Source organism: Rhea pennata, chromosome 18, assembly GCF_028389875.1.
Source record: "Rhea pennata isolate bPtePen1 chromosome 18, bPtePen1.pri, whole genome shotgun sequence".
Classification (NCBI taxonomy): Eukaryota; Metazoa; Chordata; class Aves; order Rheiformes; family Rheidae; genus Rhea; species Rhea pennata.
The window spans coordinates 7586917-7731095 of NC_084680.1; the positions used below are offsets into that span (position 1 = coordinate 7586917).

Here is a 144179-nt window from a genome sequence, read left to right on the forward strand (position 1 = left end):
GAAATAATAAGCCTCTACACCATTAAATTCAGGGAAGTGATGCATTTCAAATGCAGAAAACAGAAACAACCGAGAGTCTTGCTAAATTTTACACTAATTTACACCAGAGGGAATAAGAAGTCTCTTAAATCAGATGCTAATTTTGTTTACTTAACTTCCTAGTCAGCACAATGACCTTTCATCCATGAGTATGAACAAATTAGTGCAGAAGTTCTTTGTGGGAGACTGGTGAACTTGCCTCAACCTGATACAGAATAATGCCCAATTAAATCTACTTCTAAACAGCTCTGCCTTCCCTTCTAGAAGGAAGTTTCAGATAAAAGAACAAAATGATACGCTTTTTATTTGCCACTTTATAAAATCTCTTCGCGTAATGCAAACAACCCTAACCCTAGTGTGTCTGATACAGGATTTGCGATGCTCTCAGTTATTGGTAAGAGGATAAGAAGCTTATTGCTGTTTATCAGGGAGAGGATAAAAGATTCTCTGTTCTTCCTGCTAGAAGGAGGATGGATTTCCATGTTTATCAATAATCAGGGAAAGGTTGGGTAGGAGGGAGATATTTGGGTGACAAAGCCATAAACACTAAAAATATCTTTCTGGTAGGTGAAAGAACGAGAGTTCTTCGTATTTGGTAACAGGATAAGAGACACTGAGCATGCTCTCTGGTAAGATAAGAAGCTTACAGTGAAGAGAAAATGCTTCTTGGTATCAACATAGAGATTCAGAGGCCACCCGATAATTAGGAAGCAGTTAAGCAGCTACCTGGGGATGATTTGCAATGGGAACGACGGGGTTCTTGAGGCTTGGCAACAGCCCTGAGCCCACAGGGCTTCGGTAGGGGTGACTGCCTGCCTGTGTCTCCATGCCTCAAGAGACTCATCTCTCCTCGGGGGATGGGGGAAGGGAGCACCTGGGAACCCTGAGCCAAGGAGCTGCGGCTGTGGGAAAACAAAGGAGAGGGCACATACCAGCCACGGTCTCCAGCAGCACGGACCTGGTGCTCACCAGTGTCTCAGCAATGCAGGAGACGGAGGATTCGCCATCCTTCTTGGGGTCCTTCAGCGGACCTGAGCCTTCCTGGGGCTAAGACACTGCTTTAAACCTCCACCCACGTTTCCCAGGCACCACTAATTCCCCTTGCAATTGCTTGGGTGATGAAACGTGGCTCTCAAGATCCCATGTGGACACAAGGGTGGCCTTGGGGCAGTGGGTGGCAAACATCCACAGATATGAAGATACCTCTGGTATCCACCCCACTGCCACCTCCTGCTCTGCCCAGACCCACAAGATCTCTTCCCAGAGGTGAAATCAGGATGTTGGTGCTCAGCATGGGAAACGAGGCAGGAGGGAGAGAAGGTGGCAATCCCAGTGCGATGCCAGGCATGCAGAGGGAAGCTGGTCCCTTCCTCACACCGGAGCACACCCTTTGCTGTGCTGTCATTGTTGGTTTGATGCAAATTTAATATCCATGAGTTATAACAACAGAGAGCCAAACAATTTCCTAGCATTTGTCACACAGTAAACGTAAGAGACAATGCCGCCAAGTGCAGAACACTTGATTCACTGAGCTGTAAAGAAAGGTGCCTGCAACACCCTGTTCGAGCACTTGTCTGGAAGAAAATTGAGTGAAGCATCTGGCAGGAGGAGGAGTGTGATTATGGGCCTCTGACAGGGCTCGGTGCATCAGGTGTTGGCATGTTTGCCGGGGTGCTGGATGTCTGAGGAAGGTTAAAAGCAAGTGCATCAAAATGTTAAGTCTGAAGCGCAGGGAGCTGTGAAATGGCACGGGGCCTATGAGCAAGTCTGCCTGCCCCACTCGGGTCCAGCACGGATTTTTTTCTTATGAATGCAGATGCAGGCATCAATCCCAGGTTGAACCAGACGTGCAGTCAGCAGGGTGGTCTCTGGCTTGGCTGCACCTCCTTCTGCATCTGGGCACAGCTGGTGCAAAACACCATCGACCTCCTTTGGTGTGGCTGGGACTGTGCTCCTGGCTTTGTGGACATCCAGCAGCAAAGTGCTCCTGCCCACCCTGCACTGAAACGGGAACTGTCTGGAAGAATGAGTTTGGATTTTCAAAGAAAAGAACCCTATTGGCATTTAATGGGAGTTGATGTCTAGTCTCTCTTTTGGTGCTTTTGTAAATCTCCGTCCAGGAGTCAGTCTCCATTGCATCTGTTTCCGACAGCCTGAGCATCCTCAGTCCATCTCTTCCACCCCTGGAGCAACGAAAGGCCCCAGGTCGCAGTGGCAATGCAGGCTTTGGCTCGTGCCGGGACAGGAGGGACCCGAGCAGAGTCGGGTCAGCTTCTCCTTTCAAAGCAAGCTTACCCATGAACGTGTGCATCAAGAGCAATGCGATTACTGCAGCAGTGGTGGTTTAAAGACAGAGATGAGACGAGGCTTGTGAGGCAGTTAATATTTTTTCTTTTAATCCACTCATGCTGTGGAGGGGAAGGAAAACAAGCTATCCACTGCACACATGTATGGTGCGAGGCAGACTGCCACTTCTCCCCAAGCTACCGGAGACTCCCTATTTTAGGGCTTTTTGTTCATTTACTTATACCCCTACCATGCTGTGCCAGTGTGGGCAGTGTCTGCCTCCAGCTAAAATATTCCAGGACACTTCAGGGAAAACCAGTGCAGGAAGGAAGCTGCTCCTTTATTTTTTAATCAGCAGCTCAACCAAGTGATTCTAATAGCTCTCTTTTGAGCAAGGACTTTCAAGGTAGCAATGGCTGTCTTGACTTTTAAAAGCAGTGGTGGTCTGGCTATTTTTTTCATAAAGTCGGTTTTCACATACTTGTTAGTTTGGCAGCTTTACAGTCTGTCACTTATATTAAACTTTCACAGGTAGCCACTAATTGTGCCTCTATTTTCGGGAGGCCCTGGGGTCTGGGGCTCAGCAGAGCTGAGTGCTTTGCAGCTGAAAGCAACTTGCATTTCCCAGAAGAATAGGCTTAGGCTGTCTTGTGACTTGGGGGGGGAAGCAAACAAAAAACCTCCAGGCGCAAGGGCCACGTGGGAGCTGGTTCAGCGTGCGGATAGTCACAGCTTCAATTCCTCCCTGCAGAACAAACCGGGCTTAAATCAGTCACAGAGGAAGGGGGGGGAAAAATCACTCTGAGTTGTGTGGCAGAGATAAGAATGAGCAAAAGTGGGGTCTCGCAGTCAGCATTTAGCGTAATGTGCCTGCTCGCGTAGCTCCTTTCTGGTCCCGGGGGAAGAAGGCAGTGGTCAGGAGAGCTGTCCTCTCTCCAGGCTGCTTCTCCATCAGGACCTGGGCACCACCGGCGGTAAAGAGCAGGCTCTTCTGCTGCAGGCACAAGCTGTTCCTGCCACGTTTTTATCTCCTTGTAGGGATCGCCGTGTCTTTCTCCTGCCTCTGCATGGGGAGCTTAGGAGCCGTCTGTCTGTGCACTACCCGGGCCACCGGGTTTCTTCCCTGCAGAAACAGCTGCTTAATCCTTCCCGTTGCAGTGGGGCCGAGCAGCCAGCACAGCCCGGCACCCACCGCGCACGCCCGGCACCCACCACGCACGCCCGCCGCTGCCAGGCGGCGAGTGGCCGCACTCGGCCCCAGGAGTTTGGACCGGAGAGTTAAACCCGCGTTCGCGGGCGCTGCGGACGCGGCGCTGGGGCTGCCTCCGCTGCAGACGGGCAGGACGCTGCCGGGAGCCGGAGCCAGCGCCCGGGTCTTTGCGGATAAGGATTTAGGTTTGGGCTCCTCTCCAGCCTGTTCGAGGAGCGGATTCGTGCCTCGCTTATCCTCCCCTTAACGACCCCTCCAGCTCGGCGGATAAGCACGAAACCAGACTAGTTATCACAGGCATCCAGATGCCAGCTAGCGGAGCGCATCCTCTGCCGAGGGCTGGCGCGGCCGCTTGGCCTCGCCGAAGCGTTTCGGAGGGGCCCTCGTGAGATGCTCCTGGGGCTGGCGGGGGACCAGGCTGCCGGGGCGGGGGGGCCGGCGGTGGTGGAAACCTCTGCGCTGAGCCTGTTGCAGAGCACAAGGTCTTTTCTCCGTGGCTGTTGCTGGGTGGATTGGGTAGAGGTGCTTACCGTTTTTAGAGGCAGAAAACACCCATCCGTTGGTTTTAGGAAGCCGGGGAGGAATAAGCTGTCCCCTCTGAGCCTGCTCGCTGTTGCTGCACACCAGCAACTGTAAAACGCCCCGAATCTTTAGGTCCTTGATTTCCACATCAGGGCCTGAAGCATCGGAGTGGGATCTGTGCTGAAACAGCATGGGGAAACCTGCTGCCCCAGCCAAGACAGCAGGAGAAGGGAAAGCAATTTATACGGCTTTTTTTTTTATTATTTTTCAAGAAATAAGGGCAACGTTTCCCTCCCCAGCACACGCTATCGAATGCATCCAGCAAGGCCTGGGCAGGGCAGGGAAACGGGGGAGCCCCGCCGGCTGGAGGCGGCTTTCCCTGCCCTTGCGCCGGCGGGCGGCGAGGGAGTTCAGCATCCCGCCGCCAGCTGAAATCTTTCTCTCTGGAGTTTAACTCCAGCAAAGGAATGATTTGCTCTTACAGCCTGTTAATGAATTTCTGAAATAAGGAATTAATTACAGTCTGTCTAAATTAGAGTTGTCCTATCCTTTGAGATCCATCTTTTTGATTCTAATTAATTTTAAAAATTACTTGTAGAGTCTTCAGTAGAGATTCTAATTTATTTTACTTTAATATTATTTCTCTGATAAGCAATTTAATTTTTAGATCGGAATCCACCTAATCTCAAATTTGTCACACAAACTCTACTCTCTAAGATACTGTTTACTGCTTTTTGGAGATGACAGATCATGATGCAGAAATCATTCTTTCTTCTTTTTCCTTTTTAAATACCTGAATGTGTGTGCTCAAAGGAGATTAATTGAAACCCTCTACTGTGCTATCTTTAGAAAAAATCCTTGATATTTTAGAACCCAAACCAAATATTAGTTATAAAGCTTCTCTAATTGCACTTTTTTATGGAGAAAAATGCCTGTCTAATTTTCTTTTTTGAAAGAACATTTGCTTTATGGGTATTTGCTGGTGTTTGACACTTATTTAACTGGCTGTTTTTTATTAACTCGTGTTCCCTGCATCAAGTGCACTGGCAGCTGGGGAAAATTCAAATATCAGTTTTATGTTCTTATCAAAGCTGCCATCTCCCAGGCTTTAATAAACTGCATAGCAAACTTCCTCCGACTCCTTATCCGTCTGTCCTGTTTTAGACTTCAGAGCATTATTTTTATTTTATTTTGGTGATTACCGTGCCCCAGCTAAGATCCTTGCCCCCATTTTGCCAACTGCTTCCTCCACAACACCTTCAGGCCAAGGGGAAAAGGCCACCAAGGGCCAGCGCTGGGGCTCATCCTCCACATCTGGGCAGCAGTGCCAACCTGGCCCACGATGAGGACATGGACAGGAGCACTTGATGCTTGGATGCAGTGGGAGAGATGTTGATATCTAAGGGTGGGTGTCTGTTGCACCAGCCTGAGGAAAGGGTTGAGTAGCGTAGAGGAGGGAGCAGACATGCAGCCTTGGCCCCCCTGTAGGTGTTTCTACCTCTTTCTCTCAAATGTAATTGTGATTTGGTGAAAGGTTTTTTTAAAAAAAAAAAATGTTAGTGAGGAACAAAGACTTAAAAATCTTCCAGTATCTGCAAAAATGTTTGCAAATGAAGCCCTAGAGTCATGGAAGTCTTACTGGTGACTTCAGCACAGCTTGGATTGTCCCATTAGGCCCTATTCGTGCAAAGGGAAAAGCACCCTGCTCCGCCGCTTCTCTGCCTCGCTTCCCCGCGCCCCTTTCAGGTATGTTTGCAGGCCACTGCTGGTCCTGGCATGAGCTGAAGAGCTCCAGTGTGACCAAGCTGAAGCCATCGCTCAGCTGTGCATCAGCCCACCATGCGAGGCAGCCCTCCTCCGCCAGGACTGCGCTTCCCTGAGCCGCATTTGCATGCAAGCTACATATGAAACTCCTTAGTTATTTTGGATGATTTTATATTATAGTTTGTTTGGGTTCTTAAGCTCCTTCTATTTGTATTTTTTAATTCCCACCTGTGTATGGTATGGATCTTGGATTCTAAGAATCCCAGATGCTTAGCAGATGGTTAGCTTGAAAAAATAATCAAAGAGGCAGCAAAATTCTGTGTTCATGAGCTCCTATTTATTTCAATCTGGTGTTTTGCCTCACAACAAGACTAATAAGCAATTACTCTAGCATCTCAAATGCTTATGCAGTGTAAATGCATCTGTCAACCAGATTCAACATCATCAATAAAGCTGCCAAAGCTGTTCATAATTCAATGATATATGCTTTGAGAATCTTTTTTGAATATAATTTAAAGATTGCAGGCCTATGATTCTGACATTATTTTTTATGTGTTTAAAATACCTCCAGCTGGAAAGATCCCTGCTTTGCATCACATAATCACCTTTGCCTATGTGGACTACTGGAGACTGTGCCATTTGGCTCATGTGCCAGTCTTATTTTCTGGCTAGTCTCTGACAAGATTCCCACTAGGACTAGGGCTGTGGCTGCAAAAGTCTTCCTGGGATTTGCAGCATTTCTTTACCTCCTTTCCGTTCTGGTGAAATTCACCCCTGTGCAAAATGCTTTCAAAACACCTATGCATGGGCAAGGTCCACTGAAGCTGTTAAGTGCTGAATGTGAGGCTTCATGGGGTAATGTGTTTTAAACATCTCTCATAGCCTGACACCTTTAGGAAACAGGCTGATGTGATCATTCTCTGCATGCATGTGCGTGTATATCCTCTCAATTGCTTTTGGGGGCTTGAGCCCAATTTGACAGAGAAGATGTCCCAAATACGACATTTTCGTTAACGCACATCAGTACGTTATGGTGCCCTTCTGCAAACTGGCACCTTGCCTAAGTTTTGACATGACTTACAACGAGGCCACGAGTACCCTGTCCTGCTCTCCTGTCCTCTTACACCACCTTCATCTCCCAAGCGCTGCGTCCTCCTTCCTTCGCTCTGCGCAGCTGCAAACCTCATGCACCGCTGCACCCCATCGTGTATCACTGCACCTCCATGACTGAGTTTGCACGGACCTTCCCAGGCACCTGCTTTTCTTCCGGCTCTGAGGAGGTCTTCCTCCCATCAGGATCATTTTGTGCGAGTCAAAGTCCTCCAGGTGCCTTGGGCACCACTTGTGCTAATTTACTCTGCCTCCGTTTTCTAGCTGCCCGCTGCTGTGCATTTCTCTTTAGCTTGTTTTTTTGTGTGTGTGTGCGTGCCTTATGCCGAGTTAATGACATACAGGTTTCTCAGCAAAGAGAGATCTCAATGATTTTTTTTTTTTGATTCTTTTTTTTACATCTCTGTGTGAATAAGAATCTGAGTCCATCGATGTGGGAGAGAATCCTCCGTGGCTTAATTTCTTTGCTCTCAACTGTGTCTGTTCCTGAAGGAAAAAGAAAAAAGAAATAAAAAGATGGTTAAGGCAACATGCTAGGAGCAGCAGTCTAGGTTGGAAAAAGGAAGAGCTGTAAAAGCGGCTATTTGGAGAAGATAGGTCTCACCTTCAGGCAAGAAGGACTAGCTGATCCGGGGAGCGACGGCGTGGAGGGCTGAAGCTGGGTGCAGGACACCAGGATCACTCCTGCCGGCAGATGATGCTCTGCGTGAGTGTGTTGTACAAGCGCTACGTGTCTGTGTGTCTGTCCTGAGGCTGACTCCATCTCGCTCGGTCCCCTGACTTGCGTAAAAGCCTCCTGGAGTGGGAGGCCGTCTTGCCCGGACCCTCGGGGACCTATAACGCGGGAGGTGAATCGGTGGGGCAATGTCACAGCTGCTGTGGAAGCTGGTGCAGGAGCGAACGCGGTGGGGACGAGGACGAGCCGAAGCCCCCGCTGCTGCCGGGGGGCTCCCGTGCGTGGGCAGCAGGCAGAGCATCGCCGATAAGAGCCGGGCAGCAGCTGCCCGATCGCTCCGGAAAAGCGACGCCCGCCGGGAGAGTCGGCACCGAGCCGGAGCCGCAAGGAGTTCGGGGTTGGCGAGGAGCGGATCGTCACAAAGCTGCCCCGGGTGTATAAAACTTTCGTGACGTTCCCTCGGTTCCTCGCGGCGAGTCTCGGGGCGCCTCCTGCGCTGCTCGGGGAGGTCAGCTGGGGTCGTATCGATCTTTCTAGCTGCGTGGGCGTCAGGCGTAAGCAGAAGCGACCACGGGGCGTGCGCGCCAGCGCTCGGGTGGACCCCGCTGCAAATACCCTTCCGGTTCTGCAGGGCGAATTCCAGCAAATGTAACGTTTTAGGGGTGGGAATTAGCTCACGTTTTTCCAGCAGATGAGGTAGAAATGCCAAGTTTCAGGTTTGCACCAGCAAAAACTAATCAGGCTCCAATCAAACCCTGTCCCCTGTTATCTTGACGGTTGCTGACGATGATGGATGGAGACAGGTTTAGGAGATCAAATGCTTTTAAGTGCCAATGTGGCACCTGGTGGACCGGACAACGTGAGGCCCATGTGTCACCACCTCTGCTGGCCCCAGCCCCCCCCCCCCCCCCCCGCATTTACTGTTGTTCTGAGTTAATGATTTCTCCAAGATATTTTACCCTGTTCTCCCACATGCTCATTTTGTGTGTTTCTCTGTTAGGGATAGGCCACTGAGTGAAATTATAACCGCGTGATTCTTTCTTTTCCCCCCGAACCACCAGTGGCTTGCTATTTTTGATTATTTTTTACAATAGTCAAAATCGGCTCTCTGCCTGGAGGAGTTTTAGAACAAAAACTTCTGAAATGGCAGCGGTTCTTTAATGCAACACCTGGTGATAAGTTTGTACGATTATAAGTTTATTCTGCTTTTGCTGGATGTAAGAAACACGTTTCTTAAAGATCTCGCTGCCCGCAGAAGACGTCCCAGCAGGGGCGTTAGGCAGGCGGAGGAATGATGGGGATGGTCAGCGCCTCCGAGAGGGCTCGTGCCCCCGCGTGGGCTGGTGGGATGGTAGAGCCTCTCCCGCGGCCCTTTCCACGCCTCCAGGGCAGGAGGCTACCAAAGGGCTGCGGCACTGAGTATTGAGCCGTAGGAGGATCCTGGACCTTGGGATCGCAGCTGGATTTCACAGCAAGGGCCACGAGCAAAATCGGGAGCAAACAGGCTCCAATGCTGCTCGGGGGGAGGCACTGGGGTTTAAGCACGGAGGGAAATGGGTTTTACTGTCGGTGATTTCGGGCTTGCAGCCGCGGAGGGAGGAGGTGGCTCTTCTCCCGCCGCCCTCCCGCGCTTGGGGCTCGTGGGCAGAGCTGAGGCTTTCGCAGCGTTTTATTTCTACGTTTTAGAAATCCCGGGCCCTTTCCAAGACGCCTTTCCGCCCTCGCCTGAAAGCCGCCCCCGTCCCCCGGGAAACCCGATATTCCTCCGTGCGGGGCGGAGGGCGGCGAGCAGCGAGACGCGGCCGGCTGGCAGTTACCGTTTTCTGCTTTTCTGAGCATTAACATCATGATTGCACTGTCTAAATAATGACCAGGCTCTGGCCTCCGTATTACCTACCTTAAGCATGATTTACTGTCGGAATAAATTAGCCCTTAAAGCAAAGAATCAAAAATAATTGGCCTCATATCCTGGTCTCTGTTTTATCCTCTGCTCTTTTTCACTTTCCATGTGTCCTTCCCTTTCTTTCTCTCCTTATTCATTCACTGTAATTTTTCTTCCTCCTTTGTGTTCCTCTTATTTTCCTCCTTACGTGGCTTTTTGGGATGCCTCTGGCCAGGAGGTGCTGCGAAAGCTATTGCAGCCCCACACATGTGAAGGGGGGCAGCTTTATGCATCTTCCTGCAGGATGGGCTCAAAATTGTGTGTGTGTGTTAGTGTGTGCATGTACACACACACATGAACACATCATATATATTCATGTGCGCATATATATGTGCATGACTATATACAGAGAGGGAGGGAGGGAGATGGAGAGCATCCTCCTGAGCGCCGGCACGTGCCGTCGACGAGCTCCGTTTCTGCGGGTGTCTCCGACTGCCCCGTGAGGTCTCTTTTGCCATCAACGCTGCATGTGCGTCGCCCCAAACGCACAGCTCTGAGCTGGCTTATTCGGCAGTGCGGTATAAATGGGAGCGACTCGACTGCTCTTGCTGTTCAGCTGCTCCGAGTAATCCCAAACAGAACAGCTTGAAAGACTGGAAGGGATTGGGTTTTCGGCTTGTTTTTCTTTTTTCCCCTGAGTTGCTAATGCGCGTTTCGCGTGCAGGCGCGCGGTTCCGGTCCTCTTTGAGAATGCACACGGCGGCGTGCAAAAATAAAAGATTGCATCTCATGCATTATGCATGCCCCAGCAGCCCGCTTTGACGGATTACCCAAGCAGCTTCCTCAGATGGGGGGGGATATATTGGAACGAGCATCTTTCCAAAGAAATGACGGGATAAACAGGTGAAAACCAGGCCGGCAGAGCCGAGTGAAAGCGAAGGGCCAAGCGTGAGCGTGGGACGGGCGGTGGCCGCCTCGCGGTGCTGCAGCCCGCCCCTCCCCGGGCGCCCAGCGCCGCCTGCCCAGCCGTCCGCGCACCTCGTTTTACACTGCTGGGAGTTTATTACTGGGACGACTTTGTGTCTAAGCAGGCAGGGGAAGGTGGTATTTGTGCATTTGCTGCTTTTTATTTGCTAGGTTGGAAAGACCCGGTCGTTGCAAGGCGGCGCCGGTGCTTCGGGCTGGGTTTGGGGCTCCTCTGGCGACAGCAGCGAGCTGTGCAAAAACGTTCAAAGCTACAGCTCCAAACCTCAGCTTTTCAGCGTTACTGATGCCAACGGGCCCCGGCCCTCCGCAGCGGGGCCCGTGAGCCCTTAGCTCAGTTCGGGGGCGCGCGGCGCGGCGGCGGCTTCACGCTCCGGGATTTTCGGGCCAGCAGCGCGCGGCTTCGCTGAGCTCGGGAAGCTGCAGCGCTTTTTTATTTATTTTATTATTTTTTTTTCTCTCCGGCAAGTGCAACTTGCTTTTGCCATCTAGTGGCTGTCCAAAAAAAAAAAAAAAAAAAAGGCTCAAAAATAGACGTGGGAAGCCAAAGCGGAGCAGGCAAGAGGTCGGTAAGGGGGCGGGCTGGGGGGAGAGGGTCTGTGCTGTGGAAGCACCATCCTTGGGAGCGCCTCGCGCCGTCTCGCTGCATCCATGCTGCTGCGGTGCAATGCCTTTTTTTTTTTTTTTTTGCCTTTTTTATCCAGAGAGTTCCAGAAGGCGTTGCAGCTTTTTTCAAGCTTTCTTTCCATCGTGCCATTTCCGTTGGCTTTGCGAGTGAGGGCAGGATTTTCTTTCCTTCGAGGTCAGGAGTATAAAAATACCTCCTCCTCCTCCCCCCGAAAAAAATGTCAGCAAGGCTCGTTCACGTCGGCTCAGCCTTTCGCCTCGACTCAAATACCAGCCCAATCTCCTGCGCTTCTGTTTCTCGACACTCAAATGCATTAGCATTGATTTATTTTTAATACAAGCAACCACCTGTGGTTTTGAATATTACTTTTGTTTGCTGCCGTCGGCAGCTGCGGTTGTGCCGCTCCGCTCGGGCTGCGGCTGCCGCCTCCCGGGCACGGTGCCTGGGCTATTGCGTGAGCGCAGAGCTGCCCCTGCCCGCAGCCGAGGCTTCGCCGTCCTGCGCGAGAGCCGCCCGCTCGCCAGCGTCTCTCAGCCTGGGAAAAGGCTTGGAGGAGCCCAAGGTCACGCAAGGAGAGAGGACAGACCGCAGGGCTCCCGATACCTGCTCGCTCCCCTCCCCGTGGTTCGAGTGACCTTGCACATAAAATCAAAGCAGAGTCAGGAACTCGCTAAGCAAATGAGCCCCCTCCTTTAATGCCATTTGCTTATGCAGCTTCTTTTCCCCTTGCATAATTATTTCTAAAGGAAAATTTAATTTTGCTCAATGGCAACAAAGTTTAACACTCCATAAGCTTTGTCTTTTGCAGCCCTCCATCTGGTAAGCGGCTTTTTCTTCCGTTAATTATTTTTAAACCAGCCCAGTAAATTGTGTGTGTGTTTAAAAGGCACTTCTCATTAAGATGAAATACTTTGATCTCGCAGGATCATCTCTTTTTAAAGAGGTAATGATGTATTACAATTTTTTTCGCCAGCTAACCCAGTTTCAGTATCTGTCTCCCTCCCGGCGCCTGTGCACGCTCCCGCCCTGGAGAAGATGCACGCGGTGCTGTAAAGCGGATGCAGCTCTCGCAGCTGATCAGAAAGAAAAAGGGGTCAGGAGACGAGCTCTGCGAGGGCACGGCAGGGGACATGAAGCAATAAGTGGCAAATCATCTCAGGAAAGGGAGATTATTTATTTATTTATTTAAGTACAGATGGTGTGGAAATGAAAAAGGCTGCAAGACCAAGAGACTTGGGTGCCTATATATAGACATACAGCTGTTTCCTTCAGGTGTTGTAACTCAAAAACGTAGGATGATTAATTTTGAAAGTTGAAATGTATAGCAGACCCTGATTACATCTGAGTGTCTATAATTTAGCTACTTAGTAAAATTAACTTGACGTTTTTAGTGAGCTGTGAGGACAATAACGTGTGAAGAGACTGAAGCGCAAGTTTGACTGTGTGCTCTTTCCTTACCTCCCCCCCCCCTTTTCAATTTGCAAAGTTTAACTTTTTCCTTTTTTTCCCCAGTATCTTTCCTCTAATCCAGACAGATGAATTTGCTTCCCCCTGCTGTCAGCAAAGACGACAACGTTTCATTTTTGAGCTTTCATTTCCCTTGATGGACAGGAGTTGCATGTACTCAGCAACCATAATCCGAGACAGAGGCTCAGGACCGCTCAGGTGGGGACCGTAGATTGGGATTTCCAAGTCAGGTAACGTTTATCAGAGCATGAAACCCACAGGAAGGCCATGGGCCCTCAGACTAAATCCAGTTGCATAGTTAAAGAAGGCCTGTTTCTGAGAACTGCTGAAAAGTCAGCCGTACAAGGGAGCATGGAAACAGGCACCCTGAAAGTACAGCCTTCATGTTGTTTTTCTTTAATAAAAATACATTTACGTACACAACAGATGCAAGGACAAGTGCTAGGCGTATGGAATCTGCCAGACGACCCTGCTAACCACTATGGACCAGATTATCCGAGACTTGTGCTGTATCTAGGGCTTGTGCGGGCAGTCACCCGGAGGTCGGGAGCGCGGATGTGCCCACAGGGAGAAGGGAACAGCCCCAACCGTTCAGTACCACGTTCAAATAGAGAAGCAAAGGGATTAAGAGTGTCTTTGCAGTGGCCAGAGAATACTATATTTGAATATCAACACCTAGTTGGGAAAAGTGCGTGGCGGAGATAGTGGCTCTTACTATACATTGAAACCCAGAAACTCATTTGAACTAATCAATCAAAGCTTCGGGGAGGGGACTGGGGGAGCTCCTAGGGCTTGTCTTAGGCTCCGTGTGTTGTGCACGGATTCAGCTGAGTGTGCGTCACCAGAACTGTCAGGCTGACTCATGGCTCTCAGCCAACTCTTTGGGTGTACTAGCTATCTCCACAACCACATCCCAATAAACATAAACGGCTCTTCTGCGAGGGGGACTACTGCAGGTTGGTTATTCTCTAGGGAGCGCTAGTCAAGAAGCCAGTACAACTGCAAGCCTGGGTCGAGATCTCCCAGACCTGGTGCATAGCTTCTTGGATGACTAGTGACATCATCAACTTGAAACAAAATCATGCTTCGTGTGAAATTCATTTATTTCAATGGAGCTGTTGTACCCAATCATTGCTTTCAGTTACGGAGAGAGTTAAATTAGCCTGCCTTCCCGGGTCACTTTGTGCCACTGACAGCACATCGCATATAGTTGGTTCTGGCTGCTCCAGCAGCCAAGACTGAAGGTAAAATTGAAAAGGCCACAGGTGGGATGCATGGAGCAGGTAAGGAGCACAACTAAGTATATTTTAGGATAATGTTCTCTGGCTTGGCCAAAATATTCCTATTATTTATATCAGCATGGGACATAAAAGCCACATAATAAAAGATTTCTTTAAATTCAAGAAACATTCTTATGGGTTTTTAGCAGAAAAATGGATGTCACAACTGTCTTACTGTGTCCCCCAAAATGTTCTTCCTATCCGTACAGATCTCAGCAGGGTCTAACGTTTTACCAAAAGCAAAATCTCTTTGGATCGTGACTTCTTGAAAGCAAGTTTCCAATACCCACGCTGAGTCATGACAGGCACTTCTACCACACCTTACAGATGCTGCAGATAGATACGGGCTGGACTAATTTCAGTCACTCTCAGGAAACAAATGATCGACAGCAGCTGTTATGAACATTGCAATCACTTGGCTGCCTTGTTCAGTAAGTAAGCGCTCACATTTCTGAGGTTTTAAACAAAATAACACAAACAGATTTGTGGTTGTTCTCAATTTTAATGAATTGCCTGATTCTAAGTAGCATTTTCAGATCTAGCATCAAATCTAGGTTTCTAATAGGATAATGAGAAAGCTCAGCATCAGGTAGCTTCCAGAAAAATCTTCCAGAGATATGTTTATGTTTTATGTTATGTTTCAAATGCTTTAAAATACTGAACATTTCTCACAGTACTACAAAACAATGACAATTGGCAGAATTAAGTACTTTAACTGCATTCTTTAATTTCAGCAATATAGAAACAGTTGAGAGGTGGATCATGCTCTTGATTCTTTCAGAACCTGTTTGACTATAACAACAAGTGGTTTTCTAACACAAGTACAAATACAAAATTTCAAATGAGCCAGCTTTTAAAAAAATCTGGATTTTTCTTCAATACTTCCAGTACCTGTTTTCTGTAATAAATATTAAAAACCATCCTTTACATCACAGAACATGTTAAATAAGTTATTTACCAAAAGCTTTTCTTTTCTTTTTTTCCTCTTCTTTTTTTTTTTTTTTTTTTTTTTTTCTGACAAAGGCTGACTCCAATAAAAGAGCTAAATGAACATTTTTACATCAATAAATAGTAAGGCACGAAGAAGCATACAACAGTCACGGGAATAGTCTTTATTAATGGATCTTTCTCCTTCAGAGAATCCTTTTTTTGCTGGTGTAGGAAGCCGCTTTTTGATTCTCTGCTGGTTGAACCTGATTAGAAAAGCAATAATTATTACTATTTTGCAGTACCTCAAATGCACACCATTTGTTCCTGGTGTTGAGCCATAATCCTGCAAAAGGATCTGTAAATATGAACTCCTATATTCAGCAGATCTTCAAATTAAAGTGATAATGTTTCTATAAGCATACAGACCTCTTTATGTCATGAACTTGTAACTCAGGGAGGGATGAGACAACAGTATAGCAGCTGCTTAAGCAAGGGTTTTGAGAAGGCACTGCTGACAAAGATAATGAAGGAAAGATTCATAGAGAATTTAAGGGAGAGCAGGGAAATGTACAATCATTCAGAGTGGAATGGTGTGAGGAGAAGTATGGGATTTACGGGACAAGAAATATATAATATCCTTCAGGGAGTAAAGTCTGAACCTTCTGGGAGAAATCAAATCTGAAGAGTGAATAGTCAAACACTCAAACTAATTTAATACACTGCATTAGCAAATAGCTGTTTACAGAAGCTTTGCCTATTGGGTCTATATTTTAAAAAAGCAGCGCCAGTTATTAACACATACAGCAGCTTTAAATAAGGATTCTTTTTGCGAGCTTAGCCAGTAGACAGGTTATTAGACTGTGACCTGCTGAAAATAAACTACTGGAAGAAGCAGCCAGACATGCAAATATTAATCTAGAGAAAGTATCAGAAAAGTTACTTGGTTACTTAGCTAGTTGCTTGTTCAGTCATAAAACTCTAATTTAAACATTAAGTATTACGGAATGCTTACTTACCATGCTAAACTGTTGTCACGTAGACTTGATCATAACACTGTGCCCCAGTGGCAAACCCAAAGCAAATTAGACTAATGCTAATGAATGTATGCCACCAGCTTTAAATGTAAGCAGAAATTTTACTTACTTCCAGGTTTCCTCTAGCCTTCTTCAAGACATCATGAGTTAAAACCACTGGAAAGAAAGAGCATATTAAACAGAATACTGCATGGTTTTTCTATAAACTTCTCTTTACTGGAATCTTATGCCCAAATATTAACGTATGCACATACGTTTACAAGATGGCCAGTGACCAGGCAAGCCCCACTCTCATGCAGCCCCCTCCCCACCAGTTCAACTTTCTTATCAAAATCCAGAGCTGGTACTCCCTCCTAAACATGTTTTAAAAGCTCAAGCTGCTGTACAAACCTCCAATTACAACAAGCCAAGATACAGGGGCAATATTATAAAAACAGAAATAGTTATAGTGGAGCAGAATAATTTGCTCAGGACCACAGGGCAGGCCAGAAGCACTGCCAGCACCAGAATGCCATTTCCTACTCCCTTGCCTATATTCCAACTACCACTTAATCAACTATTCAGATGTAAGCGCTGTATGGGAAGTCTTTTCAAAGTGTTTCTCCCGTAACAAGAACTATATATGTGAAAACGGACATCTCACCACTACACTTAACATCACAGGTGTGCACAGCCCCATGTGATACTGATGACCTGGATCCTTTGATCCAAGGTTATCAAAGGGATCACCTTCTGTCCATTTTAAGGAAAGATGGTGAATGATCTAACTACAATTTAACATATTAGGTAGATTATTGAGGGCAGGGGAGGCTGAGAGAAACAGTAGGATGGAGTGGTTTAGGGAAAGGATGAGATGGGAAGAGGAGGACAGATGGCAAAACAAGTCAGCTAGCTCCTCCAGAAGTTCAAGGACAAAGCAACCTATATATGCTTAGAGGAAAGCATGGGTGGCTTGCTCTGAAGAGTTCCAAGTTTTCTTTATTCATGCAGCTAGTTAGCCTCTGTGGGGAGAGAAAAAGACCTGTGAATGGAGGAGGGGATGCTTCCAAACAAAACTGATATTTAGAAATGTCAGGTTAAATATGTGATTCTCTACTCTGTGTCAACTCTATAACCACTGAAAAATACCACTCACAAGTACCAATTTAATATTCCAGTCTCAAAAATAAACAATTTAGCCATAATAAAGATTTTTCATTACAATAATAAGAACCCAACAACTCCAAGGGTATAGCTGTCATGAGATAATTATACCCTTGGCAGATTACTGCAATTTGGCATTGCATTGTTACATGTTCAGAGGTTCAGATGAGGGTTATAAGCAATGAGTTCTCTCTCCTGAAGAAAGTATACGGAAAACTCGGAGCCACAAGAATGTTCCAGTCCCTGCCTCTAAACTTTTTTTTAGGAATGCTGAAGTAAATAACAGTGGGAGCCCGGATATTCTCCGTGGAGCTGACCAGCTAACAGGGAATGAAGGCAGGCAAGGTCACCTCCTGGGAAGCCTGTGGTTTCTTACTAGCAAAAGGAGAAAGGAAGAAATAAAAAGAAAGAAACGTATACATCGTAATAAAATTCAGTAGCTTCCTGTGATTCATCAGTTTTGTTGTATGCTTGGTCAGGAATTTGTGTACGGATGCAATTTAGAAACATTTCTGAAATTGCTCCTTAAGGCAAAGGTAACTTGACATCTGTAATTCTCATAATCAATGAAACTTACAGAAAATTGTATCTAGGTCTTTCAGGATAGCAGAGTGCTCTCTGCTTATAGAGATCTCTGCTAGTAAATTCATTTCACCTGGCAAACTAGAGCTTTGAAAATCAAAAATATCAAATTCAGTACATGAAGAGAATTCAGAGTTTGTGACACTAATAGTGAAGCTGCTACTAGCCAAGTAGTACTTTGCATTAAGAAGATTTCAAAAAAGGCAGGCTTCGTTTTATTAAGACCTAATTAAGAAGAGGTTGAACATGCTGAAAAGAGTGAGCAAAGTTAGAGGGAGATGTTCGGTTCTATTTTTGAAAGTGTGGGGTAGAGAGGGCAGCGGTAGTGGCTGTAGGGATAAGGTGTTGGTCATTACACCAGAATCTCTACCATTCATGCTCTGCACAGCCCTACTGAAATTACCCAGTAAGTCTCCAAGAGATGTCACTGGAACATGAATACTAACCAAACTAAATCAGTAAATCTATCTGACAGATTTTATTTGGACAGATGTTAACTTTGATTTTCATATAGCAACTCCAGACTGAGCTATTTAACATTAAAACCTGAACAAAACATTACTTTGTATTTAATACAAGTAACTTCCATGTCACTTGATACAGCACCTTTGAAAGAAGTGACCAAACCAGTCAACAAATACTAAATCAAGAATCTTCAGGCAGAAGGTATACGTAACATAGGTATAAAAATTATAAGCTGTGGAACAAGATAACATTAATAGCTCTATGCTGCATTTAAATGACTTGAGCAACTTAAGTATTATGGCCATTTTCTTTAATTTGTATGTTGTGTAACATCTTACATTCCAAATTAATTATTTGTGAGGACATGAATGCAAGTCATTCAGTCCTATCTCTAAGAGAAGTTAATGATAGATTTTCTAAGAAAAGAAATCCACCTCTAGCAGTACACGTATTGCCAGAGCAATTGGGAAGGCAGAGGAAATGTATAGCTAGGTAGCCATGAAGTATAAAAATAAAATAAGAACCAAGAATGCAGCAATCACTAACACTGATCAATGATGACTTTCTCCATGTTTTCCTTCAGCTGGTTTGTGGAGTGCAAGCGTTTCACTGTGCTGTGTAACTTCTTTTCTTGCTCAGACAGTTTCTTACGCAACCTAAATATTTCTGCTTTCATTCCTTCATCCTAAATTGAAAGAATATTATATCAGAATTATTATAAAAACTACATTATACATGGTAAATTGCTATATAGTTTTGTACAAGAGCCCTCAAACTTCTGCAGGATACAGACAAGTTCTTTAAGGAGTGCCACATCACTCACTGCCTGTTGCTCCAGCTTCACTTAACTCCTGCCATCTGCCACAAGGCAACCAACATTTATAGAGGAAAGCGTTATAAGGAATGAACTCATGTATTCTTAGCTGACTTTTATCACAATTAATTGTTATGATATTCTGTGAAAGGACTTAACACCACTGTTTATTTTTTTGCTTTTCATCTTCCATTCCTTTCATTTCTTTTGCTCTGAGCTAGAAAACATAATAAAGGCCAGTGCTATGGGACCAGCAAATATCCCATATGCCAGGTTCAAAACTTCCAGCTTCCTTCTCTAAGGCAGCTTCAACAGTGGATGCTAACTTAATCAAAGGCCTGAAAGGCAGCTTACAAGTGACAGAGACAGTTTTATTGCAAAATTACTTGCTAGCATCATTATTTAAGGTTCAGTTTTCACCACCACTTCCATCCAATTATGGGCAGTATCTTGTAGAGAAGGACTACTAGTAGCTCTGACATAGTCTGCCAGTATTGCTGATCTGGATCCTCATACAAATTTAAACTTGAACATTTTTCTTGCTGTTGTACCACTTGTTAAATAATAATGTCTTCTGGAATTCTCCCCTAGCATTTAGCTCTTCAGAAGAAGTGATTACTAACAACTCCTGTGGGGCTGAACAGAAGGCAGTGAATACTCAGTATCTTTTAGAATCAAACTTCAAGACACATTCTTTCATATACTGCATTTAAGACATCAGAAGCAATCAGATGTCCTTATGATTTCAGCACATTGGGTAAGAAACTCTAGAAAAGATTCTATAAGATTCTGATTAGGTTTAGTCTTGGAGACGGACATCTCCAACACTGGGTCAGATTTTCAGGGACTGATCCAGATCAAGAAGGTTTAGATCAGTAAGAAACAGATGCATCAGAGAAATACTGAAACATTTGTGCATCTGTATGTTATGTTCAGATACAGCAATCCAGGCCAGCATATAGCTGTCTATATAAGTTTTATATATACGGGGAGAAATGAAAGTGTACACACTTCAAGACATTCAAAATACAGAATTGTAATATGAGTGATCTGTATTAGACAGTACAGTTTATTCTTACTACTTTTGTGATTTTACACATTTAAGGCCAATAGAAAATATTAACAAAAAATGTTACTAAAATCATATATAAAAAATTTGCTTTCCTAAGCCTTTAGTTTTTCAGCAATATACTGCCTCCCTGAAGAAACGCACACAAAAACCTCAGGGAAAACATTTCAGATTTATTTTAAAGCCAGAGTTTGAAACAGTTTCATTGTTGAGTGGTAATATTATAATACTATAGATAAGTCATTCTTCATTCAGTTTACTTTCATTCATTTGCATAGTACAATCCTTTTTGGTTAAAATATTATAAAACTTGTCTTGAGTTTTTGTCACACTAAAAAAATCTTTGTTTTACAGCTTAGGCATCAAAAACGTAAAAGTAAAATGTAGCTCAGTTTACATCAAAGTTGCTGAAATTTTTGTTGTCATTGGCATATACATAATCAAATTGAGTTTGTGTTTTTATAACAGGGAGACCAATCCTTTTCTCATTAAAATGGAATGGTTGTCATCTGCCTACATCTGCTGACTATTACAAGAGAGGTGTAACAGACTGCATCTTTACTTATGAAGTCTTTTGTGAATATATCCCCCAGCACACACTATGATCAGGACAGAAAGCCAGTACATGTTCAGCCTTAGTCTTCAAAGACTAGAGCTACCTAAATCTGCGTGGCCAGAGACTGCAGACTGGGTATCCTGGGTTCATGATCTTCAAAAGATTTTCCTGAGTGACATGTTCCTAACTTGTGCATCCTGCTCAACACATGTTACAACAGTTCAAAAAAACCCAAACAAAACAAAACATAATAGTACCTGAGTGCCATGCGTAGTATTGGGTGCAGCTTTCAGTGGAAGGGAAACTCTCCAGAGAAGTTTCAATAAACGCGCAGCCTCTTCTAAAATCTGCTGTACTGTGTGAATACTTGCAGAAAAGCTATGCAGTGGTGCTTGGTCTGAAACCTATAGCGTAGGATTACAGATATGTTATATATTACCTTTAAAATATTATGAAATTGTCATCTTAATTAATAGTGTAAATACAGTTAGTAAGATTTCATTTTTAAGGTTACGTACACAGCTAGTGGGTGCCACAAAAAAGATAATTTATTAGTTTAAAAAGACTCTTGAATTATACATGATGTGAAAAATTGAGGGAGGGAGAATATTTATCCTAATCAATAACCATGATTAATAATAGGTTACATTTACTAGATTTTCTATGGAAAGAGTTGGCAATTCTCTTCTTTCTCTATTTGCATTTTGTGTCATGGTATTTGAAAGTCAAATGACTACAGACATCAATTTAAGCAATATAGATGTTTCTTCCTTAGCAGACCCTTTAAAGTGTTCCATTTAATGCTAAAATAACTATCAGGACACACATAAAATGTTTTCCTCTGCTGATAGATGAGAAAGCCAAATTGAAGAAATTGCATAAATGTGAAATAAAGGAGAAAAAGGAGGGAAAGAATGCAAGGGGAGCAAATAAATTACCAGAGCAACTGCGATAAAGAAAGGGGGAGGGTAGTGAAAGAAAAGCATTCATGCTTCCTGCCCCCATCCAACGTATCATCTGAATACTTATTTTGCATTGTTATCTAACCAGAATCCTCCTGTCACGTAAAACATCCCATTTGCTAAGTAGTCTAAAACTTCAGTGATGCAAAAGCTCTGTAGGAAACTGCAAATTGTGAAACATACTGCTTTTATCTTTACACAAACCAAAAATGTTAAAATCTTACAGGGAGGTTACTTTTTCAGGCATTATTAGTATTTAATTAGGTTATTTGAATATGATACTTCAGAGAGTCTTAATTGCCATCCAGACATTGTTTTACCACGTGAATACATGTGACACCACAAAAAGGGTTTCAGAATTGTTGTAAGCTGCATCTTCAATTAGCTTTACTAATTATAACTATGAAAGAGAAACAGTGCAGACTCAACCATGCAGTTACCACTTTCTGTTTTTTAAAAACCCACGGGCATGGTTTTTACAACATTTATATTATTGTAAAATCATAAGAGTGGAAGGGACCTTCATTAGTCACCTAGCTTACCTTCTTTCTCCAAGGCAGGAAAACTCTATATACAATTTTTCAAAAACATTAATGTAACCTGTTCTTAAAAAAGTGTCTCCAGTGACAGTGATTCAACAGTGTCCCTGAGCAGTCTCCATTCCAGCATTTCACTATTTTTACCACTGGCATATTTTTCAAATGTCTGATCTCAGCTTTTCCTGTTGCAATTTAAGTATCTTAGTTCATTATTATCTGCCATGAACATGCACAAATCATTCCCTTCCTTTTGCTGAAGCTGGTAGTTAGATTTGTCTTATTCCATCCAACCCAAATACCCAATACCAGCCCACTAACTGTATCCAGGAATTAACAATAATAAGTAATAACAGAATGAAGTAAATAAATGTTATTTTTCTCTCTGGATTTTACAGGAAAAAAAGTTAAGTATCTGCTATATAAAATACTTCCTTTCATACGTTAGTCAATACGAGGCAAACATTTAATTGCTTGAAGAATTATTATGCTTAAGACTACAGCAGGCACACCAGTGACTTGATATAATGGTGTCACATGTGATTCAGAAAGGAGCATACACTGTGTCTTTGAAGACCAGATTTGATCATTAATAAGATATTCAAATTGCTAGACTAGCTAATGATACTGCTAATGTATTCAAAAAATACCAGGAAGCGGAAAAAATACAGTGCAACCCTCATTACATCACATACATGCATCAGTCATTAACATACAGTTATCACCTGGTGTTGCTAGAGGGCAAAACATAGGTATGTGGGGTATTTATCAGCTATGTATCTTCAGCCACAAATTAGCTTTCTTCCAATTGTCTCATATTTCCTGGGCTTATCCAAAACCTTCGTTATAACAAAACTGCCTAAATTATTTTTATCTTTAGGTTACTGATACATACCTTCAGTTGAAACCCTTCTAAGCATTTTAGAGGTTTATCTGTTTTGTTTCGTTTTTTATATAATTTTCCAGTATAACAACTACTAGTTTCTGAAGTAAAAAGCAAGTAGTTCCACCTTATTTGAAGTTGCAAGTAAAAGTGAGATTGCTTATTAAAAGACCAGAATGAACTGATCTACCCATAGCCTCATTAGCCCAGAATTACACATAGGTGCCTGCATCTAGATGAGTCTTGGACTGTCAAAGTTGAGGTGCCCCGACAGTTATTCAGAGAAGCCTGCTGCACCATTTGCCTGGTTCTTTGTTTGTGTAATCTATACACCTTGCATCTCTACGCAAAATTCACCGTCCCCTAACAGCTTTCACTGCTTACCTTTATTCCAGGCTCCTGCAGTTTCATACCAGTGGCCTCTCTCAAAGAAACGTCCATTTCTGCTAAAACCTGCTGCCCTTCTGAAATCTGTTTCCTCAGAGCATTATAATCCTCAATCAAGCCAAGAACATGCCGTCCATTTTTGTCTGCCCACATACGATGTCCAGGCACAAGACGAGGGGTACATGCAGTGCTAGAAGAGGAGGTGCTACTGCCATGTGAAGTACTGTCTAAATCATCTTTAGATGCTAAGTGTGTGCCTAGGATAGAAAAAAAAAGGAAGATTTAACTTTTTCTAACCTTACATGAAAAGCAGATCAACACTAGAGTTCTATTAATCAGAAAGTCTGGGATAAGGGTGATATGCATGTTTAAGAGGCTTTTGCGTTATTTTTGCTAGTGACATGCACTGTCCACCAACATTTCTGTGAGCAGCAGGGCATCTGCAAAGATTTTCTATATATCAAAATGGTAGCGAGAAGAGTTTATCAGTAGAAGTGAACTTAAAATTTTTTTTAAAAAGAGATCTTCCAAGCCCTGCTTGTGTTCCTTTTTTTTGCTGATGTTACACTTGGGGTCAGGAAGCAGGGAAACACAGCTGGTTTTCTAGTAGCGAGGGCATGTATCTGCCAGCATTTACTTATATTTACGATCTAAGCATCTATCCAAAGCCCTAGATATCTCTCAAAATCAAGTTGTACTCAGAAAATCTAAAATACATCCTGAATGAAGACGATAAAATCAACAAATATAAGCTTCCTATTTACTCTCCACAAAAAGTATGACATTCTCCTCAGCTATATAATCCATAAGACTGTATCTATATCATCCCTCTTCAGTCATTCTAAATTCCCAAATACCTATGAGAAAAAAAAATACACTGTGGGAAAAGTATGACAGTACCTCTAGAAAGCCAATAAATTTGGCTGTGACGTTCCAAGGAATCTTCCTGGTCCATATCAAACCAAGCTATCAAACCTGTATCTCAATTTTCTCAAGGAAATAACTAGCTTCTCAATTTCTTAACTGCTTAACTTGATATAGGTCAAGAGCAACATCTAGGACTCTATCTAGAAAGTTATCAGGAACAAATGCAATTTGGGGATATTGGTAATACATATTTGTTGCCTGATAGTCACTCCACATCTACTTGATCATGACTGGCTCTAAAGAGACATTTGTGTAGGAAGCACATGATTGTAAGTTAATGTGCAAGTAGTAAGGGCACAGGAAAGGCTAGCAATCCTTAAAATTTATCTGCTGCATTCAGCATCTGCCTGACTCATACAGAGTGGTGTGGAGTATGCTCATTATGTTCTTCACCTGAAGTATGACTCTGATCAGGCAAGGTGGGCCCTTCAGAGAAGTAAGGTGGTAGGAAAACCTGCTACATCTCATGAGCTCTCACACTACTCCTCTGATTAGTGCAGCTTTCTCTGTGTGGTGCATATGGTTAGATAGACGTATGTGCGCAAAGTGTGTGAACAAAAAGCTCCACTATTATTTCTTCTCAGAACATGACATATACATGTACAGGCAGGAGGGTTGGCTTTATGCTGTAAGTACAGAAAGCTGTTCCTATGAAGGGTATATTAGCAGCAAAGAACGTTCTTATGCCCTTGTACCCCATACACATTTCTACTGGGGCCACAGTCTAACCCTGAGTGTAAACATCACATTTTCCCCAATTTGCTGAAATGATACTGCTTAACAGTGATTAAAATAAAGATAAAATATTCTTCAAGGACATAGAGGGGACAAATGATTTATACAACCACCACATTGTGCACTTACTGATGATTCTTGAGCAATATATAGTCACCCTTAGCAAATGCTATAGGGCTGTGCATTAAAAAGAATTCCCAGGTAAGCAAAATTTATGGCAGTTTAATGCAGGCATCCTTCCATCTCAGACACTGCCTGCAAACGCCTTTCCTGAATGAAAAGCATTTGACAGTTGAAGGCTATAAGACGGTACAGTGTGCATTTCACCTCTAGATGCACTAATAGCTCTAACAGGAAAGCAATTTGAAAGGCTGATAGGCAGCTCCTGAATCACACAGTTGATGTTGTACGAGGCTTTAAGAGAAAAGCAGCATCTTTAAAGAACAAGGCGTAGGTTCTACAGTACAATAAAAGCATGTATGGCACAGTACCATTCATTCCCGCATAACGCTGAGATTCTTGTTTGAAAAGGTAGTCGATATTCACAGCTGACATAGAGCCCACTTCCTCTCTCTTTTCTTTTGAAAGCTGTTCCTCTAATTTTTCATGCAAAGTCTTGTTTGTCTCTATGCTTCTTTCAAGCTGTACTCGCAAACTCTGTATTTCAGTCAGTAGTTCATGTAAGTCAAGTGGATTATTTTGATCTTTTCGAAATTCTTCTGATGCACCATGTCTAGAATCTGAGAATATTTTAACAAAAACACTTAACATCTTTAACAATTAAAGTAATATTAGCTGTTATCGGAATGCTGAGCAAGTAATTTATAGCCAGCTTTATCCTCAATATTAAGAATTAACTACAAACAGTATTGAGATAATAGTTTGACAAAAAAAGGAAGTCTTAATTGCTTCTACCCTCAAAAGACTTAAAAAGCTGAAAATTATTTTCACTTTGTCCGTAAAAGCTAGCAAGTCTCATACCAAAAGCAAAATTATAATAATAAGAGAATGAAGAGGATTTACAAAATTTGAAGTGCATTAATACACAGTCTAGGGAAAGAAAAAGGAACAGGTAATCCTGGAGTGAGGAGGAGGGATCAAGTACATCTGGGAGTTTAATTTTATATACTGAAGGAAAAGGAGAACAGTGATCACTTGGTAACCAGAGGAACCAATCTGAACCTCTGAAAAGCAAGAGCTGTGTTCGTCTTAGAAGGGAGTCAGTACAGAAACAATCCCATGTATTCTTTCATACCGAAACCAAACTGTTCTCCAGAGAGCAGGAAGGGGCTCACAACAGCATGAGGACAGTGCTGCTACTCTCTAACTATGTTATGAGTTCCGCAAGGAAACTTACTTCTGTCCCTAAGCCAGCTTTTGCTTAAAGCTCTCTGCCAACAATTGGGAAGAAAAATTAACTTCTACATGAACTCTTAATCAAAAATTTGCTGGATCCTATAGAAAGCATACAGCAAAGACCACCTTTCTGGTCTGATAAAGACGAAACTTCTATCAAATCACATCATCAACTATGTGGTGGTGCAACCACCTTAAAGGGGTAGGAAGAGTCTCATATATAAATCTCATTTCTACCTCTCACCTTTAGTGACAAAAAACACATGGGAAATTATTAAATGTCTCATTTAGAAAGCAGTGCCAGTACTTCTCTCTAGCCGTAGAGGGAAGACACTATTCCCATATTCCGTCTTAAGAGAAAGCACAAGTTATCTGAGTAAGCACAAGCTGCAGGAATGGAACAGCAAGTGTTTAGATGACAAGTAAATACTCAATATCTCCATGAAGCTTATTCAGCCTGAGCCACTGCTTCTTCAATACTTGCAGTTAACTTAGCTGCTAACAAGATAAAAGAAACTTTGGTGTGCCTGCTCAGAACATAATCACACAGCACAACTTCACAGCTATATTCTTATGTAAAAAGTAGCATTCTAGCCTCAACTTGCTGCTTTATTTTCTCTAGCAGACATAGGTAGAAGCAAAGAAACATTGACCTAGCCTTACTATCCTGACAAGATCATGTTCAGAGACGGAAGGGTTGCAAGGACCAAGAACTGTATAGAAACAATTGTGCATTTGTACCTGTCTTCCTTCTCCTTGCTTCTTCCAACTTTTCATAGACCTTGAGTTCAATTCGGAGTGACTGCAGTAATTTGTCATTCTCAGAGAGCTGATGTTGCTTTATATTCACTTCTGTTTGCAACCTGTAATGTTCCAATGCACCTCTAAGTTAAAAATTAAATTCTTCTTATTCTTCATTTCAAAATCTAAAACCCATTCCCCTTTCTTCCATAATTTTTCCTTTGCCTTTTGAATATAGCTATGCATCTCATTAATGTTAATGGCCACAGCTAAACACATGCATGTCACACTGACAGTTTTCTTCTCTAAATGAATGTCTAAATATGGACAGACTCAATACCTGTTTAATTCATTACGACTGCTGTAAATCTCACGCGTCAGATATCTGGCTTCATCCTCCTTTTTGCAAATTTGTTTTTGCAGTCTTTCATTTTCTTTCTTGATGCATTCATAATCCTTGTGAAGATGCTCAATGATTGCATTCTTCTTAGAAAGAGATTCTCTTAACTTTTCATTTTCCTTTTGTTTGTCTGCAACAAGAAGAAATGCAAGGTATTCACAATGCCCACAACACACTGAAGCCACGCTTTTTAACAAAATCAGCTTTCTTAGAGACAGACGAAGTAACAGCTGCTCTTGTGAGCTTTAGGATTGCAGTATTTTGGTTTTTTAATTATTTTTGGTAGACGCATTTTCCATAACAGTACAACATTCAACCTCCAGGACTCCCAATGAATTCAACAAAGGATCTCAATAGGAACCTGTGCACATCCTGACACAGCAAAGGCCCCCAACACCTCTTGAAATTGTTCAGAAGGATAGCATTCAAAAACTTGTAGCAGCATGTTTCCGAAGCAGGTACGTGAATTTTGCCTAGCCTCACCAAATTACAAATTCGACTTCTTTTTAGGAAGGAAAGAGCAGATTAGGGTTGTTCCCATCTCTTTGTCCCGTAACAGTCCCTCCATCCTCACCCTCCTGGAGCTACTTACCTGCTAACTCTATCATACCAGTCCTTCTTTCCTTGGAAAAAGCAATTCCTCCAAACTGGTTCTGTGCCAAGGAACTGTTGGTAGGAACAACTGATGATATTGAGATACCTACTACTAGAGAGGCTTAAGGGACAAATAACCAAGTTTGTGACCCTAGGTTTAACACTGAGGAGGTGGCAACCTCGGTGAAGAAATGGAGAGGAGTTGTCTCATTTCCTGACAGTTAGAAATTCACTCATCTTCAGCAGATATCGTAATTCCCATGTGCTGTTAAATATGTGCATCCCCAGCCCTTCACTACTGAAGAAGTCAAAGCTAGGACTAGACAGAAAGCACTTGAGACTAAAGCAAGCAGGAGGTACTTAAGAGACTTTTCTTTCTCCAGTGGCACTAGGGAAAAAAAAAAGAAAAAACAAAGAAAAAAAAAAGAAAAAAAGAAAAAAAAAAGAAAAAAGAAAAAAGCATCTCATAAACTCCAGAGACACTGCCATTGTTTTAAAACACAGGGGTAGCAGAGTGTTTGATTCATCATGGTTCTTATACAAAGAAACCCTGATATTATCATATCATATTGTCAAACATGGAAACAAGCAAGAGTGGTAACAACTTGTATTAATAAAAAAGCAGAACTTGAACAAACTGTTAAGCACCAAGAAGTGCTAACCAGATGAGAAAATGCATGACTCAAAGATGCACGAGTACTTTTATACAAATAGGCTCTACATTGCCCTGAAAATATAGATACTTATCATCTAATTTTAGCTTAAGCTGCCTTTAAGAACTGCTATTTGCTGGTTTTCTTGAGGGAAAAGAATAGAATAGACTTCTAATGTTCTCTCTTCACAGTCGTGAAGATAAGGAAATTTTAATGTTAATCTAAGAGATTACAAACACTTCTGAACGGTTTCCCCCAGTTCTCTTGCAAAGTGCCTCCAAAAAGATACTTAACCTGTCCAGTCAACCCTCTGCAGCAGACTCCTGAACCTAGGAGTAATTAGTTTGTTTCCCTTTGCAATTCTTCTGTATTGAATAATTTCATTAACAAAAATAATTCTGGTCTATATTGCATGTTTGTTTGTTTGTTTGTTTGTTTTAAGAGAACTTTAGAACAGAGGCATGGGGAAAAAGGAGCAGGAAAACAGTATTAAAAAGCACAGAGAAGAAAAAAAGAATATATAAAGAGAAAGGAATGCAAAAAGAATGAAGAAATGAAAGCACATTTAAAACTGAAAATGCTATGAATAAATATAAAGAAGGAACATTGCTCCATCTCCTTCATCACTGTTAAACCCAGTTGGAATGCTTTGAGTACGGAATTTCAGAAGTGGGAAGAACTGAGAGGCCAATTTAATAAATGGACTCTAAAGACTTTATTGTTTGCTAATTTGGAATGAGTTGTAGTCTACTTCTGTAAAGCATAGTTTTACATTTTACCTCTGGATCCTTTTGCTAGCATTACATTCAGAACTTGATTTTGCTTCCTCAGGAAATGAATTTCAGAAGTCAGGGAATTATGTTCCTCTGAGCCATGGATAAAAATGTTTGCAGAACCTATAAATATATACATAAAAATGATTTATGAGTCATCCCTAGGTCATTAAATATTAAACTTCCCAGACAAGAACAATTTAAAAAATTGCAGAGAAAACATGCTATGCTATCCCTTATATGTTTTAAAGGTTTTCACCACAAACTGAGAGGCAACTCAGGTTAATGCCAAGTGACTCAAAGCTCTGCATCACAAATACCTCTCATCACTGGCCAGTCATTAACCAAATTGCAAAATTACCCCTAGCAGTTTTTACCCATCAGCCAAAAATGCAACAGGACCAAGTGCAGGAGTATTTTCCAACACAGATATTCTTTTAAAATGATATAAACTGTACAAAAGTCTACAGCATTCTGTAAAATTCTTATTTCAGTATTCAGCTGTTCATACTCTACTGTATTTAATGCTACCATTACAGAGGGTAGCTAACAATAGAAACTAATCCACAGTGGGTAATGCAGGAATTAAAGGTAGTAACTCTGATAATACATTTGCTACCCTGCCATTCTAGAACATAAAGCTGGAATCATGGTGCTTGCCTCTGATTACAAACTGAGAACACATTTATGATCACAGGGATGGAGACTCATCAGTCTTAAATTTAGGTAACTAGGGCTTCCATCAATAGCCAATGGGAGAAACAGGCATGCATATCCAGAGAGTGACCCATCCGATGTAACCCCTACATGCCTCTCTGCAGATGAGTTGCACTGTCCTCTAAGATGCTGGCTCCAGTGCCACCAAGAGGAGCTCCGTGTAGCCAGCACTGGTTTAGATGTCTGACTTCTGGATATTTAAGGCTATAAATCCTATTCTGCGGATCTTGTGGCACTAGTCATACAAATCTAGCTGTTAAACTGAGTGTCCAGTTGGTCAAATTCCAGTCAGGAATTCCAGTCTGGGTATTGTATCTACACTATTCATCCCACAGTGGTATGTAATGTTACACTGCATTCTGGAAACTGCCTTATTCCAAATTCAAGGTAGTTGCCTCTGAACTGCAAATGCAGTAATTGTTATTGCCCCTTATAACCTATTTATAGTCAGTAAAACACTTCACAACCCACTGGAATTAACATTACTATTAAAAGTTGATTAGTTATCCCAGTAACTATTATGCTTTAGAGCTTGAGAGAAGTACAAGAGCATCAACTATTTGGTTGAAAGAGAAATAACTGGCTGGCAAAAAATTAGCAGAATATATGAGGAGGATGCCTTTCAGCTCTGGCAGTTCAATTCAACCTTAGTAATCTCATTTTATTGTAATCCCAACTGAAGATTTTACTCACTACCTAACTGGGACGTAGTGTGCCATGATATGCACCTCTTGTTGTTACTGAAAGACTCAACGGCCCTGGAAGCCTGGCACTAATGGTATTTTACTATCTATATGTTAAAGAGTTGAGGTAGCTATGTGAACTCAAAAGCCTTTTTCTTTTCAGATTTTAACAAAGCAATTCAACTTGAAGTGGCAAAGCTTGATGGCCTCATCTTGATTCTAATTTAATTTATTGCCCATCACCCAGCTTTATCCTATTTAAAAAGTTATGCTATCACAGTCCTACTGAAAAGCTTTAGAATATAACTATTAGTTATCTTACAAAATAAGGGATAATGTAGATCGAGTGGTACTAAGGCCACAATCCTGCAATTTGACCCACTACTGGGACTACTACTTCTGTGCAGAACCCTGCTGACATCAATTATACTCTCCAAAGATGCAAAGGTCCAACTAACCAGAGTAAAGTGGAGCATCAGGACCTACAACTGCAGTACACTGAGTTTTCATTATGTTATGTGCCAAAAAAGTGAGTGCTAAGGAAGTGTACCTTGAAGGTTTCAAAGGAAACACTGATTGAAAGACAGACACTGTAGAAAATCACAGCAAAGGGGAAGGAAATAAATATTCATTCCCAGATAAAGTAAAATAAAGATGTACTACAGTTGAAAATAAGTCTGAGTATATACATTAGTTACTTATGTGCTATAAAAAGCAAACAAAAAAACTTTTTAATGTTAACTGCTGTTAATAACATTTGAACCAAGTAAACTCAAAATTAAACCTTTGATTTTATTTTGAAGCTTAACATTTGAATGATTGAAGCAATTATTTTAGTTCTACTTGCACTTCAAATCTCAGCTCTAAAGTAATGATATAGTCATTACTGGCACTTTTGTCATTTATAGAATACTAGAAGCCAAAAGGCATTCAAATACTTAGAAAATCTAAATACTAAAAGCAGGATGGCAAAAATAGTGGGCAGATGTGTATGTATACATACAACATAGATTAGAGAGATGGGAATACTTCTACACATTAAATTTTGTTGAATAAACAACTCAAAAGAAAAAGAATGTAAGAGGCTTTCATTAACAACTAAGTATGTTACAACTTTGTTTTGCTTTTTAAAGGAAAACAAAGTAAGGATATTAAGTAAAGAGTAAAAAAGTTTTTAAAGGTTGTGTGTCAAGGATAAGATCTGCTTCAGTATCAGGTAGGAATTTCTTTTTACATTGAAAGCCAGTAACATTTAGCTACTTTTTCCTTTCTTCTCCAAATATTTCCTCCATTGGAAATATTGGTAGGTGTACTAAGGCAGCAAGAAGACAGATGTAAGGCATAAGACAGTTTATAAAGAAAATATACTTTCACTGGATTAATGGATGTTCTTGCCAGAATCTTTATGAAGCTGTAAAAGAGTTGGAACTGTTTCAGTGTGGTTATTTCATGAGAACAGCATGCTTTCCAGCAGTGTAAATACTTCATGAATGAAATGGATGCTTTTTATACACCTTTCCATCAATGTAAATTATTCTTGAAAGCAATCTGCCATTTGTAGGTAGTATCCATTTAAACAACAACAGAAATGGATCATGGAGATGATGTAAAACATAATGAATCTAATGTCAGTATTAGTGAAACTGAGTAAGAGGAAAGCATGTAGGTATTTATTGCCTGCTTCCACTGTGAGTAATATTGCATATTAATCAATTGCCCTACGGCAGAAAGTGTGGGAAGGAGAACAAGAACAAAGTAAAATGTGGGAAAGTATGCCTGGTTCTGTGTGCTTGAAAAGGTGCTACGAAAGCCTCCTTAGTGAGAGCCTGGCTATCTTCTTGTGAAAAGTTTTAAATGTACCACAGAGCTTGGCTTTCAAAGATGTTAAACACCAACAACAGAGAGCAGTGACTCTGAATTTGCATTCCTATTTTCAGTCTTTTTCATCCACTGATGTATATTAGAGTTTGGAATGAAAACCATCTATGTTAAAATTTCTATCAGTTCCTGTCAGGTATTTCTCATTAAAAAACTCACAATTCCATTTTGTGTAGGCCACATTTATCACACCAATCAAATCAAATGACAAGCTGAATATCATAGCCGAGGTTCTTCGTTCCATTAAGGCTATTTTGTCCCAGTATGTAAACACACATTTGCTTTAAAGCAATCAGAAAATTCCAGACAAGGAATCTCCAACAGTTCTGTTAGCAGTGTACTGACTACGCCTGATATAAAAGGAGAAGAGGTAGGAAAACTAATTCCACAATATTCAAACTTCGTATCAATAGTAACAATGTAATTCAGAGCAAAGCAACTCCTCCTCTACTTATGCCAGGCCCAGGTCACACTGAAATTACCTTGATACCACTGGCTTCCTCCCCTGCAACTGCCCCTGACTGGACATAGTGGAGAATTAAAAATAAAATGACATCATAAATATCAGAATACAAAACTTAAAATCAGAGTCTTATGATCCAATGATATCCAAAAGACAAAAAAATACAGGCTGTTAGCTGATAACAGGACTAGATGGGTCCTTCACTTCTCTGATGAAATTCAACCATGGTATCATCAAGTGGCGTAAGGCTACCTGGTAGTGGTTAAGTCCTCCTCTCTACGCAATGTGTGCAATTACAGGTGTGAGGACATCTGCTGTATCTGTATCCTATAGAAAATTTGTGCAATGGATCAAGCAATGGAGCCAAGGAAAGAGCACATTATATCTGTGTTTATGGCACTCCACAGGGAGCGTGGAAAAGTTATGCTTGCTGCTGGAACACAAGATACAGCAGCATTCAGAGGAAAGCACATCATTTTCCAACTGTAAAGGCACAGGGTTTACTCAAAAAAGCATACAAAAATTTCCAACAGATTTTGATCCTTCAGACTTCAAGCAGAAAAGATGGATTTAATTCATGATGAAATAATTTCTTACCTTGATCTAGTTCTTTGTCTGTAACTTGTCTTTCAAGCTGCTTCCTCAGTCTCTCATTAGTTTTTATGGAGTCTTCTAAACGTCGTCTCAGGATTCGAATTTCTTGCAGATGCTCCATTAATAACTCTAAATAAACCAAGACACCAATTTTTATATAGATCGAATGACTGTATTCCTTTCCACTGTGTACTCCCACCATACCTGCTGTTTGTTCAGACTAAAAAAAATGATACAGAACTCTTAAAAATGGCAGACATTAAATATCTGACTCTACAACAGTATTTTTTCATATTCTACACAAACCACACATTTTTAGTGACATACAATGAAACAGTCTTGCAACTCCTGTTCTACATTTAAACTTACATAAATGTCCTAAGATTTTTTTGTGTTTAATTTCTTCTTCCTACAAGTAGGAAGACTGTAGCAGATTACAATTTTACTTAGTTAAAATGTTTCCTGTATCTGGAAGTGAATTCAAGGTTCTGAAATACGGCTTCACATTTAGACTCAATGCACCAACTGTATCCTTTTTTCCTCATAATAATAGGAAGCTTGCTAGAGCAACTCAGATATAAATTTGACTTTGACTTACACAATGCATCCTTTAATAAATAAAACTGTTCTATCAAGTTTCATTACAGTACCTTTTCCTTCTTGCTTTGCCGTTCTACGATTTTTGTTCCATCGGCTGTAAGTTTCAGCTTTACTCAGAAACTTATCTGTTCTAACTGTCACTACCTTATTTGTCAGTTTATCCATGTCACACACTCCTGGTTTAGTCTGCAATATTTTTCTCCTGAACAGTACGTGCTATCTCAGCTATTAAATTTTCATCATTGCCTATAACAAACTACTGCAAGCATCACTTGTGCTTAGCGAAACTATCCAGGTCAAACATGACACCACTTATTAATTATGCAGCACTTACAGTTCTCAAGGAAACACAATACTGACTTTTATAAAATTAGAAAATTTCTCTTTTTCAATATAATAATCTCTTGACAATTGTCTATTTTCCCTCATAACTTGTCTATTTAAAGACTGTCTGGAGTACTGTAAAAGATGATAGTCTAAAACAACAAAGACACAAAATATCATAGTTAATTTTGTTTCAGACAGGAGGTAGTTCTAATCATTGTCATCTTTGTCTGCCTTATTACTGAAAATTGCAATGATTATGCAAGATACTGGAAAGCTGAAACAGACAAACATTCCTCATTATTTCTTAATTAGTTCCCTCGTGTCTTATTTATCACACTCCCCCAATATCTAGTGAATCTTCAAGGGCAAAAAAATTACCTGGGGGGAACTTGTTTGGCATAAGTGCCAGTACGCCATGCTGTCCTTCTGCCAGGTCATGTTTGTGCTCAGGTGATCCAAGAGATGACTTTTCTGACATATCAAAGTCAGACAAGCTATGAAAAGCAGATGGTATAGGTGATTCATCCTTAACTTGCTGGTATATTGTGGTGGTGTTCTCCTTGCTCCTTGTGTGGCAAACAAAACATTTTTAAATACAAAAAATCATTTTATTACTTTGGAAGCACAACAAACAGAAAGAAGTTAAATGGTGTTACATTTACAAGACACAGGTAAAGCAAAAGATTTATGAGACAGAACATGAAAATCCTCTGTGCATCAGAGGTATGTATCTAGATTGAAATTCAGACCTCACTGAAGTTACCTGGAACAACCAAAGGACCTCAAGTCTAGCGTTTACATTCCAGCACTAGCCTATCTTAAGTCACCTTCGTGTCACGGGGAGTGAAAGCTGCCTTGAACAGGCAGCTAAGGATTTCTGTAGCACCAGAGAATCCCAGGCTGCCATAAAACAAACACAGAGCAGTGTAGCAACACCTGCTCTCTTCACCTTCAGCATAAGGGGGTTTTGAGAATTAAGTGAGACAGCACTGTACTGCAGTGCTCCCGAGCCAGCCCCAAGGTCATGCAAACAGAAAGGAAGCTGACTGTCCCTTCTAGCAGCTGCAATTAAGATAACGCCTAAGCATACCCACCAGTGTATCACAGTGCACTAGTGAATGCTTTAGGTGCACTACTGAAAGGAACAATCTTGGTAGCATGATGCCTCATCTCAGTATCTCAGACATTTACTGAGATGTAGCAGAAAAAAGCCTGAGTTTGTTTTCTATGAATATTTTATTAACAGAATGGATATTAATGAAACAGACAAGATAAGAAAAAGCCCGCCCAAAAGGTAATGCTGTTGAAGTTGTGCTAAGGACCGTGCAGCATCCTTATCAACTTATCAAACAACAGTATATTTAACAAACATTCAGTAGTACTCTTACCTTTGAGATAATTCATAAAGTTTAGTAACTTCAGTACCTATCAATTCTCCTGCAAAACAGAAATATCTGATTAGGAAAAAAAAAAACATTGAAATTAATACTTTTTCTCTTCAGTCTTAAGCATTTTATTTAAATATGTAAGTAGTAAATTAATGAGAATTTAGAGAAGTCAATGGATACTCAACATTAATGCCAAAAGCCGCACACGAGCAAAGCAATTTATAGCACAGCAACAAAGTAACAACTTGCTCGGGAGTTCAGAAAAATTACCAAGCAATGCCTATGTACCACATGTACCAGATTTTACAGCCTTACTGTTTTAGTTAACATACAAATGTAAAACATTGTGCTGCATTATGAAAGAAGAATTAGAGGTATATACACCATTACTTCTTCAATAAAATATTCATAAAAAAACAATTCTATCTCACTTGAATTTTGGCCACCTGCAGCCACGCTAACCAACTGTCCTTAATAAACAGGCACACACAGACGTTTGCCTGCAATATCCTCAGAGGCATAGCATGTGACCATAAGCACAATTCAGTGTTAGAGATCTGAACTCGGACAGTAATTTGAATATGGAAATAAGAATTTTGTGGTGTCACTTTCGTTCCCCATATTGTAAAAAAATTTCTGCAATTAAGCAAAAGTGGTAGGTAAGAGCTGCACAGCTGAAATTTCAGGGGAATGAACTGAAGGTCAGGATGGAAATGCAGAGACAGACGGTTGTTTATGCTTCTTCTTTACAGTCAATTCTTAGCAAGCTGAATGTTCTTTATAACCCTACAAACATCATTTTATTTTAATGTGTGATTCAATGCAACACCATTGTGTTAGATATATTGAATTGTCTCGGTTGTCAGTGACTTTTCACAGTATATAGAATACCATCTGTTGGTTTGGGGTTTTTTTAAAGGCGTTTAATGTTTATTCACTACACAATCTTTTATTTGTAATGCAAGGAATCTCTGTAGCCACTGAAATCATTGAATATACTCAATCTTTTATTATACTGCTATGACACACTAGCCATAATACCTTTTCCTCATATACAGCTCCTTTATATGAGCCAATCAAAACTGCAACATACTGCCACTCTCTTTAAAGAAAAGCAGAATACAGACCATTGTATGCTGGGTCCTGAATGTTTCTGAACAAAGTGATCTTATAGAACCAATTTCCGGATGATACGGGAGTCAGGGTCCATAAGTGTTTGGCTGAAGATGTCAATTTTGCAGCTGACATCCATGGAAGCATTGCCAGTAGTTTGGGTCAGAAAAGGTCACCCTTGTGAGAATAAGAAAAGGGCTTTCTTGCTGCATTTCACTTACGTTAGCACCCTGTTTCCATCATGTTGCCACTAATTTTCCTCAAAATAAGGGGTGAAAGTAATATGCATGGCCTTCTTCAAGCGACAAATGTCAATTTTGATGACTATTTTATGAAATATGGTGACATTTCAACTCTCTTTTATGAAAGACATAAACCTCCCTTTTCTTAACCAGACAGGCTATTTAACAGCAAGGTCCAGGTCTCAGATAAACTAATTAGAAATGTAAGGAATAATAAAGCTCCTGAGACGGCTTCTTAGATGTTTAAGGCTCTGCCATTCCAACTTAATGCTTTGCCCAGCAATAGGTACGAATTGCATTAAACACTCAAAGGGAAAAGAGTGTTTTCAGGTCTGTAAACTCCCATTTTCCAGATAATAGGCAAATTTTCACTGATCGCTAAAAAGACTTTACTTACTGGTACGCATTACAGTATGTCCCTTCTAGGGTATGGACTCCATTCAGCACTAGCAATTCTCTCCCACGAAGACAACACTTCCCATATTGGCTTCTCCTAGAATGCCTTCTTGGGAGGCTCTCATTCTATTATTTTGCCTGACAGTAACCCTCAGATAGACACTGATTTACAGTACAACAGTCTCTTAATTTTACGAGCCGCTCAAAATTCTGAAAGCAAGTATTCTCCTCTGTCTTCAGATCAAACAGATTTTCCTCACTCCTACTCTGATTTTCTAGAGTGACCCACTTGGGTGGAGTTCTCCATAAAGCCTAAGCCTCTTTTCCTTAGTGAAAGCAGTGACAGATGATTTTATACCTGCATACTAGTCAATTCTGCTTTTTCTACAATAATATCAGATAATGTAGAAACCAGTACAGTATTGTCTTTGTAACTGAACCTCCATAATTGTCCAATCTTAGATTCCTGGTGGATTCTCCCAAAGCAATGGCCACAGGAAATTGGTTGGTGGACTACAATATGATAATTTTGTCTTTCACTGGAAAAGCTCAACTTTCTGCAGCATATTCACCTTTCTTGCAAGTGCCTGCTCTATAGGGGAAAAATCTTCAGAAACCTGCAATTTTTCTTTTTAGTTAAACACAGATTGTGTTAAATACTCACTGTGAATTAAGCTAATGGAAAGACTTCAGTGGACATACTTTGAAATTCTGAGAGTGTTAATATACCCCAGACAATATGCCTGACATACTGTTACTTACCATACAGGAATTTCCTTTCTAGCTTCTCAAACAATAGTACACTTTGATTCAGCTGTTCACGGAAGCCTTCAGCAACATAATAATCTACATCACTGGCTTGAAGCAGTTCCTCAAAAGCTTTAATAAGGCTGGTCAGCTGTTGATGGTAAGTGACACAACTACTGCGGGTGTCTTTAATTTGCTGGCGTTGAAAGGAGAGTTCTTGAGCTTGTGAATGAACTAATGAATCATATCTGAAAAAAGAAATTATCTTTGAAAGCAATATTCTGACCATAAATAACATTTAAAGTGAATTAAAATTGTATTTCTAAGCTGTAATTTTATGTTACTTAATTTTCTTTCAGAACGTTCTTACAACCGCAATGACAAATGTATTGTCTCTAACTGTTGAGTCTTCTATTTATAGGCATAACTTCTGGGTTATTATTCTTTACCAAACTGCTTCATTTATAAAATGGGCAGAAACTAGAATGATAGAATGATGAACTTGTTTGTATGCCTGGAGTAACCTGGATGGCATGTAAAGGTGCTAAAGTAAAATAAACAAAAGTAAGTATTTGAAAATAATCTTTTTTAAGAATATGCTTGTTCTTCCTAACTGGTTCTTTTGATTCATTTCAGAAGAGCAGATGGAGCTGTCCATTCTTCTGAAACATTATGTACTGCTACCAGGAGCCCACTATTGGACTTTCTGAGCTGATGGTTCATCCAGTCTGACAAATTCCAGATTTCTCTGTATGTTTATTGCCAGAGACTTGACCATACATATACATACACATTAGCAGAGGGAGTGAAAAAGGCAGAGGGTCTGAAAAAAGCATAGGGGGGAATTAAACAAAACATGGGGCATAAACAAGAACTATGATACTGTGGGTTGTTATGAAATTATCATTGTCATTCATATAGGAAGAGATACATAACCCCTTTTTTGGTCTGTCACTTGTGACTTATGCAGTTATCCTAGAACGTGGCAATAAAAACTTTGCAGCAAAACACATCATCTCATTTATTAATTTATACAATTATATCTTCTTTTGTAACACAGATGAGGTATATTTTCAAGGTATGTAAATCTATATGAACTACATATCAGAAGTGTATTTTAGAACAGTAATACTAAAAGATATATTGCTGTCTTTGGTGGTGGTTGCTCGGTGTCTCCAGATTATTTCTACTCAAGCATTTCAAAGAATGCCAGTGGGCTGAATACCTTTTTTTGTCCATTGCAAAGACTCTCAGGAAAGCAATGATACTAGAGTCAGAAAATAAGTTTGGTACTATAAGACCACATTTTATGTCTATGATTTATATATAGGCTATCCAAATTGCTCAAATTGCTGCTCTCAGTCTTTCTATATGAAAAGCAAGACTGATACTTTCCAGCCTTCCACGAATTATTTTCTAGTTTATGAGCTTATGCTATAAAATTTCATTCATTAGTTTCAATACATATCTACCTTCATTTCCTTCAAAGGAAGGTGCTACTGCACACAATTGCAAAATAAATTACAACTAGAGACTAAAATTCTTATTTTATACATAAAGTGTGGTCACACAAACAGAAGGGATAGCATGAATCTGTAAGCCAATTGCCCATAGAAGTACTTCTGGTTTAGAATTGATGTTGAATTTTCTTATTTTTTTCAATAGCAAAAATAATTCTGAGTGATATGAAACTGTAATAGGCTGATTTTAGAGGTCATCTCTTCTTAGACAGTAACCTGAAGAGAGCTAACTCAAGCTCAGGAGATCACATCTGGCAGCAAAGAAAGTTGTGGGTTTGAGGTATGGGGAGAGACACATCAGTCTGGCACTGAATCATTACAGAGCAGCAAATGGAATACTAGGAAGACTTCTGCAGTTTTTTTTTTTTTTTTTTTTTTTAAGTATTTTTTATTTCAAGGCATCTTTTAACTAAATGTTTCAGTCGTCTTATGTTAATGTTAGTGAAATTTGGCCTTTACCATAACAATGTGCTTGTATGTGAATAAAGTGATCTTCATATTACCTTCCTATATTATTACTATCACTGTTTACAAAAAGGAACCTGAAACAGTAATGACATTACTCACTTGGATGGTGATGCTTCTCTAAGTTTGTTTTGAAGACAATACACCTCATTAAGAAGATGCATATTTGCAATTTGCTCTTTTTCAAGTTCTGCCTCATTTGCTGATATTGCTGATAGAACATTCTTAAGATTTTGTGTTGTCTCTGTATCAGGTGCTTTTGAAGTCTGTGAATTCTTATTTTCTGTGTGGCTCTCATAATCCATCTGCTGATGTACACTAGAATACGTTTTAGTTTCTTGCATAGCGGTAGCAGTATCTTGCAATTGTATAACTTGTTCCTCTGCAGGCAAGGCTGTGGGACTCAAAACTACATTGGACATACCACTTGACAAAAGCTGGTTAGAGGTCTGTAAATGAAACACGAACACTTTGTACTTTTCAAGTTCAGACTTCATATTCTTAATTCTTTGTTTCAGTTCTTCTATATCATCTATGACTTCACAGTCATCAAGCGCATCTGTACTTGTTACACTCAATTTGAGAGAAAGCAGGCTCTTGGAACCTGAATAAGTTGTGGCGGAGTCAATGTCCTCATGTTCCATGGAATAAAATTCTTCATTTATCTCTTTTAATGAATGCTGGATATTCATGTTGCTTAGGTTATGATGATTTTCAATTTCTGAAAAACAGGAGGCTTGTGTGTGAACATTAATATTTATTTATCTGCCATTCTGTTCTTAACAGCACTACAATGAATTCATTTGCTTCTAAAATAACAGAGTAAAAACGTGGAATGACTATGAACTATACCACACTTGCTTTGGAGTTCTGACCTCTTTCTGTGATCTGGTCTGCCCATTAATTCAACTTGCACATCAAATGTTCCAACCCCCGATCACCTTTCAAATAACCAATATTACATAAGGCATTGAGATTTAAAAGTAGACTCTATGACTTTAAATAGCTCTTCCTAAAACTTCTAATTAAATATTCTTTTTCTCCTCACTTCAAAAATCTATACAAAACCAACTGGAACATAAAGCCAGTGGAAGTTTAAAAAGATTATCAACAAAAGAGTAAAATCTGAAAAAAGGAACTTCAATGACTTCTTTTTAAAAAGAAGTGTCCTAAATAAAATCGATAAAAATGTTTGGTGTTACAGGTTTTACTGGCACTCACTTGGCATGCACAGGACAGCTCCTAGTTGACTTTGACATAAGTAATACCATCACTCCAGACTCAGACCAATAAAAGTTATATATTCCTACATATATGCTTATAGTTCTGCATAAGTTGACAGCTGTATGTATAAGCATCTAAGAAAGTGGTATTTTCTGGTTACCAGTAAATTAAATTCTCCTCTTCTACTAACTCTGCAAGAGATCACTACAACTTAGAACCTCTCTTTTGGGATATTGCATTTCACATTTCAGGTCAACCAGCCATTTTGATCCTTTCATATGAAGTATCTGTGCTGTACAAATTTATATCTGTTATCCTAAGATAGGAGTGATCATTTCAGAGCAGCTTGAAGGAAGACATTTTTTTGCAGAAAATTAACATGACAAGAAATAAATTCTTGACAGATATAATGCAGTGTCTAGCCCCAATTACCCTAAAAAGAAGACAGTCCAAAATACGGCTTCAGGAGCCAGCCAGCCTCCAGGTGGAACTGAAGAAAAATCTAAATCCTGAATTTTCTAACAGCAAAGAACTCTGAACAGAAAAGGAAAAGATCAAATCTATTTATATATAACAGTTTGTATCATGCTTAGATCAGTCTCAAACAATGTGATGTAAAGACCTAAACCTAATAACAAAATTAAAATAGCTTCATCTATTGTGAGGTAGCTTGGCAGTCACTGTTACCGCTTTAGGGTTTTCTGCTGTTGAGTAAATACAACCAAAAGGCAGGAAAATACGGAAGTTGTAATACTGGGCTATCATTATATTTGAAATTAAGGCAGGATGTTGTTCTGTGCAATATATGGATTGTTGCATACCATTTTTCATGTCATTTTTGTCATTTCTGTCACGATAGAATCACAGGACAGAAATGCTTCTGAACAAACTCCCATGCATCAGAAATCAAGACGACACACTGAATAAGAAAACACGACATTTAAGTTCATGATCTTCTCCTGCTTCTTCTCTACCTGAAAGGCATAATACTTTGACTTCGCAGCTGGTTGCTGCAGTAAAACAGATGTCAAAGGTGGGTGTGGATTCAGATGAAAAAAGAAAAAAAAAAATAACCAAACATATAATAGATAAACTCCTAAACTCCAGAATCCTGATTTCATGCAAATGTTTCTGATAAAACAAACAGGAAATAAAAATAGATACTAGGGAAGCAATATTTCTGATTACAATATTGGTTTTAGTTTTTAATGCGACATTGCTCTTTAATTAAAGAAGAATAAGGTCCCTATGCATATATGTTTCCACACCCACAACGTGCACACACAGAACATGACTCTGCAAACCAAATGACTGGCTTCAATGAAACTACTCACATGAGTAAAAGTACTGATGTGACCAAGATTTACAGAATTGGCTGATTACTTTGTACTTCACATACATCAGGTTAACTACAAGATTCAAGCCATCCTAAAAAAGACTAATAGAAATGTAGAAACACGTAACACAGTACTAAGCCTATTTACATTTTCATTAAGTGCTTCCATTAGCTTTCAATCTAGCTGAACGCCTTCAAATAATTCAGATAAGCAAAATTCTATCATTCAGTTGCTTCAGTCCAATAGTTCATCACTAGATGCAGAAGCATAAAGTAACAAAGACCTAATTCACAGAAGAGTTCAGAAGTGAGGATATTTGCAGTATGGATCGGAGTTAGGCACAAAACTCATTATTTTTACTGGAAACAAGCCTTATAAATCCCTTTGATCCTTCTGAAAGCAAAACCCTTAAAAGACTAACATTGGATTCTTAGAGTAATTAATCTGTACTAGCTAAGTAAATGAGATTTAACACCCAGAAATAATGGTAAAGGAGACAATTATCTGCACTAAATTACATTTTTGCACAACTTAGAAGAAATCATAGCTTCAAAATCTTGTTTTATATTACACTATATGAATGCCCTACCTTGATAGTTTTGCTGATTTTTGCCCATTGCATATTCATTTTTGCCCCCAGAATCAGATGCAACATCTTGTGACTCCACCTGGACCTCACCATTAGCCAGTTTGATCAATGGGTCAGCTGGAGACAAAGGGGAGGAACAGAAGGGTTCAGTAAATGACTGAAAAAAAAATAAGTGGGGATATGAAGAAAAAAAAATGATTCTGTGACAACCCAACAGGAAAATTATCTAAGGAAGAACAGCTATACAAAAATAACAAATGATTCTGGTGATGTCAAACAGCTTTTTCACCCCCCCCCCTTTTTTTTTTTTTTTTAAGTACATGAACTCATTACAAGGATAACTGCTAAGAATGTGAATGGCAAAGGTTTCCTACCCAAAAGATCTTGCCACAAAATTGTAGTGTTTTGGCATCACTGGGGGAACATATGCAAGCCCCCTTTGTAACAGAACAGCTTCTCACCACGCTGAATCTTTATGTAATACACATTGTTCTCTGCCTTACAATTTGTCATACTTTCCTGATCCATATATTTTGTCAACCGCTGAGTTTAAATTAACTCAGTCACACTGTAAACAGACAAGGATGACTTGAATGATCAATGGGATATTGGAAAAACTTATTTACGCAGCATAAACAAATACAGTATTTCTATACTCTTCTGTCTCCATTAGAGGCAGTTTTCCATTAGACTTAGAAACCTGTAACGGAAATTTTTCATTTACCTAAACTCTGATATATGCACACACATATATGTGTGTGTGTGCGCATGTGCCTGCATGCACTATGAAAATCTCATTTATCATGTAATTTATGCAATATATACAATGTACTTTCAAATCTATACCAAGCTATATTACATTTCAGTTGTAAAGATATATTCAGATAAAAGGAAAAAAAAATCACCAAGTTTTTCAAGATCTGTATATATTTGCCTCCCAAAGAAAATCATATGATTAAGCAGCATTGTACCTATGTAAAAGTGATCTGTTTTAACTTTCTACTACAAGAAATGGAGCCAGTATTTCAAGCAACACTACAAGTTGTTACATCTGCTCTTTAAATGAAATTGTTTATTTACCTCTCACCAATATGCTTTCCTGTTCAGGCTCTTCTTGAATGTTTTCATTTACTGTCTCATTCAATAATAACTTTCCATTTGTTTGTGGCTGGAATTGTTTATTTTGTACTTCACATGCTTTCAGACCTTCATAAAGTGCCACTGTATGATGCTGTATTTGTGAATCTGACTTCTGTGTACAGGAGGTCAAAGGCACAATTCCTAATGATCTAGATGATTTTAATAGAACAGGCAGACGGGATTTCCTAGGCAGGCATGTAGAATCACTCTGAAAAAAAGCATGGAATAAACTATGGGGCTGGTAGCCAGTACACATTCAGGTAAAGGAAGTATAAACAAGCAACCCAGAAAGAAACAAAAATAAAAATTTTCCAGTAAAATCAGTCAGCTGTCATATTACATAGTTCTGAAAATTAGATTACAATACCCTTGCACATGGAAAACAAACATTCACAGAGAAAAATAAGTTATCCCACTGGTTCAATTTTCTGGGAGTAAATAAATGCTGTTTATGTATCCACAGCCACACAGTGTATGGCTTCCAGCCCATGAACCGAGACAACAAATTCACCACCTAATAGGAAAGGCTTTAATCACTAGGTGTATCAGTCAAGCCTGAATTTGTATGTGCCTCAGAAAAATATCTTCTTACCCAGACTGACTTTTCTAACCGGTACTTCCCGCTCTCATGAGTTATATCATAAATGTTTAAGAGCCTGGTAGCTTTTTTATTATTATTCTTGAATGAGGATCCTCTTATCTCTTCACAAACTCCTGAATGTATTTACCTTGCTTCCAACAGTCCTTACTTCCTACCTGCCCTCCTTAATATCTCTGAGCAAATCAATACTGCTTTGCATCAACCACAAAGGAAATTTTTTCTATCATAGAAAAGTTCATAAAGAATAAGAATAGCTTCTTCACCCATATACTCTATGCGTTGCTTCTACAGGTTTCCAATTTCCTACTGCAATCACAGAAGCACAGAGCAGTTGAGATGGGCAGGGACCTCTGAAGACCACCTGGTCCAACCCCTGCTAGACCAGGGTCAGCTGAAGCAGGTTGCTCAGGGTCATGTCAACAGATTTTGAATCTCTCCAAGGATGGAGACACCACAGCCTCTCTGGGCAACTGGTTCCAGTGTTCATCCACCTCACAGTGAGGAAGTGTTTTCTTATGTTCAGGTGGAACTGCCTGTGTAATGGACAGTCCATCACTGGAGTTGGAGGGAGAAGTTAAATTTCTCGGTGGTAATCAGCACATTTTAGCCTCTCACCTTCTGAGGATTTCACATAAAATAAATGTGTCTGTGTTTAAACCACACAGTATAAAATAGTGCTGTCTCCAAAAACAGAAAAAGCATGCTATATGTTGATGGGAGTTATGAAATTGTGTGTAATGATAATAAAAATCAATAATGGCATGTTCAAATAGATTTCATTTGCTCCTCTGCTGTTCATTTGCTCCACCAATGTCATAAGTCCCATAATTTCTTTTACCACCCAATGTATCCTGAAATACTTTCCACATTCATTTCTTAGCAATTATAGTCTTTACACAAATAATAAAATAGCAAGTTCCATTTGCCTAATGACATACTCAATTCCTTTTGTACATACACGAATACAATATCATTTTGGAGGCTGAAAAATAAATGCAGTTGGGATGAACTTCCTCCTAGTTTTACTAAGATGCATTAATAATGTTGAAAAATTTCCAGCTCTCTTACGACTGGTATACAAACATACATGTTTTCCAGATTACACAAAGTCCACTTCAGCCAGCTATCTAAGATTATTTATAATAGCCATTTGGAAATAAAATTGACTGCATTATTGCAAACAAGAAGGCAACCAGATGTTCGCATTGAAGTTGCAATGGGTAAAACTAGAAACCAATCTGGAAAATAATGAATCAAAAAGGGTATACTGAACCTTAAGAAAACAAAGAAAAACAAAAGGACAGGTGTGACTTTTTGTTTTCAAGTTCAAAAAAAAAAAGAAGACGCCTAACGTTTGCAGAAACAACTCTAAATACTGCTTGCTGAAGGGCAGCGAGGCCTTTTCTTTCCTTCAGAGAGGCTGCCCTTCATTCCCGAGCTTCAGTCATCAGGATGGTAAACCAGCAAACCACAGACATCATTAAGCAAGCCATTGCCGATAGACATTCAGTAATAGGCCAGGCAGAACTTCAAATCTCTGCTCTTCCAACCCCTCTTTGCTACCTGCATTTATTCTTCCTGACTCGCAACCCCCTCATCTTCTCACGTGTTCCTGAAGTCAGCTGCCCAGATAGCACTGGAGCAAACAGATCAGGCAGCCCATCCTTTCCCGTCTTAGGAGGACCCAATCAGACCAGCCAAGGCATCCCAAAGGTGCAGCTGCAACTATCACAGCCAACCTGCTGAACATGACTGACCAAATACCTCGTATCCTAAGAAAATTTAACAAAACCCGTTTTTCCATTACTGTCTTCTTTCCTCTTCAAAAATCATTTTTTTTAAAAAAAGGTAGAAAATTTACTGCCAATAGGAAGGCTTAAAAGACTAAGAATTTAACTGAGTATCTGCTACCAAGCAAACATACTCTGACAGGTTTTGATTACATGTAAACTGATTGGTGAAGAAATTGTTTTTGTGAGCTAAGTTGTTTTTTGTTGTTGTTTGGTTGGGGTTTTTTTTTTGGTATCATCATAACCAATTCCTAAGCCTTGGCGTGAGTTTTACTTCCTTCTGTAAAATGAATCGAACAAGGATGAGCCAGGAAAAAAAAAAAAAAAAGAGTTGCTAATGATTGCTAGCTCACAGAAATCTCTTGATCACTAACGTCATGGAAGCCATTCTCTGCAAAAGGTACTACAACATTCTCTATTAGCATTGCACAAAAATCAAAAGCAACTGTTTCCCTTGTCCGCTCTACAAGAGCTAAGATCTTCAAAGAGTTTTCAGCTTAGCTTCTAAAATTGCTCTTGAAACAATACACGCGAACACTTCAGTAGACACTATTTTTCTATCTCTTTGGGATCACAGACCGTCTGTATATAAAACTAAGGCTTGAAAACTTAACTGGCACAAGCAAATTAAGTCTGTACTCACAAAACAGACTCTGTGCACTTAGTTTCCAATACAAATACAAAGAACAGCACCCACACTTGCACGGAATACTGTTGATCATACTTCTACAACACAACAATGAGATGTTAATAAAGGCAAAGAATTAAAATTCAAGTTTGTTGAACTCTACTGCTAACTCTTCAGCAGCATCCTGTGAGACATTATGCAAGTCTTCAAATTTCTAGACCTCAATTGCCATTTAGACTTAATAATGGTATCGATTCAGAATGCTCAGATTCTGCATTTTCTGAGCATCTATACACAGATACAAGGCAGTAAAGAATCAGGTCATTAGGCTATGATTTATCCTCTTTCCAATAGCTATAATATTTACCAGTATTTAGTCCCAGTGAGGATTGAAATGCAACTAATTAATGTTCTAAGGCATACTGAAGTATGGGATGAAAAGCTCTGAACATTAAGAACAATTATCCAAATATATCTGACACAAATCTGTTCTTCTAATTTTAAAAATTACACAAAAGCAAGATTTAATATTAGAAATGAAACAAATTTTTCTCCTCTGTACATCTATCCCCTAAGTACTAAAAAGAGAATCTTAAATAAACTTACTTCATTTGTTCTACTTGCAGAAAAAAGTCTTTCATGCTGCTCACCCTTCTTACATACATTTTCTTGCCGATGTTCTTTTTCTGCATTTAATCTTGAATATTTTGTATTTTCTTCTGAGGCTCCTTTTTTGCCTTCATGTTTCAATCTCATGACATTACCCTCTAAACTCATTGTTTGTGTAGCTGCAGCTTTCAATTCCACTTTCAACAACTCAACATCCGTATTAATCTGTGGAGCTGTATCTGGATAAAGCTTCTGTTTCCCATCAAAAGTTGTTTTCAATTCTACTTGCTGCTTTAAGAATTTATTGACCTGCTTGAAATGTTTGAGTTCGGTTCTTAGTTGAATAATCATTTGCCTAAGATCTTTTTCATCCTTTTTCTCTATGTCTTCACTTGAACATTCTTGCTCAGTTGTGTTCAGATGATCTAACAGTTCATTTACAATTTTCATTTGTTCTTGTCTGCTATACTCAGGAAGGAGGAAAGAAAAGGCATGAGTTTTGATTTTTATTTAAGCAAACAAGGACACATTCTAAAAAACACTTTTGCGGTGTCTTGACATACTTGAAATTCCTAGGAGATTCTATTTAACACACTAATCAATTAGACCAGAGTTTTGGAAACCTTTTCACAGCACGAGCTGTGTTATAAATTATCTCATCAGTGCTTTTTTCCTGTTCATAACCATATGTGCTCTACAGCCCCTACTCCCATTCATGAACAGACAGTAAATCTCTGACAACTAAATCAAGTGCTTACATAGTATAGCAATAACAAGAATAGGAATGGGTTTTCAAAAAAAAGCTTAGTCACTGATTTAACTACCTTAAAAACAAAATTCTATAGAAAACACAGGAGACTCCAGATGCTGAGTTCTTCTGAAAATCTGTGCTTTCATGTATTTCTAATACAATGTGGAAGTTGGAAACTGAGAAAGTAGTCTGCAGAAACAGCTCGCTAGAGACCAAACTGCCCACAGATAACCAGTGGTCTGTGGACAACAGTCTGGAAATCAGTGTCTTAAATGAAACAGAAGCTAAAAGACCAGAAATTAAAACATAAGCAAGTTTCCAAATTCCACAGATGATTTCATGTGTCCAGTAAGAGTTGTTTGTGCCATTAAACCTATAAACTGGCATTTAACACAAATGCATTTATATAGCTAGCCCTTGAAATAGTAGATGCTAACAAGGCTTTTTATGCATTTTTATGGCATTTAATGCCATTAATGAGAATTAAGTTACCCAACAGCACAAGCTCATCATCAGTCAATCTAGTCATTTATACTTAAATACAGAAAAGATGATGAGTGTTGGAATGATGGTGCTAAAGTTGATGTGCTAGAATCACTCATTAACAGACTTTTAAGTAAAGTCAACAAATAAAACAACACTATATATGCATTTTCTGAGAGAGTAATATCTCCTCATTTACCACTAACTAGTGCTTTGACGACTAAAACCATTCATGCCTCTTGGAGAGTTTTAAAATAGTAATGTACAAATACAGAATTAGTTGAGTAAAGTCAACTGCCATATATGTTGAACACAGAAGACAGGATTTGACTTGTGTGACAGTCTGCTAATAGCATTGCTGTGTGCACTATGTATGGAAGCCATTCCCATAGCTCTCCAGAAACCACTGTAGCTAGCTGAAGGAACAATACCAAGGGGCATTGAAAGAAGTCCCCTTATACTGTACACAGTTATCACAATCTGGAGAGAAGTAGAAATGGAAAAATGAGAGTGAACTCCAGCAAAGCAGCGATTCAGTTTTGTCAGCCAGGAGATTAGGTGGTTTAAGCACGAAATTGGAGGAAAAAAAATGTGTAATGTCTCTATCGGCCTTTTCTTCCTTGGCACTGCCCTGTTTCTAAGGAAATAGGTGGTGCAGCTGGGAACTGATTAAGCCATAGCGCAACACCCACACACAGAGCTTTGTTACACTAAGGCTTATACACAAATATTTTTTACTACATAAAAATTGATCAGAGTACTTACAACATGGGTCATCTCAGCACAGACCCACAAGGGGTTACACTGAAATAACCGATCAGTCAATGATGTGCATGTCCCCAACTCCCTAAATTGCTGACTGAGAGCAAACCTCTGCCCAGGATGGTCAGATTGAGGGATGGAGGCCACAAAGTTTACCAGTGATGTCCACTCAAAATTAACACTGTAGAATAGTCACTGTTAACTCCTGTTCCTCCATTCTCAGTTGCATACACATATCCTTTCCACAGCAGTAGCATCCCCCACACACACACCATTTACTGGCCTGTGCTTTTGGACATTATAATATTTAAATAAAAAAAATCAATACCACATATTATCATTTTAGCCGTTTAACATTGCTAATCCCCACACTGAGAACGATCAGTTCTTACAGTAAAGCTCTGTATACCAATATCTTTGGAGAGTTTTTTCTTGTAAGGATTTCTCATAAGGATTTCTACTGATAGCATGTTTCCTAATTACTTAATTGCATGATAGACTAAAATGGCTCTGAAGGCACCTTGCCAATCTCTCAGGTAAATTAGACAGTGCCATTATCTAAATTCACTTTAGCAAAATTACTTTATTCTCTTCTCAAATAGAAATACTGTCAAAAGCAGTGCATATCCCTCATGCTTACCTGGATTCAAGTGCAGATGTTCTATTTTCTCTTAAAAGAGATGCGAGTAAGTTTTTCTCTTCTGTTTCATGTTCACTCATCTCTATTCTGACGAAGTATTTGCCAGCTGCATCGTGTTCAAACTGAGGTTTATTTAGATTCCTATAATGTCTATCTTTGCAGAAACTCTCTGAACAGCCTGATGGAGTTATCTGTTAAAAAATTGCAAATATTTTCTTACTAGTCAGGTATGTTCTGTTATATTCAGCGCTCTAATCTTTCTGTAATAAGGTTTTGTCTGATGGCCAAGCATATATAGACATTTCACTTCCTGTTTATTAATACAAAAATAATGAACATTTATTTGATATGGTTAACTCATAGTGATCATTCGTTTAGTAGTAAGTAGCTTTCTCTGAGGATATTTACCTGTGAACAGTCTCCCACGTATGAAGTTTCTGGAATGTGTCTGCAAGTTGCAGCTAATTTTTTTCTTAGTTCATGTTTGAATCACCTGTCTTTAGAGAACTATATTCTTTCCTGGAATCTCCACATCCAAGCCCTGATGATAAGAACAGGATGTGTCTCAAAGTATTTAAAAATGCCAACTTTTTCCATGTTAAACTGGAGAGCTGCCCTAGGAAGTTTCTACATGCATCATCTCCAGTATTTCAATCCTCATTTGAATCAATGAAAGTCTTCTGTATCAATTACATTAGAACTTAAACTGGGCCCATTTGAATAGTTTACTCAGCAGCCATTAGCAATGATAGATTAAGATAAGTAAAAATCAGACGGATCTTTATATTGTATCATTTACCTGTTTATCCAGATCATGAGGACAATCCTTGAGTCCCTTGACAAATACTTTAGGGCATACCTTCTAAATGGAAACACAGAAGTTAAAAAATTTCAAAGAACATCATTATTCTTTAATACTATTAAGTAAAATGTGCCATTAGTATATTACCACTTTTAAACAATGATTGAGATTGAGATAGTCAATTTTAATTGTGTTTTATGATATTCTGAGGCTACTTGCAATCTGAATTATTTTATGATTCTATGATACTTCATGATACATTACTTGTGAATGATAAGATTATGTAGACTTCTTTAACAAGCTACCATTACATTAAGTATTTCAACCATGAAGAAGAACTTACAATAATTCTTTATCACTGATAGCAGCAAGTGAATCTTATACAATTTGTACCATAGGCCTGACTGCAACAGAAGCTGAAGATTAGTGTGTGAGTGAGTGAGAGAGTAAATATATACAATTTCAAGGGATTTTCTATCAGCCCCATTAAGGAAGTCTGTGAATCCTAGAGCAGGAAAAATAATGAACTGCGTAGAAGCTCTCCTAACTGGAAAACTCTAGCCGAAGAAAAATATAGGGAAAAGCTTTCAGAAACTCTTTATGATAACAGTTAGTTGAAAGCAAAAATCAGATAGGAAGAAGAGCATGCTTTGTTTGTGAAAAACTGTGTTCTAAGAAAATGAGAATTTGTAAAAGCTATACAGTGAAAAGAAATCACTCTGTAACGTAACATACCCAGAGTATTAAACATGGTGGTAAAAACATTTTATAATTATTTTGAAACAGTCCTACCTCACTGATCCTCTCAGAAGATTGACTGTTCTGCATCTTCCCATCACTGTCACCATCCTCAGTCTGCAGCACAATCCTTTCTGTTTTTTCAAGAAACTATACAAAGTATGGAATGATGTGAAAATGTAGCACAAAAAAAATACTGTGATATGAAACATGCATAAATAAGTCAGTGACATGTCTTAAAAGAAAAATAAAAAATGCCTGTAATACAAAGTAATAAACACTGAATTAGATTTCTCCAATAAGATCAAAGGAAATTAATATAAAACCAGGAGTGATTCATATTAAATACGGTAAAACCAAATCGTACACATTCCTTTTTTTTTTTTTTTAACTCTTTCCTCTTGCTTCTCACATTTTACAAAACAAAGCGTTAAATCATTTCTACTAAGGGATTCCATCCTCAAGACACGGTCTCATGATGGATGCCTACTTTATTTTCCCATTTTCAGAATTTATTTTCATATCTCACACATTTTAGGCTCTTCTACAGCATCCAAGAAGTAAATATTTTCTAAAGAAAGCACATTTAGCCTACTATACAGTGAAGAGATTTACTGTCACGCTGAAGGTTACATTCTGCTTTGTCTTGTCTAAATTTACCATAGGAAAGGAAATGGTGCCAAATCATCTTTTTTCCTTATTTGTTACAGAACCCAGTCCATCTCCTATCACTAATATTTCCTGCGCAAAGGAGAGGAGGAAGATAGAGCTCTTTTAGTAGCAGAACTCTTAAGTTCCTGACAACAGCATAACTGAAAGCAAGACCAGAATCCCCTTTGCTTGATGTTACCTCTCTGCAACAGAACTGAAAGCAAGGGATGAGACGTACATGTTCCTAGTTTTGGAAGCAAAGACCTCTGCTGCTTGAGCTTCATTTACACACAGATCATGGGGAGTATTTGTACCTCTCACACGACTTGCCTCCTTTTCTCAGTTTGCTTCTGGCAACCGAGGACATAATTTAACCTTTGCCTATACTTATTTAATACCCGTGATAAGAAAACTTCTTATTTACAAAGAATTATTATTATTATCTCCAGTAGTCATATTCTGGCAAAGCCTCTCAGATAACAACTTAAGAATGAAGAAAGTCATTCTTAAGTCTTCTCGGTTTTGCTCAGATACAACTAAGTATATAGTCAATGAAGAAACATGCACATAGTTTATTGATACCCTGGTTACATTCTGGTGGTGTACAAAGAGAGGCTGGTGGTTTAGGGGGAGTCCATATATGCCTTGTAGTGTGTCTTTTTGCAATCCATAACATTTTAGGAACGTGTTGATTGTAAACTGAAGAAAAGGTTCCCAAACTGCTGCTGATCTGAGTCACAGCATAAATCCAACCATAGAGGCAGGTGCTACTTATCAAGCTGAGAGAAAGGAGTAAGGGAATCATATTGTGTGACAGTTCTGGGAGTTAGGGAAGGCCAGAGCACGGAATCGGGGTTCCCGTGTGCCAGCATGCAGTAAAAAACAAGAGAGAGGGAGAAGGCATGAGACTGCATAAAGGCAAACGAAACCACCGCACAGGCAGGCCTCTATATCACTACAGATGGCATCCAAACAACTAAATTTAGGAATCTCTGAAATAGAATTTCAGCTAGACTGGACATTTATATCATCTTGTTTTACAGCAACATTTCTTTATCTAATAGAAAAAGATAGTTGTTAAAGATCTCTGCTACTAGAATCTCCTTAATAGCAGAAACGCGTAAGCATGATGGTAAATATCAAAGATGCTATGCCTAATATATCTAAACCATAGATAGGACATGGCACTGGCACAGTGTATTCAAGCTTGCATTAGATAAAATTTTTAGTTTTAAAGCACTAATGGCAGTAATATAGCACTGTTGTGTAAAACACTAATATTTTGGCTGACTTAGGCTAAAGAAAAATTACCCTAAGACAAAATCTTGAGCATAGTTACAGAAAAAGCTGTAAATTGAGATTATAGGTACAGAGAGTCTCAGATGACGCATGGGAAGGAAAGAAACTGGTGTCTGGAGGTCACTGATGTGATATTTATACCTTTGACGGATATACAGTGCAGTGCTAAAACTTACAACATGAAAAGAGAAACCTGCTTCCCCAGTATCACATGCTGGAAAGTCTTAGCTCACAGCATGTTAACCCAATTGCAGACAGCCAGAATTCTGCAGGGAGTATTATTTTTACTTCCCAAGAACACTGGGAGAATCCACTGTACCCGTGGATTGGTTGGGTTTTTTTGGTTTTTTTAATTGAGCATGCATAAAATGCATATGCAGGTATGCATACATATTTGTACATAGATACGAAAAAATGAGAAAAGCTATTTCATCTTCCAATCTCTAGCAGTATTAACAACTCCAAGTTTTTATACATGAATTTCAAAATGCAGAAACAGTCTGGTGCAGCATGCTAATATATTTGACTTTTAGTATTAGAAATGTATTTTCAAAACTAGCTTATGACTCATGTTTGAATTCTTTTTCTATTTTCACTCAGAACTTGGTTTTCTAGGGCAACACAAAGTAAAGATAATCTGAAAGCTGGAAGACAACATGGATAGGACTGTGGTACATGGCAAGGATATGCATGACAAAAGAATATAATTTGGCTGTAACCACTGGACTTCAAAGGCACCACACTTACTCACATTTTTTTAGGTAGAAAAGAAAGAAAAATATTAGCTATTATAAAAAAAATAAGGTTTAAAATTCAACACGAAGCTTCGGGTCAAGCCTTACCTTTGTGTATTAAAATTAAGCTTATTTGTGAATATAACATATCTACTCAATGCAACCATTTTTTATGACTCAACTTTTTCTCCTGGGCCAGTATTCAGCCTAATAAGTGATGTTTCTTAAAATGAAACTGTTACATAAGACTGACGAATTATACTATGCTATTACAGCAACTGACTGCAGTTCGAATCTTATGGTCCTAAGTCTGAGGGACAGAAAAGAAACTTTCTGTACTCCAAGGAACACAGTCTAATGTTCAACAAAATATTAAAAGAAAATAAGTGGCTTAAGGCCAGAAAAAAGTGTTCCGAGAATAAGCTGCCTGTTTAAAATACTTCCTTGGAGACCGAAAACCTTGAGAATGTTTTTCCTAAATGAACCATTGATATGCTTGGTTTGCAAAGATCCCTGGAGCCCTGAAGCACTGAAATCAGTGAGGCTGCTTCTCTCAGAGAAAGCAGATGTTCAGAGGACAGCACAAAAACAACCTTTCTCTCTCCTCCTCCTTCCTCCCTCCCAACCTGCAGCCAAGATATAGACTACTAAGGGCTGTCAGACCTTTGGGAGATGCCTCGCAGAGGAACTAACGTGAAGGCTTATCTGATTTGCACTCCAATTCCATGAAGGAAAAGAAAGATGGGCTCATTTTAAGGACCTGAGAAGGAGATGTCTTTCTATGTCTGCTCAAATTCCTCTTCTAGCATATGAATTAATGTCACCTCAGCACTACCTGCCAAATTCTAGCCCAAAATACACACACAAAATTAGAACTCAGTCTTTTTCACAGTGGTTATTTGCATAAAAAACACACTGTTTCACAACCCCATAGCCCAGAAACTACATTGCCATTTATTGACAAGACTGATAAAAATGATCCCTTTTAAACTAAAAGCATTTAAACTCAAATCATTTAATTTTTGAACTCCATAGTTCTAAAATCATTCTGGCACAGGTTTAAAAACCGTATTTTACTTTTCTCCTTCCTTTAGGAGAAGCTTGAGTTTTTTACATATGGATCATTTCACCAGTTTCATTCTCGATTATTCTGAAGCTAATCGCATGTAGACAACTACAAGCACATAGCCTATGTGTTCTTTTCGTGCTGAGACAAATGCAGGAGGACACAATGTCTTGTCATGATATTCTTAGGAAAGGACACCAATTCCTTCGGTATTAAATATCAAATCAGTAGAGGTACAGCACCCTCTGCAGGATGACAAGGTAAATTACTAGGAATAACAGTATATGGAGAAGTGCATGCACTCCAAAACAAACTGCCCACCAGCTTTTCAATGCAAATCTACTCTAATAACTTGTAAATTTATTATTTTAATAAATTTAAATCATAGTTTAAATTAAGAAATTTAAATAAATTTAGATCAACCTTTAGGGGTGGCACGGACATGCTTTTACGTGAGCCAAAGTGCTACTCTTTCTCGTTTGGCCATTGTGAGCCCTAACTCTTTCAGGGAGGTAGGAGGAGAAGTGTGCAGAGGAGCTATGACTTAAACTCTTGCAGAACTGGACATAGTATGAAAATGACTCCCGAACAGAAGACAAGCAGACATTCAGTAATAACTAAAATCTTATGGAAGACTTTGTAAAATAAACTCCTTCCTCCCATTTCAGTTTACAAAATAAATACATCACAAACCCAATTAATATTTTAATGTGAATGTGTTTACCTTAAATTCAACAAAAAACATCACTGAACATTTACATTGAGTCTGATTCTCTGTTGTGAAAACCTCTTAGTCATTTACATCGTTAATTTTAAAAGTTACTATAAGGAATTAGCAATCTAAGCTCCTAGGGTTTTACATACTCTGCATTGGTGTGAATCATTCCACAAAGTATATTAGAAATGATGGTCAGATCAAAACTATCACAAAAAACATACCTCACTCCAGTTTAATATTTTTAGTGCTTCCTTCCCTTGCAAATCTGTTGTAGAGAGTCCAAGTTGTTTTTTCTTAAGCTCTTGATTAATTGTTTGCAGATCCTTAACCATCAAAAGAAGATCAGTAACCTAAATAAGCAAAGAAAAAACAATGAAAACTAGTAAAATCCATCCTAGTATGAAAAAAAGGGTGATGTATAAATCTCTAGGTAAATATAGAACTTGGAAAGACTTGGAAAGTTTAGTCTTTTTCATAGTATTCTTCTAATGTTACCCTATATGCTCATGAGACAATGTCTCTATATATGAAAACATGATCATATATTTGGGAGTTAGCATTCAAGAATTTTGAACTTGAGTGACCGTAGTTTCAGTCTTCTTATTAAGTTGAGGTGTCAAGTTTCGTTATTCAGTAGCAAGAAGAAACTTCAGGGCACCTCACACAAATAGGCTGATTTGAGAAGAAACAGTCTGCTGCAAGGAAATTTTCATTACAGGGATGAAGTAACATTCAAAAACATTTTGTCCTTGTATCTGCAACTCCCTTTACAAGCTGCTATCACTCTGTGGAGTTTCACAGACATAAAATATGTACCAGAGTAGAGAAACATGAGTAAGGCTCTTGAGCAGTCATTAATGTCCCAGACTAACGTAGTAAAACAAGAAAGCAATGTTTGCAGAGTTGGTAAAACCTTTTTATTACGTTAATTAATATATTCGGTAAAAATAGAGCAGCTTTCAGGCATACGAACCCTTTTTCAGTTAAGAAATGGTTTATTGACTTCTTTTGCTACAGAGCATCCCTGAAACCACTAAAGGGAATAAATTTAGAGGTAAAAGTGGTATTGGCCAAGCATGGGATTGAGACAAAAATCAAGGAGGGGAGGTGTTTGGGTTTTGTTGTTGTTGTTGTTGTTTTTAACAACACCTGTTTGGTGTAAGGCAGACTGATCTTCTTTCCTTAAAATTATCCATCTCTGGATCCAACACCTGTCTGCAATTGAGCCGGCCATGAAAATGAATCAGAGGTCAATGCACAGGATGATGAATCAGGAGAAAGAGTTTCTGAACTCCAGTGCTGATCTACTGTATGACAATAGTCTGCTCATTTAATTTCTGTAGTTTCAATTCTCCTTCTGTAGAATAGTGCTAATATTAATATACCTCAGGGGTATTTTATAACATAACACACTTATCAAAAGATCTGTAAATCCTGAGATGAGGTATGCTGTACAGAAGTATAAATTATACTTACCATTACCACTTTCGTGATTGATAGAGGGCCATCAAATATGCTTTTTAGGTTACTTAATGCAAAAACTTTTATTTGGAGTTGGTATGCTTCATGATGACTGAAATATGTTATTGGGTCTGAAACCTGAATCCTGATATCTAACAACCCTAAAAATTTTGCAGCAATCCAGCTTTCTTTCAGTTGACTCTGAAACTTGTGTTGTAACAAAAAAGTTAATAAAAAGAGGATCACAAACCAGAGACAAGAATTTCCAATCCTTTCAGAATAACCCAACTATACCTAAATAATCAAAATTTTATAAGGCACAAAATATAAATGAAGCAGAATTAGGCCATTAAAAACAGTAAAGAATAAAACAGACTAGTACCTTTTTCTTAAGCTCTTCAAGAGACAGATGGTCTATCTGTAGGCCTAAATGATCTTGCTCTCCTAAACAAATGCTCATATAAGATGTTTGATCTCCACAAAAAGACAGCGTTTCATCTGTCAAAATAACCAAGAATAAGAACTGCTTCAGAAACTCTATTTGCAGCAAAACACAGTATAAAACGCAAAGACAAAACTTTTCAAATAAGTGCATACTAGTAAGTCTAGGAGGGAAGCCAGTTAAAATTTTCATTCCCCCAAATAAGCTTTCTGTTTAGTTGAAAATAACTTTGTCCTAATGTTTCTTTGCATTTCTGACACCCAGACATGCCTTATATCCTGAGGTTATCAGCACGAACTGTGAATGTAATTCTGAATTATAATTTGCACATTTAGCATTGCAATTAGAAATGTTTTTTAGGAAGAAGAAATAAGGCATGAATATTTATTCTGGTTTAGCCATATTTTCATGAACATGAACTCAAAGTCTCAGGGAGAAGAGTCAGGTTAGACAAAGTTACTGACTTTATTTTCCTTCTGGGTCAAAAGACTGTATTTGTTGAATAAAAAATAGCTACTTATTATCCTTCATAACAATATGAATGACTTGTTACTTTTTTTAATAAGCATCTGTTCATTTACAGTTTGGATAGCAATTAATTCCCTAAATATATCTCATTAGGTAAGGAGAAAGCATATTGGAACAAAGAAGAGAGATCCAAATTCTACTCCCAACTCTGACACTAATCCCATTGCAGCTGCAAAGCCCAAAGCTTCACAAACGATGAATAATCTTCAGAGCCTCCATTCCTAGGTGCCTCACCCACAACCTAAGTACCCTTGAGAACTGGACCCAGGAATATTCACAAGTCGCTTTCGCTTCCCCTAGCTGTTCATCATCTCTGTGCTTTTGAGGTTGGAAATTCTGAAATAGAAGGAGCCCACCTTCTGTTATTTGTCATCCTGGTAAAGAGAGTGATGCTAAAATTGAAAATATAAGTTGAAAGAGGTAGGCAAACAGTTTTTTTTACTATTATACCTCTGCTAGAAAAGAAAACAGGTACATCAGCATAAATGAAGAACACCACCTTTAATGATGTCCACTTAAATTCTGCTTTTCCACATCTAAGTATATCCTAAAAACACCTCGAAAGAAATATAAAGAAGCTAAAAGGTAAATTATATTTAAAAGCTCCATTATTTCTGAATAAGTCACAAAATAAGAAAACTTCTGGTTATTTTTTCATTCTCTGAAAATACTTCTTTTGTTAGAAAGAGTCTAGCCATTTCCTGAGATGCAAGTTCTTCATCAAAGTATTGCAAAATAGTTAAATTCCATGGTCAGGAAGTGATCCCATGGCCACAGAGTTATTCAAAGCCAGGCATTTCTGACTTCCGCAGAAGACAGTAAACTCTATGGGTACAAAATTGTAGGCAGCTTGAAATGATCACTGGAGTAGAACTGCCATAGAATTACTAGCATCTGCTGCAGGGAAAGAGAAAAGCTGTCCCTCTGCATACGTCCTGATTGCTCAAAGACACTATTATAAATACTGCCAATGATTTTGACTATAGAAAGCAGACAAGAAGTCTTTTCACATCTTAATCTACTCTCTAATATTTCTTCTCCATCATAGCGAACTGACTGTAATAAAACCAGTCACTTTTGTGCAAAAAGAAAGGGGCTGAGGTGCACGTATATACAGACCTTGTCGGGTTTTAACATCCTTAATTTGATCTTCTAAGACCTTCTGCAGATTCCGATTAGCTAAAATGTCTTCTTCTAGTTGTTTTCGCAACAAGGAAATGCTGTTTAGTTCTGTTTGCAAGCTATTTATACTAAAAAAAAAAAGCAGAAAATCAGAAATTAAAAAAAAATAGATTTCAATTGAAAACATTTAGTTCTGCACCTCAGCATCTTTTATACATCCTCGTTTCCATAAAGAGCCCATTTCACACTAGCCATCCCTCTTTTCTGTCACACAGTTTCATTATTTTCGTGCACAGAACAAACAAATCCCTATGTAGCAATATGAGATTAAACTTTTATATATATATATATATATATGTATATATCCCTTCCTTGCGGTTCTGAGCCATGCTGCTTGTAAGACAGCTTAACAAAATACACATATTCTACTGGCCAACTTCTGTGTAATTCTTTTTAAGGAAAATCAGAATAACTAATTTTTCAAAAGTATGCCAGGAAAATATCACTATCATATACTACTGATGGTTCCGTGTATTATTTTTCAGTTTGCAGACAGCCTGTAAAAATCATCTGTTAAGATTGAATGATCTCAGTGATCTCAATGAGGGGTTAAACTCCAAAACGTACACATGACAATTTGTCAATATGAATTAATTCTGTAAGCAGCTCTTTTTCGAAGGTAGCCACTGAATGTGCTTACTTGAGCATTACACACTGCCCCTCATTCCTCACATAGCTGTCCCCTATCTAGGTCTTGCCCACAAGCTTCAACAACATCTACAAGACAGGTATGAGCAGTCCACAAAAAGATTTAAGTATATGAATAAAAAATGAAATTTTAATAATATGAAATAAATTAGTTTTAATGTCAAATAAGTAACAAGGTGTTACTGAACTGATTTGTATTACTTATTTTCACATTTTTAATTCACTCAGAATGTCAGTATTTTAACATAAATTAAGCTACTGTAGAATCTCCAATCCACTGCACTGAAATGCCTGAGCATTCAGAAATCGTTCAAAAAATTCAGATCCATCTTCCAAGAGTCTACATGGGAGCACATGTCATACTTGCATAAGAATAACAGCATGCTGTAGAAACACATTAATTAAAAGCCAGCATGTATGAAAAGATTCTCAGTCTGTCTTCTGACAAGTATGCTGTTGTCAGTGTTGCTTGCACAATGAACTATTGCTTTAACCAACTCTCCCTTGCTCAAGAATATCTTCAAAAAGAGAGAGCTCCTAAATGCTTAGCAAAAAAATAAGAAGAAAAACAAAACAACACATTACTATAAGTGAAGTAAGCACATTTTCTCCTCTTCATGAATTAAAGCTTTTATGAGAAAAAGCATTGATTCCCTGCTTGGAGAGACAAGAAATGTCTTGGTCCTGACATCAGGCAGGCTATTTTGAAAAATAACTATTCAGTTTGCTTAAAACAAATAATGCCTAAAAAAAGATATGTCAACAAGAAAATAGGTATTTGCCTATAATGCATTCCACAGCAGAAGGCATTTAGACGAATAAGAAAGTTAAACTTCTCTGCAAGCTTGGTTTATCAGCTCCACAGAACTTTAGGCTGAGGGTCCAAGTCTGCCTTGATGATTTAACAGCATGTCTCAGTCCACAAAACTATGGGGAGAAGAAATACAAAGACCTGCCTCCAACTTGCAGCTCTATTACTGAATCACTGTGTGTCCTCTGCAAATCGTCACACACTCTAATTCACTGTTCATCCTATAATTCCCTATCTAGAAAATAGAACTAATTGCCTTGCCTCTGCTGAAGCTAATTGCAAAACTCTTGTTACCTTGATGAGGCACTGTCAACTGTGGTTATATTTTGAAAGACATTCTAAAATCTATGGAGAAAAATTGTGATATCCGTAGTAAATTATTTTGTTGTTGTCATAACTATGCAATCTTGACATAATCAACTTACCTACAGAATGTGTTTCAATGATAGAGGACTCTTTCTTTCTATAAAATCTCAAATCAGAACTGGCTTCTTCCTTTGTATGGTGATAGTTCAACAGAAAGCAGTGAAAACAGCCATTGCTGTTTTCCTGGAGGTAAGAAAAAATCTCCATATTCTGACCTCTATTGCTATTTCTAATGAAACAAATTCTATTACCTAAAATAGCTTCTAAGCTGTGGCCAAGCACAGGATGGCATTACTATTAATGCGCTTAATTCAAATATCAGCTCTTTTCTACTTTAGTGCTACTCACTTTATGGTTTCCAACTATAATGGTCTGCAAACTGACTGACAAAAACAAAGATATTCCCACAAAGTTGGCAGGTATCAACCACTGCCTTCAGGCAGAAAGAATAAGGAGCTGCCTCTCAAATGCTGCCAGTATCTAATTAAAATATTTATAATTATAACAGTAAAAGTACATTTTTATATAACAATTATATTTCTTTTACCTAAAGGCTAAGAATTTTATTTATTTTATCATAATATCCCCCTCAACTGCCAAGTAATAATAGGATACAAAGTAGGCCACAGATTTCTGTGTTCTTTGATTTAAAAAAGCTGAACACTAGCTTCTGCCTCCTAATACACTTCTGAATGCTGTATATTGAAAATACACTATGTAAACCTCAATTATTCTGTTTTGTTTAATCTTCTCCAAAACCATACATATGGTTTTATATTTATATTATCATCATAATTCTCACACTGCCACTTTAAAGGTAGATAAGGATTATCTGTATTTTTAAAAGGAAAAAACTATGGAAAATTGAGTTATTTTCAAAACACTTCAGCATCCAACAGTTCACTGTGGTTCAACCCTTTCATATGCCAGAGGAGAGAAAACACTGAAAATAATTTGTCACGGACACATACAAAAATATTTCTTCTATTTTAGGGAAACTACTACAGCTTGTTTATGCTTTATTAACAATCGCCCCACATGAAATAATTACCACACCAATGAAATTGCACCTTTTTAACATTATCTGACTCAGCCCTTTATGTTTAAAACATCCACCAAAACAGAAAAAGTACTTACCTATCTGATTCTTTGAAGGTCTTCACTAGAGTAGAATAAATATTTTGTTCCTTTTTTAAAGCAAGGATCAGCTTTTCATATTCAGATTCTTTTTTTTCCTACATTAAAAAAAACATTACTAGTTTAATATATATTCAAGTTCTCAAGTCTACAACAATGTGTACATCTGTATTCTAAAGAAAAAGTGAAAATAGAAATTCAGAAGTTGCTAACCACCTCAAAAATCGCTTAAGTAGTTGCTGCCCATCTCAAGAGCCTAACATGAATCTGGAAAATATTCATGATACTTAGAAAAGCTGTTATTAATGGAGGCTAATATTTACCTTCTGTAAGAAAGTAATATACCTAAACAGTGGTTCATCTTTTTTATCACAGTCTAAAAAAGATTTTTTTGCCTCACCATTCTCACTTTCAAAGTGTAAAAGTTAACAACCCAATAACAACCTGGCAAATAGGTATTTCAGAGAAGAAGGACGAAGGGAAGGGAAAAGAAAACAGAAAAGACCAAGCTCCAAGCACGCACTTTAGAATACTATCCTAACAGTCCTCTCCATGCTTTGGATAAAATTAACTTTCTTTAGGGGAGCAATTTCTGCAAATTCTGTGCCATTTCTGAACAAAAAGGTTTGTAATGAGTCAAAAAATAAAGGATGAGTATGTCAGACACATATTCATTGAGTCAGCTTTCTAAATAATCAGCTGGGTCACTGCAAGTTGCTTCTTTATTTGCACCAAGAAAAGAAAATCATTTACCTGCAGTTTTGCTCTCAGAAGGTATATTACTATTATAATAAATCCAAACTCCTCACCAAGTGATCACTGAAAGAACCCAATACTTTTTTCATTCCAAAATAAACACTCAGCAAGTTTTTTAGTAGGTGGCAAAACTGCAGCTTTTTAAATGAATATTTGCTTTCAGCTATTAAAGAAATACCAAAGATATTGTTCTTCTCAGAAGAGAAAAATAAATGGAGCATCTTCCAGATATCTACAGGAAATTCAGATTTACACCATATATTCTACCTTTGTTCAAGAAAAATAATAGACTCTGTTGCTCCTTTCAGTTTTCTTTTCTGACCCAAAACTGAAAGAAAGAACAAAAAAAGTTCCATAGCTTAGGGGGAACGTGTATGGTTCTAGTATGACACGGTAACTCTAGAGAACAAAGATGAAATAATTCTGTTTTCTGCATATTACAACTTCAAGATTCGAAATTAAACTCTCAAGAGATACTGAATCATTAGCAAACAGATCTTTAACAGGGAAGAAATCTACACCCAGGAGTTTAAAGCAGCTGTTATTACTGCAATTGTAATTCCTAAGCAACAAATTGTAACAAAAACTCAGCTATAGTTGAATCTTGCTAATTCACCCTAATGATGTGAAGACACTATTAGTTTGAAAAATTCAGTAATCTGCAAAGTAAACCCCAAAAAAGCAAGGACAACTGTTGTTTACTTTTGATTATTTATGCTCATTCTTCAACAGTGCGCTAGCAAACATATTAGGTAATATTTTGCAAATGTAATCAAGTTTTGAGCAAATTATTCCTCTTAAAGTAATCTGCATATCAGATCTTACTACAGAAAGAGTAGCTTCTACCACCTCATACTACAGATTCTTTGAGGAAGTGACTGTCTTTGTACATGTTCATCACGTTCCCAACCATAATCATAGCTATGCTCTTAACAAATGTTTCCAGGCTGTAGTGCAATTTATATATTAAATACCATTTTATAGACGGCAAAACACTGAGCTTAATCTCAAGGTCTTTATCAAGATTGAAAGCAGAGTGGCGCAGCGGAAGCGTGCTGGGCCCATAACCCAGAGGTCGATGGATCGAAACCATCCTCTGCTAAGGCCCTTTGTCCCCCAATCCCTCTCTCGGAGTGGTGGGGGGCTCTCGCTTTGGACACTTCTACCAGCACTCCCCACAGTGCTGTGCTCCAGGTCGCTGGCCGGGGTGGTGGTGGCTCTTTCTGCTCCACAGCCCCTTGTCTGTGCTGCTCCTGTCCCCCCTCTTTATTTATTGCGGGCTGAAGTAGCTCAGCTGGGAGAGTGTTAGACTGAAGATCCAAAAGTCCCTGGTTCAAGCCCAGGCTTCAGCAAGCGGAAGTCCTTGGGGCAGATGGATAGTGTAGTGGTTATCACATCCGCTTTACATGTTGACGGTCCTGGGTTCAAACCCCAGCGGAACCAACACCAGGAAGTCTTTGGGAGGTTGGACTAGATGACCTCCAGAGGTCCCTTCTAACCTTACTGATTCTGTGAAACCAGTGGAACGAACGTAGAAGGAGCTCACAGTGATGAGCTCTGTTGACCGAGTACTGAGAAACACAAAGGCAAACAGACTTACGTAGGTGATCCAGAGTCCATTAACAAAATATGCTAAAAATCTTGTAAAAAAGCAAATATTACAGCCCGAGTTAAAAAATCTTACCAAAGTACAGGACTCTCAGCCTTTCAAGCATAGTCACTAAACAAAGTACAGAGATTGCAATTTAATTTGGAGAAAACTTCATCACTGACTGTGTCACTGTTCAATGACATGGAAAGCAACAGAAACAGGTAAATCTTGATGTACATTAGATGGTTAACAGTCTGCTAGAAGTTCTACTGAACTTTTCCATATGTCTGATATAAGCTTTGCAATTATTACTGAAGGCACTACAAAACTGTGTCCTAATTAGAAGCTCTTTCTGAACCACTGACAAAGTAATGTCACCCTGAAGACTGTATGGTACATAAATCAGATAACCGTTGTCACCAATTTTTCAGGGTCTATGACTGCTGTATTAACAAAGCAGTGATACACAGAATCGTGCTCTGGTTTCTTCTGTTTCGTTTGGAATGCACATTAATTTAGTTTTACATTTGCACCAAAATCTCTGTAACCCCACAAAATCATCCCAACTCTTTCTGCTGCATTATGAGAAACATGAGCTGTTTCTTAAATCCAGATGAGACAGGAGCACAAATCAGGACTAGAGACAAATTATTATGACTGCTAAATTCAGCTAGCTAGGTAGAGGTTAGCAAAATCATGAAGTGTTCTCATTTTTCAGAATGTTTCACAAATAATAAGGATAAGAAGATGAACTTTTTTTTTGTACATTATTACTGTCACTTCTAAACAAAGTGTAGTACTGAATTATTCCAATCAGCTCCCCAAAGGTACACAAAACATAAGCCAGCTCTGTAAGTTACATAGACCATAATGCTGTGGGAGTTAATGAAACATTAAACCTCTTGACATGTGGTGTGAAAGAAAATGTGTTAGAGGAGATAGCTGCAAGACAAGCAGGGCCATAGGGCAGTGAAAGATTATATTCCTATGAAAGGAGGCAATCTAATGCATTAGAGTCTGTATAAAGTCCGATACACTACTGCAAAGCAGTAGTGATGGAAAACGTTAAGTTATTTTCATTAAAAGGTTTCTAAAATTGTAAGCAATGGAAAAAAAAATTATAGCTCCACAATAGGTAACTTATTGACAAGTCACAAGAATATCCTTTTGTTTCACTCAATGCTTTCTTGCTTGCAACAACCATTTGAGTGATTTCAAAACCTCTGAAAATTAGTGGATGAATGACTGACAGAAGGCTATAACCTACCTTTCATCACATATTGATCCATCCATCCACCAGTACCTGAACCTGGCAATTTCTTCTAGCACTGCACTGAACTACATGTATGTTCTCTCATAAATGAAACAGACTCACTAATAACATTAAGATTGTTACAGCTCGCTAAGTCTTGCATCTAGAAAGCACAGAAATGTCACAAAATCGATGGGTCTGAGCAACTTATGGCCCTTCTTGAGTAGTAAAGCATACACACATCTAAAAATACCACTTCATCAGGCTAATTCCTTTAAGGCAAAGTTTCTGCTAATATGGAAATGGTGAGATATACCAGCCACATCCATTCCCATCACCAGGCCATGTTCATTGTAATAAGTAAAAAGCATCACATTTAAAGTACGTGAAGACAGATAGCAAAAAGAAAGATTACCATTTTCAGCTAAAAGCTCAACTCATCAAATCAGAAATTGAACTACCTCCCTGTTTATATGTTCACAACATCAATTTCAGGAGATGAAAGCAACAACTGCAATATACTGATCACAATTTAATAGATAGGACACTTGTATTAAAAAAAGTAGTCACCTACATCACTTTCCATAGTAACAACAACTCGGCAATAACATTCACACTGCCTCAATTCCAACAGTTAAGACGTGTCTGCAGTACGGCAACAATTGCATCAATTCCAATTCTCAGGACCCACATCAACTGCAATGCTCTGGCTACATCAATAACTTTGGTGCACTGACTATAATTCTCCAACTGCAACAAATTAAACATCACAATTGTATGCACACAGTATTCTACAATTCCCTGATTGCACAGTATTAACTCCCTAACTACTGGAGTAATTATAACCAAAGTCAAATAATGTGCTGATCATATAGGAATTACAAAGTGCCTTGTGTCTGCAGAAGCATCAGATTTGCCTTGTAATCTATCAGCTAAATATGTTTCCTATTCCAGCCTCAAGTGGAATATAAGCTCACTCTCTCAGACAGAGACATCACAGAAAGGCTGTATTACAGCAATTATAATGATTTTGTTTACTCTTACAAAGATCAATTTAGAATTAAAACTCTTACCACCGTGGCTGTTTACGGCAGCATATGCTCTGTGCAAGATTACATGTACAGCATAACAGAGACCAGAAGCACAACTAAAGAACTGAGCAAGAGCTACTTTTCCAAATATTGCTGCTTTTCTAGATATTAAAGTGAACAGCAGAGGTCTAAAAAACTGTGTTAGAAATACACTGGCCTAACAAATGCCTAACAAATGTTTTGTGGGTAAAGGAGTATTGGCAGTGAGAGAAGAGCATTAAGTGAAAAACAAACAAAAGTTTTCAAAATTACATGGAGTCTGCTGCACTTCTAAATCCATTGGCTGTAAAGCCCAGAATATTTCATTCGACATTCCATAGATACCCAAGTCAGCAGTTGCATGACTAACCTAATTATCAGTCTCTTGCACTCTCTCTCTTCCCCTTTAGCCCATGTGTGTGGCTCAAGAATCCAAACTTTAATTAGCAACTGTCATTTATCTTCCCTAGCCTGGCCAAGGCACCCAGCAGAGCTTTGGATGTCGTTTGCTTTAAAATTTATCTTTACATTAAAATAAAGTAAAAAGGTATCATGAAAGAGAGAAAGTTCTGCATCTCTCAATTCAGTTTCTTCAACTTTAAAGATCAGTGAGGCTAGAAGAGCTTGGTTTCTGTTCTCTCCGGTGGGAGGATCCAGCTGTGCGTTTGTTGAGAGTTGGTGCAGCACTGTAAAATCATCAAAGAGTCCAAAGCAGCCAATGAGAGCACAGCCCTGGAGAATCTGTGTCCAAAAACTTATGATTAATATGCTGAAGCGGGTTCTTGCAGGAGGTGATCTTACATAGAGGTTGAGCCAAGAGGACAATGGGTTGTGATTAGGTATTGTTCACAATCACTAAGTCAACCAGCAACAGAGAATAGATTGTGATTAGAAGGTGGATACTGGGTCATTACCATGCATGGCTTAGCTTGCCACTGTTCTCTTTTCGGGTTATATACCTGGATTGGAACTGGAGTGAAGAAAGGAAAGTTAGTGTTTGATTTTCATTAATTCTATATGATTTTCCATCACTCTCAGGTTCTCTTCATTACAGAAGCTATATGAATGCAATGCAATTTGTTTTATGGAGGCAAAATTTCTACCTAACCTTTTGCAGACCTTATTTTCTCTGTATGTACATTAACATATACTTTGATATACTTTGTACTGGATCCATGGCAAACAGTGATGTAGTTCCTTTGTTCTGAGCTTGCAGAACAAGCTCTATGCCTCAAAGAGATCTTGCATGTACCTTTTTGTAATAATAGTATCCATGACATTAAGTGGCTCGTCACAAGTGTTCCCAATGTGACACAAGATATAGTACTCACATTTCCTTTGCCATTGCCAGTTCATTTTAAATTTCCTTGAGAAAAATCTCATTAGTTACTGATACACTATTAAGTAAATGAAAAGCTCCCCTTCACCACTAGAAAGTGCTATTCAAATTCATGTTACTCTGCTGGATGCTTTTGGAGAACCTTAGTATACTAGGTTGCAAACAGAAAAAAAAGAAGAAACGTAACTTATCTTCAAAAGTCCTTATTTGTTCTCTAATCTGTACACACTAAAAAAAAAAACATGGATGGTGTCAGTAACTGATTTGAACCCTTTTCACCATTACATCACCTTTTTTTTGCTGATACAAAAGTAGAAAAAAAGGAAATAAATCTATATATTAAGACTTCATACTTAGATTTCATGTTTTGAATACTAACCATTCTTTTCAGTTTGTGCCACTAAATAAAATAATGGGCATGTAGTATCCACAATTTTTTTATATTTATATAGTAATTTCTTTCTTCTCTTGCTTTAAAGTACAATTTTGTTCTTGCTTTAAAAGCATCCTCCTTTCTGCCTGTATTTTCTATTTCCAAGCTCCATTTACCTCCTGCGGTCACCAGCTCAGTGCAGGCTCTCGCCTTACCTATTAGAGGTACACATATTCTCTTCTGCATCTCTCTTCAGAAGCAGATGCCCTCCCATTCGGGAAAATACTTCTGTCAAAATGAGTACAAACTCTATCTTTTTATGGTAGGCAGACAATATATTTTACAAGCTTTCTGACAGTAAACAGTGCATTGATACCACATAAACTCAGAGTATAGTGTCATGCACACTTACAATGCCACGTAATACTACCATTGTACACTTTCAAAACGTTTGAAGCCAATTAAAAATATTGGACAAAATTAATAGTAAAGTGTTTACTATAATTTTGATAATACAGAACATATTTGTACAGGAAAAGGAAAACAGTCCTGATTTGATTTAATTTCAAGTCTTAAAACCTTGTTTAAAGACTAGCTTACGCTGGTTAATTCAGTTATAGTCAGATTACTCTTGGGCTACAAATCCATTGGGGGAGGGAATAGAAGAGTGAGAGAGACCAGTGATGAAACATTTAAAATTCCGCTGACTTTTAAAGAAATCAAATATTTATCCCCTCAGTCCTCTGTCCTTCGTGATCCAGCATTTTTGTCAAACTTCCAAAACACACAACATGAAGAGTTCCAGCTAGCAATATTGAGGTCTTTATGCTAACATCTATTGTAAGAGAAGCCAGGAAAAAGCTTAATTTCAAATGAAACGGTACTAACCTGAAGGAAAAACTGCTCCTCGCTACATGGATGAACTATGCTGAAATTGAACCCACATCTTTGAAGCCAAATCCAAAATTCTCATCAATTTCAAGTCAAAATATTTCTCTGTGAATAGTCACAGTTATATCAAACTTACCTCGAATTCTCTGACTAGCCTGATGATCGACTCTTGAGACTGTACAGCATATTTTTCCTTTATTAAGCCTTCATTTTTCAACTCAAGTTCTTCATTGGCTTTTAGAAGGTTCTTGTATTTATTAAGAAGGTCCTGCAATTCTACATCCTTTTCTTTAATTGTTCCATCAAGTTTCTAACAAAAGAAAACAATGAGACAAATTTACAAAATTTGCCCTGGATTTATATTGCAAAATAAACAAACAAAAGATGGAGACTATCCAACAATGACCCTACACAAGTTCTTTATATACTTGGCAAAAGAAGAGCCCAACTTAACATAATAGGAACAAAAAAAAGACCAAAAAACGCTTTAGCCGCTATCCAACACTTCAAATATAAAGGAAAAAAACATTCAACAGTTAAATTGTCACGAAAAATAAAGCATCTGTGCATTAAATCAAGGAACTCACTTTGGTCTCCAGGTACAGAGAGCAACCTCAACTACTACTTTTTGCACTGCTAGTTGAACATCTTCTGTACATTTCAGGATTTTACCTCCCTCTATAGGAGAATGTTTGGGCAAGAGCCTGTTAGCATTCAGGCAGCTTTCTCATGTATCTCACTTTCAAGGGGCTTTTTCCAAAAAATGAGAAAATATTCTCCTATCTATATCTATTCTACAACTTCTAGTTTCTGCAGAGCAAATTGAAAATCATAGGTACTTCAGAGCTTTTAAAGCATCTTGCCACAACAGTGAAAATTCTACATTAGGAAAGCTTTTCTACATTAGGAAAGCTTTCTTCTTCCTCTGTCCACGTTTTGTAAAACCCTAGTAAGGAATCTTGTTGAATGCCACGTATCTCTATAATTGTATGTCTATTCTGCAAATATAGTACTATAAAATGTGAAATCAACAGTAACTCCAAATATAAATGGGATTTTGTAATCATTCCTCAGACAAAATCAAATTATAATTTTTTATTTTTCATTTCAGCTTAGGTCTACCTACCTGAAGCAACAGATCCTTTTGACTGACATTGTCTGTTAGCTGCTTGATAACTAGTTCTTGGCTCTGCAACTTCTGACTGCTTTCACTCAAAAGAATATTGTAATGATGTTCAGCCGCTTTTTCTTTCTCAGTCATTTCACCGTGTAATTTCTCTATCTGATTTCTAAGGTCCTACCAAAAAAAAATGAAACTATTTAGCAAATCCACTTTTTTAAAGAAAAACGTAAGAGTGACAATGAATGTTATTAGTTTAACTTTCTATTGCTTTAAAATATTTATATCACTGAATAGTCTGGAGAATGTATTTAAGCCAGTGTCTTCCTCTTGGCATCCCATGAATACAGATCAAGGAAGAGAACTATTGCATGGGGCGTCAGTATCGTCTTCTATAAATCTAAGTTGTTATTGTTTAAATGCTTTTCATACAGAATGACTGGACTCCAAAGCTGCGGAGAATATCATGCACATACATGTTGTCACTGTCAGAATGAGCACGTACTTCTGAGTCAGTTTACTCCTTTGCTAGAAATAGGAGAAAATTGATTAGCGGTAATTCAGTATGTCATTTGTTCTTTTTCTCATCACACCATGGAAATTCTTGCACTAGCACTGCATTACTAGTTACTTTTGTATTAAAAAACTTCAGACTACCAATCATGAGTCTGGTGATTAGAAGCTGTGACCAGAACTTAGATATTGAGTTCAATTTCCAACTCCGCTAATTACATCCCGCACCCCCAAGATCAGGTGCGCGATGTCCATGCCTTAGTTCCCCATCAGGAAACTGTGTATTTCTCGTTCCTTTCACTTCTAAAAGATAGGAACGATCTCTTTCAATATCCATATGAAGTAGCAAGTCCAAAGGATCCTAACATTTGTAGGGATCAACTATGACTGCTACAAGGTAAAAAGCAGTTGCTTCCTGTTTTGCAAGTCACACATTTCACACAGACTACATCTGTCTTCTTCTGTGTGTTCCTACAGATCCTGTCCCATTTCACTCGAGCCACATTTTCAGATGGAAGATACTATCTGTGGGGTTTGCAAGGCCACCCACCTGAAAAAGCCTTGAGTCCCAAGCAGTAATATTAAATAATTCTTATTCCTCACATTTTGCTAACTGGGGCAACCATCAAATAAATGGAAGTATACAAGAAATTGTTAGTATAGGTTCATGGACAAATTCTGGTTACGGAGCAGAGAAATACAGAAGCACAAAGCAGTAGAAAAGTTCAGAATATTAAATGTGGTTTGTCAGAGCTCTACTTTTTCAGCTTCTCTGCCACCATTGCTCTTTGTGTCAATACAAACTTGCCCTTTTTTCGTGATTTGCTAGAAATTACAGCACTACAAATTGAAGGAGGCATAGTTCATATATAGAGTGATTTCATTTTACAAAATTTTACTTTTCAAGGAGATCTGGAATATTTGCTGCAGGGATTGTGCAGAAAGAGAGACTTAGAAACCTAGAGCAAAAGAGTTGCTGTCTAAAATTAAACAACTAAAACATACAGAAGACTTCATACTATTTAAATTTCTCTTTAAACTCAAAGAATCTAATAGAGCCTACATCTTAAAATACATTTGTTTTCATTTTATTTCCAAAAGGGCCCATTTGTGAAGCACTGTAAGCCTTTTAAATAGTTTGCACGTATGCTAGTCACCTATAAACATCACATTTACCTCCACTGGGATTTAAAATGCAATAGTTGTTCACCATTCAAAGTATAGGGAAATAGTACTAGTGACGCTTTAATTACAATTTCTTTATAAATTGTTTTATGTTCTTTTCCTGACTTGATTACTTTGCTGCATGCAGGCTCACATCAAATTCTAACATTATTTTGCTATTCAGTTTTTTTATTTCTGTTTATTTTGCACATTAAATACAAGTTGCTATTACTTCCTTTTTGTTTATTTTCTTAGTTTTAGCTTGGTTATCAGGATTCAACCAAGAAAACTGACAGCTCCCCAAAACATCATCAAATGTTATTCGGTTTCAAAGAACAAATAAGATTTAACCCTCAGCTCTGCAAACTAATAAAGGTCTCTTTTCTTTTTTTTCCCCCTTTTCACAATCAATAAGACCATTTGCTTGTCTAAGAAAACTGGAGAACTGCAGAATCAGGACCACAGTTTGTCCATATATGTCCTAAATATATTTCTACCCCATTACTAATTATAAGTACAGACTTCAGTGTAGAGCAACTCTTTTAGGAGACAGCATAAAATCTGGTAACTGCAAAGGCTTGTGACCTCAAGTTATGGAGCTCTTCTAGTTCATCACAACAAGTCTATTCCTATACAGTACTTGAACTGGAATTGAAAGACCAACTGCAGTGTTATGATTATCATGATGTTTTTTATTTTTACATTATGTCTTGCTACTTTTCCTTCACTGAGAGGCTTTCAGTGAATCCATTACCTATTAGTAGGTAACTAGACTTTAAAGGACCACTTGTGATCTGTCCCGTAATTTCAAGTGACCAATGCTCTGCAACTTCTCTTTGTGAAAGCTATAAACAGCCTTGAGAAGCAAAAAAATGAAGGCATATGTAGATAGAAAAAGAGGTCACTGCAGTAACAGCACTGCACCCCCTATTACCTAATCTCAAAACAGGTCTAGATGTAAAATAACACTACTTCTTAGCTTACACCACCTGTCAAGTACAGAGACTATGCTCCTGTCTCTAAGCAGCACAAACATTATGGTGGGTTTAGGAAGAGAACTGGTTTGACAAAGCATATGAATTCTAAAAATGTCAGAGAGCCTGCGAGACTTGCATTTTGCAGGTACTTTGCTTCTACTACTTCTGCCCCAGAAGTTCCCTAACTCCTTGCCAAAACAAGCTAGTGTTGAAACTGCTAATTATTTTCTTCGCATAAGCCAGAACTCTGTAATGCACAAAACTATCCATCACTATAGCAGGTTGCTTGAACTCATTGACCACTCAAATTGTCTGGGAGAAAAACTATTGCTTTCTATACATTGAGTTGCAAGCATAATATAGTACCTACAGTTCTCAGAGCATAAACTTTGCAATTCTTTCTGCCAACCTTTCTCCCAAGAGACTTTCCTATGATTAATGATAGTTGAACTTAGAAAAATGAATGTGAAGCACTATAATGCAGAAGATTGGAGCAGATTCCTCCCCCTCCTTGTCAGATGGAAAACAGGTTGGTGAATAATTAAGGCATGAGGCTCCAAAACCTCCCTCTCAGGCTAAACTATGAGTAGGAAGACTAAGTAATAAATTCTGCCTAATGAGTTTTTCTGCATTTCCCCAGCCAACAGATCAAATATGAATACCTAGTAAGTACACTTTAATTGTCTACATTTAGGCCTTGATAGAGAAAAGCTGCTAAAAGTATGTAATCAACAGAATTTGAACACTCTCTTTGATCAAGTTTTGCTTAAGAAATCTTTCTTATAGGCAGAGCAATATAGCAGCACTAAGGATGCTTATTCCTCATTAATTGTATGTAAGAATGTATAGGCTAAGTTCGCTGCTTTAAAATACAAATGCTGAACTACTGTTTAACAGCAGTTTCTGGAAAGTACAGGACAGAGTGTTATTACTTTTAAGTTGACACGTAAGAGAAAAAATGCAGGGCACCCACCCTTCCCTGGGCATAGGCACTGTACCAGGAACATCTATTCCATTGTCCCAAAGGATTCTTAATACTTAAGCATGGTCAGTGATTTGGATGAACAAGTCCCCTGCAACAGTTTCCAGCAGGTTAGTTTAGCCTTCTTCCACCTCAGGACTGTAGTGCCCAATCCTGCTCTAGACAAGACAAGTTCACAGCACAGCAGATGTACTTTTTCCTAATCTCTCTGTTTGTTTTCAGATAAGTGTATAAAAATTTGAGACCAAAATCACCATTTATGTGCTGTCATTAAAAATGTCCTTCTATGTGAGGGACAATGCTCAAGACACATTCATTATAGATACAGACAGGAATTTCTAAAGATCAGGTACTTATTCTAACAAAATAAATACAATGGTAAAGAAATGCCTCAAAACATAAGAACAGAATTTTGAAGGCTGTCTCATAAAGAGTTTGCATCACATCAGTGAAGAGGTTTTCTATTTGTCAAAGAACAAAATACCACAGCATTTTTTTTACTCCCACACATCTACTACTTAATGGGCAACATTTCACAGGCAAATGTTGCTATATTGAAATGTACTTGCAACTCTGAAACTGAAGCAGCTGTTTTGCAAAGAGTAGGAAATAGGTTAGAGATATAATTTCTGTAAGACTGCTCATCTTTTGGCAGGAATGCTTTTCCCCAAGGAACTAGTCATTTACATGAAAAACTTGGACATAATGGAGTCAAATAGGCTTCTGAAACGCAAGTAACTTTGAATCCCTTGGCAAAGCCCTACTCAAACCTATTTTTACTGCTTTTTCTACACACATATATATTCTAGCTCCCCTGAAAGGGGGGGGGGGGGAAAGGTTCTGAATAGAGAAGACAGTTAAAGATAAAAATACTTTAAATCAATAAAATATGTTCTTTGTAGCTGTTTCACTGACAGGAGCTATCTGTTCTTTCTCCCCTTAACCTCAACACCCAGAAAAAATTTCAAAGCAGAGCAAAGAGAATTTGGAACAGTAGCCTAACCATAGCGACAATCAAATAGAACTGTTAGTTAAATAAAAAAAATTAAGGAGAGGAGTTGGGGGAAATTTGCTTGTTTGTAGGTAGAGAGAGCCCTCTACTGTATTTAAATGATATTGCAGTGCCAGAAATTTTCATGTATACCTACTTTGAGGCCCTTTTTTAATTGGAGCAAAACATTCACTGAAGGGATATAAGCTCATTTAATCTTTTATGTTATTAAATATAGCTCCTGGTTAATCCCTAGCTAAGGGTGGCAGCCTTTGCATGCAGTCCACTCTTTCTGCAGATACTGCTTAGCAAAAAAGTAAAAACTGCCCTAATGCAATCAGTTTTGAGAAGATTTAAAGAGGGGGGAAACCACACACACGTGACAAGACATACAAGTGAGAAGCATGTTTTATGCCAAGCACTCAGCAGGAGGTGTAGTCTTCTTTCAGAAAAGAAAAGAGGAAATCTGATCTTTCGTTTTGTTGCATGAGCTGTGCTTGCTGGAAACAAATGTGCTTGTCTAGATATCTACAGCAAGGTAAAAAAATCCTAAACTGAGTATGAAGCAAACAAATTGAAGAGATACAGCACATCATTTCTGCTAAATTGTGATCAACTGATTCTGCACTTTTGAGATTTTACAAGTAGAAATTGCTATTAAATATACAGCCTTTACAGTGATCAAGCTATGACAGCAAAAAGGAAGCAGATGTTTGGCTTAAGGTCGTAACAATGAACTCCTCACTCTTGTATTGCATTAGAGCTGAAAAGAAAAAGAGTTCAATTAGCATAGTGCAATTTAAGATAGTTTACAGACATGTAACCTGCCATATACAGTAGAATTATAAAATACATATTATGCATGTTTGAGTGCCATCAGGAAAGTTAACACAAATGTTTACCATTTACCACATATAGTCTAATGATTTTATCTAGGATTTGACTAAGTGATTATCAAGATGAGGAAAACTTTTGGCATGTGGTTCGCACATGCAAACGACTTATAAAGTAGATCTCAATCTCCTCAGCCACATCCTTTTGAACACTGGACTCTAGGCAAATGCATTTACTTTTCCAGAAAAGTATTCAAATTAGTTGAAAGTAGTTAAATTTGTTAGAAGAGGACATACTAGAAATAGAATCAATTATCTTTTATGAAATGAAAGAAAAAATGATAATAACATTAATGGTTTTGTCACTTCTGCTCTTCTGTAATTGTGCTTCATCCAGCTCCCTTTCCATCTTCTCTCTTTCTAAATTCAAGTCATTTAGCTCTTGATCCGTCCTTTTAATCCTCCTTTGTAGTTTACGGTTCTCAGTATCCTTCATAAGGTTTTCTGAACGCAGCTCAGCCAGGACGGTTTCTTTTTCCATCAAGAGAGCCTGATAATCCTCAGCACCCTAAAACATAAAGCAGCATCCAAGGTCTACAGAGGTACCTTGTACAGCCTGTAAGTCTTTACTTCTGTCTACTTCCCCACCCTGCCCCCATTCTGCTTTACTCTTCGCAGTACTTAAGGTGCAAAAATACAGTGAAATGACAGTTATCCAAATGACACAGGAAATGTTATATTAGAGAATTTCCAGTGTAACAAAAAGTCTTCAGTGACATCCTGGGGAGAACAACAGTTTTAGGTAACTAAAAGTTACATAAAGGTTGGTCTGTAAAGGAGCCTGTAGTAAAAGTGAGACAATTTTATGAGCTATGGGAACCAATGCTAATATACAAGGTTTTCTATTTTGGGTCAGTTTGAATCCAAACTAGGTCAAGTAGCTACTAAGTCATAAGCACATTTTATATAGAAAAAAGCAAGGGCAACTTCTGTTCACACCTCTCAGTGTTGTGGCAGGCCTCTTCCTTCAGGTTTACAACATAGATGACAGAAGTAGTGAGCTATGCTGCCTGATCTACTAACATAAAGAGAAACATCTTCAGCTCAAAGTTGAAGCTAACTAGCAGAGTAACGAGGAGAAATGCTTGCTGTATTACCCCACATGCAATATGGTTTCTATTGATAGGAGGGATTAGTTGCAGACTTTTAGTGTAGTACATTTCAAAATAATTAAACTTAGAGAAAAATGAGAAAGTGTTATAATGATTGGGTAGTGTTTCAATAAGAAAAAATTCATTGGTATAAAGCTGCAAAGAGATTCACACACAGGTCAAAATTACTTGAAAAAGAAATAAGGTGTACTTTTCTTAAAAGCATTTCTTCAACTGCCATTTATAAGAATTGAACACTACTACTTCATTGGACACTAAAAATCTAAAAAACAGTGCAGTCAGAGCTTTAGGCCAGTGTACCTTGGAAGCAAGCGTATTAGCCTCTTCCATTCCTGCTAAGAGACCAGTGAATGAACAAACACTGTAATAGTAAAGGCAATGCATTTAAATCAGTGTTATTCCAGTTACAAAGCTGAAAAATCCACCTTTACTAGAACCAAATTCAAGACAAGTCTGCAAACATTAGAAGAGCCATTACATAGTCTGCTTTAATGTCAGATTCTTGTCTTCTGTCGTACATAGAGACCTTTAGAAGGCATAAATTACTATCATAACATCCTTCCTCCTCTGCACACATGAAAGCACTACTAGATCACATTTTTTTTTTTTACAACAAACTCCACTATAAACAGCTGTTTCACATTTATCACACAAAAAAAAAAATCAAAACAAGTCTCTCATCTAATTCAACTCTGCTAATATAGAGGAGCATGGGCTGTTACCATATTTATGGAAGAGAAACCAAGTGGTCTCAGGCTAACAAAGTAAGATCAACATCAACTCTGCTACTGTTTCAGTATCTTTGTCAGATTTTTCTCCTTAAGTTGCATTTACATATTTCTCCCTTAAAATCTCAGTAGCTACAGGAAAAAATTAAGAAACATAAGAAATTTGTCAAATTAATGCTCCATCATTTAAACAGATTTGTTCTAGGCAATTCATTTCATAGGAACAGTTAAACATTTTAAACAACATTATTATAATTTCTATTCTTTTGCTTTCAGTGATATCTCCTGTGTGGAGCTATGGAGGAGGAAGAGGAGAAAGGGGAAAGACATTTAATTGCTTGCTCCTTACCTTGAATTTTTGGATGTGTGCTTTGTGAGTTGCCTCTCTTGCCTTTGCCAATGAAACATTTAAATCCTCAATTTCAGAACTAAGTTCTTCATTCTTTAAATAAAGTAAAATGAATCCTATGTAGAAAGAGTTATTTCCAAGGGATGATGATTTTGTAATAGCTATCATGTCTCATTATCCTTTCATCCAACTACACAAAACATACTTTAAAGAACAAAAACACTTAATACATCATATTAAGCCTAGTATAAGAAACTGTTAATCCTACACATACTATGCAACACTCAGACTAAGTATTTCTCACTATTCCACAAAAATCTCAAGTTAAAGTTGCTCTCTCCTATTGTAGCTTACTTTATATGCCAGCTCCACTTACTCAACAAGGTAAAATACTTCTCATGCCTTTTAAGTGGTGTTCAGAGCTGATGAAAGTGTGGAACTGAAGACATTCCCCAAGTTCTTAAGGGAGAATGCATCAGTTCAGCATCTTTCTCCTCCCCCACAGTCCAAGACTCAAAACTCTAGATAACAAGTGTGACAGTTTTCCACAGAACTGCTTACAGCTGTATGACAGTGATTCCAGTGATTCAGGACCTATTAGAAGCCTCCTAACATTATCAAGATCAGCCAGCCATTAACATATACACCCAACGACAGTTCTGCAAAGCAAGTTCATAGTCATCATACCTCTTTTTCTTTTCCTTTTAACGCAACAGTTAGCCCTTGAATGGTTTTATCCCTTTTCAAACCATTTTTCTTTTCAACAGCAAGCTCATTTTCTTTCTCTCGTAGCTCTTCTTGAAGAGACTAAATTAGATTATGTGAAAGTTGCATTAACTTCCTACTAAGAGATATTGTAACTGCACATTAATAAGCATTCTGTCCAAGTTTTTATATCTTTTTACTCAAGTTACTAATATAAAATATAGTCCCAAAATGTGAGTCATCTTATTAAAGCTGTGCCTGGCATACAGTAAAAGAAGCCTAATCTCATGGGTTGCCATGAGTATCAGCCATACAGCTTAAATATTTGATAAGAATGCCTATCAACCTCACTGAAAATTGTTTCGAAATAGGATGAGCTTTCTCATCATCTAATAACGGATTTACCAAAGGACTACTTTGCTCCCTTTTAAGCCCAAGGCCTCTCTGTATCTACAAATGCATAATAGAAGAGATCCCAACACATGCTCTAAGCGGTCACAGAACAAAAGCAAGACCAAGACTCACCTGAATTTTTTTTTCAAAGGAATTTCGTTCATTTTTAAGCTCCATTCTGATCGCCTATAAGAAAAACAAACACTTGTTACCACCAAGTAAATTCACTCTAAGCACAAAAGGTACCTCATTAAGCATTAAAGAGGGCAAGAGAGAACTAAAATAAAAAGCTGACTCTTAGACAGCACCTTCTGTAGGCTACAGAGATTATACCTTGACTTTATTCTATGAGAATTTGTTATGCTTACTCCTCTTACCAAAGCTTTTCTCCAGACCATAACAGCAAGGAGATTTTAAAAATAAACTCTCAAATTACATTCTTCCCTTTAACAGAAGTTACATTAGCTTTAAATGATCTAATAACACTAGGATTTTTTACATTATATATATCACTAAGACAACTGCACAGTATCTAAGATAAAAGTGTGAAGCCAATGAAAAACATGACTTGTCAACGAAAGAATGATAAACATGAATGATAAGGATGAATACTGACAGCCAAACTACAATATAACCAGCACATGTTAATGGGATGGAGAAGGGATAACCATGGAAAAAGGCATTAAAAAAATGGTTTAAGTCACTTACATACTGTCATGCAAAAGACCTTTAAAATCTAGGCCACTTGAAATTTATAACATACAACTGTTCAGTCAGTTATCTCACCTCTATCTCACTATCTTTTTCATGCCTCAAAGCAATGGTAAGTTCTCTGATTTTTTCTGCTGGTAAGTTCCCATCATAAGATCCACTCTGAGACTTTTCTTCTTCAAGGTGTTGAATTCTAGCTTCTTTATTTTTCAAAGACAGATTCAGTTGCTCTATAAGTCTAAAATTGTAAAATTTTTAAATATTAATCTTGAATCATCTGCCACTATTACTACCCTCCAGTCATTGCAGTAAATCCTACAGACAACTTTCCTAGACAGAGACTCCAGACAAAACTTGTCTGATTTTCAGAATTATTTTTAATAACGCCTTCTCCCTCCAAAGAAACCAAAGTGCTATAACTTCAAGCTACAAATAAGGTTGGGCTATCTGCAAGGTGCTCATTTTTGTTCTCCTCCAGTACCATTTCAGAAGTCAATACTTAAGGCTTTTTTGCACTATATAAAGCATGGCATGACTATAAATAATGATACCTATCAATACATCCCACTTCTAGCACATGCAACACTACCCTTAATGTGCCAGTGCCCCTCAAGTACTTACTTTCACTTATATTTGTGAGCTAAAATGGCTTTCCAGTGCCTCATATATGCAAAATAAAGCCATACACAAATAAACTCAGTTTTTGCTTGGTCATACTCATCTTGGCATCCCCAGTCTTCTACAGATAAAAACCACAATGTTCAAGTTTCCTGATAGACTCAATGGACTTGAAAGCTTCCTAGCATTTAGACACCAGCTGTGATTCTGTTGATATTTTGTTGCCTAGATGGCAAAAGTGCCTTTAATAACAATGTAAATTCCAAACGTGCTATTCGCAAACAAGTTCAAGTGTTTACTGCGTACTAATATTATGTTCACTTCAAGTAGTCAAATATTTTCTTCCATTATAACTGATTTTCTAGTCCTGAAAATCCTTACACTGATCTATCAGCATGTAATTACAGAAGGTCCTGTCAACACTGAACCACATAAGAGAAAGATGTTCACTCTTTCTGGAGATGTTGACTCCAGTCTTTGCTCTAGTGATCCAGTACCAACAATTCCTTTCCAGCTTCAGCAAAAGTTTAAGCACTGTTTTCACACAAGCTGCAGAGCTGGACCTTAAGTACCTCTGAAAGGGACCAGTTTTATAATGCATTCCTCCCAAGCTGAAGTCAATCAGGAGAGCAATTACAGTCATGTAGATGAGTTTAACAGATAGAAAGAGGAAGACAAGAAAAGTTAAAACAGAAGGGAGGGAGCTGATCTTGGAGGACATTGTAATTGCTATGCTATCACTTAAAGTACAGTATCAAAACCAGTTAGAACAATTTCATAGTTTTTATACTGCTGGAAAGTTCAGATCTGCAATCATCAATCTGTATGCTTTCATAAAAACTGTCTGGAAAATACTGCAAACTTATCTTTGGTACTACCCCAAAATAAAACTTACGAAATCAAAGCATCAGACTAATGTAATTTTCTTTTACCTGGATAGGGCAATTATGCAGTTAACCGTATATTGGATAACCGCAGGATTCAGTCATACAACAAGAGAGAACATCCCAAAGTTTAAGGAACAATAACAATCTTAATTACATCTTTCCCTCTCTATACTAGGCTACAACCCCCAAACTAACTAAGCTTCATTGGATTGCTAGCCAAACATGCACTTTACCCTAAATATCTAAGAATCAACCCTCTGAAATGTTTAGGTTTGAATGTGGACATTTTCCCCTATTTGATGTTACTGAACAACTCAAGCACCTTTTGAGCTACCTGCCAAACAAAGCAAAGTCAGTGCTTTGTAAAGGGCAATCAAAATCACGAAGCCTAAACTACTGCACGTGATCTTTCTCTTCCCACTTAGGTTTACCAACAGATGCATCATTTGAACTCAATATTATGTGAACACTATGAAAATAATAAATGAAAATTAATGCAAGAGTTATAATTTCTACTCAGCAATGATTCAAAAAGCAGCTAGAAGTCAGTGAAGTTACAAAAGTGTTTTAAAAGCAGCACGTGCATGCAGATTCTTTTACACTTCCAGATCACAATGAAAGATGATTCTGCTAACACACAGCTTGTAAGCCAATTGCTATGTTTAATAGTTGACTTGATCAAATATCCAGTAATTTTCACTCACATATCTGAGGATAGAGTCAAACCCTTAAAACAGTATCACACTAACATTAAACAATAAACAATTTCCACTGATTAAAAACATCACCAGTAAGAGTCCTGACCTGTCCTTCTCAGATCCTGTAATCACATCTAGATCCTTTGGATGTGCATTTGTAAGTGAAGCAAGTTTCTGCTCAGCTGCCATTCTCAGAACTTGTTCCTTTGTTGTCACTGCAGCAGCTTTTTCCACTTCCTCTTGGGCAGCTTTAAGATTCTGTAACCAAAACAGGTTATTTTAATGCTTATAAGAATAAAGCAGTCAAAGTTTTTCACATTTCCTCTATAAAACATAGCTTAGTATGTTTAATTTAGCAACTTTTAGTAAATATTTCAAGTACTTTGTAAACACTTCTGAACTGTGTGACTTTATCCCACTGTCCCCCTGTTACCATAACAAATAGTTACTGTTAAATGAAGGAGGTTAGAGAAGGGCTTTTTTCCAAGAGATCAAATTCACATTCACAGCCTCACTGTAGCTAATTGGAACTCCTCCCAATACCATTTATAATATCTTGCAAGAACCAAAAGCATGAGCCAGGCATTTTCCTCCTGAACAGCAATGGAAACAGAGGTAACATCCAGATGTTCTGGTTAAGCTTCTCTAGTGACCTAAATCATTGAGTCAGAGAACACCAAAAGCCTCATACACTACATAAAATTTAATTTCAAATCTTCATTTTTATATTGTAAGTTTTCTTGCTGTGCTCTGTGAATTTTGTTTTCTATGACCTAAAAGCCTCCTTGTAGCTTAGCAAGTAATTACCACTCTCCTTCAAGTCTATCTTAAAAAAAATAACAAAAAAAAAAAAAACACACACACTCATTGGGGTAGGGAGAAAGGAAAAAAAAAGTCTTATTACTGAAACTCATCCTCCTTCTCCTAGAGGGCTATTCACCTTTGCATTCATCTTTGAATGAAAAACTCCTACGGAAAAGTAATCTTTACATTCCCTGGATCTGTACATTTATATGGCACTACATAAACAAGTGATTAATACTACTTTGCAGTGTTTACATTTACAAGCATAAGAAAATTTACTTAAGGCATACAATACCAATACCATCCTGAGATTAGATTATTTTCCCCTCTACCAGTCAGATTGGGGAAACACCAGTCCAACTGATCATTTTGATATCCAATAAATAGTTCAGGATCTTCTGTGCCTACCCAATAGCACAGGGAATGCTTTCAATCCTATCCAACCAAATCAAAGCTCATGTAGATTTTGGCCCCTTTGAGAGGGCTCACTGCTCTAGGAATACCACTAAATCATCACGACAGAAAATGCATCATGAGATTTGTACCATCATCTTCCATGAAGAATTCATTTTTTAGGGGTGGAAAAGCAAATATTGGAATACACCTCCTTGCCTTATTTCTCTTCTTCCACAAGTTTCTACTTCCTCCACACAGTTATGAAATCCCTTAGAGATAAGTGTATGGTCAATGATGCAGAGCAATCATTAGCTTCTATATTTCCAGAATATGAAACAAGCATTTCCAATACAGCAAGCAAACTTGCTCTCTAAATGAAACTGGACTATCTGCTTCTGAGGAAGTATGTTATGGAAGACTCTTCCTCATTGTGTCTTTCCACAATGAAAAGAGAACAATGTGAAGCCATTCCTTATCTTAGCCACAGATAACAAGGAATTCACAAAAACATTGTTAGAAAATACCCTCTGAAACAGGGAAAAGTTATGCAACAAGGTGACAGTGACAATAAAAAACAGAAATATCTGGCAGATGAAGGTCACCATCAAGTAACAGAGAAAAAGGCAAGAAGGCACAACACACAGAAGTACCCACTGCTTCATCTACCAGACATTGCCACGTGTAGGTGGTCTCTCTCAGCCTACAGTAAGCCCATGAGCACAAGCCACAGAATCTCAGATTTATACTGGTATACTGAGGTCCCCTATGAAAGATAGGAAATGGTAGGCGTTCTTACAGGATTGTTTCAGCTACTTCAGAAGCTGAACACCAGCTATCCTGTCATATTTGATTTCTAGAGCAGTTAACATTTTCCCTTTCAATGTATTTTTTCTATTTTTGTACTGACTATTTTTCCAGGAAGTTGAAATAATTCTAGAATAATTTATAGGCAGATCATGGTATCAGATCTCAGCCACGATACAAAAAAAAAAAAAAAAAAAAGAATAAAATAATAATAATGCTTTATAATTCCTCTTTCAGTTTTAGACACTTACCTCTTCCAGAAGGTTTATTCTGCTAGTTAAGGCTTCTTCCACTTTTTGTACCTTCTTTTGTGCCTCTTCTTTCACACGCTGTATTTCAGCATCACCGCCCTGGGCCAGACTTTCAACTGCCTTACTGGAAGACCATAATATAGAGAGAAATTCAGGGAAAAAAAAAAAATCAAAAAAGCTATTAGAAAAAATACTACTGTTCATTCTTGTGTGCTCCCACTCAGGGGAAAAGGTAACAAAGAAACATTTTTTATGCTCATCCAAAAAGCACTTTACATATCAGACTAGGAAACATTTGAAGTGTGAAAGTCAGATAGATCACACACAAGCAAACAGCTTCCACTTTATCTCTACCTGCATGTCACTACAGAATTAAACACAAATACCTACACGTTGTATAGCAATTGTTGGGGTATAACCTCAGCTTGATATAAAGCAATGAGTGTTCCACACACAAGTCTTGTCACAGTAAATAAAAGCAAGCACTTTTTACACGTAATGAAAAAGAAATTGCAATATTTCCTTCATATTTTTAAAGCTTCGAAATACGGCATCAAGCCTTTGGCAAAGTTGTATTTTCTACAGATAGCAGCACTGAAATAAACTGAAGATATGACGCTCCTGAGAACAGTTACTGAAGATACAGTTGGATAGGTAATTCCTTGCAAGAAAGGGTGTTCCATTTTGAAGCAAGGACTTGTTTGTAAATTCCCCTTAATTGTACTTCCTATTATGAACTTCAGCAGTGGACAGCTCCCTATAAAACCAGTCAATACATTCACAGCTACCTGGAGAGACCAAATAGAAATTAATTTGGTCCTCAGGATCCACTTGAAACTACACTTCTTTACACTACTCAAGAAAAGGCTAATTAGCAACAACTGTGCTTTTAGAGGTAGATCACACAAGCGCACTAAAACAGAGACCCACGCAGCAGTCAGCAGCTATCAGTCATTGCAAGCTTACACTCATTTTGAGCCAAACATTTAAGAGGAAATAATTCAATGGACAGTTATCAGCCTCACAGGCATCCAGGCCCTCCACGGATCATATTCCATCTTGCTTATACCATAAGACAATGCAGCAGTACACAATATTTAAATAAATAATATTGATTTGGAAAAAAGGCTCTAATAGGAAAAACAAGGTTTTTAATTGTGTTTCTAATATTATATAAAAATGAATGTATTTATGTGGTTCATTCTAGATCAGTACAGAACTGCTCTTACAGCCTTTATTGTTAACAAGGTTTTGTGTCCCGTCTTTCCTATTCAGTAAAAAAAAAAAAGGCCATCTGCCAAGACAATCGAGATCTTAGCTTAACTTCTACAAGAATAGGAATGTTAACCCATTCCCAACAAGATAGTCACATTGATTTACCTAAAAAATACCAGGTAATGAAGGATATCATGAAGTCACACTAGCTGGTGTAACTACATTAAGATCACTGTGTGTTTAAGAACTCATTATTGAGACTAAATGCCAATTGAATGAAGCAACTTCTAGATAAAGTCCTATAAAATACTACTTTGGGACTCTCACAGTCTTAAAGAAACAGGAAAAAAAATCATTTAGAAGGTCTTGGAAGTCTCAAGGAAGAGACTGCAATAACTGACACTTAGGAATGTATTGGTACTTACGAGGCTTTGATGAGTAGTTTCTCTCTCTCCAGCAGGTCACGCTTCAAACTTTCTATCTCAACTTTCAGCTCAATATTCTAAAATACAAGAATGAAAATGTCTGAAGACAACTTAGAGGTCACCATACTTAGAAGTTACTGCAGTATACAGGTCACTATTTCCTTGGATGAGTAAATTAAAATCTCACTTTGCTCAGAATAAAATGAAGAGGGTAGGTAGGGGTCAGGGGAGAGCAGGGAGGAAAGCAGGAGGGAAGGGTTAAAGATGATTTTTAGCTTTTAAAGGAAGTATCTTGCAAGGTTCAAAACTTCCAAGAACAAGCAATACAAATCCCCAAACACATACGTGCACACTTAATTACAGCGGGAAGCAGTTCAAAACAATTCAGAGTTTCTAGAGCTCGTGTGCTTGATTTTTTTCTTTGGGCTATGAGATTTGTTTTTGTTTCTTTTTTAAAAAAAATAAATCTTGGTAATTGGTTTTTAATAATCAAGTTTTAAACTTGTTTTGTTATAGTCTGGGAAAGCTACTCATAACTTTAGCAAACATTGTACAAAGTAGTACCTGGTCCACAAGCTGACAAACAACTTTAATATATTAGAAATTAGAAGACACCAGCATGGAGAAACAAGACTGAAGACTAATTAGCAACATTTAATGGAAACCACAAGCTGAGCAACACTCTATATACTTAACTACTGCAGCAATCAAGAGAGTTATGTTTTCATCATAACATGGGAAACTGAAGAGAGACAGAGTGCAGCATCTGTTACTAATAAACCATACTAATGGATTAGCAAGCAACTTTTCGCATATAGAATGCAGAGGCCACCAAAAGGCCTAAGAAACACTTCTCATCTGTAAATCTGATATGATGAGGACTCAAATCCTTCTTCCAACCAAAAAAAAAAACACCAGTTGGTTCTACAGCCTGACATATAAGACAAGCTAACAACTTCCCGAATTCTGCAGGAATCGGCATTCTTTCAACTCAGAACAATAAAACCAGCAACTAGATACAACCCCAACACAACTTTATCTACATACATCAGTCAAAATAATGCCAGCTCCATAAGGACTGGAAGATATACTGCTTTAATCAACAGGCAGCCATAAAGATGGTGAAATACCTTTCAAGAACAGCTAGAATGAAGTGGACCCCTCCAATGACCAGTCAGAGGTCAAGCAGCTGCAGTACCCATGCAATGCTGCAGCACCAATGTAACTTCTAAGTAGCTTTAATGACATCTGATAAACCCATGAAAAAGCAGGAGTTGTGAGCTCCCTGATAACAGCAAGCAGAATGACTACACACCTACCTCAGAAGGGAGAACACTGCTTCTTCTACTCCCCATTCTACATATGATTTCAGTAACACAACTAGCACAACTCAAAGGACTGATAATCACGTACTTGAAACATATCATCGCTCAATCTATCCCGTAACTATGGGCATTAATACAGCATCTTTACCAAGAAGCATGCTATCTTTCTGCATATCATCATACAGGTTATTCTAATTCCCTTACTACTGAAAAAGGATTAGTTTGGAACAAAATTATACTAAAATTTCCAATGCCAAAAATATTCCAATAAATGCAAGTGAAACAGGTAGCTTTCACACAGAACACTTAAGAGTTTGTTCTATTAAATTATTCTAAATGCATACAATTTTGTAGATTTCTTCAGTGGGGCCATCAAACTTCTGCTGCATTCGCTCCTCCAGAAAATATATACGAAGTTTCAGGTTGAAGTTCTCTTTTTTCAGATCTGTGATTTGCTGTAAAATAAGCGAAAAATGTAAACCATACCTTGTTTTTCAAGCCAAGTAAAACAATCACTGAAAACTGCTATCATACTTGCTTTTGGTCTTCACACTGCAAGACAAATACAGAGATCAGAATTCAACCAACTACTGGAAATAAAAAAAGGAGGGAAAAAAAAAAAAAAAAAAAAAAAGCAATTATGAAGCTCCTAACAGTAACAGCACATGACACTCAGGCCAAAAGGGAGCATTCTTCCCTCCAAGACAGTGTCACTCAAGAAACTGCAAATATTGTAGAGCCCTTGAACAGGTTTTGTCTTCTGCTCCAGTGTCAGCACATATCCAGAACTTAATTTTTCTCTAGTACCCCAAACATAACACACAAATTTTCCATCCCCACTCTTCTCTAGAAGCAGAAATCACATTCTAGCCTAACTATCTTGAATATATTCTTTAAAAGTATATATACACACACCCCTTACAAGATGTGTATATATAAATATATTTTAAAATGTGAAAGTATATTATATATATTTAAACATGTACATGTGTTAATTGTGTGATTAATTGAGTTTATTTTTAGGCCTACCAAACTCTGAGACCTAGGACTTATATAAGTCAAAACACCACAATAATATTAAAAAATATGTAATAGCTTGTCAGCATGCTCTTTAGGTTATTCATTCTCTAACTCAGTACTAATGGTATCTGACTTGAAACAAAGAATCCAAGAGTTTATACCTCTTGGTTTGCAATATTAAGTAGTTCTTCTAAAAGATACAACTAGAACAAAATACAAGAAGATATGTTGAAATAGAAGCATTTTCTTGGCAAAGCTTTGGACAGTAGCATTATTCATGGGAGAAGAAAGCATAAATAGGTAAAGCATGTGAACTTGATTGAACACTCAAAACCTTTACTCCATCCCATATTTTATAGTTCAATTCTCTGGGGAAAAAAAGAAAAAAAAAGTTTCTTGTACACTTATCCTTCAATACATAGGATTTTTTAACCTTCCAAGTACAAGCAGTAACATAGTTGATGATTTCATTAGAGTCTCCTTCTAAAATTTTTAGGAGACTAAGCGTAAAACATTCATTCAAATAAAACTAGTGTTCCCTGCCAGATGCTTTTAGTGAAAGGAAATCTAATATGTTACTGAGCTACTAATAAAATATTTATGTAGGCTTTTCTAGAAGAATACTGTGGCATCACTTGCAAAAGTTATTAGCAATACAATTTTTAAAGTACTTGGCATGTGAAAACCCAGGAAACTATTTTCTATAACTGTACTTAAAACCTACATCTGCAGGCCGCTCTTCAGCTTACACAAGTTTTGCTCAGCAAGCAGTCTCATCGTTACTCACACAAGTAAAGATCAACCAAGTACCTAAAAACATCCACGTCTACGCTAACTTGTGGCCTATTCTCACATCCTGATGAAGCCTGGCTTTAGAAGCAGTAGCAATGCATATATTTAATCCATTACTTTAATCATCATTTCCCTATAATTTGGACTGGATGATTAAAGAGTAGCAGATACAAACTTGATCTGCACAATTTATAACTGCTTAAAACACAGTATCACACTAGCTTAGTTAAACTGGAAAAACTCTTTAAGAATATTCAAACGGACGCAAGCATCAAGTTAATGCAACTTCGATACAAGTCAAAGCACAGTGCAGGATGTTGCTCAAAACCCAAATTCTTATTTGGAATCTAAAAGTTTTCTTAGATGAGATAGGGTTGCAACATTGAACCCCAAGGACTAGATCCAGTAAATCTTATTCTGCTGTTTCCTGCTGAGTTCAGCACAACTATGCTAAACTAGTGAGAACAGGCCACAGAGCTTATTTTTTTAAGCTGGCAACGATCACTTCGAATCATACTCGAAAATCATACAACCTGAACTTCTAGTCAGTCTTCACACTGTGAACACATTTCCCAGTTAAAAACTGTCTCATAACAACACAGCATTACCTTAATTCTGTTTCCCTGTATTTTTGTGGTAATAGAATTAGAGCGCTTACGTGCAAACAATACATACTACTAAACCAAGAAGTGAAACAAATGTAGCCCTGACATTCAGTTTCTCAGAGCAAAGATAATTCAGGCAGACTGCAGTTAAAAGTTATAGCTTAATACGTAACAATGTGTAAAAAGGGAACAAGTTAACACTACAGAGGAAATTTAATGACAATCCTCCCCACTTCTTCATTTAAAAGCTCAGGCCTATTTTTTTTTAATACAGAAACCAAAATGTGAAAAGAGACAGGTAAGAGGGGAAAATAATGAAGAGAAACAGCAGAGACTTCTTGAAAACCAAAACAATGCAAGTATTTTCTACACAGAAAATTCCACACCACTGCATGGTAGCAAACACCACTCGCCTAGATCAGTTTAGTTCCTTTCCATGTCTGCACAGTCACTTTTACGCGAAATAGCATCTGTCAGCAGAGGCTGTAGCTTCACAGCACAATACAGTTTTTGGCAGCAAAGGCCGTTTTAAAAGATTGCAAAACTGTAACTAATTGGGTTTGGGGAGACAAGACAAAAAAAGAAAATTCACACATACCACTTAGTTCCCTAACAAGATACCATTTGTCCCTTCTCTTCAAAAGCATCTCATCTAATAAACCGTGGCAAAGTTCCCAGTTACAGATGTCTTTCATTTTGCTCATGTAATCACATTTCTAACTGCACATGGCATTTATAAGTGTCCTGCTTTCAGACAATAGGAAAAATAACAAAATCTACACTTCTAATATTAATCTAGCTCAGCAAGTTCCTCCCCCCCCCCCAAAAAAAAAAAGAAAATACAGAACATAAAAGGGATTTTTTCTGTATGGATCTACCAACTATGTCATTCAAGGGTCATTACATCACACTGTTCTCTGAGCAAGGTGAGGAGCCCACTCTTGCTTTCATTTTCTTGTGTCATGTATAAATAACATAGCCACAAAGAACAGCAAATTCACACAGTAGTATAGAACATGCTGTCTCCAAGCAAGAATTACCTACAACCTTTAACTTCTTCTAAAGCACTAATTCAGCACTAACGTTTCAGCATAGAATAGAGACAGCCTTACAATGCAAGTCCAAAAGAGCTGTTCCTAGATGTTCTCTTCCTCATGTTTAGCCTTTCATCTACCACTAGTCTGAATCTTAAAGACTCAAAAGAAATAGTTTTAGAAATGTCTTTGAGTACCTTCAATGGATTCTTTCATTACTTTAAATGGATTTTTCAATTTCATAGTACTTTTGGCACCCACGAGAAACATTACAGTTTAGTTTGATGCAGGAAGGAGTCTGTACATACCAGGAAAACAGAGGTCTGCGGGAGGACCACCTTCTCCTCCAAGCCAGTATAGAGACCCAAGATGAAATAGTATTCATTGCCAGCACACCTCAACTTGCAGTCAGATCTCAACAGTATGCCTTGTCTTTGACCTCTGATCCAGAGGCTATAAAAATCTTATGCTTATTCCAAAAGGAAAACAAACTCCTTCATCAGAAAGAATGAATCACAGTGGATTTTCTCCTCCCCTCTACAGCTTTTTCCCTATGGTAACAGGCACTGTAGCCATTAAACCACTTGCAGAATGCATATTCTACACTGAGGTCTTTGGCACATGTCTAGTTAAGATTTCAGGCCCATAACAATATCAAGGCATGTCATATTTTACCCCATCCAACACACAAAGACAAAAGAGAAAGTGAAATAGGTAGCATCCACAAAAACATCCTTCACTGAAGCTTTCCAAAACAAGCTTTACATTCTAAATGAAGAACATATATCCCACTGAAGAGAAAGTTAAGAAGGCTACAAGAAACTGGAAGAAAATCAGAATGGAATGTTTAAAATAGTTCATTTAATTAAATTAACCAATACACTTGGTACGTAAGAAATATCTAATGTTTTCATCTATATTGTGGTATGCTCCATACCCAGTCTTACCTACAGAACTATGTAATAATGAATACGATACTGGACCCTTACAACAAAAGCATTGCAAATACTTTTGAACAAAATACTTCTATATCTATTACTGTTTTATATTTTAAAAGGTATAGAGCAGTCAATGAATTAGAAAGCCTAATCCTCTACTAGTCTAAACAAAGATATGCCTGAGGCTTCATTGAAATAAAAGGAATCAATAGCAGACTTGAAAATTAAATTATTGTTTTGGTAGTGATTACATGCAGTTTTGCACAGAGGGTGTCGATTTCCATTCCACAGCTTGAGAGCAACAGTTCACTAGTCCCAGCAACAGTTCACTAGTCCCAGCAACAGAAATTCATCTCCATTTTTGGAGGTAGTACTTGGGAAAAGGAGGTTCAAACACAGGTGGTTAGCTGAGCACACCCTCAACAGAGCTATGCTTATCGAAACAAGCTAAGAACCCGACCCAGCTTCAGCCAGCATGCTAGACATATCTTTGCCATAATTCTGTCATAGCATCTTATATTACAAGTTTACTCACATTTTCATAGTCCTTCATGGTCCGAGCTCTGGTTGGTGAGACTGTCTCCTCTGCCACGTCTGGTAACACTAGGCATTTGAGAAGACAATAAAATCAAGACAGAAGAATCTTTGCTAGGCTTCAATATGGAAGTAGCAAAGGTTTACTTTAATCTAAACACAAACATCAGGTGGTTTTTAAATCTTGAAGTTCTAATTAATCTCACAAGACAGCATTCCCTGAGCATATGAAGAATATAGCCACACCATGTTGCAGCCTTGGTACATTTATTTGCTTGCTTTCACGAACAAATAGGTCTTCCCAGGAAACATAGCCAAATCACCCCCTGGTTTGTACTACCTGCTTCTTCTAGACAACAAAGTCTGGAAAGTTACTTGCTAGATATGTGCATAAATAAAGAGAAACTAAAGACATACATTTCAGAAATTTACATAACTGTGCAGTTAACCAGACTAATAGCAGCTTTCAGAATAAGACTGTTCAATCATTTTACTTTAAAATAACTGCTTCAGGTTATTTTCTCCCAGACTTAAAGTAAGATGAACATAATTATATACGGTCATCATATAGAAAAACAAACTGAATTACAGTCCTCATTTAACAAGGATCAGTAAGTTAGACAGGGAAGTTTCTTACTGAAAAAATAAGCAAAAAGCTGGAGTAATGGGCACTAGCTTAGGCATCTGGACAGAAAGCAAACAGCTCCTCACAGCTGCATTGAAACTAGAAAGCCTAATGATATATGGCATGCAGTTTCTCCAGGATTAGGCAGTATATGAAAAAGCAATATTGCCTTCCCAAATACTTTAAGTATTGTAGCACACAATCCACAAAACTACTGATCATCTTACAGGATTCACAGACTTAATGACCACAGTCAACATACTGCACAATAACAATTGCAGCAGCTGCTGGCATTTTATAGTCTTAAAAGGGCACAACTTACAGAAAGTTGTCTCATTTAAAAGATAATTCCTGCCTTTAAAAAAAAAAAAAAAAAAAAAAAAAGGTTTATTAGATAAATTACAGATCTGAGCATCAATGTTTCATTAACCTGTAATGATTTTCTCGGACAGGGCAGGGCATTTGGTTATTTTTTTTTCTGCAGAGCTTTTCACTTTCAAGACCCGGGCTGCAACATTTCATCACGAAACAACGAGCAACTCAGAAAAGGCAAGTTGCATGAAGGATTTTTTCCTAGAAAAACGGAAGCAGCCCTTCATTGCGCTTAGACGGCGCCACAACTGCGCCGCAGTGAAGTTTCTGGCCAAGCTTTTTGTGCCCACAGAGCCCGACAGCCCCTCGCCCCCTAGCCGGGCGCGGGGACCCCGCTTGAAGGCGCTCGCTCTCCAGCCCTACCTTCGCCGCCGGCCGGGCCAGGCTGGGGGTCACCTCGGGAGACGTCTGGCAGCTGGGAAACGCTGACGCTGGGGAAGGGGAGGACAGCAGTGAGGAGCGGGTCGGGCTCGGCCCGCGCAGGGCAGCGGCGCCTCGCCTCAGCGCCCGCCGCCGGCGACCCCCAGCCGCCATCCCCGCCGCGCTCCCGGGCCCTGCGCGCCTACCTGCCCTCCAGCGCCACGGGCAGCGGGGGGTCCTCGCCCGGCAGCGAGTCCATGGCGGCGGCGGAGCAAACCCCGGCGGCGGCGGCCACCGCCGCCGGCCCGGGCAGCGGCTCTTTTGTGCGCGGCTTTGGCGGCTCCGTTGGAATTCAAACGGCCGCAACCGCTTCCGCCATCTTTACGTCGACGGAGATGAAGCCGCTGAAGCCACTGCGGCGGAGCGCGCGGCGCGGGCACAATGGAAGCTGAGGCGGCGCCGCCATGTTTGCTACGGGCACCGGCCGAGGCCGCGCGCGCAGGCGCCATGCTAGCTGAGGGCAGAGTGGGGCGCAGGATCGCGGCAACTGCCAACTGGGCAGAGGCGGAGGAGGGAAGAAAAAAAAAAAAAAAGTCGGGCGCCATTTTGAGTGAGGGCAACAGCAGCGCCGTGGCGGGTCGCCATCTTTTTCAAAGCAAGACCGGGAGGAGACGCGGGCAGCTGCCATCTTTGCTGAGGGCAGCCTGGGCGTGCCCCGGGCCTGGGCGGAGGGCGCTGCGGGCTGCTGTAGAGCGGGCGGCCGCCCCCAGCGGCCGTAGAGCGGCTCTTGCGGTGCATAACGGCGCAAGATGTCAGATTCGTGTAACCCCTAGCCAAAGTCTGAGGTTTTTGTGAAGGCTCTCAGAGCGGCGCCCAAAGGGGCCCGGGTGACAGTGAGGGAAATGGGCCTCCCCACTTTCCCCTGGGCTGGTTTCAGGCCCTGTTCCAAAAAACAGGACTTTGGGAAGAGGCTTTTGTCGGGCTCTGCTGGGCCCCAGGCTCCTGCTAGGCCAGGCGGATCCACTGGAGCTAATTGTTTCCATGTCCTCAGCGGGGGCCAAGCCAGCATCAGGCCCTCTGGGAAGCACAGGCGGAGGGAAGGGGGGGAACGAGCAAAGGGCTGGTGGGAAGGGGGATGGGGCTTGTCCAAGGGAGTGGGGGCCCTGGGGCAGGGGCATGGCAAGCCAGCACCAAGGCGGGCAGGGGCAGGACAGATCCCCTGCCCCAAGAGCCCACTCACGTTGGAGTGCAGAGCGCTGATGCAGGATCGAACCCCGTTGTGTCCCCTACGGAGAGAAGAAAACCCACCGATAGTCTGTGAGAGACCCCCCTCCCCTCCATGGGATGGTGCTCAGGATCCCGCACTGCAGGGACCTGGAGACATGGTCTGTGCCAGCCATGCAGCTCCTGCGCCTCTGCAGGCACGTTCAGGGTGCTTGTGTGGAAATCCAACCCCTAGCAGCGCGCGCTGCAGGCAGATCTGGGCCTGCAATGGTCTCGCTGACAAACGAGGGATGATAGATACGGTGCGGAGAGGCAAATGGACACCACTAGCTAATATTTCATGCAAGAGAGGCGTACAAGTCAGTGGAAATAGCAAAGATGGCCAAAATGTACCTCAAAAGCAGCACAGAAAAACAATCATTATTGCAACTGGCTACAAGTGGAGTAAGATAGTGCTTGTCAAAAGTGAAAATACAGACATAAGAAATCATCTCAGTTAAAAGAAGTCAGGTTATTTTTACTTTTTTAAAAAAGATAAGGCTTTATTAGAAGCTTAGGCCAATCAAGTGAAAGCACTAAGAAGTAAGAGATACCAGAGAATTCATCAATACTAAATGAAGTAACATTTCTAGAGAGTGAAAAGAAAAAGGCAAAACAAATATTGGGAGAAATACATGAAAAAGCAAAGAAAGGTGCCAAGAGATTAACAGCACTACTGATTAGTAAAATAAATGCTGTAAAGCAGTAATCCAGATTACATTAATATTAAAGACTAAGAAGAAAATATTTATGCCTTAGTTTCAAATTCTATTCACTATTATATTTAACTGACAAGGGTAAAAATCATGGCAACCAACTGCTGTCAAAATTTGTCATGTATTGAAGCTGTTTGATTAGTACAAATAAAAATACGCCACAACTATTGCAACACTCCCATTTTTTCCAAAATAAAATGCAATTATTTTCCCATGTTGACATTTGAACATTTCAGAACACTGACATTCAAAAATGCTAGATTAAATACTGTCATCATTTCTCTAATTTTTCATCATGCCCTAATATATATTACTATCTCTGACCTTTCAGTTAGTGGAGACTACTTTTCGTCAGTCACTCACATATGGCAACGTGCCCCTAATGTGGTATAAGTTGTAACTGCACAGAACAAGTAGGTGGAACACCAGACCCAGAGTTTGCTTTGCATTTCAAAATATGACACTTATCCCCAACTTTTTAATTCATTGTTTGAAACTTTGTGCAGGACTGAAATCCCCTTCTTCAGTATTTACAACGCAAACACCAGAGCATTATGCCTGCTGCTTGTGGGTCAGAGGATACAACTGATCTTCAGCAAAAGGGAAATGGATTTGTCTGCTTCTGCCAGGCCAGCCAAATAAAGAGCAGGAAAATACACATTACTACCACTACCTTCTGTCACTCTGAACATTAATAGTAAGCAAGAACATGCTTTCAGTTTCTTATTTTCAGTGTTAGCTGTAACATAAAGAAACTTCATTTCAGATGGAGACAATTGCCTGGCTCACACATGCAGGATTGACCAGGTGTTTTAAGTGTTAGATCTGGTTTCCCTTTCAGGACTGAGTGTGTCAGATTTCATTCACAGTCCTTGTCTGGGATATCTCAAGGGAGTTCTTACCTGGCCAAGAAATAGGCCACTGATAAGGGCTGGGATGAGACCACAGACCAAGGTAATTTTACAGCTTTGTTATTCCAAATTGTCATATTGCCCTGTTAACTCCATTCTCTCCACATACCTGCGATGTGGTTTTAATCTTTATTCAAAGGCGATGAAGGCTGGAGGTCTATAAAATGCCATAGATTGGTGGTGGCAGGCATTAGGCTGTGGTTTGCAATCACTGGATACATACAGTTACCATGGGCTTCCCAGGTGTACTTCTGTCTTTCAATTTAATGTGTACAAGTGCATCATGGAGCAGCTGGTACTGCTCCAAATTGAAAGGAAATGCCAGGCACTACTTAGTGCAGCTAAGCTCTTAATCTTTTCTCCTGTCTAGCTGGATGTGCCTGATGCTTTGCTTTTGGGGCCTAAGAGATGCTCAGTCCCTTCAACTTCCCCATGGCCTTTGACAGGCATTTGTTACCTTGTGTGACTGAGTCCCCTTTTGCAGTGGCCTCACCTTCTGCTGAGCTGCAATTAAGTTTCCAAAATCAGGTCTGCCATATGGTGCCAGGATCTGATCAGCCAGTCTGAGGCAGAACTTGTGACTTCACATGTTTACAAGGGAGACCTTCTTAAAATGACTGTCAGTCTACTTAGTGAAAGGGGGATATCAGTTTATTATTGATTAATGTTACAAATACGTATTACATATTTGACACATGCCATTAAATCAGCACCAGGCAGCCATAAGTACAGGACAAATTATTTACTGTATGCTATGGGCTGGTCCAGCATCTCTGTCTCTGCAGAACATGCAGCATGTCCCCACGTGTTACCTAAATGAAAGCAGCCAGACCTTCACTGTGGAGTTCATTGCTCTGTGTAACACACACGTGATTGAAAACTTCCATGTCCTACCACAGTCCAGTGTTTTAAAACCTGCAGCAGCACCAAGGAACTGTGAGGGACAGGAAGGGTAGGGAAAGATACTGTTTTGAAGCAGTTCACAACTTGCTTCCTGATAATCAGATTAATGTTGTTTAACCTTATCTTAATTAGTAATACATTTAGGGAGATTATGCTAAATCCTTGTACTAGCAAGCCATATTGAAATGGCTCTTTCCAAGGCAGTTTGAGATCCTTAGCACATCAGAGGCAAAATACTAAAGAGTGCCTAGGAAGAAGAAATACTTGTGATGTGGGCAGTGGTATGGATGAGCTGACCACAAACTCACAGGAACGGGATGGAAGCCTGCTGCCTGCTCCTCTGGGAATGAAGCATGATGGTGGCACTAGGAGGATGATTCTCACTATCTGCTGAGCCTGGGTCCTACTTGCTGTCCTGTTCTCTAGTCTCTATACTGGGGACCCAATTCAGCAACCACCTACTCCTGTTACAGTTCAGAGCAAAATTCCTCCTAACTGAAGTGATATACTATCAAACTGCTTTGCTAATGCAAATCAGGTATCAAAAGACCCTGGAATTTCAGTAGTGTGGCCCTTGCTTCTACAGAACATTTAGTTTTAGGACCCACTTCATTTATGCCAACTTACCTCTCTTTAAGCAATTTAATAGGAGCCAAGAGTTACATATAACATCCAGCAGGAAAGACAAACCTTAGCATTTGGAATTTACTTCTGCACCAAGAATTCAAATTAATTTCCTAACCCTGACAAATAGGGGAACAAAAAGTAAGTTTTTCAGAGGCCTCTTTGATGTTTAGATGTTACCAGAACTTTCAAAATAACTGATACCGCAGATACAGATTTCAGAGTATCTGATGAACATAAATTTCCTTTGAAAGACCAAATGCGGTCATGAAGAAAAACGCAATACAATAACCCTTTCTAGATTTGCTCTGTAGGTTTCATTTTTTAATGATTGCATACATCTCTGACAAAATATGTCTGTGTGACTATTACACACAATAATGGGGAAATACCCATTGACTGTCTAGCTACCAAACATACTGATGAAACTAGCTGAAAGCTGGAATGGTTAATACACAGACACAAGAGGTCATAGGGCTCATTTTTTAGATGGATTATCTGACACAATGTCAGCTGTACTTACGAGTATCTGATGTTAAAAACATTTTTAGGCCATGGTTCTCATCTCACATACATGGGTATAATGAAGGAATAATTCTCTTGGAACAAATGTCATTACTGGGATGAGATCAGACTCAATGCTTTAGGTCTCAATTCAGCTCTGATTGCTATCAATGCAAAAACTTCTACTGACCTTTAATGAACAAAAAATAAACACAAAAATCCACGTGGCATAGATACAAATTATATACATTTATTTTTATTCATTTTAAATAACATTCTTCTGTATAAATTCTGACATATATTCAAATCATACACTTTTTTTTAGAAATGCATTTGTAAGCATAGCATATGCTTAGGAGACGCCTTATTTGGATGTGTAGTAAGACTGATGGGTTTCAGTTGGGAGCAAGTACAATTTTAAGGCCCACATTTTTCTTATTTTAATCTAATTCTCTGACACATAAATAGCAGAGTCTTGTAGGAGCTCATTTTAAAACTTCACTTTAAAGAGAAATGTATTTTTAGTATTCTATTTTATATCCTTTATTTAAAGGCGACTGCAGAAACTTTCTACCACATACACATTGCATGTAACATTAGGATAAAAATGCTGTTTATCAGTGGTTAACTGGACCAGGATGCCCAAAGGATGCTGAACACGTCGCTTTCTGTTTCATAAATAGCTTCCAATGTGCTAAGTTTGTTCAGCTTGATCCAAGGGAATTACCGTTCCCATCGATGACATCTCATGACAACTCCCCAGGGCCAGTGCTTCGTGCAGTTATTTCTAGTTACTTCTAGTTATTTCTGGTTCGTAAGATTTAAAATAGTCTATTCACACTAACCCAATCATGTTTTTGCATGTCTGTTGCACTTTGTGCTTACCAAATGCTCTCCTTAGTTGTGAGCCAGACATGCTGCCCCCATGCCTTTGCCACATCATTGCTTTTCCCCTTAATCTGTTATCCTCTTGCCTTCAGTTACTTGACTGTGGAACTTAACTCATCCCATCCAGACCAGCTGGGTCTGCACAGCTCCCATGACCCTAAGGATCATGCTTTGCATGCTGGTATGCTACCCTCATCCAGCCCTATCCTACCTTTCCATACCTTCTCCATGCTCTACAGCTACAATGTCCTGCCACTGAATATCCTGCTCCGGAACAGCCACATTGCCACAGCCAGACAGCAGTATGCACTTTCAGAAGGTGATGTGTGGTGGCCCTTCCAGGAAACTACATGTATCAGTATTGCCACATCAGCCCTACGAGTAACCTAGGTGTCTTCCTCTTCTCTTGATAGTTTCTGAGTTGGGCTCCAGTGGAGCTCTGCAAGTCTGCTTCCAGTTTACATGTGTTTATTCCAGCCTGGCATAGGGGCAAACATCAGCATCTGGGAAGCTTCACAAGTTGTAACACATGGCAGGTCAGCAGTCCTGGTGGAACAGCCACAGCCTTTGGTACCCTGGCTCCACACTCCAAAGAGTGATGCCAGGAGATACAACTAGCTCAGCTTCTTCTTCACTTCCTCTGATGCCCAGGTGATGGCTGCATGATTGATGGCAGCAGCAAGCAGGGCTTAATCTCAGATCACCAGACAAGGTCAAACATACAGCTGTTTGTTGTTTCTTTGCTGAGGCATTCACCTCTTTTTTGCAAGAGTTCTTTAAGCAAAAGGCCTGGTTGGGTGGAGATGCTTGTGCTTTTCTGGATGAGTCATTTTGCCATCTGAGAAGGATTGTCCCAGTGCAGTATCTTTGCAATAGTTCCAGTGCCTGCTAGAGAACATCCTGTACTTTCCTCGGCTGTGCAGATCAGGGCAGTCTGGGCAGCTGAATCTCTCCAAGCTTTCCATCATTGATACCTTCATCTAGATGTGCAACCAGTTGACAACAGCACGGCCTTACTGCCCTCCCTTGCAGACTGACTGCAGGGCATCCTGGCCTCCTCCTCTTTCCAAATCCAGGACTCAAACATGAAGCGTTTACAATAACTCAGAAGTTATAGTTCAGAAGCAGCCCAGATGAGAGAACATCTCTTTCTGCTTTAGGCATGGAATAGGAGGGCTCAGCATCTGAACTCATGCTCCAGTTTTGCAGACAGTCAATGTTTCTGCAATGAGAGAATCCAAGCCTATTCCCATTACGAAGTAGTCTACAGTCTTTCCAAAATTTGAGGAAGTATATTGTTACAGAGATGAAAAGCCCTACTGAAGTATTTTGGAAACAGAGTGAGCAATCCACGCTTCACTTTTCTCACTAGCATTATCCTCTGAAGCTAGCAGTTTCTAAATTACACTTCCTTATCCCATGAAGGGACTCAGAGCACATGTATCACTGAGTACTGCCAAATGATTTAATTTTTTAGGAAATTCTCTATATTGTCAAAATCTGTTCTTTGAAAGCCTGATGAGTAACTCAAGGAATAGCAATATCCCAATTCTCTTCTGCATTCTTCCCACATTTTATAACTAAAACTAACATTGCTCTAAATGACTTCAGCCCAATTAATTACCTGCAACCATGGGACCATACCATGGGACCAACCCAGGCCCACAGCAAGCAATGGGAGTCTTTCCATTGGGTCTAATAGCATTTGGCTCAGGCCTATATGCAATATCACATCCTGCTCTCACCATCTCCCTTGCCCTTCCTCAGCTATTTTCCTTACTTACTGTGCCTCATCTTTACATCAAGCAGCAACTTCTTTGAGGCAGAAATGATCTCTTTTGCTTGTATTTACAGCACTTGCTCCCCTTTCCCCAAAAGTCTCCATTCATAAGAAATGCCTCCACACAGCACTGGAAAGCAAATAAATAATCGCCACATTCTTCCTACCATTTCTCATCTTCCACTTGAGAAATATTTATTTGTGCCTGGATCTGAGGATGCATCAGTCAGCTCCTGCCGATCTTTAGCAGGTACTTCATTTATCCTCAGCATTAATTGCTTGCAAAGCGCCAACACATACAGCAACACAGCTTTAGTTCTGAGGTTGGCCATGAGTTATGCAAAGTATTTGTTGCACATCCTGCTTAAATGTAATGGTATGATTTTCATGGGACTGACCCTCTGAGACTGTGCTACTCTGGTGGTTCCCCAGCACAGGGAGGGTACAGCACTCCCTCGAGGCCCCACACAGGTGCCAGGTGCCAGCAAGGCACCCGGTGGCCCAGGTGCACCCTCCCTTGTGCTGTGCTGCCTTTAGTTCTTCTCCCTTTGCCAACAATCCACCAGCCTCCCACAGAAGTTGGGGGATTTCATAAAACCATAGCCCCCAATACGTTTTTTTGACAGCTAATTTCCCCACATACTGTCTTGTGCTACATGAACTTTTAAGCATAAATTTCCTAACAGTATCCATGTACTTTTAGCTTTTAAGCTTAGAAATCTGAAACGCAGATCAGCTTCTGCAAGCTGTGCTCCGAAACCCCAGTTCCACTGAAATGCAGGAGATTTTTGCCTTTGCAAAAATTTTTGCCTTCGAGGGAAGCCACGAGGCCACACTCAGCCCTCCAGCAAGTCTCCCTGTCACCATGTAAGTGCAGAAGAGATGGCAATGACATTCGCTCGCGTCAGGAGCGGCTGCTTCGGAAAAGCCTGGGCATCAAGATCAGGACCTCAGTAATAATGCATTCATGACAGTATTTGCATTTCTTTAAGATTTAAAGGCAAACAACAGAACCGTACATCGGATTGTTGGACACCCACTAGGGCCTCGTCATGGTGAGACTGGTATATACTGCGTTTTTAAAGGAATGGGGAAAGTTGACAGATGCAAGTAGGGAGCACTCACATTTTCTCTAAAAAATTATTCAGTGACATGAGAAGAAAAGCTTCAAGCAGTGGGTGCTTGCCAGAGTCCCAGCTCCAACAATATTGCCATCTAATTTACAGTATTTTAAACAATCCTCATTTTTTCTTTTTAAACAACGCCACTAACCGCTGTACAATTAAAACCAGATGATAAAATATGACTTGGGGAATAGGGAGTTGGAAGGGGTCATGATTTTGTTGTTGGGTTTTTTTTGGTTGTTTGTCTTTTTTACAAATAATTACAAATACAATTCCAAGAAGATATATTACATTCTATATACAGAACATCATTTCTATCAGGGTAGGATATTAAGCCTAGCTTTTATTTTTACATGGCAACCCTGAGATGTCTTGTCATCTTCCCTTGCACAGAAACTATACAAGTTCATCAACCCCTGCTAGAAAAAAAAATGGATTCCTATGTTTTAATAGCATCACCACCATGTAAAAGTACTCAGAAAGGGAAAAGCATAGCCTCTTCCCTAACTCCATGATTTTCATGGTATTTTTTTCCCATTTCCCAGCTCCGTGGAAACTGATAAGGGTGACTTTTGTTCAAGTGTATAACTTTCTCCTCTACTTGCCTCTTGGTAGTCAGTGATTTCTTTTTCCTCCTCCCTTTTCAAGCAAATTCATATCAAGAACTAATATGAAGTCTTTACAAAAGTCTAATTCCTGAAAATTCATCGTTAATTCACAACGTACTTTTCAAAATAAAGGATGCAGGCATAAGCGTTAGGTTGGCTGGAAGTCAAGTAGCTTGTGATTAATCATGGGGTATTGCTTTCTACACCCCACCACCTCTTCATAAAAAAATATATTTTAAGATCAGCATAATTTTAAATCCTTAACAGTGAATTCTATGGATATTTATGGAGAACAAGAAACTGAACACATTTCACCACATTACCTGAAATTCGGATCAGATGTACTACACTTTTTTTTTTTCTGTTCACCTGCAAGCTACAGCATGCCCAGCATAAGAGTATCTGAAGAGCAAATTCCTTTGCTTGGAGCCTTCACACAGATCCCGATACCCCTTCAACAAGCCCTGCAATTTTTTTAAGCCAACTTTGGAATAGCTGGATTGCTTCTTCTTTTAAGCTTTATAATTGTGCATGGGAGTTGTCAGAGTTAGCTGTCCATTTGGTGCAACTTCATTCCCATCATCTTCCAACAGGCCTGAAACATCAGCATTGGGTATGCTGTCATGATAACTGCTAAAACTGATGTTGTCCTCTTTGAGTTCAATGGTCCAAAAAGGAGCATTAAGTTTTCTGTTTTGATACTCACGGTACATATAGACAGCTCCCACAAAGCCCATTAGTAGGACAACAACTATGATGATAACTGTCAAAATAATTATGTTAAACTGAGTCCATGAAACATCTGCAAAAGCAGAAGTACTATTGTCAGAGGAACTTATAGGAAATATAGTCTGTATAGTTGTTGGTGACAACGTACTGTTTATCACTGCAGTTGAAAATGATGTTGCCCTGCTAGCATTCGGAGCAGAGGTTATAAACTCTGTTGTTTCTGGGCCAAGAGTGACTTCTGCAAAATAAACAAACAAACAAAAATCACAATCAATAAAAAAATACAATAAGCTGGAACCAAACACAGAAATACAAGATTTAGCATTTATTTCTCAGTTGTTATGGCAATTAAACCTACACTGTTAAAGGTGGATTTTCTCAAAATAATTAAAAAAAATAGCCCCCCTTTTTTTTTTAAACATATTTCTGTGTGCTAAGTACTTGCTGACTGCAGAGTTCCCGTGAAAAGCTGGTGATGGATGGATAAGTATTATCTAAAATCTAGTGATGGACAGACAGGCATGCTAGCCAAGGTTCAGAGATGGATACATGAGCTGATGGTGAATGCAAGTCACTCAGTCCAGCTCCTATTCAGTACATGAAAACTGTGCTCCACGAGCTCAGCAAGAGTTCAGACTGAGTCTAATGAAGCCAGGGCTTCACTCGTCGTCTACATGGGCTGCACAGTCAGGCCAGGAGGGTACTGAGACACCAGGAGCTTACACCTTTCACACTACATTAGACATAGGATTTACAGTCGCAACATGGGATTGTTTCTGCCTTACCTGTACAAGAAGATCAAAGGCCAAGTTACAAACAATGAACCATTAGCATTCTGCCATCTCAGTGGTTTATTACTGGCTTTCAATATTTACACTGCTCCAGAAAGAAGAGGAAAATAGTTCTGCCTTTGAATGAAGTCATGCACAAAACTCACGGAAAGCCCAAGTCTGTATAGCCAGAGGCAGAAGGTAGCTGAATCACAGCAAAAAAGCCTGTGGTTTTCCTTCTCATGGAACATTTGAAAACAGCAGACACTAGATTGAATCCTGTCTTGGTTTCAGCTGATGGTACACGTCCACACACAAGGGATGAGAACATCAGAACTGCAAGACTGTATCACCAGCTCTTTCTTCTTCATCAACCTGTTCCCTACCACAGTATAGCCAAGAACCTCCTGCTCTTCCAGCGGACATCAGATAACTCTCTTTTCAGATCTAGCAGTCAGCAACTAGTTAACCCATGGGATCCCCATATGCTTCTAAAGCATCATTATGTGACTTTTAATACTCTTTATCAGTGCAAAATGACTAACCCTTCTTCAAACCTGTTGAGCTCCAGGCCTCAGAAAGCTAGATATTTTCAAATATGCACTTATAATACAGTGTTTTCTTCACAGGAATAACCTTATCTATTTTAGGTACTCAATTTAATGCAGCAGGAGCCCTCTGGAAGTTGAATCTACAATCAACCAATGTGTACTTGACACCCATTGCTCCATACAACTCTCTAGTCCACCTTTCCCACTGTCTTCCTTTTCTCATTCTGCTATCAGAAATGCACCTTCATTTTACACCCACTTACAGCTGTAGCAATTATAGTTGATGGTGCTGATTGATCCAGCTCTTCTGGAGAGAGCTTCTGCTAATTATGACCACAGAACAGAGTTACTTCTGAAGGACTTATTTTGCAGAGTTGCATCTCCAACGGCAAGAGCAGCTGTGAATATCCTGCATGCCTTTTGCCACAGGCCCTTGGGGGAACTCACGGAGATTAGCTTTGGGCTGTTGGGCTCCCAGTTCAGGCAATGGAGAAAGCAACTCTTCCGGAGGAGGCGTCACACACCTAATTAAGACTCCTGCTCCCTAGAGTCCCTCCCTGGAGCAACTTCTCTTTTCTCCGCACGTCCTGAATTAGGTTGATAAGGATACTCAGGATGCTGAGTGCCAGAAGACATTTTTTCTGTGGGATAACAGGCAAAATTTAACAGTAGGAAGCAATGTGACAGGAGCAAGAGATTCCTGGATATCACTCTTGGAGAAGGGCATGAGAAATTCAGTTATCCTTTCCAAATTCCTTCATCAGTACTGAATTCTTGGCAAACCATACCAGTAGCTATAATTGGGGGGGAAGGTGGGGGTGGTGGGGAGAATAGAGACAATGCCTGATTCACCAGCAAGGAAACAAGACTGTTCTGGGTTTTATTTATAAGCCAGCATCAGCAAAGTTCTGGCAAGGAGAACGTGGGTAAAAACATTTCCTGGAGCAGAGCACAGCATCATGGGGAGCCAGTGCTGCATCCTGACTGCAGACCATTGCTTTTGTGCCGTGAGACAACAATATGCCTAGTGCTACTCACCAGGGCTCTGCCAGTCCTCCAGATGTCCCAGAACTGCTCAAGTGTGGCAGCTGTTCTTTCAATGACCTGCTTTGACAGCTCTGACATGAGCCTCATCTCCAGCTGCTTGATTAAACCTGAATCTCTGCATCACTTCTTATATGTTATGTAATGGTAGAAGCCAGGCTACCTCCAGCAGCACTTGGGGAAGGCTGCAACACTCTGCTGGGTGGCACAGTGCCATGCTGCAGCACTAAGTCCATCTCCATTATGCCTCACCATTGAGGTGGGAATACCATCCAACCGAGGTCAAAAATGCTGACTTTGGTCATCCTGCATGTCTGTTGAGTTCTCTGTCAACTAGCCTTGAAAGCATCAAAACTGTGGCCAGCTTTGACCCTGAACAGTCCCTGCAGATACTTGAGGTTGGCTTTAACTTTCCCTGGGCTATACAAGGCATGCTGTCTTTTATCCACCACTACTACTTAATAGAGATTTAAACCCTAACGTTTCCATCTGCAGATCTGGTAATGATCTCACTCTAGAAGCCACTCAACACTAGGCTACTCAAATGCATTAATGGTTTATGAAAATCTTAACCTAAAATTAACTAATATATAGTACATCAGCATCTCAGTTTTTAGACAAACCACATGTAAGAAAACAGAAAAAAACTGTAAGTCTTTTTAACCACCTAACAAGAAAGAGAAAAAGCAGGTATCAAGGAAACAAAAATTCTATAGGAGCACACATCCCAGTCCCTGAGAAAGAGGAGAATCTTTCCCTGTATCAGGAAGTGACTATAACAATGTCATTTAAAATAAAACAAGTGGTGAAAACTGCAAGCATACAAGCAAAGTTGTGCATATGGATTTTAATGGAGCAAGGCTGTATACTTCTTTGCTCAAAGACAGAGCTGTGCAGAGGGAGATAATGGATGAGCCAAAGCAAAAATGCCATTTTCAGCCCTGTAACTGTAAAGTTACAGCTAATGAGTATTCAACTTTTTTGTATTGATCATCTCCTCGCACAGAGAAGACTCTGTGATTATGCCTCCAAAGAGCAGCATGGGAGTGAAAACCACATTAGCTCCTAATGGAAGATCTGATTTAAATCTCTGTTGGTGACAAGGATGAATTTGGGCCCAGATACTTTCCTGAACTCTGGGTTCTCTTACCTAATACATAGCAATGCCCGCTGTGTTTCTCTGCATGGAACTGGAGATCCACCTTGTGGAACAAGTTCCTGATAAGCACTGAAGTGACAATGTAAGACTTACTTTCTATTTTCTCCTATTTTACTACAAGTCAGCCTATTATACATTAGGCTAAGTGTCAGAGCTATCTTGCAACTGAGAATCTTACATGCCGTGTCTTAGATGTGGCTTTAAGACTGATGAGTGACCCCCAGAGAAGGTTCTGGTGCTGACTTGCTGCATGAGTTTGTATCTCACCTCTCTGAGTTTTGGCTTCACCATTTAGAAAGTAAAAATGAGAATACTTAAGTTTGTTCTGAGTAGTTGGTTATTGCTTGCACAGTATCAGGAACAACATGTTATTAAAAGTATCCTTTCTAGGGACCTAGACAGTGCTATTGAATGGACTTGTCAATAATACAATTCACAGGGCACTAAGAACAAATACATCAAGCAATCCAAGCAAAAACCTACATTTACATGTATAGCAAATACTTTTTGGTTTTCAGCTCATTCCCCAGAGTTGCCTGCTACAGTTTGGGAAGCAGGGTACTTACCAAGCTGACTCTCTCAATCACAGATTTCAAGGCCAGAAGGCACCAACATGTCATTATGGTCTGGTTTTGCTTCCTGTACTACAGGCCAAATGAATATAAAACCTGTATGTGCCAAAATGGAAAAGTTTTCCAAGAGAAAAGATATTTTCCAGGTACTTTCCCACTGGCAAGACAGTGGAGATTTCTTTGCAGGGCACTGTCTTGACCTGTATAAGAAACTGTCTGTCAAGAGGTATTCGCCAAGGGCAAACAGCATGTTAGAAGTATCGCTGCTGCTCATTTCATTGTAGGCTGCACTTGGCTTCTGTTAACAGAAGATAAAGCTTTACAAGTCTAAGAAATTGCCTATGGGGAAGTCTTTCCTGGACATCATCTTGAACTGGCCCTTTCAGAAGGCTAAGTCTCTCTATTTACCTTGGCAGACTTTAAAGCTGCTTGACCTTCAACTGCAAAATATTCCTCAAACAATTAACCATATTCTTTCCCCAGCCTCCGGGTAGCTTGTGCCCATCTGATCCGCACCGCAAGCTCCGACACTGGTTTGAAGAGCGTTTTTACCTTTCTTGGTGCAGTTGGTTCCCTCGGGGTCCCTGCTGTAGCCCTCCTGACATTCCTCGCAATGAAAGCCGGCAGTGTGGTACAGGCAGCCGATGCACTCCCCGCTGTCTGGCTCGCACACCCGAGGTGACTGGGCTGGGTCCACATTCCCGTTGCACTTACATCTCACGCAGATGCTGTCGGAGTTGTAGTAGCCGTTGTCGCACTGGTTGCAGTTGGGGCCCGTGTATCCAGCTTTGCATCTGTCACACGTTGGGGCAGCGTCGCCGGACCCTAAACAACACAGGAAACACAATAGGGAGCTTCTATAGCACTTCACAGAGAAAAACCCGCTGCAGGATTTGCTCTGTGCAATCTGACCTTAAGTCAGTATGAAAAAATCAGCCACCATAGGGTATTAATCAAACTAAAGATTAATCTGAAAGTATAGATTTTTAAACTGCAGTATTTTCTGTTTCTAGGGAAAAAAAGGGGGGGGGGTTGGAGGTTTCTAATTCCTAGTACTAGCACCACAGAGCATGCTTAGCACGTTGCTAGGCAAACGGATTATTACTTCAGAACATTTCCATCTCAAACAGCCAATTTCAGCAAACAGCTGAAACTGGATCAGGGATGTCAGCAACCTACAAAACTTTATGGACTATATGAAGCCAAAGAAGGCTCAGTTGCAAAACTGATGGAGAGATTATCAAAATAAATCTTACATATGTTTATTCCAGATACAGTTTCTCTTCTTGGTTACATCAAAATATAGCTGGAAGATGGGATGGGTCCCTGTTTGAGTCCCATGCAGATGTTCAGAGCAGGGCCCACAGAGGCATGAAAGGTTACATGGAGCTGTTGTGCATCTCCTGAATCTCCCGGTTGCCACAAGCTCAGCTGAGCTGCCTTTGCAAATGCCTTTGCAAAACTTTTGCAAAGGTGACAGATCTGCCTTGGCAAGCAGCCGCAGTCTTCAGTGAAGCGCTCTGCAGCTCCCCACTTCATGGCTCCTCTCACCATCACAAGCACCAGTAAAACACTACAAATGCATTATATTCTCCTCTTAGCATGCGTTGCTTCCAGTAAGATGCCCCAGTGCCCACGAAAGGGAGATTCACGGACTATAGATTAACTCACTAGGATGACCCACTCTGAATAGAATTTACTTCTAAAATGCATTGAAAAGAGCTACTTTAATTAGATGAAGAATGAAACCAAAACGAACACCTTACTTATTTGGCAGGTGCCAGTGGATGCTACAGTTGAACACGGGCAGTGACGGCAGGCTGGGCCGGGAAGGGCGCTGCTATAGAAACCCTCCTTGCACTGCTCGCAGTGCTTCCCCTTGGTGTTTTCTTGGCAATCCAGGCAGGTGCCTAGGGAAGGGAAAACGGAGCACAAGCAGTCCATTCGGCAGCAGTAACTAGAGCAGAACATTTGGAGCAAGAATATACCTGCAGCGTTCTCAATTAGCAGAGTTCGCTGGTGATTTTGGATACCCCCCGGCTAAGACACAATGCTGGCACCAGTCCTGGCCTCTTCTGACCTTCTGATAGTTGTCCCCCTGCCCCCTCACCCCACACATATGTAACAGGAAAAATACATAGTCCCAGCAGCAATACCCACAGCTCATCATTTTAAAAAGCAGCACAGGGAAACACATTATCAACATCAAACTGTCCCCAAGTAAGAGTTTGTATTTGTGCTGGTGAAAGGGGATCCCGATACTTCAAATCCCCCACCCGAAGGGTTCCCTGATAGTGAGCAGGCAGAATGATGGACTGAACCCCACAAGGATCACAAGGGGCATGTAGATGAGTCCTGGTTTCTTCTCTGTGTCATCCTAGCAGCACAACACAGGTCCCTGAAGCGGCTACCTCTGCTCCACTGCATGGAGGCGTCTCACCAGGCTATGCTGCAGCTTTGATCCCTTCACCAGAGCAAGACTCAATAGTTTTCAAAAAAAAAAGAAAGAAAAAAAGAAAAAGAAAAAAACAGCTCCTAAAGACAAACAGCACAGTTTGGGGAATGGCTTATAACCACACTAGCACATGAGCAGTAGAAATACTCTGTCCCTTTTTGTGAGCAACTTACTCCTACACCACAGATCTGGTGTACAGGGGGAAATAAATGTCACCGTGCTGCTCTGGGGGCAGACAGCTCCATCCCACAGAGCATGGCTTCAGCTCCGCTATACTCATCACAGGAGAGACATTTGCTGCAGGCACAGGCCAGCAGCAATTGCTGACCTTCCCCAGAGGAACAGATGATAAATGGGGGTTCACATGAGCCACATCTCCTTCCTAGGGAAGCCCCTGAATCAGAAAACTGATGGGCTATGTCTCAGCAGAGCCTGCGTCCTAATGGCCCTCTTAATTGCATTTTGATAGTATTGTGAACGAAAAAAGAAAAAATCTTCCCAGTTATAAAAACGCAGCCTCTACCAAAAGCTAATCCATCAAGAACATCCTGTAATTCAGTTGCCTCCTCTCCGAGGTGGCAGTGACCTGAGGAGAGCTTATTTGATTAAATCCCAAGTACAAGACTCTGAAAAGGCAGCAGCCACCTTATAACAAACCGGAGTGGCACAGAGCAGTTTATTTACTGCACGTTTAAGCCCAGAAAGGAGATTCGCAGAGCTAAGCTGGCAGTGCTGCAGAGCATGAAAAGGTCTCATATCAACATTAACCACACGTACAAAACCCTGAACTGGGTTAATGCTGAGACTGCTAAATAAACAGTAGATTTCCTTCTTAATGCTGGAACAGGTTGAACACCAGCCACATCCAACACACTGCATAGCTCCCACTCGTCTTTTCACAGCAGTAACCGCAGCTGAACAAGCCTGGCGCGTCCTTCCAGCCGACCCTCGCTCCAACAGAAGAAAAAACCCTGGCGGCGGCAGCAGAAGCTTTTGGGAAGCTGCTGGTTCCCCCGTTCGGAGGGTGACCGAGGACACACGCCCAGCTTCAGCTCCCACGCAACGTTTGCTCTTCTCTCAACAGCCCGTCAGAAACGAGCTGCTAGTTTTGGGGCAGAGACGTCTGTGTTACAGGGAAAAATTATCTTCCATCCTCTGTTTCTTAAATTGCAACCATCCATCAGCTACTTCACCGGGAAGCCCCAGGCTGACCCGCTCGGGGAGAGCCAACATGCCTGCTCAGCACTGAGGGGCTCTTGAATTGTGCTCTCAAGCATTAATGGCAGTGTAAATTTGGAATTACACATGTGCAGCTTTGATCATTTGAGGACCAATGTCTCTCCCATCAGCGGAAATTGCTTGCGTCCGGGTACCCCAGCCCTGCAAAATGGCTGCATCTCCAGTGAGTCAGCAAGTCGCTCGGCCAGGCACAGCACGCTCTGGGCTTCAATCAGGTATCACTGCGGAAAGCCTTAATAACTCACAGCCCTTCCCATTCCAATAATGCCCTCAGGAACGATGAAACCTCCCGGTAGCCCAGCTAGGCAGACGCGGCCACGCTCACGCACGGATACAACGCGGGGTACGAGGGTGGGAGGAAGCACTCTCGCCTGGGAAGCTCCTGGCTGCCCAATTCCCAGCCCAGTAATTTTAACTATTCCTCCCGGACGTAACTACAGCTGAGGGAGGCTGTGCAGAGACGGTCACGAAGCCGCCAGAGGGAGCCCAAAGAACAGCATTAATGCAAAAGAAACCTTGAAAATCTGACAAAGACGGCAGACAGTCGGTACAAACCCGGAGGGGTCACACGCAGTGCGGTCTCTAGGTCAGGCCGAGAGCCCTGTGCTGCTTATTAGGCAGCGGATCCGATTTTTATTGACTGTTCTATGATGTTGGGGAGGAAGGCTGTTTTTTTTTTTTTTTTTCCTTCCTTCCTGGCAGCAACAAAACAGATGGAGGAAAAGAGGTAGAGAGGGAAGGAAAGATTTTTCTCTAATCAACGACAGGTCATTAACTGGAAAGGGGCTTGTTTTGCGATGCCGCAGCTGGCACTGGATGGTCCCAGCAGAAGGGCTGTCTAAGCAGCTCCATCGCGGAGGCAAGGTCTTGGCTGGTATTTTATCAAGAGACGGAGGAAGATCGGGGGAGAAGAGGGAAGAGCAGATTATCTTACACCTTCACAAAAACCCACACACCCAGCTCCAAATCAACCAAACAGTTGCTGTGTACATAGCTTTAGGCACAATCTTATCTCCTTTGATATTATTGGGAAATAAGCACACGCTTCAAGTTCAGCACAGGAATACATGCAGTAATTCATCCTCAAGGAGTGCAGTTTTGGTGTCTGCTGCTTCCCCAGATTCCACAGAATCATGCTTCGCTGCACAGGACCAGGGCATTTGCTGGGCAAAACCTTCACTGCAGCCCCCCAAGCCATTGCTGCAAATGCACTGGCAGAACTAGTGCAGAACTTGCCTAGAAATACCATATGCAATTAGCTCTGCCTCTTTTCCAGGCATGAAAATAACCTGCAAAATGTTTGAAATTATTACTTCTTTCTAAGCTCCTGGATAAGATATTAGAGAATTACATTCCACCTTCTACGCTTTGATGAGAATTTGAATTTTAAAGTGTGAGTTTTGTAGCTAAGTGGGGATGGGCCAGGCAGTCACCTAACATTGCTCCTCTGGAGTTTCTCCCATCAGTGGAGATGGGAAAGCAATTTTGTTTTCTCCCTGCCTTCTCGTGAGCTGTTCGAGTACAGGCGCTTCAATATTTGCACTTCCTCAACATCTGCACAAGCGAAAACAAGTCGAAGAAATGTTCAAGGAAAGGAACAAGGTAAATTCATAAAATGTGGGGAATATTAATGAAGGACTGCAGGTTTTTCCTAGCACTGATCATGTTATCTGTGGCAATAACAGTCACCTTAGAGCTGCGCCAGTACAGTATATGTTTCCAGGTAAACAGCAGTTAAACAAAAGCTCCTTAAGAGCTCGTGTTGTGTGTTTGTGCAAGGGCAGAGAACAACGGAGCACTCATTTCCAAGAGTCACTGTAGGGTGAAGGCTCAGCACTGCCGCCTGAGTAGTCAATAACGAAGCCTGTACTGGCTTTATGGAGAAGAGGACCAGCTCCAGCTTTACCCTGCTTTTTATCTCAGGAGTTGAAGGTAAAGATTTGGAGTGCTCAGGCCATAAAGATGTGGGTAAACAGAGTGAGAATGGAAGTCTGCTGAAGGAAAACAGTAGAAACTAGAGAGAGGGGAGCCAGGCAAAGCTTGCCCCCACCAATATCACAAGTGGGATGTTGTTACCTGTTACTGCATCGCAGGTTTGGGACCGGTTATTGCACTGGCATGGCTCGCAGGTGGTTTCGTTAAACCTGTAGTATCCATCACTGCACCGGTCACACTTCAGGTCCGTCACACCAACTTTACACTGGCACTGCCCATCTCTGCACAGAGAAAAAGACATGATGAAATGGAAACGTGCTCTGCAACATCCAAAGTAAAAACCCGCAGTTGCTGTTTTGGTCTTACTCACAGCTCTGTGCAGAGCTGTGTTCTGGGAGTACAACGTGAAACACATGGGCAACGATTTCCAAAGAGTGACAGGGAATTGTGAGGGCTGAGCTGCCATCCCTCACAAACCAAGTGCCCTTTCAGCATCCCCAGTTGGGCACCAGAAAGCATCAGTCGCTTTGCAAACTGTGGCCTGAAGCCATCCCCATCCCGTAGTCCTTGGCAGCTACTCCTGATAGCCCTCTGCGGTTCCAGTTTCTGCAAGCATCTGCGGTGGTCACAGGGCCCCGCAGGAGGCTCGGACACCCACGATCACCACGCTTGAAGGACAAAAGAGCACCTGCGTGGAGAACCACCTCCCCTCTGGCACGGTGCTGAGCAGCACCTCCCAATTTGGGGGGCAAACAGATGACTTCCAGCCTGCCACCTGCTTTCCCGGCCGGCCGCGGCTCTCCCGAGAGCTGGCGCAGCGGCTCAGGTGTCGCGGTCGGGTTTCGTCTTGGGGAGGCTTTCGCCACCCGGTACTCCCTCCGCTTTGCCTCCGTGGGCATATTTAGGATGTCCCGCACTGGTTTCTGGAAGAGGGGCTGCCCGGCTGCCGCACCATGGCCTTCCAGGCAAACCTGCCTCGCTCCAGCCCACTTCTCCCACCCAAGGAAGGCAGGGAAAGACGGAGAGGGCTTTCCTGTCCCAGGCAGTTTCCACTACAGCTAACCACAGCCAGTAGCCTGTTTAGTGGGGTGCCGAGTCTGCCCGCACCGAGGATGGAGCTCGGCGCTGTTCAAATCGCACGCACTCATGTTAACTGACATGATCAAACACCAGAAGTCTATAAAAAGCCAAGAAAACCCTTGGCTTTCCATGCCAGCCTCCCTGTAGAGGCTTAGGAGCCTATCGCTTTACTAAGGAGCTTTAAACACAAGTAGTATTTAGGCCTAATTCTCAGAGAAGTCACAGTAACAGATAAAACTTTCTTCACCATCAACCCTACAGCACTTCCCAAGAAAACACTCCGCACAACCGACCAGCCAGGTGAGACCAGCAGAGCAACAACCCACCAGCTCACCCCTGGCAAGCACCTACCCTGCCCCAGGCTAACCTCACGCGCTTTTTAAATTCAGTATTTCAGCATTCGGGGTGCCTGCACAAAGACAATCCGTGTTCTGCGCCGCTCCGCCTGGGGAAGAGCAGGCGAGGCACCATTTGCTTCTGAAAGCCCCTAGAAAAAGCTGTTGATTAAACCTAATAGAAGCTGAGGCTCCAAATGGCTCGATGCACTGTTTATGTGTTGTTTTTAATTAAAATGCACTAGTTTGCAATGTTTGGGGAAGAGATTGCTTCTGTTAAAAATTAACATAATTTAGTATTTCTGTTCATTTGCTTGCCAAAGAAAAAGGAAACACTCAAAGGCATAGCAAAATACAAAGCTTAGCCCAAGAGGCTATACAATTAAATACATTCAGAATAAGAATTTCAGACATATTTGAAGGACTGGTTACAAGAAAGAGAAAGAAATATAACGTTTCAGTGCTCTCCAGACCATTATCAGGAATTGCAGCAGGCAGATGCAGAATTTAAAGGGATGCTGTTAAGCAGTTCAATATGCTTGACTCTCAGAAAAGCTTTTCACGAGACCTAACATTAATCAAAACGCTGTCATAGTGTTTAAAACTGGATCAAATAAAAGTCAGGTTTTGTTTGCTCCTGACAACTACTGACCAGCGTTTGAAAGACAGAGCAAGGGACAGATATTCTTGTAAGCAGGAGATGGGCAGAGCTAATAAGGGGAAAGCAACTAATCCTAGTGTATTTGGAGTTGATTTTCTTAGGGAGAGTGGATATTTCCAGAGTGCAAACTTGGGGCACTACAAAAAAGCCCCAGGTGAGGAATGCAATTCTGCCCACAGCTAATATTTAGAGTGAAAACATCTTTGGGGAATGTCGTATGAACAGGAGTTTATAGGAGCAGGCATTAAGGCTGTGCAACCTCCCCCCTCCCAGGCTTCCTTCTCGGAGTCCAAGTGCCCCTTTTTAATCTCTCTCTTGTGCTCTCAATCAAGCCTTAATTTTAATGACACCCTTCTGCTCTTCCCGACTGGCATCCTTCCATCTAGACTCCTACTTTGGTTTTAAAAGAAGAGGCTTATTCCCCCTGTGACTCTGCTAGAATTCAAGGCAGCAATTTGGGGCAGCGTCCCTTAATTTTACTTGTTAGCTTAAAAATAACAGGAAAGAAAGCTATTAAAAAAACGGTTTTGGAAAGTTTGGTTTTAAAGCCTCTCAGGCAGACCTTTTCTCAACATGTTACATATGGCACAGAGCCAAGTTCTGCATGTGCAAGAATTAAATCACTCAGCAAATATAAAGCTTTGCCTGTGGTCACTGCTTCTATAGAATAAAGTCCCCTTACAACATCCCTTTTCATAGCTCCAGTCCAGTAAAGACTGTTAGACACTTTTTAAAGCAAAGGTCAATGATATAAATGCATTGAAACCACAAAAAAAGTCCTGTTAACAGACTGATTGTGCCCATAAAAATCCAGAAACTTGAAAGAAAAGACCCACAGTTTAATACTTGCACAGCGAGAACTGAACTGCATTTTGAGTTTAAGCCAGGAATTTCTTTTTTGGGGGGAAGTGGAGGGGGAGAAGGGAAGGGAAAGGGAGGAGGGAAATATTTTGATGCAGCAACATCAATTACTCAACTCCATTTCAGATGATTATTAACTCTGCTGGAGCCAGTCTTTTTTTCTTTTTCTTTTTTTTTTCTTTTTTTAAGCTCTCGCACAAGAACTGATGGAGGGATGTGTTGGGACAAAAACAAGCTTCTGATAACAGAGGTCTGCTGCCAGCCTTCATTTCTATTATATTTTACGAATATACTTACTTTAAAGACTTTGTAGGTAGTGTATAGCACCATCATGTCATTCATCAACTTTATATACGTTTCCTAATGATTAAAAAACCCAACAGAGAGAGAGAGAGAGAGAGATCCTGGCAGAAGGACCAGGCAGCAATCGAGCAGCCCACTGGATAGAGGCAGACCACATGCAAGGCTCGGATCCAACTCTCAGATTCATCTAAACCCTTCAGTGGGGAGGGCTACAGGCCAGTTTGGGGACCTCAAAGGCCCCAAAAGAGCTCAGGGATCCACTTGCCTGGCCGGACTCTGCCCTCGGGCTTCACATGATGCCTTTGCAGACACTTTCTTGCTCCTTCGAGCCAACAGCCTGGGGCCAGACAGCACCTGCTGGCAGGCAGGATCTGACCTCCAGGCAGCATGCCACAGCCAGGGTGTGCAGCTGGCCGTTCACCAGGGTATCCCGTACAATCCTGGGCATGGAGAAGAAGTTTTCAGGATGTGCTGGGGAACAGCAAGGGACCTCCATGGAGAAGACAGGGCAGGAGAAGCAGAGGAACACAAATGGGCAAGGGGACATCCTTACGGGATGGGGAGGGATGAAGGAGTCAAAAACTAGGAAAACAGGCACTGCAGGGGGTTGTAAATAAAACATTTGGGGGTAGTACCCTATACCCCAAAACAGATCTGTAAAAGCCAACCTGATTTCATTTCCACCTTTACAGCCACCTCTTATTCTACCAAAGGGGAAACAGCCATAAGATGCAGGAAATCCCATGATTCTCAAAGCAATTCACATCACAAATGGCAACAAAACATTCCCCACAGTGGGATTTTCCATGGGAGTGCAGATCTGCAGCTACAAAAGTTAGGAGGAGACAACTGAGACCCTCCTCAATGCATTACTATGGCTACTGTGAAGCAGGAGGATTGTAGTTAGTTTTAACAACCCTATCTGGAAATCTCACAATAGCAGAGCGTGAAGAACAGGTAACACTTCCACAATCCTGCCTCGTCCCTGGCCTGAAGCTGCAGAGCATCACACAGATAATTTTCTGCCAGGTCTGACGGGCAGCAAAGAAACATCAACATGATGGGCTCTGCTTGGAGGCTCGGTTGCACCGCTCAGCACCCAGCGGCACAGGAACCGGAGGCTCCAGTGCAAGGAAAAAAAAAAAAACATTAAAATATCTGTCTGGTTGAGCCAGAGTACAACGTGCAGTTGTATCTGTGGAGCAATGGTATGGGTCTCCAGTCCTCTTCTACAGAAACATCCTTAAGCTAGAGGGGACATGACAGATACAAGATGGATGGATGGGAAGACAGAAGACCATAGCCTTAAGGGTTGTTTGGAGACATGCTGTGCATAGTATAATAGTGTAACAGAGAACCTTTAGCAAGCTCTAATGGCTTTTTTTTTTTTTTTAATCCTCCAAGGAAGAAGGAAGGGAGAAATTCATTTTGAGTATTTTCCCAGCTGCCAGAAGAACCTGGATGCCCAGCTGCCATTGAGAGGACAGGGGCTGCCTGAGCAAGCCAGAGCTGGCCAAAATAGTAGAGCATCCAGCTTTCCCCTTCAACATGCTTTTTGTACAAAATTGGCAAGATTTTGCAGAGTAAGAAAAGGAGGGATTTGGAGAAAGAGTACTTTAGCAAAAGGTGATTACCTTCATCAAACCTACTGGGATTTTGGAAGGACAACTCCATACGATTAGTGAGCAAGGAGAGGACCCTGCACTGCAAAACGAGGAAAGCGAGGGCTACTCTCCAAACCCAGGGGCGCCTCGAGCTTCACCTGCCTGCGCACCTTTCCCCTCGCAGCCGCCGCCTTGCCAATGACGACCATAAATCTTTCATAAAAGATGTGCACATCACTCATCAGAGCAGGGCCTGGAGGTGTTCCTGTAACATACACAATTAACAGCAACGACAGAGCTCCACATGAATGAGGAAAAATGCCTTACTGAACCACGAACATCTGTAAAACCACCCTTATGAAAAGGCTTTGTCACACTTTGATGGAATAAGACAAAAGGATGCTGCAAAAGCTTAGGAGGATTTTAAAGAGATGTCGCTAAAAATGGTATACTTTTCTAGAGAGCAGGACTCCTTTTGTGCGGATTTGCTCTGATGTCTGACAGGATCCGGTAGCTGGGGGAAACATCGCTACTACATTCACTGAGCAACCTCAAATTGCCCATAGAAAAGTTACCATTTGAAAACTAAAATGTTCCAAGCCTTTTTCATGGCAAACCAGCACCACTAATGCTCACCACAAGCAAACCGAGCCACGCGAGAGCCCTCGTAACCCATGCCTTGACTCCCCCCACCCCTCTAGGTCCGTTAAGTTGAGCATTACCACGTGGGGAAACGCAGAGCAGAAGCAGCCCACGGCGCACGGTTCTCGGCCTCGCTCCCGCTAAAGCCGCTAGATGTCAAAACGCTTTCGAAGAAGCCCTAACTCAAGGGCGCTTCCCGTGGGCCGGCGGGAGAAGCCCCGCGCCCACGAGGCCGGCCCGCCAAGAGCGGCTTTTGTGGAGGGCAGAAGAAGCGCGGCTTTATCGCCGCAAACATTGGGCCTTTGTGCGCCGCATTCCTCGCTTCGCGCCGGGGGACACGGTCCGCTCCCACGGCATCCCTCGACGGAGCCGGGACGCTTCGCGGCTCTCAAAGGCCAGTTTGCAAATGTCAAAGGGCCACGACGGCCGGACGGCCGGCCGGCGCGGGGCCCGCTCCCCGCGGCGTCCCTCGGCGGCGACGGCGAGACGGGCCGCCGGACGACCCGCCGGACAGCGGCCTTCGGGAGCGCCCTGTCGGCTGCAAACCGGCTCTCCTACAAATCCAAAAACGCGGCCGCGGGAGCTGAAGAGTCATCCCAAATTTCTTCGGGGGGCGGGGGCGGGGGGTGTTTTGGTGGAGCGACGGATCCACGAGAGACAACACAGGAACGGTGAAGCCCGTTGGAAGAAACATCAGCAGAACAACAGGATTTCTGAGAAGCCGCGGTGGTCGGAGGGGAGATGGTAACCGTCTCCCTCCGGCTGCTGCTGTGCCCAAGGCGAGCGGGTACAACACCGACCCGCTCGCCGGGGAGGAGAGGCGGAGAGCTGACGAGGATAAAATAGAAGAGATTTTTAGATAATTGAGGCACATAGAAAAATATGCTCCAGCAAGGTATTCAGCTGCGTTTGTGATGTCCACATACAACAACTTCCACTACAAAAACACGCTGTCCTCTGCCGAGCGATGCTGGCGAGGCGTTGCTTGGAGGTAGCGAACCACCGCTCGCGCTCAGCCAGCCTGTAAAACCGAGCAGAGCCTTCATAAAACGGAGGGGAAAAGTTTCTTTCTTTTAAACAAGTCCCCGGGGAGTCGGGCTGTCCAGACCTGACCTCCTCAGGTGAGCAAGGCCAAGCAAAAATGAGGGTTTTCTGGATGCAAAATGAGAACCGCTTTCCTCAAATAACCTCCACTATCAGGGAGGCAGAAGGACCTTGGGGTGTCTCATCTGCAGTCACCACCTTGAGCACCCAGGGGACCCTCCCTGCCCCAAGGAAAGCTCGACCCAAACGCATCTGTGCTTCCGACCACCAGAAAACGCCCGCGATCTGCCCAACACGGCTTCGTCCGTGGCATTCAAACGCGCGCACTACCATTTATTTTATTTTTTTTTAAAACAGAAACGAGTGACTAGCCATCTCCCTAACGTGACCCGGGCCGGGCCCGCAGCACCAACCGCGCACGAGCCGAGTGAGCCGCGAGGAAGGGCCAGCGGAGGGTCCGGCGCTCGCCGCGGCACGCGAACCAAACCCAGCAGCGCGGCAGCTCCCTGCCGCCCGTCTCCCTACGGGGAAACGGAGGCACCCAGCGAGAGCCCCCCAAACCAGGCGGCACGCAAAACGGCAGAGTCGCCTGCCGTGCCAGAGGGGACGCTGTGTTGATCTCCCCCAGATAACCAAATAAAAAAAAAAAAAAAGAGGAAAGAAAAAAAAAAAGAGACCTTTGATTAGTGGCTGCAGAGCCCATTCACAGTGACAGCATGTCAGGTCAATGTTCATTCCCAGAATCATTACTCTGCCTCAGGAAAGGGATTTTTTTTTTTTTTAAAGTTTTTATTTGATGGTCTGCATTTGAGGTCTAGTTAACAATCAGTGGATTTGGCTGGTCAGACGGCATACTGATACGGAGTTTGCTTAGAAATAATACTAATAATCATTATATGGTGGTGCTTTAAAAAGCAGCTTTTACAAAAGCCTGTACAAGCTGGCTGCAGTGCAGCAGGCACGCTTTGTCTGCCCCAAGAGCTCAGCCCTCCGGCAGTCTGGCTCTCAAATCAGCCACTGTCCAAACTGGTTCGAGTCCAAAATTACGCTACTGTTTTACTCGGAGACTCTTCTGAATAGCAGTGACTTTTTCCCCCCTCCCCTCAAGTCAGCACGCAGGAACTAAGTTGTGCAAGTAACTGGTTGGTGCTTTAAAAAGGAAAAAAAAAAAAAGAAATACAGCTTAAGGTATTTTTAATGTAAGCAAAATAGGAATTGTTTGCTGGCGTTGGGCAATACTTGCATGCCTCATGTCCAGCAGAGATTGCATGATGCTGGGTGCTGCGAGCACTCGAGGCAAGACGCATTCCTCACCCTGAAGATCATCACATCGTCCCCTCCGCTCCTGCAAGGTTCGCACTGGCCTCTGCCCTATTTGAGGCACCAGTCCCTGCCCCAGGCTTCTAGCTACTGCTTATTTCTTTAACCCTAGATTTTTTTTTTTTAATTGACTTTTAACTCTTAAAAAAAAAAATGTTTCTGACCTGCCCCTACTGGTGCAAGAACAACAACAAAGACCTAAGATGCCACCAGCCAACCTGTCACGCTGGTCCCGGATCCTGCTCCTCGTCCATCCCGGCACACGCAATGGGCAGACAGGGCTAGCGCGGTCCTGCCGCAACCCGAAGCCATCCCGCTCTTCCGCCAGGGCAACCACAAGCGTATTTGCCCCACTGGATTGCGCTTCCCACTTCACTTCTTGCACACGCCGCCAGGCATGGGGGGGCCCATCTGCCTCTCTTGTAGCAATACTGATGCCCCCGGTTCTGCAACCCAGACAACTGACCTACTTTTCTCCCCCTCTTTAAATACCTAGAGGTCATTTCAGTCTGTGGCAAAACTCACTGCGTGAGGAATAGAAATAAAGAGCAGCACTCTGGTACCCCATTCCTCTTCTCTGCTCCTCAAATCTTTCTCCAAGTTGTGCTGTGTTCCCTCTTCTAAATGCCAGATGATCCTTAGTTTTCAACTTCCTCCAGGCTGTAAAATGGTGCTGCCAGAATAGGAAAAGCTAGAAAAGTCCCTTCCCGTTTTCAGAGTCTAGATGCACGTGGGCACACTGAGTGCAATTTAAGTAGGCAAATTCCACCTGAATCTCCTTCACAGCTTGGAGCATCTCACCTGAAATTTCCAAAGATATTCCTTGGCTCATTCCACGTGACCAGATGTGGGGATATGATGTTTCTCCAGCTCTCTCCAATGACTCAGAGTTGGACCAAGAACACATCCCTCCTGGGATTCCCTCTCCCCACTCTCTACCTTGAAAGGTAAAATTTGCCCAATCTGCCTTTCTAGACAGTATGCCTTGGGATTAGACCTGACCAAATGCAGATTGTCTCGTCTGTGGCAAATTCTGATGCTTCCAGACATATTTTTCTACACCTGAAACACCCAGCGAGGCAGGAGCCTGACGTTCCCATGGGGCAACCGCTTCTTCCACGACGCTTGGCAAAGGCGAACCACAAAGCTTCGCCAGCCCCTGATGCAATGAATATCCCTTTGGAAAAAAATCCTCTCCAAAACCCCTGTGCCCACCTCGGCGTCCACGTCCCTCCTAAGCTAAAAGCCTGAAGAAAATCGCATCCAACGGGGACTTAGGGATGCATAAGGCATTAACAGAGAGTTCTTGCTTTCGTACAACTAAGAAATGAGAGTTAACTCCCTTGTGGGCTGCTAGGTCTTTCGCCACAGCTACGGATATTTTTATAATCCAGCTCTTTCAAGAGAGGAAGAGCATGCTTCATGAATTTTTATAAGGCCAGCTTCCTTCCTGTTTTTTTTTTTTTTTTTTTCCCTTTTGGGGAGTTTTCTTTTTAAATGCTAGCACCAGATGACAGGCTGCATCTTGCCCCCACCCCGCACATCCATAGTCCTCCCTCCCCCCCCCAAAAAAAGTCATGCCCAGATTGCACGGCCCCGCGCGCGCGCACACGCCGCGGTACTCACGTGTCGCAGCGGGAGCCGAGGGAGCCGGCGGGGCTGCAGCCGCAGGGCCGGCACAGCCCGCTGCTCCCGGCGGGGTGGTAGCCGGGGGCGCAGCTCTCGCACCGCGGCCCCGCGTAGCCCTGGCGGCAGGCGCACCGCCCCGTCGTGGCGTCGCACTCGCTGCCGCTCGCGCTGCCGGCCGCGCTGCAGTTGCACGCGGAGCCTGCAAGAGGAAAGCCGAGGTCAAACTCCTGGGCTCCGTTCCCCACACGTGCTCGCTTTAAAAGATTGAACTAATAAATAGATAGAAGTGTGGGGAGTAACTTGGGGTTTGCACCCCTGTAGTTTGCTCTTTGAATCTCCCTCCAGAAAAGAGCTAGAAGATTATGGGCATAAGTCCAAACGTGCTGATGCACTGCTTGTTGTCAGCGCCTCAAGTCATGCAACTAGACAAATAATAACCTGCAATATTGAGATAAAACCAGCAACAAGTGGCAAAATTGAAAGATACTGAGCATCCTTTTTTTTTTTTTTTTTTTTAAGAGAGGAATGAATCTTCTGATCAAGCTTCCCAGTCATGAATTCCCAGTCCCCACGCACATTATTTCCAATAACACTTGAAAGAACCAAGCATACAGAAGAAGGGCGATCTCTCGCCAGCAATTCGTGTCTGACGTGAGTTTCATCTCCATTTGCTTCCTTGCAAAATGTTTGGTGCTTCAATAATTTAAAGTATTTTTCTGCCAAGGGTGAATTATAAACAAGGGTTATTTTCAGAACTTGCACATAAATCCTCCAGGGCTGCATGCAACTGCTGTTATATAACATCCACTGGGGAAAGGCAGTATTCGGGGTACAACATGGAAAAGGCAAGAGGCCAGGCTCCCACCCCCAGAAAACCTAAGCAAAGCTCAAATCATTTCATGAGGACCCAATACTAATGCTCTCCTTCAGCACCGGTATTTAACATTATTTAACATCTATATTGCACACTTGTGCCCCAGTCCAACGCTTTTCTGTACCAGAAAGGAAAGCAGATGCCTAGATTGAAGCTCATTTAAAATCCAGTGGCTGAATAAAGGTTAAGTCATTAACATGTATAAGTAACCTGCTGAAACTGGACCTCAATGAAGACCCCAAAGTGCATTTGGAAGTACAAACCATAAGGTCTTCCACATCCCTGAGGAACTACATGGCTACTATTAGCCTGTTACTGCTGGCAGTCCTGGCTAGTTGTATATTTGCACGTGGATTGCAGCTGAACAGAAAATAAGGGGAAGGCAAATTACAGAGCTGTGTGGCAAAAGCATTAAATGTACACAAAATCATGATTTATATCAACAAATAACAAAAGAGCCCCTGTTTCCCAGAAAAGGACCATGCAGATGCAGCACGAACTCTCTAACCAACACATATCCAGAGAAGAACACCTTGCTATTACACCTTGCGTGGTGCTTTTACTTTTTCTTTGTTTTCTTCCAACGCGAGGGGTGCACCAGTTCGCTTCGTTACCCCTCTCCTACAGCCGCCGGACCTCCACGGAAGTCAAGTTATTTTGTTCTTACACACCTGCAAAATTGCAGTCTGAATTGGGCCTGAATTTTCTTCCATTCAAACCAGCAAACAGGACAAACACCTAGAGATTTGCAATCATCCACTCGAGCATCCACTTCACGTAATAAACCAAATTCCTGTCTCAATTCCCCTCGTGGACCCTTATCGATCCAGGCACTAGGGCTTCTGCCAACATAAACTCATCAGGGGAAAGCGGCACCTGCTTTTTGATTTTTTTAAAATGCATCAAAACAAATTTAAGCTCTTCAGCTTAGCCCCATGAGCCTCGATTTCAGGAACAGCATCGCAGCAGCGCTAGCAGCGAGCCTAAGTGCTTGGAGGCCAGGCCTGGCCGGCAGCGGGAACAGGCCGCTCGGTGTGGAGAAGACCTTAGCGCTGCGCCAGCGTGCCGGCTGAGATGCAAACTTCTCGGGCTGGGAAGAGCAATGGATTTGGGGGCTAGTCTCAAAAATAAGACACCTTGCCTTCAGAGAAAACCACCCCGGCAAGGAAAAAAATAGGAAGCTGTAGAAGAAGGGCTGCAGATGCTGGCAAAGGTCTTGCATTTCTTTCACCCTCTATCAGGGCACCTAAATTGCCTCTCCAAAAGCCTCCAGCCGTGGCTTGATCTTGGCAATGCTGCAGTTCTCCCCTGGGCTTTGCTGTTTGCAGGGCTTTGCCCATTGAGAAGACTCCTGCTCAAAAAGGGAGTCGGCGAGGGTTCGGACAGCCCAAACGCTTCGCCCCCCTGCCTGCCACCCCGGCACGGCTTCTGCCGCTGCCTCACCAAAAAGACGCCCTACAGCCCCTTCGGCCGCAAAGCGGGACGCAAGCCGACGGCCGCGGTGACGTCCGCCAGTTGGTCCGGCGGCAGCGGCTTGACATGATGACGCCTCGGACTGTGCAGAGCTCAGGCTGAACTTGAAAAACCCTTTGTTGTCCTCGTGGCAGAGCCAGGCTGGAGGAGGCAAGAACGCTCCACTGCCAGGAAAGGAAAGCAGTAATGAAGCATCCACCTCAGACGCCTGGGAGTACAGCAAAGAAGATGAGGACTAGAGAAAAGGATTCAGGAACGTCACCCTGGCTTCCAGCCAGACCCCAGTATTCGGAGCCTTTATTCCATTTTTGTCAAGTAAGTGCTTTGCTTTTGAAAGTAACCTTCAAAAACACCTTACCTTACCAGGAGGTTTTGAAACTTAAAGGAGTGAACAAGGATGGAAGAGCCCAGGGCATCAAAGCAACGGTCTTGATGCCAGGAGAGGGGGAGCCCAGGAGCTGCCCAGCCTGGGGATGCTCAGCCTCAGCTCCGAGGCCTCGTACTGAGGTTGGGATCATGCTAAGGTGATGTCCTCATGGGTGGTCTGGGGTATCAGCCTGCTCCTCCCTGGCTTGCTATAGCCCCTTCCTCTCCCTCTGCCTCAGTTTCCCCATCAGCTGCAGCAAGCAGAGGGGATGGCTCAGCTCCATCCCATGGCATGAATGAGGGAGCACAGGAATAAAACCCCCTTCCGCAGGTAAATTCATGTCTAAAAAGTTGCTGTTAATCAACCTCTTGTCAGGCTCTAATTAATTAACAGCCCAACATCATTTGGAAAGGCACTACACAAGTGCTTATCACTCTGATGCATTACTCCTTCAACAACAACAACAAGCTTTTCGTTGCTGGCTCTTCAGCGAAGGTGGAATAAAAGGAAGGGTTGGCAAGGAAGGGCCCCGCGGCTCCGGGTACTGCTGGAAGGGAGGCACAGACTTAATAGGCAATTTCAGCTTGCTCCAACCCTGAATTGAATAATTACTATGCAAAAGTCATAAGTTACTAATAAAGCAGAGAATGGGTGTTACTCTTATTTTTTATAATATTGGATATATGCCACTGCTGGAGGACTATAAAAAGTTCCGCCTAGCAGCACCAATACAATTAAGAAGCTGCAAAGATTTGCAGTCTGCTGTTTTCTGCATCGCCGGGACACCCAGCGAGAGCATCTCCATGCCGCGGCGCCTGGTTTCAGCACGCCAGTCCCCACCCTGCTCCCGCACACGGGAATCTCCAGTCTCGAGCATGCAACCGTCCCTGTCCTGCCCGGGAGGGACCTGCACCCGTCACGGCCCACGCGGCGTGACGCAGCCCCGGCACCCGCTCTGGGTCACGTCTAGCACCGCACGAGGGGGAAAGTCCTCTTCTCCCGCACAAAGGTGCTTGTAGGGGAGAGCTAAGAGCCTCTCCGAGGCCAAATGCCCAGGCAAACACACCCAAGTGGGAGTTTTGCTTCAAGCAAGGGCTCATGAACACACTAGCAGCACAGCCTGCAGTTCATAGAAGTGCCTAGGAAGTGGCTCACTCGAGAATAAAAATAAAATAAAAAGGAATTTTAAAAGCAGCTGAAAAAATTTGCAAATGGCAAAAAGAAGAAACTCCTATGAAATCTAAGAAGATGCCCAATTAAAAACATATTTGCTGGGGACATTCTAGGACACCTTGAATCCTGAACAAAAGTGTCTGCTCATTGGGAGCTGACACCTAAAGTCTGAAATGCCTTTTTTTTTTTTTTTTTTTTTTTTGGTTAGAAGATCATGGAGCTGAATCAGCAAACTGCGAGATACCAGGGAGCCCAAAAGTCTGGCAGGAGCTGCTTGAACCTGGAGCCCAATGCCACCCTGACCTCTCCAACGCCCAGCACCCGCCGAAGGAGGAATCCTGCTGGATTTAAAATAGGGTGATAATGCCAGGATTGGGGCATTTCTTGGCTTTCCTTGGCAGAGACGAAGGCAGACGCACCTCTGTCCCTACCCTGCGCGCATGCAGCTCAGCGGGCAGCCCGAGCGCTGCCAGCGGTCACTTTTTGATTACCAAATGCTTGTGTTTACACCAGTGAAGCCTCACTTTGCACCAATGTTGAAGTTTAAAATGCCACTAATACAAGCAACATTCATTTGCACGGAAAGGATCAAGCATTTACTGCAGGCAGCAGCGTCCCATCCCTGGAAAGGCTCCCCTTTGGTGTTCATTTACTGCACTTTCTCTGCATTTCGAATTTAAGTCCTACCTCCTTTCCCTTTGCTTCCCTTTCTCATCACCCTCCAGGCACAATTTCTGACCCAGGCAGCAGGTTTAAAACCCTATCCAAGGCAGTTTCCTTCCCCCTTATAATTAAATTGTAGAACTCAATCATCAGGGGATGTTCTGCAAGCCAAAAATACATGTGGTTCGAAGGAGCACTGGATAAGCTCGTGGCGGATAGGTCCACTGGTATCTATTAAACACAACGATTGGGTTGAAACTTCCTGCTTGCAGAGGCCCCAGACGGCGGCTGTGGACAGCGTCCGCCTGCCTCTGCCCTGTCGTAGCCAGTCCCTGAGCATCTTCTGCCAGCCGGTCCCACAAAGGCGACACCAAGCTTTGCCGTGACCCAGCTTGGCAGCAGCGATCATCTCACCAGCTCGGTGGTGTTTCTGCTCCAGTCCTCCCTGCTGCATGCACCCCCCCCCCTTGAAACAAACACTGCTATTTCCATTGGGGATTTTTTTCTTATTTCAGTCAAAGACACAGCTGTGCTACAACGCTGTTCCTTCCCCCTCACCTCCGAACAGGCTCTTTTTCTTACCCTCCTAGAAGATACTTAATCCCTTTAATATGTGTGTTAAACCTCCTGCTAGGAAAGAGGATGCAGGTCAGGATGATGTTGTCCCAGCATGAGATCCAGGATAACAAGAGCAGCTGTGAACCTCAGTAAACACTGTGTGCAATAGAAGAGAAGGTCCCATCTAACCCAGCACTTCTACATTTATTCACCAAGCTCCCACCATTCCCTTGCACATCTCTGGCACCATCGTTTCCACTTGGGTCTCACCCCGGACCCGCGGCACTCAGCTTCGAAACCCAGCATAGCCAGGTGCTACCAAACACATCTAGCAAACTCAAGAGCAAGGATTGCTTACTCCTAGGAGTAGTCATTTTTACTCCTTTTCCTTCCAGTATAACGCTGCTTCTGCCTCCAGCCCTTCCAGGCAACAAGCTTTTACTCTGGCCACGTTCAGCCCAAACATCTGCAGCAAGTTACCACGCATCAGCTTGATCCACAACAGCAGCCCAGGCTTGCACCAAATATGAAACGATATAAGCTATTTTAGCTCCGTTTCCCAGGGAGCCGAGCTAACCGATATCACATAACATCTGCCATAGCCTAAGAGCTTCTGCGAGGACGGTATCAGCGATTTGATGGTGCACTGTAACTTCTCAAAGAGGGAGAAGCATGCAGCCAAATCCCGGCATTCATATGCATCTATCCATCACTAGTACAAACTAATAGTCAGATCTTTTTGCATTATAAAGGCACATTGATGTGCTTAGGCCTGTAATTTACTCTCACTTGAGTCAACAGTGCTGTGCCCAAGTAGTTGAAAAGGGACCTCTGAGTACCAAAGGGGGAAGGGGGTAACCTGTATCGAAGAGACTTCTGCTATTTTGCGCTTGCTTTGTTACTGACTACGTGAAACTCAGGGCACTGCCAAGTCAGGCACTTGATGGTAAAGAGAACAACATCACTCACATTAATGTTAAGAGCTTTACAGAAATCACTTGTGTTGTTCCTTAAAAGGATTGTATGGGTCAACAGGGGAGAGCAGACAAGGATTTCTCGGGGCTAATACATTGTTTGTAATACTGTTAAAAGATTAAAACACATTTGTTCAGGAAAATTAAATCAGATTAAATCTGTTTCTCATCACTTGAAAAGAAACACAGAGTCAAGGGCCCAACTCCCTGGGTCACCAGAAATCACGGGAGCACTTTTCATTAGCGTAAAGCAACCAGTCTCGGCATCCCAGCCGAAAGCAGGTCACTTCCCCGCGTTGCCGCCGTGCCCGCAGACGCCCGCCGGGCGGGCGGCCGGGGAGCTCCCACCAGCGGGCCACGGAAGCACTGGAAAAGCAGCAGCAGTTCAGGAGCAAACGCGGACCGGCTGGTAGCGCAGAGCACCGCGCGGGGGATATTGCATAGCTGTAGCAGAAGAGTTGTCCCTACGCAACAGGAAATTTTGCTAAGCAGAAAAACCCACCGGACCTCTCGCACTGAAGCAGCCTCAGTATAAAGAATGTGGCTCCAAAATGTTTATGGCACAAGCAGCTACAGTAACTTAAAACAGACCATGCAAAGGCTCCAGAATTGAAACAGTAACAGTTTCAAACAGAGCTGGTCCTGTAAATTAATTCAGAAATAGTTTGCTGGCATTTTACTTTAGTTGGTTATATTTTCCCTGCTAATATTTTCTTCATAAGCATCCGGCAACCATATAAATATTCTGTGTTTCTATTTAAAAAAAAAATCCATTTTTCCAACCACCCAGCATGTGACGTTGCTAACTAAACTCTGAGTTTAGAGATAAACAAGATGAAATGCAACTTTGGCAAACTCTCGCCAAAAGAGCATGCAGCAACCTCAAACTTGCTGCCTCATGTAAGTCCAAACCCTGCTTTCAAATATACTCCTTTCCCCGCCACCTCTCAGGAAATCCAATCATTTTGTCAGCAAAATTCTTCTGATAAGAGATCAAGACATGTCACATGGAACAGGGCTGAGGATTTATTAGCATATTTCAATTTTAGTATCTACTATCTCCTAGCAGAGAAAGGGATTAAAAAAATTACATGAATAATATGAACTATAATCATCTGTTGAAGTCTCTGTGCACTTAGATCTCTTCAAAAAGTAATTAAAATCACAAACTTTGCTCAATGCTTCGGGGAGCTGCAGCTAATGAACGACTGTTAATTTATACAGAAACTTTAAATGAACTACAAAGAATAACACCAAGCAAGAACAGTCCTTTCAATCATTTGTATTTGGGCTATAATGTTCTGTTGCATGAACAGACAGCAAAAAGCGTGAGTTGGGAAATGTGTCAAGGAAAAAGAATCGTCCAAAACACTCTTTCTCCTTCTTCCATCTTGCAACAAATAAATGCTCAAGCAGGAAGAAGTATCCACTGATGCAATGCAATTGTGGGCTTTCCACCAAGGCCTTCTCTAACTGGTACTGCGTACCCCCTGTTAGGCACAACGCCAACACTTTGCTTTTAAAACACTTCAGGAATACTCAAGATTAATATTCCAAATAATTAGAGACTGGAGCGAACCCTGCAAAGGAGGATTCAGGTTCGAACTAAAGGAGAGCTGGAGGCAAGTGCAAGGATGTGAGATTTGAAATCGGGACAGCAGATCACCCAGAATGTTCCCGCTGATGTGCGGGTCCCTCTGCAGCCTCTAAACTCAAGACTCATCACTGAAAAGCAGCAGAAGTTGGCACAGCTGAACTTCTCACATGTCAACCAATGGTAGAAATTAGGGGCTAAATTGACTTACTTTGCCACTGCAGTTACACTAATAAAATTTAACATTGGGTTTTCAGGTTCCTGGCTGCAATCTAGCCCCACAAAACTCTGAAAGGTCACCATGTGTTTTAAGCAATTGTGAGGGAGCAGAGAGATGACTTCTGGGGCTCTGAATCAAAGAGAGTAAGATCTTCTCAGGCAGGAACCTGCTGCCATCTGTTCCCACCACCCTTGGGAAACCAGGGGCCAGGTGGATATCTGTGGGGCAGGGGAGGATGTGTAACAGGCAAGCCTGAGACAAAAGCTTCAGGCTGGGAACTGAAGAGGGATTTCTAAACCAGCTGAAGAATGAAGTGGTAGAACAGCTTTCCCAAAGGATTACAGGAGAAAAGAAATGCAGACAGCTTTAAAAGGAAGACAGACACTTATGAAAAGGATTGTGTGATGTGGTTAGCTGGGAATGTGCAGAAACTGGACACATGACCTTGAGGGATCACTTCCAGTCACATATTCCAAAATAATCATGATGGGTCCTATTCTGAGGCAAAGATAAACACCTCATATAAAGTACAACAAGCACATCTAATGCCAATCCAGCCAAGTGCCTAGGGGATCAGCTAGCACATACGGGGAACCCCCTTTTATAGTTTCCAGATGCTTCAAAGAAAGGCCTACTCTTCTCCTAGGCTGGCTAATAAGACCACAGCCACTGCTGGCATTTGACCTGTCTTGGCAAAGGAAGAAAGTCAGGTTTTAACTCCAATTAGCTCTTCCAGTTCAACTCCAGGCTCCTATGCAAGCTTGGAATTGAGCTAAAACCCAAGTTCCTTTACCTCCACTGCCTCTTCTATCCCTAAAAGCACAATTGCAATGCAGGCATCTCCAGAGGATGGTGCCTGCAGGCCAGGATTTTTGTACACTAATAGGATTAGACAGGGAAGTTAGGCTGCATTCACTCCGCAGCTCAGGGAAGCCATGGGTCTCTGAAGCTGTCAGGCTGGCACCTCTCAAGCAGCTAAATTCACCCATATGAAGGTTATAGCAATGTCAGCAATGACAGAGCAGGTTCTTGTCTTGAGCCAGGGCAGATCTCACCAAATTCCTTGGATCACTTGGCAGCCTCAAATCCTCTTAACTAGCCTGGAAAAGCACAGAATGAAAGGTCTATATTCATCAGGTCTCAAGCCCAAGCCACACTCCAGCTGATTTGAGGGAAGAAGCAGAGGAAGACAGGAGCTCATCGTTCACATTCACGCCACCTCGGAAACCCAAAAGCAGTCTGGGAATTGAGCTATTAACTCCTACTCATCTGCCACCTTCTTCATACTGATCTGAAAAGAGCAAATGCTTTCCCAGCAGAGATAACCCTAAGTGGTCCAGGTGTCCCTGCATGGCATTGAGTACTGTGGACTTCTAATAGCCTGATTAATGCTGGACCCCTGAGTCTGCTGCAGCTACCAGGCCTCCATCATTTCTCACTCCAGTCACTTTAGAGGATTTGTTCCCACTTTCATCATCAGAGAGAAGCCAGGAGAACCAAGCCCTCCTGGTTATCGAACCTGCTCTATCAGGTGAGATGGCAAGGATAAATTAGCTTTCAAGGAGAAATCACTCTTGCCTTAATTTTTTGCCTAGAAATGGCCGGAGCCTAAGACAGGGGAAAAATCTGCCCATTTATGTTTGCGTTTCAAATAGGAGAGTAATGCAGAAGCCAAGCCTCTAAGATGACATTAGATTTTTAAACAGAAAGCTAATATGGAAAGCTATATGCCCAAAGAGGCCTTATTAAAAGAATTGATCTGTTTTTTTTCCTTCAGTGTTTCCTTCAAGCACCACAGTAGCTAGTGGTAATGCTGAGCAAAAATGGGAAGGGGACACGAACACAGGGAAGGAGCCGTGCACAAGCAGGTTCATCCCTGGTCCACCCAACATACCTGGCTCAGTTTTCAAAATCCACGAGCTTTAAGACGTTTCTCTGCAGCGCATGCCCAAGCCTCGTGAGAGGTGCCTGCCTGAGCTCCGAGATCTGCTGCTGCGTCAGGACTTCCGCAGCGGGGAAGACGCTGCATCACCGTAAGTTAGGCAAAGGAAACGAGTGGTACGTCCACCTCGCTTAGCGGACAAGCTACGAACTGTCAGGTGTGACATCTTGGTGAAACTAAAGGCTGTGCCGTGCCCTGAGTAACGGTTGGGTCCCCTACTAGGGACCGCCGCCTTAGAGGTAAAGCAGAACTTCCTCTTCCAAACGCGCTTGACAGCACACATTTACTGCAGCCGCCGTCGGAGACGCTGCCTGTCAAACACCGTCAACCTCGGCCCGCAGCCACAGCTCCCAGCTCAGAACAGATGCTATGGCAGGAAAAACCCGCACAGCCCTCCTCTCCCCAAAATAAGCTGTTGCAGATGTCTCTCCTGAGCAGCTCACACCTCTGCAGTAGCAGCACTCCCCCTGATGCCTTTTGCAGAGTCCCAAGGTCAGGAAGCAGCAACCTCTTGGGTCAGCAGGTTTAAGCCCCCAAATCCCCTTTCCCCAAGGATTAGTTGCCCCAGGTGCAGGCAGTGACCTGCCTTCCAGGTGTACGGAGGCACAAACACTCAGCTCCACCAAAAAGGGTCACCAAGAACAAGCTGGCACAAGGAGCTTCTCTGGGATTGCAGTCAGTACCACTCAAGGGAGCCTGGTGTGGGATAAAACAGCCGAACATGAGCAAGCTAATCAGAAATAAAAGGAAATATAAAAGGAAAGGGCACTGCTGCAAAAACCAGAAGGCTACTGGCACATAGAGGAACGCTGTGGTTATGGGAAAAATGAGAACCAACTCTGTAACACCCATCTTCAGTCAATACAAAAGAAAACTCACAAGCCCCAGTCTGATCACTCTCCAGCCAAATAAATCAGAAAGTTCAGCTCAGCGTTTGTCAGGCCACATTATCATTTGTGCCCAAACACGCTAACAGCTGAAAAATCATGAAAATGTTCGCAGTTCCTGAAAGTCCCATTGACGCATTCTTATCTACATGATAAAGCCTCGTCCTTTAGCCGCCTTCTAGCACTAAATTGTTTTAAAAAATTTAGATGATATTTATGTAGGTGCAGCCTGGTGCAAAACATTCAGCTGTTCTCAGCTGAGCCTGCCAAGGGCTCTGGCTTGTTAAAAGCAGCTTAACAAGTTACCATACATCAGCTGCCCACTGATGAAGATGGGTTTAGCCACCAGCCTTATTCCAAAGCAAGTGCAACATGCAAGCACCTATCTCCTGCTGAAAGACAGGAACCTTCAGCAGAAGGAAGAATGGACAATGGTAACTACTGAAATCATCATAGCTGGTCCTGCTACAGATTATTGCTGGAGAGGACAAGACCTTCCCATTGCCAAGAAGTGTTCACAGAAACAGATCTTCAGGCAGGTGGCCACAAAAGAACCAGGATACGTGACTTTTGACCACTTAAGTAGCGATAGGGAAAAACTGAAGGCTGCATTGTCCATCTTTGTTCTCAGCACCCTTTCACCATTTCAAGCCTCATCCGCTAGCTGGGATGTCTTCTGCCACTTATGGGAAGTGGCTGCTCAAATCTCACTCTTGTTTGGCAAGTTTAATATTAGCTCAACCACTGATCGTTGCTTCGGTGGGGAGGGAAGAGGAGATGATGTCACTCCACAGGATGAAGAGCCCTTTCATGCCCACTGGCTCCCAGTCTGAGCTCATCGCTGGTCCACAGGCTGCCAGCTTGCTCCTTCTCCAGCAGATTTGTCCAAGAAAATGACGGAATCGCTTATCAGATCACTTTGGCACGAGCAGCTTGTCCAACTCCCTCTACACAACAGCCTTTTCTACACCAGGATTTCCGCTACTGAAAAGCTTAACCACTGAAACTCTCCAGCAGACCTGGGATTTCTTTTAGAAACCAGCCAACTGAGACAAACAACAAAACAGAGACAGACAGACAACAAAAGATGGCAGCCTTTTACCCAATCTGACGTGAGCTGTTCATCTGACAGATTTATAGGTTGGTGTGGATGCATGCATACATGCGTGCACAGGCAAGGCAGAAGAAGTTTCCAAGCTAAATAGTCCTATGGCTCTCTTTTCACACAGCATCAGAATCATAAATTAATGACCCCTGAAAACACCCGTCTCCTAGATTTGTTTTGCAGAAGTTTACACACCAAGACAGAACAAGCCCAAAAGCAGCAACAGAGAGAGACAAAATACATCAGTTAATGGAAGCAGAGGACAGATCTCAACCAAAGAGGCAAGTTTGTAACAACATCAGATCTCACATGATGCTGGTTAGGACAGCTTTGAGTTCTCTCATCCGCCTCAAAATCATAATCAGATGTAGGGTTTATTTATTTTAAAGCAGAGATCACTGCAAATAAGGCAGCTTTAAATAAGTGTCATAACTGGATATGCTGCACTCAACACTTAAGGGACACTGCAAGCCCTAGCTGGACACTTCTGCCTTTGCTTGCACACCTTCTAGATCCAGCACAAGCATACCTGCTCTGCTGAGGTCAGCGGACAAATCTTGACCTGACTCACATTTATCACATTATTTCCATTCATTTTATTAGCTTTGAACATCATCTGCTGAATATCAAGACACATTAAGACATTATCTCCACTAGAGAGCTGCATGCATGGAAGTTAAAAAAAAAAAAACATAGTAGATTTATCCTTCCTTGAATTAACAAAAACTTCCTTAAAATGAATTCCAATACAATGCAAATCATGGCCATCAAATATCTTAAATATGCTGTAATTAAGGAAGGCATTATCAGAGAAACCTGTGCTCTCCACGCCTGCATCACTACAATGGTTACAAATTATGAGTGAAGGAGGGCAAACTGGTTTTTTTCTTCTCTCATACCAAAACCCCATGACAAACTCTGAGCAAAAAGGGGTCTCCTTTGCTCCACTAATGAAGCTAGGGCTTGCCTCCTCCTCTTTGCCCAAGAGCTTTTTTGCACAAACACAATATTCGTTGGTTGTTTGCCACCACCACTGTCCACCTTGGACTGCCAGGGCACAGCAGCGATCAGTGGACCTCACTGAGGAGGCTAAATGCACAAGCTATCAAATACAGCTTCTAATTTTATTTGCCCAAACCCTCTTACTGTCCCTACTCACTCAAGCTGTACCTCACAGCTCTGACAAATCAAACCCAAAGATTCAATGATCTGCTAGAGTCTAGAATAAACCCATTTCCCAACATTTTCACCATTAACCTGTTTATTCCCTCCCAGAGAAACACATACAGTCTACAGACTAGGGAATTTGTCCAGCTTGCAAGGAAATAATCTGCCTAGCTACAGGAGCTGGTCTCTGCCTGCACATTTGTCTGCTACAATTAAGTTTACCTGGAACTAACATACATTGCTGCAAGGCATATAGCCTTTGAGAGTCTTTCCCCCTCTGGACCTCAGATGCCCACATCGGCTGCAGATGCAGTAGCTCCTCTTCCACCAAGTCACTACCATTAACTCCTCACACTCGCAAAGGCAAATTCAGCTTTGGCAGGAACAGATGCAACCCTCAGCAACTCCTGGGGGATGTCTGCTCCCTCCAGACCCCATCAGACCCAGCTCACCTCAGTGCCTGCTAAACTACCCACACCAACAGCGCTGGGCAGCTGCAGAAAAAACATTTTTGCTAACCTGGAGCTGTCTCTGCTCCAAGTCCATGGGTAAGTTGAGAAGAACAGAGAGCAGGCAAGTTCAGGCTGCTGTAAAACAATTCTTCCCCTTCGTACAGAAGTTATAGTAAATTATAGTCAGCTGTCAGGGCTTAAACCTGTACCAATGGGATGTGAGCAGGTGGGAACCGTAACTACTTAAATGCCTCCACTTAGGTACATCACAGTAAAAGCTAAGGAGCTTGGACCGCCTGTGAGATTTCCCAGTGAGGTAGTAAATGCATTTTGCAGCGACATCAGTAATGTATCTTTTTTTGGTAGCAAAGGCATAACACAATTTCTTTATACTGGGTTTAGCCATAGTATAACCAGCTGCTCCTTCAACTTAAAGAGCTGCAACTTTCCTTTATCGCTGACACCGGGTATCATTACGAAAGCTCAGCCCACGGCAGGATGGATACAAGCCGCAACACAGGAAAAAGTCATCTTTTCTCTCCTGTTTCAAGTAGTCCTTCTTGCACTGGGAGGAAATACAGAACAAAATCGAGGAGAAGCTAAAAGCAATCACACAACATTGCAATCAATGCGTAATTCAACATGGAAATGCTGGGAACGGTATCTTTCCTCAGCAAGCTGTCAGCAAGGCTCGAGAAAAGGCTGCGCGTCCCCCGAGAGCAGCAGCTGCTCTCCAGGACTGCTGCTACCTCCAGCCTGCAAGATTGCTGGAGAAAGGCCTTCACCTTTTGGGGCAGTACAAACAGCACACCCAGGTTTTTCTCCAAGCAAATTTTTGAAACGTTCAAAGCAAGATTTTAGGTATCCCTGAGAATCAGAAGATTCTCAGGCACCACTTGCAAAGAGCTATCTGCGGTTCCAACTCCAAGGATCTCCCAAAATTCAGAGGCACTGCTATCCCAAGGGGCCTCCGAGGACTACCTTCCCCTACGAAATCCCCAGGGTTAAATTCAGCCAGCGCAACTCCCACAGGCTTCCCAAGGAGAGCTGACACAGCGCTCCCATCTCGGTCGTGCTTCTGAGATCAGCTACGAAACACCCTCCCTCCCGCCACCACGGGAATGGCCAAAGCCAAGATTTTGGACTAGGTTTTTCTCCTTTTCCCAGCCGGCCGGCTGGGCGCGGGCCAGCACCGTCCTCCGGGCAGAGGCGCGCGCGTCCTCGCCGCGGCGCTCTCCTTCGGAGACGAAAGCCCCGGGGATTTATCCCGGTGAGTCTCGGCAGCGCTCGTTCGGTAGCGGTTAAGATGAACAAAGGCGAACGGCCGCGTGAGCAAGTCGCTGTGCAGTCTCTAAGCACTTCGGAGAGAAAACTGCCAAAAGGGTTTATGCACATTTGGGAGCAGGCACTTTTTTTAGCATAAACTGATGCCTTCTGCAGAAGCAGGGCAAAGTGCGTGTGCGTGGCGGGGGGGGTCCCCTCTCCCTTTTTTATTCCTTATACAAAGTGGGCTTGTGCCTGCTTTTGCTTTCTTAAGCAAAAAGAGAGGACAGACCATTTGCTTTGAGCAGGGGGGAGTTTAGGCTATTTTATGTTTAAGCCTGTGGAGAAAATCTGGAATGAAAACTTTCATCAGCATCTCCAGCAGGTGCCTAGGGCACTTCCTTTTAAGCTGCAGCTCCTTCACTCGGGGAGGAAGGGGACCGATCCTTTAACAAAGACCTCCTTCATCCGCAGCGCTAATAAACTGCTACTGAAAGTGTTAATAAAAAAAAAAGAGCTTTACAGAGCCCAATTTAAGACCTCGTCCATCTCGACTCATTGCATTTTAAAGCTTGGAGACGACATGAAGCTACAACATCCCAGAGTTCATTTGCCATATTGAAATGCAGAGTTTTGCTCCTCACAAGAAGACAGCAAGGTGCTTCTTCATCTCTGGTTCACTTTAAAGGCCGTGCAGGCGGAGGGAGTGGGATCTCTCCCTCGCTTTAAAGGCAGAGCAAGGGAGAGGAGACTTCTGAAGAGCAAAGGAAAAAAAAAATCTTTTGACGGTCCAAAGCTAGCATGTCCCTGTTCTTTTATTGCTTGTGAGCTTGCTTACAAGTTTAATAAAGGTGTTTTGTCTTATTGCTCAATAAGTGGAATTACTATAGCAGAAATTCCACCGGGGAGGAGGGGGGACAGGGAGAGAAGAAGCATGAGCAATCAGAACTGGTTCCAGGCAGGTTTTGCCATTTGGGTCTGGTTTCAAGGGTATGATGACATAATGCTATAGGCTAATTTGGATTTACCGTAACCCTTGCAGGGAGAGTTATAAACTATAACGCGCTGCAAGACTGAAGAGCCGCTGGGATAGGGCGAGGAAAACGCTGAGGAGCTGGGAGAGGGGCAGGCTGCTGCTCTGCAGCTTCTGGCCGTGTTTTGTAACGCGAGCTTCGCGCCTGGCCTGCTGCGCTTCGCACGGCGCCCACCTCCCCGTTCGCCTTTGCCGATTTTCAGTCCCCTTTCCAGGGGTGTCCAAGCTTTTGCTTTCCTCCAGCACCGCGAGACCTGAGCTGCGATAATGCTGGGATGCAGAAGCTGCTGATCAATCCAAGGAAGAAATGTTAAGGTTTCAAAAAGGGAACTGATGAGTCTGGGTACACCACAGGGGAGAAAGAAAAAAAACGAAAAAGAAGAGAGAGGAAAAAAAACCCATGTAATACACCACGATGTAGAAAAGTCTTCACTGGCCACCGAAAACAAGGAACCGCAGGAGATCTGCCGTCTTCTTTTAGAGACCCGTTGCCTGAGGATGTGGGGCTGAACCTTTGAAATTAGTGAGGTGGTGGCTGTGGCCGATGTCCCCGAGCACTTCTATATCGCAAACTTTCCTCCATCAACTGCAGAGAAGGTGCAAAGTCAGGACAAACATCCCACATGCACGCGAAGCGGGAGGGCAGAGCGCGTCTTCCAGGGCAGCTCACACAGCTCTCGCCCAGCCGATTAATGACTTTATCAGGACTGCTCATCGGCTTTTAATTTCTTTCCTTAGTCACTGTGGCTGCTACCAACACCAGCTGAAGCCATAACTATGTTCAGTCCTGGTTACTGCCTCAACAAGGAATTATTGCCTGTATTTATTTCTAGCAATAGCTCACCTTCAAAAGGAAAATGGTTTTCATTAAACAGCCAGTTCAGCAACCACAAATAAGTGCTGTGACTTGAAGTCTAAGCCAAGTCCCTGAAACCTGCGTGTCCACTGCAGGGCTGCATCTGAGCCCTCCAGAAAGCACTAGAAGAAACCCACCTAAGCACCGAGACAAAAACAACTAAGCACGTAACGCTACGTGGTAGCTATGCTCCAGATAGCAGACTCCTGAGCACCCCGTCCCCTTCCTCCTCGTGGTGTCAGGCCCCAAACCAAGCATATGTCCCCTCCACACAGGGAGCCAGAGGTTGTCTGTTCTGAACCGTCCCAAGAAGCATAGACGAAACGCAGGGGGCTCGCGCCTCCTGGGCTCTCCTGCCTCCTTGCATTACTGACCACATCCAGAGGTGGGACAGACGGACACAATTCTGCTAAAGCTCATCACCAAGGGGATAACTCAGCCTATAGCCACCAAGGCCATCTCATGCCAAAGCGCTGAAGCTCGGTAGAGAAGGAGAGATGCTTTGGGGCACCCTCGGCATGAGCTGGTGTAAATCAGCACTGCACTACCCAGGCGCAGCAGCCGGGCTGCGCTGCCAGGGAGAACCGCCCTCGGTGGAAGCCAGCTCAGTTCAGTTCTGAACTGGCATAAGCAGAAGATCCTAAAGCAAGGAGATGCTCAAAACCACTGAGCTTCCTTTGAAGCCAGTGTGTCAGCTCTAAGAGGCTTGTTTACATTTCCATCCTGACCATTTCCCAATTTTTGAGGGCTTTATAATGAGCGTTTAACATTGCAACAGCCCTGCGGGGCGGGGGGGGGGAGGGGACCAGAAGAGGACAGAGCGTCCTCCAAATGACGGATGAGGCAACCACAATGTTTCCTCTTCCGCCAACCCTGAGGAACCAGCAACCTCTCAGCAAACCAGCATCCAAGCCTGATCTGCAACAGGATCTAAAATCCCAGCCAAAGCCAGGGGAGCTGCAGGGACTTGACAAAACCTTGGCCAAACAGACATGGACTCCAGCTTGATACAGCCACCATCATCCATGTTAAACATATTACCTAGTGCTCTGTGTATTTGGGGGAGAGCTGCTGGCTCTAAGGCCAAGACCACCTAGCTTGTGTGGGCACATGAGGGAGCCCTGAAGGAGGTTTGGGGCCAGTGGTTTCAGGCTAAAAGGGCCTGTGTGAAGCGATGGGTGGAGGAAAGCAGAGGAAAAAAAAAAGACCTCTTTTGAGAATTGTGGATTCTCTGGTCCACAATCCTGTGAACCGCGGGATATCTGCTCTGTTTGACCCCAAAGCTGGGCTTGTTCTGCAGGGAAGCCAGCACTTGAGCCTGCATCTGACCGGCCCTTAAGAAGTGTTTCAATGACTCGTTTATTTTCCATTTTAAACAGAAGAGCCTCGCACAAAAGATCCCCCTGAAAAGAAGCGACCGAGATGTGAAAAGGAGCGAAGGATTCAAGCGCAGGGCTCGGGCGATAATTAACGTCGCAAGGCACGTTGTTGACAACTCCGGGTAAACTTCCAGGAGGAAGAAAAATGCTCGGAGTAAAATAGTTAAGTCCAGACAACTGTTTGTTATTCATTATCTGGAGCGGAGCTTGGATTTCTCAAAGCGTCCCAAGGCAAAGCAAGCACGGTAATAACGAGAACCCTGTTTTTACGGGGAGCCGCGCTCCGGGCACGCAGCCTGCCCTTGGGGGAGGCACGCTGCAGGCAGGTGCGCGCTCTGCTTGCTTTTCTCTGATAACAGGTATTTAGTTTTCTACGTCACTTCGCTTTATCATACCCCGAAACTCGTCAGAGACGCCCAGCTCCACCTCCCCAGCTGGTGCCCGGAGCCGGCTGGGAACACCGCGGAGGCGACGTTGTGCAAGGCGCAAGCCCTGCCGGTCCCGAGTCTGGCGGCGGGCGACGAGGACACGCGCCGTGCCGCGGCACGGCCACCCCGCGGGAACCGAGGGGGCTCCCCGGGGGAGAAGGCAAAGCCACGGCCGGTGGCGCCGCGGGGACTTCAACCAAGCCACCGTGCTGAAAAACAAGGCAAAACTCCACCCCGAAAAAAAAAAAAAAAAAGAAAAAAAAAAAAGAGCCTCCTCAAAAATTAGAAAAAGGAAAAATGGCATCACATAGGGTGGGACTTGGGAAAAGCCAGCCGAGAACACGACGGAGAAGGCGCCGAAAGCCGGGGCTGCTCTTATTAGCAGGGAGAGCCCAGGGGAAAGACACCGGTGCACGAGAACAAAGCGAGAAAGACTCTGGCCCGGACAAGAGCCAACAGGTCCGCGCGCTCCCCTCTGCTCCAAACGCCTCTTTTGTGCCGATAAAACCTCCCGGGACGGCATTGGCGGTCCATCGCCGGCGCTGCCGGGGGCCAACGGCGGCTCGCGCCCGCAGGCGGCGGAGCACAAGCCGTGGCACTCCGCGACTCGGGCATCCCGCGAGCAAACCTTGTTTTGAAGGGAGAACCCAGAGGTTTGGGAGAGGCGTCTATTTTACTTATTTTTTTTAAATCGTACCCTCAAATCCCTTCCGACACCATTGCATTGCATCCCTCCTGATTCCACCCCCCGCAGCGTTTAAGAAGTCTCCATGCTGGGGCAGGCGAGGAACACCAGAGAAATGAAGCCTATAATGTTCTCTTTGTTCCCGGCGACAAAAGGCAAGAGTTATAGCCGAGAGAAAAATGGATTTGCTATCCCACAGGAAGTCTAGGCCTAAAGAAAAAAATATATGTATATACACACATGCACACACATACATACACACTTTGAAATACAGGGCAGGAAGAAGAATTACTGAAATTTTTGGTGGAACTAGAAGCTTTGAAAGATTTGGTGGGAAGAAAATGTCAAGTTTAAACCACTTTCAATGGAAAATTCCATTTAGGGGGAAAAAAAATGATCTTTTTCAGAAAGATATACATTTTGCTGATCTTGACAAAAAGCCTGGTTCAGAGGGAGAAGGAAAAAAGCCCTCCTATAAAGGTTTCCAACTTGTGTTCCTGCCATTGCTTTGCATTTCTGTAGAGCTCTTCATGAAAGCGCTTCCCAGCGTCCTTGCAAACC

The 144179-nt window shown here is 41.4% G+C and overlaps 2 protein-coding genes and 1 non-coding gene across 4 annotated transcripts in view; 1 reads left to right on the forward strand and 2 right to left on the reverse strand.

Moving 5' to 3' along the window:
* Nucleotides 1–14555: 14555 nt before the first annotated feature.
* CDK5RAP2 (CDK5 regulatory subunit associated protein 2) lies at nt 14556–95644 on the reverse strand. 2 transcript variants are annotated; one of them, XM_062590919.1, is made up of 39 exons: nt 95478–95644; nt 95275–95342; nt 93916–93983; nt 89336–89446; nt 87667–87743; nt 86027–86150; nt 83878–84029; nt 81644–81806; nt 80990–81043; nt 80447–80566; nt 79760–79852; nt 77860–78078; nt 72057–72227; nt 71067–71240; nt 63659–63756; nt 60634–60764; nt 58927–59042; nt 57305–57433; nt 52670–52765; nt 51875–51937; nt 51076–51266; nt 48437–48902; nt 44752–45019; nt 43672–43788; nt 40624–41242; nt 38552–38784; nt 36039–36087; nt 35029–35216; nt 33727–33852; nt 29395–29511; nt 27309–27498; nt 26969–27090; nt 25363–25611; nt 23207–23466; nt 20699–20845; nt 18549–18687; nt 15922–15968; nt 15795–15831; nt 14556–15041 (listed from the first exon to the last, which is right to left on the reverse strand). In XM_062590919.1, the coding sequence occupies exons 1-38, from the start codon at nt 95528–95530 to the stop codon at nt 15799–15801; spliced, it is 5841 nt and encodes a 1946-aa protein (XP_062446903.1). In that variant the 5' UTR covers nt 95531–95644; the 3' UTR covers nt 14556–15041; nt 15795–15798. The 2 variants fall into 2 exon arrangements, with proteins under 2 accessions (XP_062446903.1, XP_062446902.1); XM_062590918.1 differs by lacking the exon at nt 15795–15831.
* Nucleotides 65445–65516, forward strand: TRNAM-CAU (transfer RNA methionine (anticodon CAU)). Its single transcript has one exon. It is a non-coding gene; the product is annotated as a tRNA-Met (tRNA).
* A 4796-nt stretch (nt 95645–100440) lies between the features above and the next one.
* Nucleotides 100441–144179, reverse strand: part of MEGF9 (multiple EGF like domains 9) — a 64335-nt gene continuing 20596 nt past the window's right edge. Inside the window, exons 4-8 of the mRNA XM_062591307.1 lie at nt 124523–124724; nt 115188–115327; nt 111184–111327; nt 109970–110242; nt 100441–105559 (exon numbers count right to left, since the gene is read on the reverse strand). Of these exons, the coding sequence (XP_062447291.1) occupies nt 105105–105559; nt 109970–110242; nt 111184–111327; nt 115188–115327; nt 124523–124724 (1214 nt within the window). The 3' untranslated portion in view covers nt 100441–105104. The remainder of the gene's footprint in view (nt 105560–109969; nt 110243–111183; nt 111328–115187; nt 115328–124522; nt 124725–144179) is intronic.

Bases quoted from the DNA above. Each gene is read 5' to 3' on its own strand.
- CDK5RAP2 (XM_062590918.1), bottom strand. From the start codon at position 95,530: ATGGACTCGCTGCCGGGCGAGGACCCCCCGCTGCCCGTGGCGCTGGAG. The intron at 95,343-95,477 runs GTAGGCGCGCAG...CCCCTTCCCCAG, and splicing joins CCCGTGGCGCTGGAGGGCAG to CGTCAGCGTTTCCCAGCTGC. The intron at 63,757-71,066 runs GTAAGTTTGATA...TTTTTAATGTAG, and splicing joins GGCTAGTCAGAGAATTCGAG to GAAAAAAAAGAATCTGAATA.